The 114,249-nt window shown below is 39.6% G+C and overlaps 1 protein-coding gene and 1 long non-coding RNA gene across 3 annotated transcripts; one reads left to right on the top strand and one right to left on the bottom strand.

Moving 5' to 3' along the window:
* Nucleotides 1–10,503: 10,503 nt before the first annotated feature.
* On the bottom strand, nt 10,504–112,385 carry LOC113030167 (seizure protein 6 homolog). 2 transcript variants are annotated; one of them, XM_026181339.2, is made up of 17 exons: nt 112,034–112,385; nt 61,176–61,934; nt 60,645–60,766; nt 44,197–44,389; nt 27,539–27,724; nt 26,431–26,599; nt 25,788–25,954; nt 25,503–25,697; nt 24,570–24,708; nt 15,585–15,781; nt 14,578–14,772; nt 13,894–14,085; nt 13,520–13,714; nt 13,288–13,326; nt 13,075–13,183; nt 12,894–12,990; nt 10,504–11,755 (listed from the first exon to the last, which is right to left on the bottom strand). In XM_026181339.2, the coding sequence occupies exons 1-17, from the start codon at nt 112,116–112,118 to the stop codon at nt 11,729–11,731; spliced, it is 3,066 nt and encodes a 1,021-aa protein (XP_026037124.1). In that variant the 5' UTR covers nt 112,119–112,385; the 3' UTR covers nt 10,504–11,728. The 2 variants fall into 2 exon arrangements, with proteins under 2 accessions (XP_026037124.1, XP_026037123.1); XM_026181338.2 differs by lacking the exon at nt 10,504–11,755 and having other exon boundaries at nt 12,682–12,990; nt 112,034–112,370.
* LOC113031157 (uncharacterized) lies at nt 32,279–32,608 on the top strand. Its single transcript, XR_013911677.1, has 2 exons — nt 32,279–32,406; nt 32,530–32,608. It is a non-coding gene; the product is annotated as an uncharacterized LOC113031157 (long non-coding RNA).
* Nucleotides 112,386–114,249: the final 1,864 nt, after the last annotated feature.

Below are 114,249 nucleotides of genomic sequence, written 5' to 3'. Positions count from 1 at the left end.
TTAATAAATGCATCATTGTTAATGCTGTTTAAATTCACAATTTCAAATCATATGTTTGAGGTGTAAAATGGACACAAGACAAATCTGACTACACAAATATAAAAATTATTTATTTTATTTTAGAATTTATAGTGCTTTATATTCCAGTATATTTTGTATATGCTGCATTTGTATATATTAGACAAAGATAACCTGAGTAAATACAAGGGTTATTAATGTTGAAGATAGTTTTTAAAGGTGGATATCATTTATTAAGAGAAAAAGTTAGCCAACCCTTTTTGGCCCTGTGTGAAACGTGTGAGAATATGATAGAAGTTATATAATTTTCTATACAGTGCAAGCTAGAGAAAAGTGTGAGACAGCTACACTCAACTGCTACTATGTCACATACACTTGTTCAAATGTTTGTTCATGTAAATATCTAATCAGCCAATCACATGACACCAATTCAGTGCATTTAGAAATGCAGACCTGGTCAGGTAACTACTTGATACAACCAAAATATGCAGAAAAGCATCTCTAAATTCACAACATCAAACCTTGAAGCAGATGGGCTGTAGCAGCAGAAAACCCCACTCCTGTCAACTAAGAACGGGAAACTGGAGAGGGGAAGACCAGAAAATCATTGCCTGGTCTGATACGTCTTAGTTTCTGCAACATTTAGATGATGGAGTCAGAATTTGTTAAAAAAAAGAAGGAAAAAAAAGATGAAAGCATGGATCTATCCTGCCTTGCGTCAATGGTTCAGGCCGCAGCTGGTGGTGTAATGCTATGGGGGATCATTTTGTGGCACACTTTGGGCTTTTTATTACCAACTGCACATCATTTTAAGGTATTGTTGCTAACCGTGTTCATTCCTTTAGAACCACAGTGTACCCATCTTCCGATCACTGCTTCCAGCAGGATAATGCAAAATTCCACAAAGTTCAGTTTCAAACTGGTTTCCTAAACATGACAACAAGTTCACTGTGTCCAAGTGCCCCTCACAGTCACCAGATCCAGCAGAGCATCTCTGGGAGGTAATGGAACTGAAAATTCACATCATGGATGTGCAGGTGACAAATTTGCAGCAACAGCATGATGCTGTCATGTCAGCATGACCAAAATGTTCTTAATAACAAAGTGGCCAATGAGTGTTTATTAAAAGGGGTAAAAAAGTGAATAGCTTGGAAATTACTTTACCTACTAAGTCAGAAATAACACAGTTCATAAAGAAGTAAAGGAAAATCAATACCTAAAGTTAATTAATATTTAAACATTGCCTCCAAAATAGGCGCTTCAGCCTAACATGCTGGCACACTTTACTCTCTTACATGACTGGTCTTCAAATGACTCTGGATTGGCATACAAGGCGTGAAACTGCTGGAGGGTACGAATGAGTATTCACAAATCAAGCCTCTGTTAAGTTCTGCAGGCATTCTGAATGTTCTATTAACCAGATGTCTTGTAACACACATCAAGCATGAGATAACAGCACTTGGCTGATTCGATAGCACAGAGAGTCAGTGTCTGTATAACAGAAACAAAGGAGCTCCGTCATCCTTTGTGAGTTATGTGCAGTATTTTTAATTAAAGACTTTTTGTTAATAAAATCACATTCCTTGAGTGGAAATTTCTTTCCACTCTTATTCATATATTTTCAGCCACAACTGAAACAAAATGACTAAATGATTAATTATAGTATAATTTGAAAATACATTTGCCCCTAAGTGATTAATCACCACTTGTAAAATATAGTCTTGTAGTCCCTCCTGGTTAACATATTAAAGAATGTATTAAATTTTAATGTTTAATTATAAAAACGATCTCAAATGAAATATTTATGACTTTTAATGATTTAAGTGCTGATTTTGATTCAGAGCTACCATTGAAAAACAAAGAGTATACTTCCTCCCTGCTAATATAAGCATCCCGAAATACTGAGTTAAAATGCAGCTCTGTCAAACAACTATATCTCTTAATACATGGACAGGTAATGGATATTAGCAAAGAAAAGGATAGCTGTACAAGTTTCCCAAACTAAGCACTGTTTACTCCCCTTAGTACCTCATTCATCCAAATTAGGTCATATACTGTAAAAGTAAACTTTACCTATCAAAACAAATGGCTGATAATGGATATGCATCATTATTGTGAGCTGATGTGTGGGAAGAAGGAGAAACAGAGGCTAAAATCGATGGGAACTGCACATTCTTCCCCACATGGCAGAAAGGAGACCTATTATGGAAAAATCATGATTTATGTCAACGGCAGGAGGGATATCAGGTTGGGCAAGGGATGGAGGTGTGAGCCAATAATGATAAATGCCTCAAAGCACACCCAACCCCCATACACTCTTCTCAAGTAGAAGGCTCCATACGCTATGACCAGTGGATGATGATCTTCAGCGGCTCTCGTTTTCCTCTTCTCTCCATTCCATCACTGCTCTAGCGCTTCTCAGTATTTGCAGCACAAAACTCTCCTGCAGTCTTCCATGCTTCCCCTTTATCTCCCTGTTTCTTGCCAACAAATTCTAGCCCCCCACCCCCTCCCCCCTGCCTTTTTTGTTGTTGTCTCTTTCATGTGCTCTGTCTATATAGAGACCAGAGCTGCTGCCCATGATGGATTCAAATGATCCATCGCTTTTGGGAACACAGAGCAAGGCAGTCACCTTTAAGCTGTGACTGAGTAATCTGTCTCTGTCAGACATCTCCTGTACATGCAACACGGCCAGACAGTGAGCAAGTAGAAGACAGGCAATGAATAAGAGGAATGTCCAGGATGGTGTATGGTAAGAGATCAAATATAAAGAAAGAAAGAAAGATTCAGTGGAGTTAGCTGAATTATTACTTGGTTTGGCATCAGCTACCAAAGACAGACTTGTTCATAACAGAAACACACTGAGCTGGTTATCAGTGAGAATTAGCAACAAACGAAAAAGTTGTTAACACACACCATTAATTATGATTGCGCATTGCATTGTAAATCTTTTACAGGAGTTATTTAACATTTATTAAGAAAATACTGCTCAGTTATTACCCAGCTCAGTTGACCCGTGTTTGCCTATTCTTTGTGTTTGTGCTTCCTCCAACAGTCCAAAGCTGGTCAGGAAAGCCAATAACTTGTTTGACTGACTGACTATAGTGTGAGTGAGCGATTGTCAATCTGTGTTTGCAGTGTGAGTGACCCAAACCCACACATACACATATACCATCCACCACCACCCACTAGAACCACTTCTATCAAAGTCAGCTCCACCTCCCTGCCCTTCTGCTCCCAGATCGTCATTACTAGAGGCACTCTATAGGAATAAGCAGGTAAAGTCAAATCAGCAAGAGTCTCTTGTAGCATTGTACGGCCTCTTTCACAGCACTGAAGCAGAAGAGCTTGAGGCGCCTAGTATGTAATTGATGGAGACAGATAGCAGTCAGATGTGATTAGTTCAGGGTTGGTCAGCAGTCTAAGAAGACAAGAAAACCGAGAAGTGCAAGTGCAGCAGCGAAAAGAGTCCAGCAGTTTGGACATGAGGCACACAGTCTATTACATACAGGATAGTCTACCTACAGCACCAATCCAACTTTGCTATACACTCTACCTGACATTTATGCAATTCAGTAATTCAGACATAATGGAATATTGCTTCCAAATAGCTGTGACATTTGCTGTGCTTTACTTTACATTACTCAGCAACTGCAATGTGTTCTGAAAAAATGTCATCGCTATACTTTATATTGACTTTGGTAATATGACCTTTTGTACACTCCACTGGATACACAAAAAGCCAAATTACTATATACATGTTTTTTTCCTTTTCTCTGTGATGCAACGATATGTAAAGATGCCCCAGCTGACTGTCAAATAGATCAAATAAAATCTATTTTACATGTTGACGTACATAAATAAATGCTGCAAATTTACATGTAGGCTGGAAAAGCTATGATATGACAATGCACAGACATGCTGCTTTGAAAACATTCAAAGAAGTACATATGTGGTTAATAATTACATTTCTGATGGGTGAATGACAAGGCTAAAGAATGAAAGAAATAGAATTCCTGGTTCCGTATTCAGCAACATGTTTAATAGTTTTAATAGAAACTACTGAATTTATCTCTCCAAAAATCTCACTCTGAAAGCAAAAACATCCAAGACCATGTGAATAAAGAATAAAAAAAGATTTTCTTAAACAACAAACATCTATTCAAACCATGCTACATATCACTGAATCAAAAGGGATCACTAATAGTAACTACAAAACTGGAGGTACTTGTGCACAAACAGCTGACAAAATGCTTCTGCTGAACAGGAACATGATCTAAATACTAATCAAATATCATTTAGAGCTGGCTTTATTTGAGGCTCCTGAGAGACTGTCCCATCTTTTCTTCTTCTTCTTTTTTTTTTTTTTGCCATGGTAACCAGGGATTCATTTCAGAGGTGTCATGCTGCATTATCATCTCACCGGCTCATCCACTCGCCTCCGCCCTCTGGCTCTCTCGCTTTTGTACCTTCTCTGTTCAGACCCCTCAATCTCAAGCCTGCCCAGCATCCTGGAAGACATGTCCTATCTTGCTCTACCTCAGATAATACATTGATGTGATTTCTCTGCCTTACACACATACACCTACACATTAACACTTTAAGGCTATCTGCTTGCACAAAAGTAACACACTTGGGAAGCTGCACACATAGTCAGCGATTGAAACTGACCAGCATGTACCATTGCTTGAATATACCGAGAAGGTGCTGACCCAATGGTTTCATAGTCTTTGGGAAATCAAATATCACTTCCTACGTTTACACCACAGTATCATTAAAAACTCTAATCATAAATTATTTTTCTCAGCTTGTATAAATACATTTTGATTTTACAAAATACGAAACTTTTGCACCTCTAAAGGTAGCAGAGCTTACAAAGCTCACATTAACTAAAGTTAGCCACTCTTTGTTGTTTGCCTCAGCTTCTCAGCGTATCCCCACCATTGTTATCATCATCATCTATCCTTTTTACATAGTCTTCAAAACATCCACTCAACCATGCATCTTCTTATTCCTTTCAACATTAATTTCCATGCATAACTCTGCCTTGTCACCTTCATGGTTCGGGTACACCATATGGATTCACAAGACAACTAGTTTCAAAGGAGGCTCCCAGCATCCTTATATTCATTTTAGAAAATAATTAAAGTTCTCATTAAAACACCATATATATGTTTCATGTATATATATATATATATATATATATATATATATATATATATATATATATATATATATATATATATATGTATGTATGTATGTATGTATGTATTTCACAAGATCATAAAATGTGAAAGGTCAAGATATTTGGTTACAAGTGCTACAGAACTAGAAGTGCTAAAGGAAGAGGTGAAGACAAACTCTATAAGCAGCATGTAAGGCTACATCCTTGTACTGTACTGAAATGATGCAACAATAAAGCTGTGTGTTTTCTAATACTCAACATACAGAGTACAATCTTTTCTAAAGAGTACCGGTGAATCCCACTTGCAAATAAGGTTTTAATTACTTAAAGAACCGTCCTGTTACTTGGTTGTAATCATCTGGTTCTATGATAAGAAGTATAAAAATACTGCATACTATTAAGCTCTTCCTTATAAGTCAAAATATATCAAGATAATCACAGAAGAAGGTGTTTTTCCTGCACATTTTCACCTTTGACTTTACATTAGTTTATAGTTTCTGCTAGGAAAATCATTTGTGGCTCTGGAGATTGAAGATGATATCTAATTCAGGCAGTTCTTTGTTTACACGACTCTCAGTGATCAACGTGTGCTAGGGAAGCCCAGACCCCCTGCATATGCTGGAGAGTGAGATTTGGCATCTTGCCACATCAAGCAATACCAGAGGCTTGGAGGGTTTTACCCTTTGTTTTGCGCAAAATGGCTTCCTGAGGCTGCAGTTTGTAATAACAACCGTGAGTCCTGTCTGAGCGATATGACATGGCTGCCTGCCTCATCAGCTACTGGTCCCCAGGGACTGTAACAAATGCAGCACTGTAGCAGATTAAAGATAGTTTTACATGAAAACTAGAACTGAGGGGATAAAGAAAAAAGAGGAAGCCTCTTTGAGTATTCATTTTCATATTCCCTCCCTTTACGCTTAATGTCAGTGAAGTAAAACTGTACTTATGTTACTTAAGTCTGGTGGTTGCATTTGTTTCAAGTCGGATGCTTTCATTCAGAGAAAGAAAAAAAGATTTTAGTATTGTCACTGATAAACAAAGTGCTTCCCTACTTATTGTTTTGCTTAAAGGCTACATAAGATTAAGTAAGGTTTGTGAGGAGAAAAGCAAGAGATGTGAGACAGTGTGTAGTAGTTTTATTGCTTATTTGCTGTTTCTTCTCCACTGCAGTCACAAACATCAGATTAAAAGGGAGAGCTGCCTGTCTATCTCAGCTAAAACAGGTGGGGAAAGAAGTCTCAGAGACAAATGTCAAAGCTTTAAATACTCAATTAAATTTCAAATATTATGCAGTAGCTAATATAATTTGTTTTCCTAAGATAATATTACTGAAATACTAATCTCTTATAGTGTACATCTCCATATGATAGTGTTTGTACATCTGGAAACCTAATTATTTTAATTTGAATACATACAATTTAGGTAAAAGTGAAATTTGTCTTGAAATGCATTTCTACTGCGTAAATAACCAGCTGCAGCTTAACAAAGATGAGTGCACACTGTACCCTAGACTCTCAAACGGGTCATTACATTAAACTATCTTTTGTCATTTATACCCAGTCTGTTAGTAAGTGTACTGTATGCACTGGGACTGCTGACACAGAGAGGGAGGTCTAATGGTCTGCAGTATTAGTGGGTTAATTGCCATGTCCAGGTCTCCATTGGATTGTAGGCAGGGCATTTCAGTTTAATTGTGAGCCCACCACGAGTGCAGTGTAGAAGTAGTGAGTGTTGGTGACGGTCTTCATCATGTCGACCTTCTTTTCACAGCAGACTCAGTAGTAGATTGCCATCTGCTGGAGTTTTAGCAAAATAACTCCTCATTGATGATAACCAAGTCCAAACAAAGGACAGTCATGCTGCTGACTGATGCAAAAAAAAAAAAGTATACAAAAGCACTTATACGTTTTACCACCACAATTGGTATTGGCTCATCGGATGCTAGAATATAAAATCCTCTGTACATTGAATGTATTCTGTGCGCAGTGAGGCTGACTGCTGTATACACTAGACGTGCCTGCAATGCTGACAACACACAGTCCCCCCCTTCCTTTATGGACTCCTCCTTTTGGATGCTAATAAGGCTTAAAGTTAGTTAGCTACTTAGACTGACAGCTGTGCTGACACAAGCAGCTGTAGCTGAAGCTGCCTTGTTGACCTCCCATGCTCTGGACCTCTCCACTGTGCAGGTTGTGGTGGCACCCCTTTGGCCATTTTAAATAGAAATATCTAATATGTTTATGTCTCTATTTTGTGTATGTGCTGCATGCAGCTTGCTAAAAGAACACCTTAGCATTAGCTAATATATTAGCATTCCTCTAAGATCTCCAAATATTGACTGCTTGTGGCGCCAAAAAATGCCAACATGGTGGCAAAAACATGCCAAGGTGGCCACCTCCATCGTATGTGCAATCTATGTGTTTTACTTCATTAGGAGAAGTTTACTATTTTGTCACTCCTTTTCTAAAATGAATACATGCAAAGCATTAAAACCCCAGCACTGCCATGTTTGCATATGTGCATTTTTATACTTTTCTCAGTACCTTCCTTCTTCTTTTTCTTCTTTTTCTTGTCCCTGACAGCAGACACTGCGTTGTTCTGTCAATGATTAACGTGTAAAGTAAAGACAACAACATAATGCATGAGTAGATCCCTGTTCTGGCCCTCTTCCTCAGACTGCACAGGCAATTTACATTTTAATGGCTCAAGCTGCTCCATGTCCCCAGCATCAGAGTGAAAGCTCAGCTGAAATCATGGGTGACTGCTTCCAAATGATTTACTGAGAACAGGAAAAAAAAAGAAAGAAAGAACAAAAAAACAACAGGTTCTTATACACATAAGCACAAAAACACAAAATCTTGACATGGTTATAAATCTTCTGGATTGAAGCACATGTTTATTTTATTAGATACATTTAACCATCATTCAATCAAAATAGGATGGATCATAGTCTAAGAATAATCTGACATGATAGAAAAACCACCAGGAATTGCGCAGATAAGATAAGATAAAAAAAGGTCAAATGTAGATTATATTGAGCAGAAATACTTTATGTCTTTACTGTGTGAGTGATCAAATATACACAGGGAATTGATGTTTTTAGCAGGCATTTCATTTGTTTAACTAGTATATCAAAAAGCCCCAAATATCAGGTAACCCCCTCATGTATTTTAAAAGAAATATAGTCTCATTCCCTCTGATAGTTTAGAATAAACAAAATGCTTGTATTTTAGATATAACTGCATTATATTGTTTACTCATTACTATTGTTGCTACTTATTTAAAGTGGGCTCTTCCTATTTTTTTGTTAAACAACATAACCGACTCTTCGTATTGCAGTGCAAGTCAGATCTTTTCATTTGAGGCTGTCAGATCTGCTACTACTGCTACTCTAGTTGTGGTCCTCACAAAAACCCTCTGAGTGCACAGCCATACTCAGCTATTTGAATGCTAATGAGTAAGACGTCATGATCAAAACTGTTCATCTTATTCATTGGTTCTGGGATCCTTTCTGGCATGTCCCATTTAAGAAGAAGTTCACAACCCTTACACATCCCATTGCTTTTCCAGTTAACAATAGAAATAGGATTGATGTTGAGCACGGTGGCAACAACAAAGTGCTTATGTTTATCTTATTGTGTCTATTTTATAAATCATATATATATATATATAATTAGTTATTATACATATTTTTCCCTTGGTTGTCCATGCCTCACCTGTGGAGAAGGCCCATGGTCCACTGGTGTAACTGGCAATGTATATATGCATTTCTGCAGTGGTCCTGCGGCATTGGGAGCTGTAAAACCCAAACCTCAATGGAAGAGGGAAGCCCTAGGAACAGCTAATAACCTCAGGCCTCTAGTGGGGTTTGAGGAACACACACACCAGAGATGGGTTGTTTTAATATATACAAATGCTTCATAAGAAGATGTGAAGAGGAAACAAATACACTGTGAGTTATAATTCACTAATATAAGTTGGATGAGAACTACAGCATGCTCATCACAAAGGCTTGTGAGTACCTCATGTGCATGTCTTGTTATCATGCTGCCATCTAGAGGTGCACAAATGCATGGAGACATTTATATGGTGTTGCCTGCAATACAGTATTTTTGCATCGATTTCATTTGAACGCACATGCTTCAGTTGCACAGATAGCTGATAATCTCAGTTCTGGTAATTGCCGACACGTGGCAGCATAAATGCTTATGCTGCAGCTTCTAGTATATGGCCTTATCCCGCTGTAGCTGTGGTGAAAATCAGTGGTTCCACACAATATACATTTTCCATTTGGCCCTTTTTAAAGCTAACATTTTGACTTGTGACATATAATGTTACGTGTCTGCCCTGTTATTATATCAGGTAAGGACTTCTTTATGAGTTTAAAACACAAGTTTAGTCATTAATGAGTCAGTGACAATACTTATGTAACAATTTAATTTATTTTTTTGAGAGGGTTATAGATAGTTAAAGATGAAGCAGTTTCCTGTATGTGGTCACAGCAGCTGTGATACTGAAAGAAAGATTTGTTAGAACAGAAAGGATTTGCACAAAGGAGATGAGATCTATCTACAAAATTGAACACAGGCAGATGCACCACAACATGACCCCAAGTAAACAACCATCTGTTGCACAGGGATTTATTTTGCACACTGCAGGATTTCAATTGTTTTGTAAAGCAGTGACTCAGTGACATGGATCAGGATGTGAGCTGATTACTGTATGCACTCACTAGATTTTGAGGATTGTTGTCCTAGGATGCTAATGATGTGGTGCAACTACACTTTGTAACATACACAAATTAGCTAGCTGATGTTTATCCTTTAAGGCAGACTTTACAGTGTGATAGGAGAAGAGCGGTATGCATAGCTAATGGTTCCTGAATGAAAACATGTATTTGAGAAATTCTCTGAGGCCGTATGCAGTCAGAACTACACAAATGCTCATAGTAATATATCCAGGATCATTTCTTAAATCCCTTAATCATGAACATTAAGATAGAAATGAATCATAAGTGAAAGTAAATGAATCTTGAATGAATCTTTCATGTACCTGTTATTTTCACATGTGATGACTCAGGTTATAGTCAGTCGTGAGGCACTCATATTGGACAGGCAGTCTATTTACAGATAGCAGACTCATACAAAGTGAAGCAAGTAATAATGGCAATTATTTTTTTCAAAGTCTGTTGGGTGGATGGGGCCTTTGTATCCAACAGAGCTGAACAATCAAAGCCAGATTTCCTCCAATCTCTAATTGCCACTGACTCGAGGCGATAAAAAGGACTCGAAAACATTCAATCACTGACAGTCATCAACAATTTACTTTAGAAAAATATCACCATGATGTCCCACAGATTAACTGATTTGACTGTGGAGAGAAAGACATATTTACAGTAATACACAAAATAGGTAAAATGGGGAGGAAAAAAGAAAAAAAAAGAATATTGGAGTAAAAGATGACTAGTGCAGAGATGGTCCAAAGAAATTGAGTAATTCTTACTTGTGCTCTAAATGGAACACTCTTAACCTTTTTCATTCATCCTGTACAGATCAGACAAGGCAATCTGCTTAAAAATAATAATAATAATTTTAAAAAAACCCAGGAAATTATTGAGGGTGGTACAGCTTGTGAAGTGCATATATGCTCCTCCTTATAATACAGCTGTTAATTATTACAGCAAATCTCTTTTCTAATAGATGTTATTACCATTCTGATTCAATGTTGTCAAAATGAGCAGTGCGAGCTTAGATGAAAGCAAGTAGTTAGATGATGTATAAAGTGTTGGTGATCAGTCCTGGACATTTTATTAAACTGAACATAAGAAAATACAGGCTGCAATGGCAATGATACAGTAAAAAAAAAAAAAAGCCTATGAAATGTTTGTTAGGTGGGCAGCTATGGATTGCCACTACATGTTTTTTTTTTTTCAAATACCACTGCTAAAGCTTTTACCAAAAAAAAAAAAAAAAAGTCTATCATCAGCTTATGGTCATTTTAACTTTTCTTCTGATGAAAGTGAGTAAACAATTGTCACTTATAAACAGTAAAGCAGGGTGCTGATAAAGACAATACTAAAAAGAAGTTTGACAAGTCTGCATATGACATACATAGATGTTATAGCCACACATAAAATTGTTGTTCAATAACAGCACAACATTGTGAACTTCACTGAAATGCAGTGATAGACAAAGCATCTTCAAGGGGATATTTCTTTTTTATTAAGTAGCCTATCTGTTATCCATTATTTAGGTATAGACAAACATGATTTAGCATTTCATTCTCAATATGTTACATATTTCATGACAGACCGACAATGTCTTTCCAAATTCTCACCAACCAGTGGTTCTTAAGAGAAAAAAAAATCTTCAGACAAAAAGTGAGTAAGTGGCAGGATTGAGATAAAGTCAAAAACAGATCGTTGAACGGTCGGGGTACTGGAGTAAGATGAGATCTCAGAATCAGAAGGAGACCTCACCTCATAGTTGTTCTGCAGTACAGCCAAACTGGACATAATGACAGGATTTAGTATCTAGAATGAGTCTGCCAGTGCTGAAGGAGCAAAGAAGAGAGAATAGAGTCATAGAATTACTATTGTCACAACAGCCTATGCATATATTATGTACCTTGTGTACCTTTTGACTTATGAATCAGCTGGTAACTATACCCTCAAGAAGACTGAGAATATGTATAAAAACTAAATATCTATTTTAAATAAAAATAGCCATTTATGTAATTCTAGGTTCTTCTCACTACAAAGGTTAAAGTACACTTTATAGGTATATGCTAGTTTAAGGCTAATTAACGTCACAGCACAAGTTCATTTGCTAGATTTCATTTGCTAGATTTTACAGCAAACTGTACCTTTATACACACACGGGGACTGCAGCATATAGCATGATAAACATACAACTATATCATTTCCAAAAGAAATTGTGATGCTGTGTAAAATGTAAATCAAAACAAAACAGAGTGATTTCCAAATAATTTTAAAAGCCATATTTAAATGAAACCTGTACAGAGGCAACATGTAAAGTGTTGAAAATTAAAGGCCTCCTTTGTACTGTGGTGTTAGATTTGTAGATGCAGTAACAATAATGGCTTTTGAAAGTGTTCCTGAACGTGTGAATGGATTTCTGCTACAGAACCATTTTAAAGCAATGCTTTCTGGGTGGTTGACAATAGCATGATGTTATTATGCAGTATTGGAAATACATGTTGGTAAATTACATTTAAATGTTCTTTATCTATACTGTCTCTCACATTGAAGCATTTCTTAATCTCGCTAAAACACTCTTTTAAAAAAAATTATTTAATTTGTTTTTGTATTTAGTCTACTGTTGCCCCCAAATCAGCGTTACACAGCACCACAACTTTTAGGGAAAAGTTGGGTAAAAGTTACCACTATGAGCTCTAACATAGCACTCTCACTTCTCTGAGAGGATAGAATGGAAATCCAGGATGCAAATGAGATGTGACATCAGAGTAAAGTGAGGAAAAATGTTCCTATCTCACAGCTCAGACCACTAGCTCTCAGTGATGAGTGACATGATGACGAAAGGTGTGAGGGCGCCCTCTGCTGGTGAGACATGAGATGACGATGGGATGACATCCGGATGGGAAAAGATCAGGACAGCACGCTGGTGTTCTGTGAATCCACGTCTTGCATGCTCATGACATCTGTACTTACTCCACTCTCATATATGGGGTTGTCGAAAGCAGACTCTTCTGTCATGTTGTCATACGGTGGCGAGGACATTGGCATTCTGATAGACTTTCCCTGGAGTCTGAGCAAAGAGTACAGAAACAGGAAACATCATGTAAAGCCTTTATTACAAGGGAAACGAATAAAATTTTGAGTCATTACTTACTTTGCAAAGTAGATGTAAATCCCAAGGACAATCACCAAGATGACTGCAGTTGGAATAAATACTGCAAGGGCAATGTTGGTTCCTTCTGTGCCATAATTTGTATTAACAACTTGAAGAAGAAAAAAAAAAGGACATAACATGTAATTACCCCTGTGAATGATTGTCAACAAATAAATATCAATCAATTCGGCAAGGTACTGAAATATGACTTACCATCTAGTCTGCGTTCATTTACATAATGTGTCGAGGACGCTACCAAGAAATAATTGCAGTTTAATGAGTATGTAGACCATATTTATGCAATGTGAATCACAGTGCATGCTTTATTTTTATGGCCAAAAGAATCAAAAGAACCTGCATTTGTAAACAGCACTTAAAACTGTTGAGATTCTGCTTTACTTTTTGTATATTTTGACTGTATTTAAAAGCTTGTTACGTGGTTTACCTCTGCAGGCAGGAGGAGTGCTATTCCACTGTGACGGGTGTCCAGGAACACAGTATATGGTGGCATAACCCTGCAGCTCATAGCCGGGGTGGCAGGAGAAAGTCAGCATCTCTCCTGCTTGATAAAAAGCCTTTTCAGAGCTCTGCATGCTGGTGGAAGCTGCACCGGGATTCCTGCATGGCTCATACTTTTCAGCTGAGGAGCAGTACAATATATTTGATTAGGACTATTATTATTTTCATGCACCTTTGTACAGTAAAAACAGTGACACATTGTAATTTTTGCCTTTTACTCATAATTGCTTAGCTGCACATCGCTGACATAACATAATTGCATGTCTGCGAATCTATGCTATTCTGACTGAGGGAACTTACGGACACATTTGGGCAGTCTCTCGTTCCACTTGGGCATAGCTGAATCACGGTTGTAGCAGGTTAGAAGGCTGGAGCCTGACAGGATGTAGCCTTTGTTACAGATGAACTGTACAGTCGATCCAACAGCAAAGCGACTGCCTGTGATCACTTTACGACTGTGCTGCACATTCCCGGGGTCCTGGCATGTCATCACTGGTGCAACACCAAAAACAAGTGATGATAATTAGTTATTACTGCCACCGGTGCTGGTACAGGAGTGATAAAAAGTATAATTAACAAGGAAAAATATTCAATTTGATATTGTTTTGATTTTTTTTTCTTGGGTAACTGGAAAAACCTTTAAAAAATTATGAGGGGCAATTACATATATGCACATTACATTGAATTTGTTGTGCAAAGGAAGTGCACCGGCTGCACTAAATATTGTTCCCTAAATGTCATATTGTTAACTATTTGCCACATGACAATGCATCCTCATGTTATGTATTAAAGTTGAACAGTCACAGAATAACACAGTTACATCAAACTAACTAATTAACCAGGTATTATGGTAACAAGACTATAATTAGCCATGTTATCATAATATTTAAGCAAAAAGGTCTGAGACTTGGACCAATGATGGCGTATTCTAACTCCCAAGGTGGACTAAAGAGAAACTACAAAGTTTTATATGCTTCCTCTCACCTTCCTCGCATTTTGGCACATCACCGCTCCAACTGAGATCCCACTGACACATGAGGATCTCAGAGCCAACCAGTGTGTATCCTGGGTAGCACTGGTAGGTGACCACAGTGCCGTGTATGAGATCAGGATGCGACATGCTCTTCCAGCCGTTGGTGATCTCCGGCAGCTCTGAGCAGGTGTCATTCCTTGGCACCTCTGTTGGCGTTGGCGCCATTGGTGTCATGCAGCGCAGATATGGGAGGGAAGAGACAGGTTGTTAAAAAAGGATTTGCAAAGATTGTGAGGACAATGTGTTACTGAGGATATATAAATATTCTCCTAATAATCCATTTTCTTGTATAACAAACATTTTTTTTTTATTGTTTAGAGCAGATCTAGATCTAAAAGGAATAATGAGGATCCTCAAGGAAAACGCCGAGCATTAATATGCAACCCCCACTGCAGGGAATAAATACGACTGCAGATTTTTTGCTTTCTTTGTGCTCTAAACAGAAACTGTTTGGGAAGAAAATGTAAATAGAGGCTTGTGATGTTTCCTAGGAGGAGCGCAGCATGTGGTTTGGCACCAGTCAATCTGTGCCTCCCTAACTGCAGCATACATGGCGGGGAACACAAAGAGTTAGGTAAAACCAGCTGATGTTGAAGTGAACACTTTTATTATGTTTCGTGTTTGTTGTTATTTAATCCTGTGCACCTGGGATAAGCCAGAAGACAGATAGACAAAGGCACAGCAAGAGTGGGGAACAAAGAGACAGGGGAACAAATACACCTTTCTTTTTTTTCCTGTTCCCTAAATGATGATGTGTTAGGTTCCAGATATGAGTAACATTTTACATTCCACATTTGTTTCCATTTGTGGTCCCTTGCTTGTGGTACTTTTACAGTAAAAAGTATACAATATATGTAATCCCAAGAAAATTAGAAGAATGTATGCCTTATATTAAAAGCATGTAATATTAGTGTTTTGGTTTTTTTTAAGAGGGAATGAAACTAAACCACCGTCTTACCAAAGAAGTGAACTACAAAGCCATTGTTGTAGCCGTAGATGTTAGTGGCAGGATCAGACTGAAACTGAATAGTGACATCAGCCATGGAGGTATAGAGCTTGAAATGTGGTCGCGTGCCACTGTATTGGCCCAGGATGTTGGCAGTCAGGTCATCACCATCATAGAAGGTCAGCAGGTCATTCTTCCCCAAATGGAGACTAGGATTGACATCACAAAAAAAAGGAGTTACTTTTTGTTTGTTTTCCCCTTAGTAACTTTGCAGATTCAGACAGAGTTCCCTGGCTCTGAGGTGTATTTGCTGAGTGATAGGTTTGTAGCATAAACCTATTCGCTGGAACGTTCAAGACAATTTACTACACAGCAAAAGCAAGACACAAGTAGGCAAAGTTCTTTGTGTTACTCATGCATGCGTGAGGCCTGCCTGGAGCCAAGTGTCGTTCCACCCACTTGACCTCTGTCAGACTCTCAGCCAGGTTCCCTGTAACACTCCTTTTATTGTGGTTATATGAATATGCATAGGTTCATACACACAAAGAGTACCTTGCCTGTGCGTTGTGTAAGTATGTGTGTGTGTGTGTGTGTGTGTGTGGGGGGGGGGGGGGGGGGGGGTCAGAGTGTGACCCCATAAACAACTTCCCTAAACAAAAGGCACTTAGACTAAAACTGACATAGCTATGTTTATCCTACCATAAAACAATAAAACAAGGTACGACCTCTCCCGTGCTCCCATGGTGTGGGTGTGAATGCCAGAGCACTCTGGAATGCACAGGAAGTCTTTGCAGACTCCTAAGGATCACACATCCTATCACTACACAATCGATTATACACCTCTAAGCATATATGGTTAAATATTTCTAAGCATAAATGACAATCAACAATATAAACCTGACACTGAGTGTTGTGCACAGAGCTTCAGTTGGTAAATGTGTTCTGTCTCCCTTTACGCTGATGAAAGCACAAGCTGATGATACTAGACAGTGTCAGCAGTACTTGGAAAATTGCAATTTTGTTTATATTAGATGCATCTGATGCAATGTAAACATTAAATTATTCATGATTCATGTCTGTCTGACGCCCCCCAACACCCCACCCCGCATCCCATGAATATATACTGATGTGCATATATGGGTATTTGAGCATATCATCAAAATAATCCAAAGGAATTACTTTTTGAATAGTCCTACCGGCCTTTTACAAAAAGCTGCCATACAAGCAAAAACTGAATTATAGAAGAACTACAGAAACAGGTAGAAAAAATAACAGATAATAAATAATGAATAAATACGTATGAATTCAGTTGTACATGTTTTGTGTTGTGTTTGTGATGTTAATGTGTGATAGAGTATACGGTAGTCAAGTCACAGTTTGGCGGATTTTTCGCTGTTACTGATTAACATAAAAATGCATTAACCTTTTTCCATTTGGAAAATTCATATGTCTTTGTAATCACATCAGCATCAATCAGACACAGAGTATGAAGAATACTGGGGGGAAGAAATGTAGTCATATAAGCTGTAGAGGACAAGAAAATGGTTGCTCTTACCCGTGACTAAATTTGGTGTCGAAATAGCAGTGCAGCTAGTTTTTACAACTTAACTTGATTGTGTTAATAATCACTGAACTGTACCATTTAAAAATTAAGAATAAAAATAGCACAATGCCTTCAATCACATGCTTCATGGGAGCCCAGCAGTGGTGTCTTTACAGCCGTCTCCAATGCAAACTGCACATCACTGTTTACTGTGCCAGATCAAGTGACAAAACAAGGGCACAAAGTGTGGTGAGAAAACAGTGCTCAGAGTACAAGTTTCAAATTACTATGCCTCAAAAATGTGCAGTTTCTGTAGCTGCTGTATGTAATTTTGGCTTGTTCTTAAATGGTGTGTCTTTGTCTTTTCTACATGTATTTGTCTGAGCAATAGATTTACAGTAACACTGTAGAGATATCCATATTGTTAAGATATCCAATTCTGAGTCAAGCTCATCTATAAGAAAAGCGACTGTTGTGTAACAACTGTCCGAACACAAATGAGTAAGAATATGTTACAAATAAATAATAATAATAAGCTCTGAGATAATATGCTATTCTCAAATGTTTAAAAAAAATCTCATTAATGAGCTGATTATTAATACTGACAAAAAAACTTTCAAGCAAACATATGCCAACACTCTAAAAAAATAAATAAAAAATATCTCAGCAGCACAATGCTGCGTATAAAGAGCACAGATGTGTAATAAATATTTAATGTTAAAAGATGAATGAAAACTAAAGTAATAAATTACAGCTTTTATAGCATTTTTGTGCAACTTTATGTTTGTGAATGTTTCAAGTATCTCATGCTCAACCAGATTTGATATATGTGACTGATGCACACATGAGCCATTGAAACGACATGACAGGATTTTTTTAAATCGCATGCTGAGGACAGACAAAATGCAACTACCAGCTGACTTGCTGTTATGATCCCCAAATTTGCTTACTGTATCTTTTAGCTTCTGGATTATGTTCTTGATTGAGTTTTTGGCTCCAGTTTTGCATTATTTTATATGATGACCTCAGTTTTATGATATTACTGAGTCATAGTTTTGTGGTCACTATAGTGGTCCTTAAGATTTGAAGCAAAAACATATACTGTGATTGTGCTCACCTTTGTTCAAATTCAAATTATATCACCCAAATTAAATACTGTTTTATCCAATAAATTACTTGAAATTGTCAAACATGCCAACACTGTCACTAAAACCTGCTGTAAATATTGCCACTGCCTGCTATTAGCCTGATATCAGTCTGTAACTGAATGCTATCTGTTTCTGATAATAAAGCAATTAAATGATGAATTGTCAAAAATCGCATACCTGTTGCTGTTTACATAAACAGAAATCCACATTTGCACCTATTCAACCATGTGTTGTTCTATAGGAATATAAACCAAATGTAACCGGCTGGCAGGCAGTTGAGTCGAGTCCTATCTTGTTGGTAACCAGTTTGCATTTATAAATTAGTTGCGAACTAATTTATAGTTGCAAACTGTTGACAATCTCTCTGAGAGTGATTGAAGTTAGTCCAAGTCAGACTATGATGTTTGCAGAAAGGTTGCCTCCTATCTGTGCAACTGCCTTGTGATCTTAAGTTGTCATGATGTGCAACACTCAAGTTCTGGGCAGACATTCAGTCACCACAAGCTGCAGTAGGTTGGAGAATGTTTAAAAAATTCAATGCAATCACCAAGGAGCCGAGGATTTTATGTAGATGGAATAAGGTTGGTGTTTAATTTTCATTCGTCTGACTGAGCTATTAGCTTTCTTACCTTGCTCTGTATTAGGAGCAAACTTTGTCAAGTATGTCCAGTGTTTGATGGTAATTTGGCTGAGCCGATTTAATGTAAGTTTGCTCAGCTAATGTTATCTCAAGATGGTGGTGCATTTGATGAGCCATCTTGTTCATAGTATCCCCAGAGGTTTTTTTTTAATCAATATTTAATAAAATACCAATATTTGGTGTCCCTGTATAGATATAATTTTGCCACACAAAATACTGCAATTTTATGTTGTATCAATTTTTTCCCCCAGCCCTATTATATTCTTTATATACAGTCCTTATGCATAGTCCTGTCTCCACTTTGGTTTGTCAGAGCATCTGTTGTTCCTTTTCGATGTTCAGACCCAGTTTATACTCTTATTACCATCGTCGTGGTGATTGTTTTTGGATATATGTTTTGTTCCCTTTTGGAATATGTTTGGCCATTTTCAAAACAGCCAAATAAAAAGGGTTGATCTTTGCTTATTTTTGGCTTGCCCGAGTTAACATTGGGGTCCTGTCCACATCCTCACTGACAATTTCAGCTTTTTTGGGACAAACACTGTAATAGGAGATAAGGCCATGTTATCTGTGATTGACGGCGTTTCATAATAAAGGGAAACAAATGACCTCTCTTCTACTCTGTCTTTTACCCAGAACCTCCCCACAGAATTCCTCTGAGAGCAAACAAACTGCTGTTAAAATCAGACTAGGAATAAATCTTGAATATTTTATGTTGACTAACAGTATAAACAAAAAGCAGATCTAATTAGCCCCACGAGGTTTGCTTCTGTGAAAAATAATGCAAAATAAAATTTTAACACAATATGGCCAGAATGATGGGTAGATCTTTTTTTTTTTTTTTTTGAAGAAATCTGGACAGGATTTTCCTCCTGGACACAAATAATGAATGTGGGCTGCATGAATTTGGGTGGCAATGTACTCCCTCTGGTTAGCTGGAACACTATGAGGGCAATTTACACCTCCGTGTTCTCTGACAATCGACCACTGTGGATTGAAGTGACAGGAATGACAAAGCCAATTTTCACTTCCAAATCTCCATGATAATACTCTATGGAAATACAGACCTGGTGCCTTCTATGAGGGCATCTACAGGATAGGCAAATAACTTTTTTGACCTTAAACTTTCTTCTTTCTCATAAATCTATTTGAGGAATACCATGAATTCTGCATACACTGCATGGAATCTTCATTTCTGTTTGAGCTCTTCTTCACCTTTGGGTCATAAAAGCTATCAGTCTTCTCTGCTCTCATGGATTTCCTCCCAGAGTGATGTAGATCTGTCATTTGGTATTAATACTGTGTGATTACATCCGGTTTCTGCATTCTCATCACAAATATATACCAACACCCACTGATCCCTTTTGCCACATACTATAAAATGTTGCCAATGTACTGGCTGTTCTTTGTCTCTTGTTTTTTTTAAATGAAGCTAGTTTCTAATTTTACTACTTTCACTGTGATTGATTTTCCTGTTTTTTCCTACTACGGTGGTTTATCAGCACCACAGCCCATATTCTTTGACACTAATGATGTATAGTGAGCTCCATCTCAGCCGTGTTGATCTTTGCCCCCTTTGTGCAAACCAGTGCATCTGAGAAATCTTTCCTCACAGTTTTGGCAGTGATTTGGTCTTTAAAGTGTTTTAATCAAAATATATTTATCAGTGCCATAGCTGACGTTCTGATAAACAATTAGGTGCACAACTTTGCCTTTCAGCGTCATTAGGTCCCCTCGAGATCTTAGATATCATGTTCAACACTGTTGTAATATCCAAAAACAATCAGTATTGTAGTGGGCACCATCAGCGGATAACTTTTCCACTTGATGCACTGAAACCACTCACGTCTGGCTTCCTAAATAGCCCCCTCAGTCACGCTAGCTCGTCAAGAACCTTGCGGTCAACCTTGGTTTTAAATTGCCCTACTGACCTCATCTGTTCTCTAACCTTTCTACCTGAAGTTTATTAAAAAATCCCATTGACACCACAGAAGACTGCCAAACGCAAGATGCCTCCAGTCCAAACATCCACAGCACAGTAAGTCACTGCAGGCTACTCGGCCACACACCGCACCAATCTGGCAGTCACTGCACCCAAATGTCATCCCACATGGCTCCTTTCTTAAAAGATGGCCCCCAAGTCATGAAAAGCCAGTCCTGGCCTGGTTTGAAAACTGGTAACTAATCTTAGAAATATGTTGTCCCTGAGTCATTTGCTCTGTATCCATGATTTCATAATTCTTTTCAATTTTCGAAAGATATTGTGTTTCTGGGAATACAGCAACAACATCTGAGATCTTTGTTGGTAAACAACAGTCACGAACTACTACTGGCCACAAACAAAGACGGGTGAGAATGCAAGACAGACTTAAAAAAGATTATTTATTTGACTAAATTTAGTCAGATCTTACTTGACTGAACATTTCCCTCACCAACTTGGCACAGGCATTTGCAAAGTTCCAAGGTCTGCTTGAAAAACAATTTCTGAAAACTCCTCTGCATACCAATGCCACCGGCTCAGTTCTGCAGATGAGGGAATGACAGTTGTTTTCTACAAGCCTGTAGGCATTCTGTCACCTTCACTGACCAGTCAAGTTTAAAGAACACAGCAAATCTCTATTAACTCTAACAGAATGGAAATAGCTCACGGTACCATACTTTCAAAAGCAACCTTCTAACATCTTTTTCATACATATTTGACATTTAAATTGTTCTGCTCAGTTCAAATAACATAAAAAATAGGCACCTACATAATCACAGCATAAGCTGACGTCCAGGTTGCATGTCATGTATAGAGTCACCACAAGAGGACTCTAAAAACCAGTAAGTTCAAGCTGCAAAGTCTCCAGTCCTGCTCACTAAACTGAAACATTAGCACTGTTAAAGAGACTTTGTGATCATTTTGTCTGGTGAAACACACTTCCAGATACAATATGCTCAATGCTAAAGCACACGCGGACCACTTACCTAGCTATATTCCACAGGTGGGGATATCAGCTGTAACCCCTTGTGTCTGGCTCTTGCTGGAGCCATGCTCCATGCTAATTAGCAAGGAGTCGGCCCTCCTGTTTGGCCTAAATTAATTAATCAGTCCTCATTATGCACATTGCTCCTCTGTAATTGCCAGCACTGGCACAGTGATGAATGATAACACAGAAAACATTCTCATTACTGCAGAAAAGTGTGTGCCCACCCTTATAATGAGACGACTCTTATCCACAAGAGCCTTTTGTCACTTTAACATGCTAAACGCATGCACACAAACACACGTTGATGCAAATTACATGTTGGCCGAGCCTAAAGGAATGCTTTTTCTCAAGCAGAGTGGACCAGACTTGAAGGTAATGGTGGGGTCCGCAGGGATCAGACAAGCTGTGGGTTTCAAGTGCCAGGAAAGCTACACATGACCAACCCTGAGATAAACTAAAGCCGGCCACACCACCATTAATTTACAGTGAACAGTCTCATGTGGCCAGGATTAAAAGAAATTTGAGCATGGTGCAATTTAAAAAGAGGGCACTGAATGAAAATCAGTTTACCTCTAATCAAACTTGTTTACTTCTGCGTGATAAAAAAAATAAAAAATCCTCTCTGATCTTTATTTTATTACCCTAGGTGCACTGGTTGACTTTTAATAACAGAGATTAATCACTGGGTCTTAATCTCTATCTAAAGATCACAGTGGCATGCAGGGTCACATAAAGCTCAGTGCTGTGTTCAGACATTGTTTTGTATTGGTCTCCTCTAATGCTTTTATTCCCTTTTGATCTGCGGCTCATATTTGAGTGACGGCTCATATCTCAGTGCCGGACAGATATAGTTTGGGAAATGATGCGTATTTAGACCACGCAGCAGCATACAAAACTGGGCATGAGCAGAAATAATCCCCGCCCACACAAATGTTCAGTACGACACAGCTGGGCGATATTAATCTGTATCTTTATGCTTAGTTCAGCAACTTTTAAAAGATGAATGAGCATTGCAGTGGAACACAGTATTTGTTACTATATCTACTGTTGTTCTAGTGTACATTAAATATGAACAGGTTAGTTTATTTTTATCAGTATATTTTACACTCTCTAGTTTAGTCAAGTCCCAGTTTATAGCAACAGAACCACTCCTGAGTACAGTACTGGTTGTAGATTGTGACCACCTCACTCTGATAACAAAGTAGCACAATTCAGATACACAGATATAAGAATGCCATATGATGACTATGCCTAGACTTAATCATTTTCAGTGGTGGAGCTTTCTTCACCAGGAACTCAGAGCCACATTCTTGGCTTTATTATGTTTCACATTGTGTTACTGCCTGATTAAAAACATATGTAAAACAAATTCCACATAAGAAAAAATCTAAATTTAAATAGCTCAAATAATAAAATGCTGAGCAACTGACCAAACGTCAGTTATACCGCTACCGACTTAATGCACGGGATGTACAATAATGAATTGAAGATGGTGCATTAGTGCTGAATGTTAAACTAGCGAGCACTGTTCCCTATGCATCCACAAAAGTGACCATGAATGTCTTAACTGAAATGATGGAGTGATTTAAATCAGTGAAAAAGCTTCATGATTGCCGCCTCTGGCTGCTGTTCACTATGGTAGATTTGTAGTAATGATGGTGATTTGATTTGTTCTGGAGGTTGTCTATTAAGGACAGCTTGCAATCTGTCTGTACAGCCTCAGACTTCATTTCATAATTATGTCCTAATTTTATTACACTGTTCAGAAAGAATTATGAATATGGGAAATATGAAAAGTGAAGGGAACAAATTCATGCACGCATGCACAATTGACCACTCTGACCAACAGCTAGCAATTGCCACTGGTTGAGATTTGTCAGCGACTTTTTTTTTTTTTACAACCTCAGGCAGTATTCCCATTGGTTTATTTTTAACCTCTCTGTGCCCTCTTGTTTGCAAGTGCTTCAGGCAACAACAGGAATCACTTATGATGTAGTTTTGGTGCTTACGATAGGCTGCATGTGCAAGGCAATATTGTGGAAATCATTCAACCAAAGCAAAGGGATAAATCCATAAAAGATAACAAGACAGTGGCACAAGATATATAATTTTGCGGAGTTTTTTGTTTTTGAGAAAGGCTCCACGTACCACAAAGAAAAGGTTGTGCGATTATTTTCACTTCAGTTAAGATCAATTACTAGTGTAGACTGAAACAAAATGTGTGTGCATTCAGGGGACATTTGTGCATGAGTGATTGGTGAAGGTGAAACAGTGTGCCTGGATTTTGTGTGCGCATCTGTCTGTTTTGACATCTCTGTGCATTTGTGCTGAATTACAGTTGGGTAGGCTGAATAAGTGGCTCAGAGTAGTTGACTGCCAGAGCAGATTCATTTCAAAGCCAACTCTGAGGCAGACACCAGGGAAGTGAGAACAGGAAGGCTTACTGGCTAATCTGGTCAGAGAGCGAGCTGGAAGCAACACAGAATTCTTAATGTAGGGGATGTTGAAAAAAAAATCTAATTAGTGACTGCAACCACAGAAACACTTTCCTGTTCGCATTTTGTAGTGTGTCTGCGTAGATGAGACAAAGGGTGGGAAAATAACCAAGAGGGGTGTGTGTGTTTATATCTGGAGCCTGACATCCTCTCTGACCTCCCTGAGTGATTTCTAGTCTTACACCTGGGTGCAGTCTCTTACACTTGGATGTCAAGCATGATCCGCTTGTCCTCTTCCACATGGATACCCCAGATGCAGTCCTGCCCCTTGTCGTAAGCCTCGGGCCAATTAGGAGACAACACAACACCAGCAGAGTCTGTGATCTCCCCGCTGCACACAGCTGCAACACACAAACAGTACAGGCTGAAAAAACCAATTGTAAAAGATTTGAAGATACAGGAAAGTAAGATGCAAATTAGAAATCAATTCACTCAAAATATATTTTGGTACATAGATAATTTTGTCTAGCTAGATTATGCCCGTGATCTTAGTGCTTAATAAAATACAGCTGAAATCAGGTGCTGTGCAAGCATCTTGGTGTGATCCTCGCAAAACTGCAAACTGACACTGAACCACTTGGTGACCATGACCCATACGAGCAGAAATTAAATTTTCTTATAGCTAGCTTTACTGGAGAGCTTTTCAATTTCACTCTGTTGCAGAATAACCATGAAGGCTTTAAAGACCAAGACTAAGGTCAGCATGTCATGTTTGTGTGTATGTGCATGTGGGAGGAGTGAAACAGAGAGGGGAAGGGAAGGGCTCAGGGTTGGGCCGCTATTAAATGTGATGCGTCGCCTGTGAACTGTGGCAGTTCTCATCTTAGGCCAGCTATTGTGCGCCTTTAATCTCGAGCACTTCGAAAATCTGCCCTGCGAGCGCACATTTCAAAGTAAATCGTTGTTACAGTTTTGAGAGAAAATTTATCACGGATCAGAGGAAAGCAGCTTAGGAAGATATAGTTAACTGTCACTGGTATTTAATATTAGAAAAACTAACTCCTGCAGTGATCAAGCAGACAATGAAAGCTTCGGGTCCTCGGGTCAATCTGATATTGCTCCAAGTTCTTCTCCAGTGGAAGCACTTTTATTTTATTTTTTTTATGCCCTGCAATCATGACATCTGTTAACTCACCCCTACAAGCTGGCTCGGTCTCATTCCACTGAGGGTTTTGTGCATCCACACACTCAATCACCACAGAGCCTTGCTCCAGTGTGTAGCCAGGGTCACATGAGAATTCGACCACTGCGCCCACACTGTAGGTGGAATCGCTGCTGCTGAAGTTCCCGTACTTCACAAAGGGCTCGTAGCACATCCCTTTCGCAAAAGCTGCAGACAGAGTGTATGACATTGAACATAAGTGACAAGGATGGTGCAAGATATTATTAGCAAACTCTGCATTCTGCCTCATCAGCTTGCCTTCGTATCTTATGGCTGCGCCGGTGGAGGTCATCGTCCCGTCTGTGGTGAACTCCACAAACAGATAACGTCCGGTACTGAGCACTCCCTCATTTGGCAAGTATTCAACTTCATAGGAGTCATACACAGGGGGAGAGTCTATGTTGTTGCCATTTTTTATTAGCAACCTAAAAAAAGAAAACAGGGAGAGAGCGCTGATGGGATTAAAATAGATGTTAAAGAAAGAAATTACAAGGTACCCGAGACCTGCTCATTGTTCCAGCTGCAGCTGTAATAACTTTGTGATAACATTCTACACCTTGTAATGAGGTGAATGGGCATGCATGACAATTGCCATATGGATCAGTGGTTACAGAAGGATACATAATGCAATTGCAGTCTCCTACCTCTCACTACCTTCTGGTCCCCTCAATTCATTTGCCTGACAGAGCACACTTAAGGGATTATCATGATAAAAGGTCCTTTCAAATTCATCTGTCACTCCCTAAAGATTTTGGTCATTTATAGCCCTCGAGAATTTTAATCCTCCATCTGCAGGAATACTGTTATTCAGAGTTCAAAGCTCGACGCAACTCACATTTCCACACTATGCTCACATTTATTCTCAATGTGTGTTTTGATTTTAACAGCATACATAAACTACCTGTCATCATCTTCTGCCAAAGCCACCTTTTCAAAGTGAACGTGAAGCCGGTGGGCTTCAGGTGCCTCCAGAACCCAGTGGCAGGTCAGATTGTTGCTGTAGTTGCCAGGAAAACCAGGAGAGACGATGCGGCCATATGTGGCATTTTTTATCATTCCCCCACAGGATGCTGTATGAAAAGAAAAAGAAAAGAAAAGAAAAGAAAAAAGGACAAAGAGTAGGAAGTAAAAACTTGATGAAAAAAAAGTAATGATTCGAACTGTGGTAGGGGGATTTTGGAGAAAAGTCCCTGTCTGAGCACAGATTGCATCGATATGCAGTGGACTGTGGCTGAGCTACACCAGGCGGCTCTCCTGGGTCTAAGAGTGCCTGATTGTTTGTGAAGGTAAAAGCAAAACAGCGGCAGTAACACTATCAGTTTAGAACAGCTGCAGGCAGGCGCGGTGAAAGGCTGGAACTAGCAGATGAGTTTTTACCAGCAGGAGAAGGAGAGTCATGTGGCCCAGTTCTAATTAAGGCAGCCAGGTCCAATGGCCTTATTTTGCCCCGTCTCCAAAGAACAGCTCCCTGTGTTGCTAATCACATGCAAACACGCTCATTTGCCCTCCGAGTGTGACTCAGTAGGAGACAACACGGTGAAAGGCTCTGTTAATCAAAATCACCTGTTCTCTCAGAGAAAGCTGAAGAGAAACAGGCTTGTGTCTTTAAAATTGCGAGTTTCACTTTGCAAATTATTTTCCTTAACTCTTTTTTCTTTTAACTCTCAAATATAAGAATAATTAAATAATTATTAAAATTAATAGCAATACTTAGATGTTTGCTTTGAAAGCCTGGCAGTCAATGTTAACTACTTGAACATATTCACACTCACTGTCAGGCAACGAGCCTGAAGGTAATTTAGTTTACAAAGCAAAATTAAATATCAAACCAAATCACCCAACATTCCAATTAAGCTGAAGGGATAAGCCCATAACCCACTGTTATAGCGTTTAGATTTCATTTAGTTTAATTACATTCTTTGCAGTTTTATTGTTAGAGTATCAGTTGGGTGGGTGGGGGGATCTTGTTGCCCTGAAACTTGCCTATCCAGAAAACGAATTTGCCTTACCGACACATCGGGGTTCTTTTCCACTCCAGTAAGGCGTGGTTGCATTACGACAGGTGAGCATTTTTGGACCCTGCAACTTGTATCCAGTGAAACAATTGAAATAGGCTTCTCCGCCGGGATGCAGGTGCGTCACTGAAACCTCTCCACCAGCAGGCTCTTTGGGGAATGCACAACTCAGCACAAAGGCTGGAGAGGAAGGAGTCAAAAATAGAGGGAAAGGGAAATGAAAGTGCTCTTATGAATACATTATAATTTGATAATTTTTGTTGCAATGTATCGATTTATAAAGTTCAGTATGTTATACAGTAGTGATAGAAAAGAGAGACAGAGAGACAAAGCATGTTTATACTATAACACCAGTAATTGCATTTTAATGTAACTGATTTCACCATTAGCAGCTGTGAAATCACAGCACAAATAACTAAATGCATCATTTTGGGAAAGGACATGCTTGGTCTAAGTTATTTTTATTTATTTATTTTAATTTAGCATTTAGAAAAATCATTTTCCAGGGTTTTTCAGCCTTTTATTTGTCTGAGCACAATCCAGTCCTGGACCAAACTGCCAACAATGTTAACTGGCTGCACAACATAATCCTCTATGTTCTGCATTGTGTATTCATTGTTGACCAAGTTGTCTCTCCTCCAAACCACTGCTGAAGACCCATAAATATTTAAATCCAAAATGATTGTGAATTTGTGCAAATGAATCTGTCTCTGTCTTCCTGTTTCTCTTCAACATGCAATTAAAGAAGTTATTAGAACCAGCCTTCAGATTTGTTTATATACACTACATCTTTTAATTGTAGTTTACCAGTACAAACAGTATGCAAATGTACAGAGACATGTTCTTGGCACTAGAGTAATTATCATCACTGTGTGGTTTGGTGTATAGTTGCTGCAGATACTTTGACAAATGGATGCATGGTTGGTCGGATGAACATCATAGTGGGTCTGTAACGTTAGGCTGAGGAATAGCCTCTATAGTGGTTGTCAAAGAGTTGCGATTGCAGTGGGGTAAGATCAATGTTCCCAGACTTGCTATGCATTGTTGTCCTGTTCCCTTTTTAAATAAATGGTGTAGGACGGCATGGAGTTCACTTTGATAATGAAGTAAGCTAACCAAGTCTTTAATGGAAGCTATTAAACAACCTTCTCTTCCTGTCTAATAACCACACTGTTCTACCTCATTAGTGTAGGCACTTTAATGGCCAGACTAAAACTTTTAAACTTCTGGAAATGTGTGAACAACAGAATATAATTGGACGCACTATGGCTTGTGCTACAATAACAGTGTGATTGTGAGACTGCAGAAGTACAGAAAGCTAGAAGCCTTGTATAACATGCTTTAGCTTAATGGAGCGGATGCAAAAGCTAAACAAATGCTAACAGGCAACGATAACAAAGTAAAGGGCAGCTGGTAGTCATGTGTTTGTTAAAACTGTCTTGCTGAAATCATATTTGCAGCCTTAAAGTCTTAAATTACAGCACAATGGCCAAAATTAATAATAATGATAATATATGGTAAAGGTAGCTTGCTCACAGTTAAGTGAATTGTATAACACTCATAATTTTAATATATATTTGCATGATTTCACAAATGGCTACGTAACATCAAAAAAGTACGTTTACATCAAGAAATGGGTTTATCTTCAATATATCGAGTCTAATTTGGTTCAAATACAAAAAAGCACAGATACAGGATCCTCAATAAAAGAGCTACAAGACTGGCATCTTAACATGGTGTGTTTAGTACTAGAGCAGTAGCCACATGTATAAAGCAATAGCACACACTTCATAGACAGGGTTGTTGGCCCACCTCCACAAAAGCAGGGCAAGTGGAGGTTAAACAGTGCAAACAGATTAGACAATATGCAGCAGGTTGGATTTGAAGCGCTTTCATTTCAACCAAGTCATTTGGACATGAAAAAACATCACTTTAGTGATGTTTTCTACCATTACCTTGAAGCTAAATTGTCTATTCAAAAAAAAAAAGTCATTCTATCAATCTTTGAACTTGAACTCGAGGGAAAACAGCCCTAAATGCATAACGGCCATAAAGGTTTGTGAAACTACTGACTTATGTGTTTCTTTTACACAAGCCACTGGTTTCTACCATAATGAAACCGGCCTTTGCGTTGCAGTAAATCAGTGAGCCACAGGGACGAGGTACACTGCCCCTGGGTCATCCATTCCATTCATAGTTTATCACTAGCTCCAATGAACCTAGTTATTGCCATTATCATAGCAGCATTTACATCCCTATTGAGCATGCAGTGGGAGAGCCAGAGGCAAAAATTGTGGAGCCAATTCCTGAAGTATTAAATTACGTGCTGCCTCCATTCCAGTAGATGTGGTGCTGGGCCATAAAGTCTGATTGTTTCACCATTAGAAATAATAGATCCACAGTGCAGACAGCCAGGAAGATTAGCTGATGGTGCTGTAGAGCCACAGGAAACAGATGTGAAGCGTATGTCTTTAGTTATTGTTTTCTTGTAGTGGGGAGGAAATAGTCATAGTCATAGTAATACTCATGTAAACCCACAGTAGTACAGTACATGCATAAGCTAGTTGCAAAAGTATCATTAGAATATTCAAATTCTCTCATTAAAATATTGTTTATTACCTTTTAAATACCACAGATTTACTGTACGATTGTGGTAAAAAATAATGCAGACTCTCACCCAGGGAAAACTCAAACTCTGATGAACAAAAAGACATAAATATTACACTGGCTCAGTATTTTTTTTTTTAACAAAAGTGATGCCAAAATGCAGAGGCAGTGTAGGTGACAAACTGAGTACACCCAACAACTGAATAGCTTGTAGAGTCATCTTTATCACCAACTACTTGATGTAACCATTTTCTGAATGACTTTATCAGTCTCTCACTTTGTTGTGGAGGAATTGGCCCACTGTCTTTTACAACATTGCTTCAGTACATCGAGGTTTGTGGGCATTTGTTGCGTTGCGTAGGATCATTGTCCTGTTACGTCACAGGATTTAAGCCAAGTTTTAAATGCTAGATAGATGACTCTAGAATATGTTGGTTTATAGCCAAACATCTCCACTTTGGTCTCGTTTGCCTGAAGGACATTATTCCAGAAATTTTGTGATTGTTCAGATGCAGCTTTGCAGTCCTATGCCATGTTACCATGGTCTTTTAGAGAAAAGAGGCTTTCTGCTGGCAAGCCTTCCAAACAAGTCATGTTCAGTCTTTTGTAATTATGCTTTCATGACCTTTGGCATTTAACTCCTGCTAACAGAGGCCTATTGAGTCTGAGATGTAGCTGAGCAGATCCTTAAAGTTGCGAGGTGGACCCTCTTGTTTGTCCAGCAAATCCCACAGGTGCGTAACTTGATTGAGAACTAGGGAATTTGGCGGTCAAAATCTCAGACTCATTGCTGTGCTGAACCATTTTTTGTTCTTGGCAGGGCACAATATCCTGCTGAAAGAGGCCACACCCATCAAGGAGTACCTTTTCCATGATAGGGTGTACATGGTCTACAACAGTGGGTAGGAAGGTGGCACGTGTTAAAGTAACATCCATGTGGATGACCCAAGGTTTACTAGGTTTACTAGCAGAACGTTACTCAGAGCATCACACTGCCTCCACTGACTTCTTCCCATAGTGCATCCAGGTGTCAGGGGTTCCCAAGGTAATGTGATTCATCAGATTAGGCCACCTTCTTCCATTGCTCCATAGTCAAGCTCTGATGGTAAATGGTAAATGGCCTGTATTTGTATAGTGCTTTACTAGTCCCTAAGGACCCCAAAGCGCTTTACACATCCAGTCACCCACCCATTCACACATTGGTGATGGCAAGCTACTAAGCTTGTAGCCACAACCACCCTGGGGCGCACTGACAGAGGCGAGGCTGCCGGACACTGGCGCCACCGGGCCCTCTGACCACCACCAGTAGGCAACGGGTCAAGTGTCTTGCCCAAGGGCACAACGGTCGAGACTGTCGGAGCCGGGGCTCGAACCGGCAACCTTCCGATTACAAGGCGAACTCCCAACTCTCGAGCCACGATCGCCCCATGATGATCAAGTTCCCATTTGTTGACACTGTCAACAGCGGACTGGGATCAGCGTTGACTGGTTTGCAGCTATTCAGCCCCGTACACAACAAATTGGGATGCACTTCTGTCAGTATTCTGACACCTTTCTATCAGAACTAGCATTAAGTTTTTCAGCAGTTTCAACTACTACTTATGTTAGATCGGATCATGTTGTATTCCATGACCCTATCAGTACCCAGGACCTGGTTCACCACTGTTCCTTCTTTGGACCACTTTTGAGTTCGTCTAGCCCTCACAATTTAGCCCTTTTCAGACTTAAATACTTACACTCACCCATTTTTCCTGTTCCTAACACATCAACCTTGAGGACAAAATATTCACTTGCTCCCTAATATATCCCACTCACTAACAGGTGACATGATGAAGCGATAATCAGTGTTACTATTGTCAGTGCTCATAATGCTATGCCTGATCGGCAGATATTACAATGGATGATGTCAAAATGAAGCGTTCCTGACAAAAATGCCACACTATATGGAATAAAATGTCACTTTAGTAAATATTAAAAATAGAAGAGGAAAAGTAGCTCAAAACACTTCTGGATTTTTACACTGTACCTTGTCGCAAGCAATATATGTGTGGTTTTTTCCCATATTACTAACATGCCAATTTGTTTGTTGTGATTTATTATCAGCCAGACTCATATTTGCTTTAAATGACAAATTTATTTAAGACGGAGTGATTTATCTAAGTCTGGGATGGTATGTGTTAACGGCCGCTCATAGATCCTACCTGCCGGATCTTCTTTTCATTGATATCGCTGTTATGACTGATGAAGCCGAGCTGGTGAGTTTCTGTGTTAACCAAGTAACGTGTTAAAGCTATAAATATGACTATTACTAAACTGTACTGTCATTAATAGTGTTGCTTTGTTAATGTTGTATGGTTGTTTTATTTTGTGTCTTTCAGTTGATTACCTGGCATCTGTAAAGGCACGGTTACTGTACTGGTGTTAGTTTATGGTTGTGGAATAAACTTATAAAAGGCAGCAATCAGATGTCCGAGCCTGAGTACGACACAGTTTCATCAGTTAAAACACACCCTTACGGTGGGAGTTTACTAAATTAAAGGTAGTTAACTTAGTAAAAACCGTACAGTAATCAACACTTAGCCACCCCCCGCGACGGAGAAGTGGAGGAGGGTCTGTGTCGACTACGGAGAATCCAGCAATTAGACGGAGCCCGGCCGATCGTCACGGCCGATCGACACGGCCGATCGACGTGACTTCGTTCTCAAAACACCGTCAAGCCCTCGTACGTGAGAGACTGTTTGTGGATTTCTTTGCTGGGACTATTAGGGCGCTGGCGTAGGATAAGCCGGCCGCCGAAAACGAACTTTTAATTCAGTTACAAGCCGCTAAGCGACCGGAAGTGGGTCGCCGCCATCTTTGTTGAGGGCAAAGGAATAACGCCGGTAATAAACAAGAAGGAAAAGTCAGTATGGCATCCCGAGAAGAATTAAAGAAAAGGCGGTCCTCTGCGCAAGCAGTTTTTACTAGGAAAGCCAATTCCATTGCCTTTAACATTGACCTTCTGACTGAACATGACCTCATGTGTGAAAGTAGGACACTCAAAGACAGTTATAGTGAGGTTTGTGATAGCAGTTTTGATTACATCGCTGCTATGGAAGAAGAAGATGCAAGTGGGCTTGCAGCAGAAATAGCTGAGGTGGAGAAGAAGCTGCAGGACTGCCGCTCAAAATACCAGACCACAGAAATGAAGCTAAAGGAAGCGTCATGGTCTCGTTGTGCATCAGGTCAGTTTGACAGTCTAAGAGTTGACCTAAAAGATATGATTAGCCAAGTGGAAGCGCTCAAAACAGGTCAAATAAAACAGGATCAGTTTGATTCAATGCTCCCTGCTGTGGAAGGCCGAGAGGAAGCTCTGAGTGAGTTTGTGCATAAGTGGGATCGTTATGTTCCAGAGAAAGAAGTGAACGTTATGCGAGCTTGTCTCAAAGAGTTCAAGGAAAGGAGGAGAGTGGCTATGGTGATGCTGGCTACCACCCTAGATGGAAGAAGGAGATCTGGGTGTGGCGACCTTAGAAGCAGGACTAGCAGTGAAGGTGAAAGCAGTGATGAAGGTGGCGCTGACGGTGGAGTGACGACCAGCACTAGCAAGCCCAGTGGGCCCGCTGCGACCGGTGGAGATGATGGCCCAGCGCGTGCCAGTGGTGCGCTAGATGCTGACGTGCACCCTGCTGCATGCCAAAGTGCCGCAGTGGGCAGTAGTAACCAGGTTATTGATGAAGGTGGCCCCGATGGAGCACGAGCTGCAAGTCCTTCCATTGCAGCCCTTCAAGCGCCACCACAGGGACCACTATACCAGGGTCTGGGGAGTCCTGTGTTCAACCCTGGCCTCTCAGGCACGCCACAGCAGCTTCGAGGAGTGCATGGTGTGAGACCCAATGGCGCTGGGGCAGGACAGAGCACGTCTACCGTCTCTCAAGGATCACTTGGAACAAGGATCGCACTCGCACCCCTGAGCCTACCAAAGTTCTTTGGGGACAGGAGAAGCTACTGGCGCTGGAAGAGTAACTGGGGGATCCTCCAAGCGTTAGCGGAACCCACAGGTTCCCCGGAGTGCAGGCTCTTCCACCTGATGGACAGTATTGCTGATCCAGTAAAATGTGAACTTAGGCTGTCTCACTGCCGTACAGCGAGTGAGGTTTTCCGAGTTTTAGAGGACTGTTATGGTGACGTATCACAGATAGCAGATGACATTGTACTTGAGCTACAGGAGTTACCGGGCGTGCGCAACAACAAACCCAGAGAGGTTTTACAGTTGATCCAAGCTGTAGAGAGGGCGCTGTTGGACTTAATAGACCTAGGTTGTGAAGATGCCATAAAAAATCAGTTAGTGATCCGGTCACTTGAGAGTAAGCTGCCGGACAGTATGAAAGAAAGGTGGCTTTTGTACCGATGTGATCCTGTCAATGATGTCAGTCCACAGAACCGGTTTGATAAGCTATGGCAGTTCCTGAAAGATCAGAAGACAGTTCTGGTGCAACTGGAGCAGTTGCAATCCATCAGACAGTCTAATACTGCCAGGGCAGCCGATCCGAGCCCCCGCGAGAAACCAAAAGAGAGGCCTGATCGGAGGATAGAGAGACGTTCGTTCACCAAGGCTACTGCGAGCGAGACGAGAGGTGAGCTGTCACAGAATCCTTGCTGTTTGTGTGGCGAAGAGGGTCACACAGGGCGTTTATACCGCTGTAAGACGTTTAAAAAGGCCAACCCATCAGAGCGGAGAGTTTACGTGAAAAAGACAAAAGTATGTCCCAGGTGTCTGGACTCTCATGGGAGTGATGACCCGTGTAGTAAAAACTTTCTGTGTCGTAATGAAGGATGCAGAAGGGGTGATGCCTCATCGGATCACCATTTCTTCCTGTGTCTTAAGATCCCAACTAGGAAAGATGCAGCTAGGCAAGGGATAAAAGGGGATAAAAGGAGAGAACCCCGAGGCCCGACGGAAGAGCAAGAGGCTGTGTTTGCTGGCCTAGGTCTGTCCCCGGAGCAGCTGGCGGCTGTTCGAAGGGCTTGCACAAACAAAGTAACTTCAAAGTTGTGGGCTGGCAGAGGCTCAGAAGATGAGAGTTGTCTGAAGGAGCTCCCGGTCCTCATGATGTTGTTGGACGTCACCACCAAGAGGGGAGACTGGATTGGAGCACTCATCGATTTAGCCTCTGACACGAATTATATCACCCACGAGGCAGCGGAGAGGCTTGGTCTGCCTGGTGAACCAATCACCTTAGTTGTTCATGGTGTTGGTGGCATGGAGGCAAAAGTAGAGACAAAGAGATACCTGGTGAGCATAAAAGTAGCCACAAAGAAGGGAACATGGCGACTCCATGAGATGGTTTGCTATGGATTAGAAGAGATTGCCAATGTGGGTCACGTCGTGGACTCGGGGCGCCTGGAGAAGTTTTTCCCAGGCTCCGTCGAACCCGGGGAACTGATTCGCCCGGAAAAGATTGAGCTACTCATCAGCACCCGGGAGGGTCGTCTAGCCCCCCAGAGAATGATGAAGTGCGGTGACTTGGTTCTGTGGGATGGTCCGTTGGGGAAAACCATCAGTGGTGCACACCCAGATCTGTTTGAAGATGTGGAGGTGACTGCACGACTCTCATCGACCCATTTTGCATGCTCCATGAGGGCGGAGTCTCAGAGAGTTGTGGCCCTCCATAACTGCTGCCCAAAACCAAAGAACGGCGTAGAAGTCGGTACCACGGCTACATCCAACACTGAGATCATCAAATGGCTGCAGTGGGACAGTATTGGTGCCGCCTGTGATCCCATGTGTGGCGGGTGCCGCTGCGGGAAGTGCGCCCCTGGAGGGAAAGAAATGTCACTTGCTGATGAAAGAGAGTTGGAGATCATCAGAGGAGGTCTAACCTTCAAGCTGAGTGACAATCATAGTGACAAACCCCATTGGGATGCTAAATATCCCTGGAAAGAGGACCCTGCGACCCTGCCTAACAACCGCAAAGCTGTGGAGGCGACTTTCCTGAAGTCAGAAAAGCGCCTCGAGAAAGATCCGCTATGGAAGGCAGCTTATGCTAAGCAGGTGTGCGACATGCTGGCTAGGGGGGCCGCTATCCAGCTTTCCCAGACGGTGTTGGACGAGTGGAAAGGAGCGGTGTGGTGGATAAACCATCTGATGGCGCCCAACCCACACTCCAACACCACGCCGGTGAGGCTCGTTTGGGACAGCAGCCAGGTGTACAGAGGTGTTAGTTTGAACAGCATCTTGATGAAAGGCCCAGATGTCCTGAATCCCATTAGGGCAGTGCTGCTCCATTTCCGGGAGGGAGAGCATGCGGCAATAGGGGATGTCTCCAAAATGTATAACTCTGTATGGCTGGAGGATCAAGAGGTGCATGTTCACCGCTTCTTGTGGAGGCATTCCCTGGAGGAGGACATCAAGGATTATGCTGTGGTGCGTGTGAACATGGGTGACAAGCCTGTAGGTTGTATCGCTCAGGTTGCCATGCGAGAGACTGCCCTTCTGCCACAGTTTGTCAACAGGGTGGAAGAAAGACGTGTCATTGAAGAGGATACTTACGTGGATGACATCCTTGTGTCCCACAACGACCTTGAGAGACTGAGCGAGATCCTTGAGGGGGTTGAAACCATTCTCAAGCATGGTGGGTTTTACCTCAAGCCTTGGGTGCGGTCTGGCTTTAGTGGGAGGCAAGGTGCTGTTCCTGCCGAACCAGAAACCATCATGTTGCCCAACCAGCTGCGGACCGAGGACAACAAGGCCTTGGGTGTGGGTTATCTCGTGGAAGAAGACAAGCTCTTCCTCATGGTGGCTATTAACTTCTCCGCAAGAAAGAAAAAGATGCGTACTCAAGTAGACCTCACTGAGGAGAACATAGGGGAGAAGACGCCAAATCCCCTCACCCGCCGTATGCTTCTAAGTCAGGTAGCAGGGCTCTATGACCCCCTTGGTCTGGCGACGCCCCTGAAGCAGAAAGGTGTTATTCTTGTCAGAAGAGCCTTTCAGGAGGCCGGGATACTGACTAAGGATACGTGGGATAAGCCGCTGTCTAGTGAACTACGTGGGAGAGCGATCAAGCTCTTTGAGGAGTACGCGCGGCTGAGTACCATCACCTTTCCCAGGAGTATTACACCATCCGGCTGGGTGGGTAAACCCTGGGGGATCACGTTCTCTGATGGAAGTTGTGACTCATACGGAGCGGTCCTCTACCTGCGCTGGGAAACATCTGGAGGGGTTAAGACCCGGCTCGTGGAGTCCAAGGCCAAATTGACTCCAATTGAACAAAAGGGAGATGCTGTCAAGGCAGAGATTTGTGGAGCTGTTTTTGCCACTCGCCTGAGAGGTTACTTTCTGAAGTACAGTCGGTTGGAAATAGATCGTTGGTACCATTTTCTGGACAGTCAGACTGTGTTAGGTGCCATCCAACGGGAGAGTTACGGGTTCCAGACCTTCTTTGCCAATCGAGTGGGAGAGATACAGAAGACTGGGCCTGTGACCGACTGGTGGTGGCTTCCTGGCCAGTTCAACGTGGCTGACCTGGTCACAAGAGGATGTTCCCCTGAGCAGCTTGGTGAGGGCTCTTCATGGCAGACCGGTCCCATGTTCCTAACCAAGCCAGTAGAGGAATGGCCCATAAAGTCAGCTGCAGAGGTGGCCTCTGGGACTAGAGAAGTCGTCAGTCGACTCCAAAGAAAGGCTTTTTCTGCTATCTTAACAAGGTCGCAGGAAAGGGCGCAGACTACTCCAGATGGTTTTGATAGCATCAAAGCCGTGGTCGGCGGCCGAGTAAGTCCAGAGCTTTTACCATTCAGCAACAAGGTTACGTCTTTTGAGACTAAGGGGTCTCCTTCTGTTGCTTCTAATGTCTGCAGGATCAAGGAGTGCTGGGGTTCAGCCTTGATAAATCAAGTAGATCTTTCACGGTTCAATTCTCTAGCCAAGCTCTGTGGGGTCATAGCTTATGTCCACAGAGCCTTGCGCTTTTGGTTATCTGGCAGGGGTCGGACTGCTGTAGGATTAAAGTGGGAGGCAGTGCCCACGGCTCAGGAGCGAGTAGAGGCGTTTCAGGACTTATGCCTCGCCGCCCAAGCAGGTGTGACTTTCCCTACGACGACGCTCAACCGCCTGGTTGTGCGCAAGGATAAAACAACGGGGCTCTTGATGTGCTATGGTCGGATTCAATCCGTTGAGGAGGAGAGGTCCGGGGTCCCTTTGATCCCCTACAAGTGTCGGTTAAGCTCTCTCCTCGCTGAGGACGCCCATCGTGTCAACCACGAAGGTGTTTCTGCCACCCTTCTTCGGATGAGGAAGAGGGGCTGGGTAGTTCAAGGTCCCAGGATCGTACGGAAGGTGATTGATTCGTGCGTAAGTTGCAGAAAGTGCAGGGCCAAGCTATGCACTCAGGTGATGAGTGATCTTCCTCCCGTACGTACTACGCCAGCAGCCCCTTTTGAGTACACTACTTTGGACTTGTTTGGTCCATATTTTGTCAGAGACTCAGTAAGACGACGAATGAAGAAGAAAGTTTGGGGCGTGGTTTTTAGCTGTATGGCCTCAAGAGCAGTTCATGCAGACATAGTTGAAGATCTGTCAACTGAGGGCTTCCTGAAGGCATACCAGCGGTTTACTGCCCTGAGGGGTCACCCCAAGAAACTCTGGTCTGACCAGGGGACCAATTTCGTGGGAGCTAAACCTGCGCTGAAGGAGCTCTATGATTTCCTTGCGGGTATCGACAAAGACGAGATCCAAAGAAAGGCAGCCGTAGTTGGGTCTGACTGGATGTGGGAGTTTAGTCCAGCGGACTCCCCACACCGGAATGGAGCAGCAGAGGCAGCTGTTCGCGTGTTGAAAAGGGCGTTGAGTAACGTTGGTGAGGAGGGAAACTTGACTGCTCTGGAATTCCAAACCCTCCTCTATTTGGCGGCCAACCTCACCAATGAGAGGCCTATCGGGGCCAGAGCTCAAATTCAGGAAGAAATTGTAGATGTGTTGACACCAAACTCTTTGTTGTTGGGTCGGGCAGGGCCCAGGGGCGACAACATGGGTTTTGAGTTCCCTGCCTACCCATTCAGTCGTCTACGTGCAGTCCAGGTGGAAGTGGACAAGTTTTGGAGACGCTGGAGTCAGTTGGCCGGGCCGCACCTGTTTGTTCGGCAAAAATGGCATGCCCCGGCGAGAAATGTTTCTGTTGGGGACCTTGTCTGGGTGGCAGATCAGAACGCACTTAGGGGTCGTTTCAAGCTGGGCCGCGTGGAGGAGGCAGATCCGGATCACCTAGGTGTTGTTCGAGATGTCAAAGTAAGGATTTGTTGTAGTCGTCCCATCAACTGGTCTCAGGCAAGGAAGGACAGGGAACCATGTCATTCCACCATTCTCCACAGGGACGTAAGGAGGTTGGTGGTGTTACTGCCAGTAGAGGAGCAAGAGGAACGTGGTTCATCCCCCTGAGTACCCAGGAGATACTTGCAGATTGGGGACTCTTGGGTGTGGGGACCAGGCCCAACCTGTTTAAAGCACTGTTATAAGACTTTTTGTTTTCTATATTAGTGTTTATTGCTACTGGTTATTGTGGCCTACTTAGTCTGGCACGTAGCCCAAGTGGGAGGTGTGTGGTTTTTTCCCATATTACTAACATGCCAATTTGTTTGTTGTGATTTATTATCAGCCAGACTCATATTTGCTTTAAATGACAAATTTATTTAAGACGGAGTGATTTATCTAAGTCTGGGATGGTATGTGTTAACGGCCGCTCATAGATCCTACCTGCCGGATCTTCTTTTCATTGATATCGCTGTTATGACTGATGAAGCCGAGCTGGTGAGTTTCTGTGTTAACCAAGTAACGTGTTAAAGCTATAAATATGACTATTACTAAACTGTACTGTCATTAATAGTGTTGCTTTGTTAATGTTGTATGGTTGTTTTATTTTGTGTCTTTCAGTTGATTACCTGGCATCTGTAAAGGCACGGTTACTGTACTGGTGTTAGTTTATGGTTGTGGAATAAACTTATAAAAGGCAGCAATCAGATGTCCGAGCCTGAGTACGACACAGTTTCATCAGTTAAAACACACCCTTACGGTGGGAGTTTACTAAATTAAAGGTAGTTAACTTAGTAAAAACCGTACAATATATAACCATAAGGAACATGGGCACATGCTAATTGTCTTTTTTTTTTTTTATTTGTCTTTTATTTTATTTTTATTTTTGTCAGTATTACAAAAAAACATTCTTGCCATTCTTTCCTCACTCACTCTCTCTTTTATTCTCTTTCTCTGTGCACAAGCTGTGGATTTGTACTGTCTTTATTGAATATAAAGTATGCTTTTTATTTTGCTTCCTGCCCTTTCACACCTACATGTTGGCACAAAAAACAAAAAACAAACTTGAATTTCAAATGTGGAACTCTAAATGTGTATTTGGGATCCAATAATGAGTTCCCCGTTCTGCCGTCCTCTATCGACATTTACTTAAGATCAACCTTCGAAAACATTTAAAGAAAGTAAACATTTCCCAAAAGAACGCCTGATGCGACACCTGCATGCACTCACACATTCCTTCCATTAATGAGCCTCATTCAGCTGTATGCACATTTTTCATCTGCCTGAGTACTTCAAATTGAGAATGCTGCTCTTCAACCAATGATGGACAAATGTTGTTGACTAGGGCACAATAGATGAGCTGAGGAAGCTAGTAATAGTCAGTTACCCACAGTGTATTTGGCCAAACAAATAAAATGCATTTCAATTTAGCTCTAATAAACGCTTACACTCCTGTATGCGTTGCCTGAATCCCTTCAGGTGGAGAGCTGGAATAGGATCAAAAATGGCAGCAGATAATGAAATGAGGTGACAGAAAACACAACACAGATAATGAATGTAGTGTAGATTGTTATTATATATAATGGCACGATATTTGGAAAATATTATCCATTGTGTGTTACACTGACATTTAGAGTAAAATGTGCAAGAAGCGAAGATTCCATGGCAATGATTAGTCATCTTTATAGTCAGTTATTGGTTTAATATACAGATATAACATCAGTCGCTCGGCTTGTAGGCGACATGTGGGAGAGTGTGGCTGTCAATATATATCTAAGCCACATGACCTGGCTGTGCATCAAAGCATTACCTTTTATAGAAACATCAATAGTGTTGTCTCTGGTAAAGTGCCTCACTTGTACAAAGCCAGACGATAGTTCCGCAGTGATATAGCCTATTGATATTTATGTGGTTTGGTTAAAGCCTCAATCGAAATGGCCATTTACTCAATAAAGGCTATTAAAAAGCAATAACTTTGAACTAGAGACAAGAATCTTATCAATGCTACTTAGAACAGGTGGCATGTGCTGGATTGCTACCAGCGGCAGGGGTCCTCTGACCACATCTCTTGTCGTTGCAGGTTTTAAGTTAAAAACAATGAATAATTACTGTGAAACACCGCTGCCATCAGCAGCATGGATTACTTCATACAGCTAAAAACTCCTAGCTCACCATACAATTATTATATCATCATCTCAATGCTAAGAGGTTGTAAATAATTTCAATCAAACATTTTGGAATCAAATAAGGCTTTGACAGTATTACATTTAATATTACAGACATTACATCGGTATTATATTTAATTCAGACAAAATTCTTTATGTATGTTATAGATATAAAATAGCCGAAAGGTGGGCTTTACTTTTACTCATCAGCAGTAAGTTTTCAGAAAGCAGGGATGGGTTTGGGATAAAATAAGTCATAATCCTTACTTGCACTGTAGTATGCAATTTCATTTTTAAAACTTCAATTTAAACCGATTCTTCTCATTGAAAGAGCAAGATCATAAATTTTTCACATTGTTATTTTATATTAAACAGCAATGCCTTACTGAGAAATTAAATTGTTTTCAGTTTAATCCTACAGAGAATAGATGCCTGAATTGGTGGGTGCTTATTTCGTTGTGTGCATTTTTTTTTTTAATTGACCCAACTCCTTTATTATTAATACCAAAACTGTACACTAATCAGCCCCAGCATTAAAACCTCTAACGTCATATAGCGTTCCCTGTTGTGCCTCCAAAGCAGCTCTAACTCACTGCAGCATGGCAATGAAACCTACGCCGGCATCATGCAGAGTCTGGCACACAGCACTGGCAGAAGCTCTTTTGCGTTCTGTGGGTTTGTGGGCCGGAATCTCCATGGATTTGGGCTTGATCCACAGCATGTCGTTGATGCTCATTCAGATTGCTCAATCACATCAGATCATATTCACTTCATCTGTCACCGGGTTTCATGTAATGGCTAATCTGTGCATTAGAAAAAGTAAAAGAAAAATCCCTAACTGTAAGTATTTTTTCGGATTTTTCCTTTTTTAACAAAATCAGTTTTTAAGGAGAATATTTGAACAATCGAGACATACATTCTCTTAAGATGATATTATTAACTATACTTTCAATTCTAGATAAGATCACAAACATATGTGGGGGTATTGAGAAAAAGACGCTGATAAGAACATATGAGGAGAGTGGTAAGCCCCTCTTCATTCCCACACTTTATGTTCTCTTAACATAAACAGTAAAAAACACTTTAAGTTATTTTCCAAGTGTCAAACTGCTCTTGTTATAGACAGATACATCAGTCTGCCATCACAAGCTCGTGCTGTAGCAAATATTAATTACAGACGAGCTGAGATGCGTCTCTCCACAGTTCTATCTGCTTCTCCACGCTTGTCCAATTACATTTCTCACAGTCCATTGTAAAGGACAAGAAGATACCCCGCTTGCAAAGCAGAAGAACACAAATTGAAATATCTTCCGTGACTCCGATATGTCTAATCTTCATGAAATCTGCTCCTGCTATTTTTCTCATTAATGTAGCTGAATTTGTTCCATCAACTTTCAAACCAAACAGGTTTTTAGACGGACAAGGCTGCATGTGTGATCATTTTTTTGACACATTGTTGGCAAAGAAGTATAACACGGAAGCCTATTATGTTAAATTGTTTTCATAGTGGGCAGGAATTTTGGGAAAAAATGCCCTGCTAATGTTAAAACTGAGAAGCACAGCAAAATGTTGACTTATTTTGGTGCAATATAGGATAATATAGAAATTAATTGTTTGTTTTTTACAGCAAATACAGCATGCATAATTTCAATGCCAAGGTGGAGGTATGCTATTCACTTAAGGATGTCCTGTATATTATAGAGTACATTATGTATTCAATGTTATTTTTTGTACTTTTGCATTTGCATTGCATTACTTCAATTGAGTTTGAGGTGTTTAAACAATGCAAAATCCAAATGGGACAGGTAAAGGTGAAAAGTGTACCAACTGATATAAAATAATACTCATATATATTTCAACTGTTTATCACCATGTGTTCCCAGCTATACATCACCCTGTATGTTCTGTGGTGACCCTTCACTGTCATCATTCGGCCTGACCTCACAGTGATATTCAAACATCCAACAGCGATGGGCTGATTTATCTCACATCAGCCGCACAGTTCTGATGGCCCCTTTCATTTTCTAGCTGATGAAAGTACCACAGTAATGTGGTAGAATGAATTGTCCACCAGCGACCACCGTCAGCTCAAATCGATGGGGCATGTAATTGGCGGCCACTTTGTGTGATTGCTAAGATAAACAGACATTGTTACAGACATAGAAGATCAATGTCACACACAAAATAAGCGAGGGAGAGGTTGGAAATTATAGGCCATTATATTCACCAACAACACAGTAACTATTTCTACTGACAGGATTTGCGGCTGACACACCAGATACTACTTTATTACACTTAATGATTCTTTACAAATGTGATCCGTGAAATGGCAAATGAAAAAATTTAAATGGAAAAGGCACATACACATCATTGCCCAGCTGAAGGTCAACAGATAGTGTTTTGAAATAGAGCAATTTTAAATGCAATTAGTCAACCATTTTGCAGCCTCTCACCAGCTCTGCACCATCTTTGCTTGAGGATAAGCATTACCTGATAGAAAGCTGCTGCTTAACAATAAGCTGTTGTCATGTTTAATGTAACGTGTTTGAATGATGTGGCACCAAAGCTAGTAATGTATAGCTTCTGCTCACCTTGGTAATGGAGTAGGAGATATGCTGAATTGCGGCGTTTCTCACTACGGAGACTGATAGAGATCTGGTTGCTCCAGCTGCGTAGCACTAAGCCAGTCATCAAGACCGACTCATTGGCAAGGATGAAGGGTTCTTGACCTCCTGTATCCTCCACGGTCACCTGCTCTCCTTCCAACACGCTCACATTTAGCACCTAAAAAAACACACCCATGCAATAAGATTAAACAACAGCTCTCACTGGTGCAATTTCACAAAACAAAAAAAACAATTTTCCAACAGAACTGCAAAGGCTCTTATTAGACCAACACATTATCAAATGTTACATTGCATACATATTATTTTCAGTACTAGTTTGAGCATATGTATTCACCCTTAATATTCCCCCTCAGAAAACATGTTTGCTTTCATTTCTTTGATAACCTGCAGCTGGGATGAAAACATATTTTTGACTAATAGTAGAATCTATCTGAGTCATTCCACTAATGGTTTGTTGCACAATTCCTCTTCTTCTATGTTTTCTGCCTGCCTGCAGAATAGTCTGTTAGCAACGCCTTATGTCTTGGGTTCAGAATCTGCAGCTAAATTTGGCAAAGGAATCAGGACTACTGTATGTAGTAAAACGGTCTGTGTAAAGACATTTGGAGCATCATTTATTTAATTATTGGCAGAAGTCAAAAAGGAAAATAAAAATCCAACAACAGATCCTAATCATCATTCTATATGATAATAAAAGATGGTACATTCATCACTGGGTTTTGCTAGAACATTCTGATTATGTCATTGTAGGTTGATGGGATTTTATAATTCATTGTTCTTCTCATCTGACACACATATTGTTTAGTCTGTCATGGTCCCTGGGTCTTGATGCCAGGGTTTGAGTTTTGCATAGTTTATGGTTCTTTGAGTTTTGCATTATTCATGCTGAAGTTTGGTTCTTGCTAGCTTACCTTAGAGTCCTAGTAATTATTTGGTTCCTTGCTTGTTATTTTCTTCCCCTCCCCTGTGTCCTGTATATATATATTCTTCTATCATCATTTGACTTTTTTCTACTTTTTTAAATTGGCTTTTTATTTTTAGTCAGCTCTTGGTTTTCCAGATAAGAGTTGTTGCCTTTTGCTTTCTCTCGTGTTGTATTTAGTTTTACTTTCTCGCCTATCTCGTTGCGTTGATTGTCATCCCCTGTTCTTGTTCCAGAGCTGTTTCCACTCCCATTATTAGTTCTCAGTTTGCCCTTGTATAAATTCCTGCGTCTTCTATTTGTTGTTTATCATGTTGTGCACATCAGTTATAGCCGGGTTTCTTTTTCTGACCACTTGGAAAATGCAAGTCTAATCTTGCCTTTCAGCACTATTTTTGGTCTCGACCAGTCTCTCTGTGAATGTCTGATAAATGGTTCACTATGTTCTAAAGCTAATTGCTGTTTTCTTTAGGTTGTAGAGTACGCTGAGACATTGCTCTGAAAACCGCTGCCATAGAAAACTGAAGCGCAACAGGATGTTGGTGGCCAAGCAGCTAAATAATCTTAAGTAATTCTATACAGTAATCTGTAAAATTAAACCACTCCTCGTGTCTTTCTTGTTTTTGAAGTGGTCTTGAACAATAGTTCTTCAGGCTTTCTAAAGATCTTTTAAAGTTATTCTTCGAACATTGGCTGCTTTTTCCTTCATATTCAGTCAAGTCTTTGCACCCAACCATTTTCAGAGGAAATGTGTTTGTTTGTTTGTGTCATGATCCTGGGTCCTTTTGACCCAGCGTTTTGTGTTTTCTCTTCGCGATTTTGGTTCTGTTCTCTAATTGGTGTTTACCCTGTTCCCCCCGTGTGTTCCTGTTTTATTGTGAAGGTCTGCGTCTTATGTGAGTGTTTTCAGTTTGCCTCCCTGGTCTCGTCATGTTAATCACTCCCAGCTGTGTCTCCCACCTGTGTGTAATCTCCCTGTGTTCTGAGTGTATTTAAGTTGTATTTTCTGTCTTAGTAATCGCTGGTTCGTCTGTGTTGTTTCCCCTCGGTCTCCCTGTATGTATTTCCCCGGACCTCCCTGCACCGTCATTCCTGGTTTGTGTTGTTAGTTTACCCAGTTTAGGTTTCGGTTTCGGTTTCATGTTCACACCCCGTTGCTGTTTGTACCCACTGCTGTAAATAAACACTCACCTGCACCAGAGCTGCCGCCTTTTGGGTCCTTACTACAAATCCACACGGCTTGCCCCGCAAACCGTGACAGTTTGTTTGTTTGATTGTTAAGCCATTTAATACTGAACTATGAATTATTCAAGCATGAAGGAGGCACCTAAAATCAGTAGATGAACCTGTTTTGTGTCTACACATAATAGACAACCTAGCAAAGCGACACTCACAGGTTATATCTTTTGGATCTTTGTTATTAGTAGCATGTCGCAAAAACATATATATTTTTTTCCATGTGTTACACCCCGGCCTAGGCAACCGGGGTGCAACGCAGGAAAATAAAAATAAGGCAAAAACACACGAGAAAAAACTAATACGGGCTTCCACAAAAATAATCCCAAAACGAGATTTAAAGCAAGATACAACATTTATTTACATCACCAAACACAAGGCGCCAAACTATTTACAACGGGGGGGGGGGGAAGATCGCGACAATGACATACAGAAACACAGGGCTTAAATACATAGAAGGAGCAATTAGGGAATGGACCACAGGAGGGAAACACAGCTGGGGCAAATTAGACCTGACGAGACAAGGAAACGTAAACTGAACACTAAGATAACACAGACTTTCAAAGTAAAACAGGAAACACATAACAGTCACGCCAAAACAAAACGCCTAAAACAATACACTGCCAACGCCGAACCGTAACACATGTCTTTAGTTGAATCTACAAAAAATAAAGATGACACAGTTTGTGTCATTGTATTTTTGCACCAACAAGGTGATTGCCAAAAGATATGGCATTGGTGTCCAGTGTATCCTTAAAAATTCGAAGGAAACTGTACAAGTGGAGGATAAAAGGAGTGTCAGGCTGAAAAACTATTGGGAGCGCATGAACTGTATCTGAAAGTCACATCTTTAAGCAACAAACAATTAAGCAATGATCTGACACTAGTTCTTTGGTTTATCAGTCTACTGTTCGTCAAAGCATCATTAGAAATAGTCTTACTGGAAAGGTGGCTGTCAAGAAACTATGAAAAACTATGAGAAAAGACTAAGTTCTGCCAAGAACACAAGAAGAAGAACAACACAAGAGATGTTCACAAACTTAAGCTTGGTAAAACTTTGTGAACTGTTGCTGTAACTCTAAACTTTTGCCTCATATACTTTCATTTATGTTTGCATATGTTTAAATAAATGTCTTCTGAAATATCTTCCCATTTTCCGAGCCATGTATAAAACTCAAGAGGTCGGCACAGTATGTGAAACTGAATGCTGTCACAGGTAGTGGGCTTAGGTTTCAGGTATGTCACGAGGCAAAAAAAAGGTTGCCCTAGGCTATGTTGCAGGATTGTTAGTGCAGCAGCTTGGAAAAGCTGAGACAGTGGGCAAGATGAGTACTAGTCACACGATGGTAGCAAAATGAATTTGGTCACGTAGACAAACTGTCACTCAGTCGAGGAGGTGCTGACAATGACTGCAGAGAGGCTGATGGACGCTGCAAGCCTGAGCTTAGAGGTGACTTCTTCCGGAATTATCCATGAGATCAGCCACTTTGATTTGATTTTTTTTAATCAATGCCAGATTTAAACCCAATCTCTGAAGGTTTTCTGGGATACAAGGTGCACAACAAGCAGTCAGTCATCAGGTCAAAGATGCCAAGATGCTTTTTTTTTTGGAGTTGCATAGTTGCATGTGCCTTAAATAGGAGTGTCACAGTGAGTAATAAAAGAATGAAACGTGACTTTAGAATCAGATTCTCAATTCCTCAAGGGTAATGAGAATGACAAGGCTGTGGGCACAGTGTTTTTGGAAATCAGATTATTTAGGTTATTTGACTGTTTTATAACCTAATAATTCTCCCTACAGGCTCACAGGAGAGCACAGTAATTCTCCTTGATTTTAACAGTCACACTGATATATTCAAAGAATGAGACTGAAACGTAGTCAATGTGGAATTGCAATTTAGCCTGTCAAATTTAGCAAATGAGAGCCGTAGAAAACAGATGTGAATGATGTCATCTTAACTGCATTGTGTTATTATGTACATTTAATTGTGCAGTTACAGTTATTGAGGAAACTATAATTAATTTGTAGTTACTAATCAGATAGTGGCGATTCCCAGATGCACAGTTGTTCCAGGTAAAAGCACATGCAAAATGTAAAGTTCACTCTGTGAGATAAGAAGTCTTTCTGTGCTATAAATACAATAATTTCCTTCTGAAATGAGAAAAAAAACCCTCTAGTATATACTGTACAGTGTAAAACATTACATAATCCCACTGGTTTACTTTAGTGCATCATTTTTTTGTCACCAATGTGTTTTGTCCTGGCTTTCAGACGTTTGATGTTGATGCCTTAAAAAAAGATTAACACTTGCTGTGACACCTTTATTGCAACTCACAATAAAAGTGTCTTAACAGAGGAGACATCCATATAGTGGCTTCCAGAGCACAATGAAACAAACACTTTCGTAGCATACTTACTCTCACTATCATGGGCTTGTGGTGGACCTGCTAGAAAAGCTCTGATTTATAAATGTTGCTTTGTCTATGGTGCAGAACATTAAATATTAAAATTTTTTATTTTTGTCATTTTTAATATTCACTTAAGAGCTTTTTGTGGCTTTGTTTAAAAACAGCATTTGAATTCACTGAAACACAGAAGATAATTTGATTGTAAATTGGATTCTTAATTATTTGATGTCCACCTTGGATACGGTATCGACAGTAGTCTTTGATACTGCAACAACTTATCATATTCAGTGAGCAGAACAAGATTGCGGATCTGTGACTACTTGGTTTACATATATCAGGGAGGCTTATGAAGGATAGGTGAGCAGATAGTGGACAGAGAACATTTGGACTGATAGATAGCTCAGCCCCAGAGGGCCCTATCATCTGTCATCCACCCTGGGACCTGTCAGTGCACCCAGCAACAGCTGTCCTGCCTCAATTATGAATCATTGACCATGTCAGGAGACATCAGACTACCTTATCTTCTCCAGTGCTACAGCCAAATGCCCACAGGGACTCACTGTCTCACTCACACTCACACACACATACACCACACACACACATACACTTGTATGTGTGTGTGTGGAAGAGCACACACACATGCGTGTTCCTCTGGACTGTAATGAGAGCAGTATTATGGTAAGTCCTAGCTGGAATCCCTGCCTCAGCAGACACATTTGTGTGGCCAGGGATTTGGCTGACCAAGCACACTTCTGCACCAACCACATCATTATCACAGGATGCCATCTATACAGTATGGTGTTCCATTTTCAGAATTATGTTGAGAGAGGACAGAATATCTTTCTTTTTCTTTTTTTCTTTCTTTTTTTCATGAAATAAGCTCAGGGCAATAAAAGAAATGCAACACTGACCTTGGGATAAGGTGCACTTTCTCTAGTAGCATTATCTTTCTCCCAACCCTTGGTCCAATATTTTTCCAGAGACAAATCAAAATGAGAGGACTAGAGAAGAGAAGGTCACCCCTCTCCTCTACCCTGTGTCCTTTCAATCAAACCACTGTAATGAACACACTATCCTGCAAGGCTACAGTACAATTGTGAGGCCTAGAATTGCACTTGGAATACTAACTATGAAAGAAAATGTCCATTATAACATTCAAAAAGACAATGATATTTGTAGGACTGAACACCTTGATCTTGCTGTGTAGCCCTGTAGGACAAGGAGCTTTCTTTGAACTGTACTATTGTGTGCGTCAACAGTGTGTAGGGGTGTTATCACATTTGAACAGAAAACAGCCAAACACAGAGTTCATGCAGTGATTGCGTCATACTGTACAGTTAATCTAATACTAAATATAAACTAAATAATCCATATTATAAAGCCAGGAGTTATTTCAAACTTTGATATTTATGTTTAAAAATGTAAAGTACAAATGCAGTTTGGACAAAACCCAAATGTTTCTCCTGGTGTCCTAAAATAGACACTATATCAAACCAATCTGACTTCATACACGTGAGATATGGGCATTGTTCACTAATTTATTCATTTATCTGCAAAATGAGTTAACTGTCCACAGAGGCTTGCTCTCACTGATATTTTATTGTTGAAAACATCTGGTGGCAAAAAGTAATGAACATTTACACTGACTCACAGGAGCTATTGCTTATGCAGAAATGAGCTGTATGTAATCAAAATGATACCGCTATACATGGAAATTAAATGACCCTGCCGCTGGGGGCAATAAATCAACAGCCACTGGACTCACCAGCTGCAGTATCATAATTACTATGATAAAATCCCCTGGCTTATAAACTGGAACATACCAGAAATGTGTCTACCTTGCTTCCTTGCTTGTGCCTCCCCCACCACAACCACCATCACAACCACTGCCATTTGAATAATTTTTGGCTCATCCAGTTGGCAGTTTTCGTGTATCTCTGGATAGATTTGTGCAAGCAAAAAAAAAAAAAAAAAAAAAAAAAGGAGTTGTAGTGCTCATTATATAAAAACGTTATCTTAATTGAACATTCACCTCTACATAAAACAGTCAAGGCCATGTCCTGTTTGCCCTGCTGTCTAAAACAATGGATTCTTACCAATAAGCAAATGCTGAATGTTAATGAGAATGTGCAGGAGCCAGAAGCTGCATACAATAACTCACTCATTGTCCCTTGTGTTTAATTTGAGCTGGCTCTTGAGTTTACCAAATGCAACCACCTTAGTGATAAGTTAAACAGTGGATGCTGGGGTTTTGTTTTTTGTTCTATTTGCTCAGTTACTCAGACATTAGAAGCCATTTCATTAGATGAGATTCTTTCTTTTTGATAAATCAGCTTCATTTTCTCTCAGGCCTTGACACCTCGGTTTATTTGCTACACTGCATTTTTTGCATAGATTTAAATTCATGCATTACTGATTACTCTTCATATTTTCAAGCATGCATCTCTACCCTCCCACTCTCATCATGGCACTAAAAGAGTTGTGTGGGGGGGGAGACGACTTCACCTTCTGCCAGACAGACTTCTTCTTCTTCCTTTATGACAGCTAGCTGGGTGGAGGAGCAATTAGTGTCACCTGAAAGCATTCCTCTCAGGATTGCAAGGCGCCATGAAAACTCATCTCGCCAAAGCCCTGAAAAGCTCATCAAGATCAAACTGGCCTTCTTTATGACCTGACTTACTCACCCACAGCAAAGGCTGATGAAGGTTTCCTTTTGCCTCATCTCAAGTTGATTAAAGGCAGCAAGCCTCCGCTGGCTTCCATTCCTCAGTCAGACTCGTTTCCCTGTGACACATCTGCGGTGTCCTTTGTCGTTTGTGCTGCCTGGGACCCGATCCAAAGAATGGCCTAAACATTACCTTGTTAAAACACCGCGTGATTACGTTCTTCAAAGAATTTTACGAGTGGAACTTTTGTTTTTACAAAAGTGCCGAGACTCGCTTTTGTTGAAAATCTTTCCATCTTTGTTGTGGCACTTCCATCTGAAACGAGCACCAGCGGTCACTGAACGCCAACAAAACAAATTTAATTCCCTCCCTCATCAGCCACCCTCAGCCAGGGTCAATGCCTTGTGCAGTTTGCTTCTTTTGTAAGAAATGCTAGAATTAAAATCGGAGTGCAAGGATCAATACAGCAATTCAACCAGCACTGAGAGGGGCCTGTGTGTCAAGTATTTGTGCCGCTTATTAACATGACTATTGATTGGAGTCAGAGGAGCATGGTCACAGAAGCAGCATCAAATACCAATCATTAACCCTCAAGTCAGTTTTAGCTATAAACTCTTGGCATGCTCTGTAACATCTTAATCCTTAAAGGGGCATTTCATTGATGGTCATCCTTGGCGACCCTACCTTCAGTGTCATTCATTAGCATATACAGCCCTGAGCTAATTAGGTTTGTTATTTTTTGTCTTGTTGTTTTTTGTTTTGTTTTTTGTTTTGTTTTTTTTTTGGGGGGGGGGTTGCTGTTGTTGTTTTACTTTGGAAGTGTCTGAAGCAATATTTACTCCTCTCAGGATTAAAAATAAAAACTTGGAAGTTTTAAATTTCTCCACTAAGACTGAAAGCCTTTGATATTCATAAGGTTTAATTAAGGAAACAAGCAAAGGGCAAGTTTTCTTTTCTTTTACTGTAAGATGTGGGTTTTTTTTTTTTTTTTTAAGTATCTCAGGTTCTTGTACATGAGTTAGGGAGAAAGGAGCCAGAGGTGAATGGACAGATTCAGTTGCATTGATGCAAACGCTGTACCAGTACGTTGTGGTGAAGAGAGAGCTAAAAAGCATAAAAGCAAAGCTTTCAATTTACCGGTTGATCTAAGTCCCTACCCTCACCTATTGTCATGAGCTCTGGGTAGTGACCAAAAGAACGAGATCGTGGATACAAGCGGCAGAAATAAGCTTTCTCCGAAGGGTGGCTGGTGTCCCTTACAGATAGGTATAGGAGTTTGGCCATCATTTAGGAGCTCAGAGGAGAGCCGCTGTTCCTCCACATCAAAAAAGGAGCCAGCTGAGGTGGTTTGGGCATCTTACAAGGATGCATCCTGGGCGCCTCCTGTGTGAGGTATTTCTGACCCGGAGGAGATAGACCCAGGACACATTGGAGAGATTATATCTCTTGGCTGGCCTGAGAATACTTGGGTGTTCCCCTGGACAAGCTGGAGGAGTTGGCCAGGGAGAGGGAGGTCTGGGCCTCTTCTGGTTAGGCTGCTGCCCCCATGATCAGTCATGATTAGCGGAAGAAAATGAATGGAACATCAAATCAACTGGAGTCATGCTAATTGGTTGCCATATTCTATTAATTTACTCCCCTTTGCTCAAATACTATGAAGTGGATTAGACAAACCAGAAGAGAGAAGGAATTGGAAAAAAAATAGATGAGAGCAAGGTGGAAAAATAACTGGGTAAAGTAAATAAAAGTTGATGGTGAAAGACTAAAAAAAATATAGAGTACTGACTGCATAGTAACTCCTGAACATTACCGTGAATTATAGTAGTATAAGCTTGTCAGTAAATGGGAACACTAATATAATCAGACTTCAACACAGTTGGAGAGATTTGCAATTGGTTTATAATTCTAGTAATGCATTAACCAATGGTACTCACACATTACAACTGCTTTGAGCCAGAATGTAGAATCGGGTATGAAACAGAACTGAGACAACCAGTGCATCGCCTCAAATGGTTTCTGCTTGAGACCCAGGCAGGTAGTTCAGCAAGCAGAGGAAACAGAGAAATCAGAGCAGGACAGATGGCCTGGAAAGCATTGATATCTAGCTAACCCACTGGATTTATTTGATCAAATAAATAAAAAAAAGCACCATAACAGATTCTAAGCACTTTAATGCCACAGTCCAGTTCTGGAAAACCTCCATCTGTCCTCCCCTAAAACCTTATTGCAAAAGTGTCAGTGGAGTACAAGGGGAGATTGATATAGAGATAAGATCTGCTTTAGATATCACTAATTCACAGCTGAAAAAAAATCACCTCCATGTGTATTTAAACAGTGGGAAAAGGGACAAACATGTTCCTTCCTGTTGATTTGGTAGCATTTGTACTCCATAGGACTGTCTAATGGCATCTGTAAGCCCATGAGTCTTTATCTTTATTCAATATTAAATTAAGTTTGATTCTAATTCTTCCTATTTTCACAATTTGAATCTACAATCAGTTTCAGAGCCGAGGTTGGAATTAAACCCATAAAAAAACTTCTCCCTAGTCCCTAGTGTTGTGGCTTTAAAGGAATTCATCACAGCTAACCTCATAAAATAGGAGTGAGTGTCAGATGGAAATCAGTATTTTACATCTCATATCCAGCTCATAATTTGCACAGGCTATCATCCTGTACATATTTTCTGTATTTAACTATTGAATACAAGGCCAGGAGATAACAATTAAAACCTGCACCTAATGTCAAAGTAGCCTGCCCTTTTCAAAACTACTTTTAGGTTTGGTTTTTTGGTTTTTGGTCTTTTTTGTTTATTTTTTGTTTTGTTTTGGGGGGGTTTTGGGCGGGGGTAGTGACTAATAGTTTAGGTTAGTGCTAAAAGGCATGTTAGAGCAGCTTCTTAATATTTGCAGTTATTTTGCAGGAAAAAAATCATTATATGTTCAGAATCACCAGATGGGGCAATGCATTCTGTTAGCCGTGGCAGAGGGGTTGAACAGTCAGGCTGGGGGCAGTAAACTCTCGTGATGCATTTTTCATCCTCCCTCTCTCACAAGAAGCCAGACTGCTGAAAGGAATATTGACTAAATACAGAAAAGGTTTGATTCTGCTTATTTATTCCCCACCAATTTCTGTGGGATTTTTTTTTTCAATGCAGGTAGAATTCAGCGGGAGTTTCTGAATGCTGTTTAGATTTATATTTTTTCTCTGAGCCATAGGTACATAACAGCAACATATAAATATTTATCACAGTCTCCATATTTGCCCTTCAGATTATTTCCTTCATCTAATTTTCCTCCCCTGCCTTCTGTACTGATGGCTACCTTCCAGAATAGAGGCCCCTTCATGATAATGTCTCTACTACAGCTCCTCTGGTACAAAGTGCGGTGCATTCAATCTGTGTTAATGGTTGGTAATGTAAATTGTATCAGTACACAGCTTGAAAAGTGGGCACTAAGAGCTTTTAACCCAGGTTGGAGTTATTTTGTATGTTTCTAGCAAACCAACAAATCCATAACCTAACTGGAGAAATTGAAGGGAAGGTGTGATCCCTTCACAGATCAATATGTAATTATTGCAAATAGGCTCATCAGACAAGTGAAAGCAATCAATTGTTTTTTTTTACAACAACTGGTAATTTAATCTAATTCATCCCTGCCAACATGGGTATGTTTTTGTCTGTTTATCTCAAAATTACTAAAAAAAAAAAAAGGAAGGATTTTAAACTTTAGTAGAGACCAACTTTATACCTTTCCACTTAAACAAGCAACTGTTGATTTACAATGATATCTTAGTGAAAAATCTCCCAAAAACCTCCACACAAAGGGCTGCCTACAAAGAAGACACCTGCTGTTACAGAACGTGAAAGTGCTTGAAAATCTTAATAGGCATTTTATTTGATTATACTCCTGTTTTTAATGTTGGGCCAAATGGTGGCTTTTGTGAAACCCTTTGATTTCCAAGTGTTTTTCCAGTTTATTATTATAAATGGTTAATCTTGTGTCAAAAATAAGAATGTAGGATTTGAAGAGGAGAGTGATTAGATGAAGTAACTTTATCTTGAGCAGTTTCACTTCAGTTTTATTTATATAACCCCAAATCACAACAACAGTCATCTCAATGCATTTTAATATTGTTACGTAAATATCATACAATAATAAGTGAGGTGGGAAATGGTCTAATGGTCCACAGTAGTCCACAGAAAATTTCTGAGGAATTTTAGATCTTTTACCTTTATTGCACAAAAGGACGAGAGCCGAGTGCTAAAGTGCAAACTGCAATCAGGAAAGAAACAACTGAAGTATACTACCAACACAACATCAGCTTTTTGTATCTCCACAGACAGCATGCTAACACAAAGCTAGAAAAGCAGCCAGAGTGATGTTAAAGCTCAATGTATACTGATACCAGCCCAGTAGCCAGAGCCTGATCTTCAAGTCAGGCTTGTACCATTTTAGCCTCCATTTCTACCAGTACTTTTTGGGCTTCAACTCTGCTTTGCATTCAGCTGAGGGTTCAGCACTTCAGCTTTGGCTTAACCACTTAAAGAAAGGCTGTATTTGTGTTCCAACTAGGATTGGGAACTGTTTTGGGAAGCCGGACTGTAACGTGTTATTTATACCTTCAGCAGGTTTAATACTCACCAGAGAAAAGTAATTTGTGACTTACTTGTTACATTACTTTCTTGTTACTCTGTAAAATGACCTGAAATGCAATGTCTCACAATTACCAGTTAACAACACAAACCTTATGGTACAGTTCCACACACCAACACAAATCACTATCCTAATGTGGATCTTTTTTTAGTAGTTGTACGCGAACACAAAGCTGACACCATAAAGCAAAGCTCAAAGAGACTTTAAAGTATCATCATGATGATCCTATTTTAGAAACATGAACAGGTAGAAAGGGAGGCTGTAACTTGATTGCTCATCACTGCCTTTTTTTCCCACATGATTCAACAGTTTTTATTCATTATCAGCACAAACACAAAAACAAAACAGAACAAACCACAAAAACAAAGGGAATCATATACATTTAAAGTCATTACGTACATTAACAATTATACATGTGGAAAAGAGAAAAAAGACAGAAAAAAAAGAGGGGGAAAAAGGTATTTACCATCTATTTACCCACAGATTTAAAAAAAGAAACAACAAGAGTGAATTCCCATCCTTTGTGCTCACTTCCTAATACCCTAAAAACAACTGGGCCCTCTCAACAGTTGGGACAGAAGCAAAGGAGACCAAACATTGAGGAACACTACTGTGTTCATCACTGCCTTTGTTACCTGATAAAGTTCAGCGTCAGGCTGTTAGACTGGGGTTGGGATGCGCTGAGCTTTAGTGCCGCTCTGACTTCTAGGCTAGCTTTGTGTTAGCATGCTATAGACTATGTGCACGTTAGCATATGCTACTTCCGGTGCGGAAACTCTTGTGGGGAGCATTGTTTCCGGTGTCCTATTCGCGCCCTGTTTACGGTCCAAAACAAGTTAAGCAAATGAATGAATCAAGCAGCGATTTACATTTCTATAGATGTCTTGGGCATTTACCCAATATATCTGTAAATGCTGTTCATCGACTTGTCGATGTTACCCCCCCGCCTCACAGCAAAAGAGAAAAGGGATTCAAATGTTATATTTCTCAGTATCTGTAAACAGCTGCCCCTCGTTTATCACAGGTGTTATGTTCTAAAAATAAGAGTCACACTGCTAGCGATCGATGCAGCGATTCTGTACTGTACAGGAGAGACGTCACGGAGGAGATCGTCTGCAGCGATCAGGACGCAGGACACAATGTGACATAAAATAAAACATGCAAACTTGCACTAAAAATCTGCGAAACATCGGGGTTGAAAGGTGAACCGTGTTATAGCGAGGGACCACTGTAATTTTGAAGGTAAGTCACAACATACCCTTCGTAAATACTAATGTATAGAAACCCTTACCAGCAATCATTCATTTTTTGTGTGGCTTTTTTTTCACGGTTTGTTAACATGCTGTGTAGGTGTGTACTTGACTAGCTGATATCGACATAACGGGGGAAACATCTGGTTTGACTATTCTTCACCTATAGTTTGAATGCTGAACATTTTCCTGTTTAAATCATAATAACTGTCACTATACAGAGATGTGCTTCTGAATGTGGACGATGTGTCTTCTGATTCTGTAATGCAGTTCTGCTTGTGTTGAGTGATGTAAACAACTGATCGATCTAAACTCTTTAAACGTCAAAACTAATCATTAGATTTTTTATGACACAACAGTGGTGAGTGTTCCCACCTTCTCCTCTTTGTAACTTAACGCGATCTTTCCGTTTTCGAGTTTCGCTACCTGATCCGCAGTAGCGATTGACCGCAAAGTAAAGCTACCGGAAATATACAACCCCACATCCGGTCTCAAACCAGGAAGTTAGCATTTTCTCGTGCACAGGGTCTATTTAGCAGTTATTTAGTTAGTTAGCAGTATAATACACTTGTCTCTCGTCTTTTTGGTTAATAAAGATAAATGTAATGACCACGCCACTATTTTCCTCTTCCACAGATGAGCTGAAATTAGATGACTGTAGTGTAAGAGCACAGGTAGACAAAAAGCATGTTTGTTTGATGTTTTTCTCCTCTATCCTTCCAACATGCAGATAATTGAAGAACCTTTGTGTAATGTATTAGCTGAATTTAATAGTGAAAAGTGTAATCTGGTTACTGGTCACATGTTATGGAGTAGTGCAAAAGAATGTAACAAATTAATATTAATGTTAAATATTCATATTTAATTTTAAATTACTATTAAGTAGGAATAAATACATTCAAGTTTTTCTGCTTGCTTGCACAAATTACTCACAAGTGAAAAAACAAAATAGTTCCAATTTAAGGTTATATTTTATGGTTTAAGGTTGTTCTCCTTGCATATGGTTGTATGAGGACATTGCTACGCCACATTGCTACTCTGTGATAATCTTTTTTTCCTTTTATAACCTTCCAAATCTTGGATAGGCTCCCTGAAGAAGAGCTTCACACAGTGCTGATGAAAAGGCATGGCATGACACATGCTTGATTTCAATCTCTATCTCTCCACCTTCAGTCACTTCATGCATTCCCAAGGAACAGGGGCCTTGTTTCCTCAATCTCTTCAGTCGTGCCAAGCAATTGTCTGTAAGTTTGCCATCAGATCACTATCAGCTTGTCTGCAGGAGGGAGGGGAAAAGTGGCCCCCGTCTGCTTGCATGGTGGTTTGAAATGCATGGCTTCATCTTATTTCTTTATCAAGCCCAACTGATGTGTGAATATAAAATGTCTATATATTTTCGCTTTATAGCCCTTCAGTTCAAGAAATCTTCTGCCAAAAGCACTGGAGAAGCTGTGAAAGCAAAAAGCTGATACATCAAATGCCTACGTGGGTATGCATGCACATGTGCGGGTGAGTGTGCATGTGCTTATAAGTGCTTCAAGATTTACTTAAGTTACCCAGAGGAAGCTTTCAGAAAAAAAAGGCACACTCTCAAACATATACTCTGTCAAGACTTATCTTCGCCCCCCAGAGGCAGCAAGACAAAGCTCACACATTTTATAAAGTCTCCAATGGTAAATGAGGCGTTTGAAGAATTGCAAATGCCAGGGAGCGCATACACTGACAGTTAATTTTTATAACCTTTTGTGAAAAGACTTACCAGGCAAACATTCAACCTGAGACAGACCCCATCACTTGTGTCCCCATCCACCCACTCAACCCAGTAATTCATTGCATTTCTATCTCTATCAACCCACACAAGACCAGAAATTACTGTTACTGCTTAAACTAAACCAAAATATGTCACTGCTCTTTACTGGTTTAATAAGCATTTTATAAAGCATCAGAAAGCACAGTTCAGGTTGAAATGGCTATAATCAGTATTTTTAGATTAACAATGGAACATGTTTTTTGGGTCGCTCTGACAAACCCACAAACAATTATGCATTTCCTCCCAGTTCCCATGAGCTTTATAGCCTTTTTAGGCTAATTGTTTTGTCAGACTGCAGAGTTAGTATTTTGGTTCACTGTCTCCATACACTGACAGCTGGTTTCACTATTTAAAAAAGTTTAGTGTGTTTTGGTTTGTTTGTTTGTTTTTTAAGATTTATGACATTTTGATCTCTGTGTGTATATGTTAAAAACTGGGATTTCCTTTTTACATGATTCTATTGGTATCCCATTCTGAACCTTGGTTCTTGTGATTTTCAGTCTACAGTTTCTGATATTACTTTATTTTTGACCTTGTAATGAAGTTCAGCTTTGGTAATCTAGTGTTTTGGTTCACATCTTAATTATTATTACATTTTTTGTCTTCCTTCTCTTATCCCTCCCTAAGCCTTATTCTGCCAGAGGTTTCTTCCTGTTGAAAGGGAGTTTTTCCTTCTCACTGTCGCCAAAGTACTTGCTGATAGGGGGTCATATGATTGTTGGTTTTTTCTTTGCATGCATCATTGTAGGGTCTACCTTACAATATAAAGCATTTTGAGGCGACTGTTGTTGTGATTTGGCGTACAAATAGAATTGAAATGAAATTGAATTATTCTTCATTGTAGTTTATTTCCTTTGTCTCTTTCTTCATGTGTAGTGTGAGTCTCCTTATGTCCACATTCAGTATCTTTCTCTTAGGTTGGCATCTTGTTAAGTGTTAGCATTCATTATATTAGTCTCCTTTGGCTATTTCCTGCTTTACTTTGAAAGTTTATTTTCTTAGTTTTACTTCCTATCTGTCTCTACCTGATTGTCCTGATTGCCTTCACCACTCTCCTATCTGTCATTCCCCAATCAGCCCTCTGTTATAAATAGTCCTGTCTTCCCTTTAGCAGACTGCAGAGTTAGCATTTGTCATAGCACTTGTTATTTTTCCCTTGTCTATTCCTCACGCACTGTCTTGTCTTGTCTTGTCTTTTTTCCATCACTTTTTGTGGTTTTTCAACCTTCAGCTTCCTGCAGTTGGGCCCTAACCTTTACGCTCCACACAACCTGACAATATCATTAGATTCCACCTTTTCAGACCTCAAATTTTATCCCAAAGTTCTTGCAGTGCTTTGGCTAGAGCTGGTTTTAGCCTGTTCTCAGGTGGCTACTTAATGGAGTTTTGAAACTTACCAAACAGCCACTTCATCAAACGTTCATCAAATTACTAACATTATAATTATTGTGAGCTTTTAGCACTGACCTGAACTTCGATGCCATATCCCAGGTAGACAGTAATCAAGTAGTTACACTCCACTCCCGAGTCAAGTTGCTGCAGGATTTCAATGTTACCCTCAGGGTCAGTGAAATTCAGACTACACGGCTCTGTGGAAGAAAGTAAAATGACAAGTGATTCCCTTTTTCCCGGATCACTGATCTTTCTGACAGCCCACCTGTGTCTCCCTGGCCCTGTAACCCTCTAACTATCTCTGCAGAGATCCTCTCTGACACTACTCATCTGGGCCTTCAGCCCTCTGTGGCCAGTGGGAAGGGCGGGCAGGACACATCAGGAAAAATCAGATTGTTTTTGACATATGAGCAACTCCGTTATCCCTGACGGAAAGATGAATAGCTGTGTGCAGAATGCAAAATGAACAGGAGTAATGCTGAGGATTTGATGCTTAATTTTCTTTTCCTCTGGGATACATGTGTTATATTTAAGGGTAAATGTCCAGCTCAGTACAGTACATCCTTGAAAGTCAGAGAAAAAGAAAAAGAATATTACTCTGCCTACCTGATGTTTGCATGGTGGTGATGGTGGTAGTTGTGGTAACAGTCGTGGACATTGTTGTGGTGTCTTTCTCTGAAGAAGCCGGAGTGAGCTTGTGGAGCTGATGACCAGGGCTGGTTTTGTTTTTTAGTGCCATTTCACTAGCTTCCCCCTTTTCCATCTTCCCCGAGGTGGCCTCTTCCGGAGAAGCACCCAAACTCTGAGGCTGACTTCCTAGTGAAGATGAGGGAGGTACTCCGCTGTTTTCACCACCTGAACCTCTGTTATTTGGTGTCACCTGGGTGGTAAGTGAGTGTGTTGTTGGATCGACCTTGTCTGTCCCCCTGGTCCTCTCCTTTGATTTCTTTTGAGGCATAGACATGGGCAGTGCTGGTGTTGTGGGGGAAAATGTAGTCAGCGGTGATGTGGCAGCCACAGTAGCAGTAGAGGCAACATCTGAAAAAGCTGGAGCATCCTCATGGGGCACAAGTTGAGTGACAAGGTCTGCTGCATTTGGAGCAGACACAGAGCCTGGCATGGTGGGATATGCAGCCACATAGCCATCCTTCCGAAAAAAATGCTGGTCCCCCCGGAAGTCCCTTGTAAGTAAATGCTCATGAAGCAGCAGGCCCTTGAAGACTGGCTGGTGGTTGGGGATGTTCATTGGTGAGACGGTAGTGATGGAATGGACTTCACTTTCTGTGTCCTGCGTTGATGAGTGTGTGAAGAGGTCCCTGTCTAGGTCCAGTGTCCTCTTACTGATGCTGTTACTATCTTTTGCAACTGAAAATTAAAAGAAAAAAGGAGAAAAAAAGTAATATAGTTATATTAAGCAAAATATTACAGTCCAGTGATCTATAGAAGCAACATGCAGTATACGAGAGTAGTATGTCTTTTTGACAGTTTCATTATAGAATCATCAACTCTGCCAGCCTATAATCTTGCAAAATTATGCCTAATGAGGTGAGAGGCTCTCCTCTTGTATAATTCTTCCACACTTTCTTTTTTGAGTTTTGCTATTTTTAATCAGTTCATTATGCATGTGTGTGTATATGTGTGTGTGCGTGCGTCTGCATGCAGTGAGGCTGGAGAAACTATGACCATAATAAAGTCCTTTATAAATTTATTCACTAGCAAGTCAGTCTAATAGGTTAACATAAATATAATATATAGTATGAATATTACTGTACAGAGGGAGTATTTAAACACATGGAGTGTATCCATCTTCTATGTTAATGTAAAAAACTTTTAGTACTTAACATATTGGGGTATTTTTAAGACCATGAACACAATTAATAAGGTAGTATCAAAAACAGATTCCATAATTACACTCTGCATTCAATGAAAGCTTGGCGTGAGACTGAGAGGATGTAGTCTAGCTTTTAACAAGAAAAAAAAGTAAAAACACCACCAAATGAAAACAAGCTCTCTATTAGTCAATCATGGGTAAAATCAGTTATCATTAACCATCTAAATCATAGGTGTCAAACTCTGGCCCGCGAAGCCATACCAAATTACTATTAGAGCTGGCCTACTGGTATTATACAGTTAATATATATATTGTTTAGTATTAAGCTTTGCTTGTTCCATATTCAGTTTTTCAGCAAAACTTGTTTGAGTCCATAAGAAAAGATTCATTCTTATATCTAGAGGAAGATTTTTTTTTTTCAATAAATATTAGCGTTAGCCCGCGACTTTGTTCCAGTTTTCGAATTTTGGCCCACTGTGTATTTGAGTTTGACACCCCTGATCTAAATCATCCCAAACTAAGCAGTCATTTTGCCATTCTGATACTGGCACTTCTAACATTTTAAAAAATATATCTAACTTTCAGTATTTGACACATCAGCCTGGTACTATTTCAATAATATGTAGGGTTTGTTAAGGTTTGCAAGTTCATATTATCTTCTTTTATACACATATGTCAACAAGAAACAATGCTGTCAGCTTTGGCACTTTAATTAGCTTGCATTTGGGGTGACAGTTTGCCTTAATGAGGCAAAATAGCTGCCGGCACACTTTTCACACTTAAAGATGAAAGGATGTTGTTGACACCGTGGCAGCAAATCAATGAGATATCCCTATGTGAGTGCTTCTATTACAGCACTCCAAGAGCATGACAGAATCTAAGTTTGAAATCAAAACCAATGGAAGACTCCGTTATATATTTAGGGCTTCAGTCAGAGAAGCCTAAAGGCTTGTCAGCAACCATCTGGCAACCACCGGAATTGAGAAAAAAAAGTGTATTCCCCAACTAGTTGTGAGTGGCTGCTGGAGGTAGCTCATATTTGCTGTGAAATCAATTGCTAAAGCCTCCTTCACACAGGTCAAAAGACTGGTCAGTGACTCTAGGTAGTCATGAGTCGCTAGGAAGAATATGTATTCTGTGAGAGGCTGATAGATGGCAATCATTAGTGTGAAACTGGTTATAAAGAACTATACAGTGATGCACCTTGAAACTGCTTTGATTGCTAGCAGGTTGAAAGTCACTATTGGTATGCATGGAAGACACTGCCTTTTTCACAAACATAAAAAAGTTTACCAGCTTTACTTCAGTTTATGTGCACTGCTACAGCATTAAACCGCATGCTCATTGACTAACAACTTGTGATTAACAAGCTTGTGGTTGAGCATGAGCATGTGGTGTCATATAGATAATTCTTCGTTTCTGGAAGATGGTATAACAACGATTTACAAAATGGACTTATTTTTTTTTTAATATATGACCAAAAGTGAATGACCGAGCCCATAAACTTAGCAGGAAAGTGTTTACAGAGCTCAAGTCTTCTTCTATTGGGAGCCTTTGTGCAACCACAGCTCTTGCCATCTGGTCACTTTCAGTTACAGTGCATGTTGAAGCTACTTCTGTGATGGCTTCATTTTTCCAACCTGGAAGCTGCATCTGTGTTTTATATTGTCGGGAGAATATTTAACTATAGGGACCAGAGGGTGCTAGGTGATCATCCACTGGTCTCTAGGCCTTTGTGATTCCCTTAGAGGTCATTTGCACAAAAAATGTTGAGTACATAGATACACAGCACACGCACTGTTTGTGCCTTGAAATTCTAGATAAGCCTGTTTCTTTAATCGTACATGAATTTATACCATGATCCTCAGCGTGAACTCTTACAGAACTCTGTTTCATCCTCTTTCCTCACATCTGATTCAATTATAAAGCTTGCATATTCTTCAATCGACCGACACTTTTCAATGTGTTGATTATAAGAACCCGTCACTTTCTTGCCTATGAAATATAGCATATATTTCAGGCTCAAATCAGCCTGCCAGTTGGTAAACATTCACCCTGCAAAGTCAAATTTGAAGTTATTGATTTCCTAAGGATTCCACAACAGGAAACATACATTTGGGTTTTTAAAAAAGAAATAGTATCTGAATAAATCTGAAAAATTGCTGTGCCGAAGGAGACGCTCTGCTTTGCTCATAAACTTGGAAAGAAGTTGTAAGGTTCTGTAACATTTTGCTGACGCAGAGTACTTTTTACCACCACCGGGCACATTGATAAAACTTTGATTGGGCTATTCAAGAGGAAGAGTAAACAGCTTTATTACAAAGCCTCTCCTAGGCGGACAGAATTGACACATGGTTTTACATTTTACTGACAAACACGACAACACCACATTCATCTTTTGTGGTGACAGAAGCAATTCAAAGACCTTTTGATGTTCTAAGATGGAGGAGAAACATTTCCTTGTAGCCTTATTCTGTCACAACAAGGGGAGCAAGAATGGTGCTATAAAGGCAAACTAAGCATATTTGACATGTCATTCTAGCAGAGAGAATAAAGAGACTAAAGGGGGGGTCTTCATAAATGATTGAAGTATATAAGACTGGCCTTCAACAATCTCAAAGACACACATACACACATATTGCATAATAAATTGAGAGTTTTTATTTATTCATTTATTTATTTTTATCATAATTACTGTAATTGCTCCTTGTGGCTGTTAAGCCCTGCCTCCTACTGTCTTATCTTCCTCTCCCTCTGTCTCTGTCTTTGTAGCACAGATTTCGACCATCTATTTTCTGCCCTCCAGTCAGAATATTGAGTGAATGTGGAGAGTGAGGATGGAAGGCTGGGTTGAACCAGAGTTTCTCATACACAGATCAATAGAGGATCAATGTGTACAGGTTGAAGACCTCACTGTGGTGATTACAGAGAGGCACTGCTACCATATTGTTCTAATCTCCAAACTTTAATTGGCTGTTTACAGCTGAGGTTTGGAGCAACAGGGAGAAACTGAATTTTAAGTACCATTTCTATTAGTATTTATGCATTTTAACATGTATTTTTATTATCTCAACAAATTGGACAGTTAATCAATAAAATAATTTTGAAGAAATCTAATCAGGAAAGTAATTTATTTATTAGTTTCAACCTGAAAAAAAAAACATGTTAAAATTAGTTATGCTTCATCCAGGTACATCACTAAAATACTGACTGCATATAATTAATTGTCTAATGCTATAATTCAAGCCAAAAAAATTGGCTTGAAGTTCCCTTTTTAAATTTAAATTCCTTTATTTCAAACTGGTTCAGCCGTCGTGATGTCAAGGATCATCACTTTTAATGAGCACTGGTTTTCTTGGAAGAACCATCTTGTTCAAGTCCTAAGTGGTCAGGTTGAGAGCATAGCCAGGCTCATCATCATTTTGGGGTTTTTTGTTTGTTTGTTTTTACTTCACCATTTGTGGGGTTCATTTGCCAGGAATTTTTCAACAGTAGTCTAAACGAAAATAATATTCTGCTTAAGTAGCCTGAACTGTAATTTTAGTCCTCTCTCATACACGTTCTCAAATAATGCAAGAAAAAAAAAAAAAGCAAGACCAGAAGCAAAGCTTTCAAAATGTCATGCAAATGTTTAAATTGTGATGCTATTCATGGTAATGTTACATTATGAAAAATAACTGGCGTTTTTCTCAGGCGGCATTCCTCATAATACAGACACACCTTGTTGCTGAAGTTGTGAAAAAAAGAAAGTAAGACTATGTAGTTGGGAAAAACTAAGTATGCCTTGTGATTTAGTAGCTTCCCATATGGAAAAGAAATAGTAAAAACTTATATGATTTACTCATTAAAGTGGCCACTTTCTCATTACTTTCATATATTCTTTTAGGAAGTATCCAAAACATACAAGTTTCATTATATAATTTTTCAAGGGATCTTATATCTGTTTTCACTTTTGTATGCTTTTCATACAAGTTTCACACAAGACAGATACAAACTTTATAAGATTTATATATATCTTTTCCATATGGGTTGAACCACTTCTAGAAGCAATAACGGGAAGTGATGTGACCTTTATCAGTCTCTCAAATCATTGCAGAAGGATTTTGGTCCATTCTGCAGCGTTGCTTCAGTTCCTTTAGGTTTACAGGAATTCTTTTATGCATAGCTCTCGTAATGTCCCACCTCAACATTTCAAGGGTTATGGGTTGAGGTTTGACTGGGCCATTGCATCATGTCTCTTAATTCTCAGCCAATCTGCTTTAGATTTGCTGGCATTCAACAGTGTCCTGTTGCATGACATAATTTTGACCGAGCTTTAGCTGTCGGACAGATGGCTTCACATTTAACTCTAGAATACTTTTGTATACAGAGAAGTTCATGGTCAATTCAGTGACTGCAAGGCTCCAAAAAAGGCCCAAATTATCGTCTCCAATCATCATGATCAAATGTGGTGCTGTGCATTTGGTCTTGTCTGCCCAAAAGAAATTGTACCAGAAGTCTTGTGGTTTGTCCTGATACAACATTGTAAACTTAAGCTGCGTTGCCATGTTCTTTTTAGAAAAAAGAGGCTTTCTCCTGGTAATGTGCTTGGATTTCTACTGCTGGGGAGATGGAGTGTACATCCCAGTTTAAAACTTTACTTTTTGATAAGCCTTATAGTTAGAGCAGCATCAGGTTATTGTTGCGTCATCTTAGTCATGCTACAATAGGTCTAGGCTGCTGAGGGCTTCCCGTGATGCATGAATCTTTCTTCTTCACTCTTCCCGCTGTCACCAAGTGCTTGATCACGATGTGTGTTCTGATTATATATATGATACAGTTTTCTCTGTATTAATGTCGGTTCTTTACCTTACAATATAAAGCAATATAAAGCACCATGAAGTGAATGTTATTGTGACTTAATGCTACATAAAAATGCCAAAACATCTGCTGTTATAGAGGCGCTCGAACTTTTTGATGATCAGTTCATCAAGTGCATTTGATGAGCAGCACCTGGCTGCTGCTTACCCTCTTAATTCCTATGGAACCACTAAGGGTTTACTTAGTTTCTATTTCACATGACTGTGAAGTATATAGTTATAATATCTCCCAACACTGCCCACCAGTTAAACATTATTGTCTAACCATGTGTCTATGTACTCTAATATACTGCCGTACACAGTGTACTTTAAAAAAAAATGTGACCTTTATGTGCTTTGGTAGGTTTGTGTCATACTGTTGCAAACAGTGACAGGCAAGTTCTTTCAAGTCACAAGACTTGTGACAAGATTAGTTTTAAATCACAAAGCCATAGCAGCTGTTATCATTCGTGGAAGCTGTTGCTTCTCTGCACCCCAGGTAAACATCATTTATTGACGTGCAACAGCTAAAAGTAGCAACCATGCTGCACGCTAAAGAGGTTACGTGTATAAATGAATCACATCACACTACACTGCAGCTGGTTAATTAGAGCTAATTCATAAATTAAAGGTGGTAATTGCAGTGACAGAATGACGTTACTGTGATATTATTCAGTGCATTAGAACAAGTACAATAAAATACCATTTATTGTCCCGGGGGAAATTTAGTTAGTGACATGTTTCCTTTGTGAGCACATTCAGTACACGTTTATGAGACCACTTATCTGAGAGGAAGGAAACCATTTAAAGAGTGCGGAATATATTCATTTGCCCCTAAAGAAATCTGCTATGCTCTCTTGCCCCGTTACATCAAAAAGTATCAGCTCTGCTGTCAAAACTGAGAAACAGGAATATTAGACTTAGTGATATAAAATAACCTTAACAAACCGAGACAACCCTGATACCATAACAAATGTTAAATGGTGCAAAATGTTATAAATTTCAACTAGGCTGTGATTTGGTTTTTATCTAGTGAAATCCTTAGAGAAGTCTAACATTAGAATGTAGAAAACCAAGAATATATTTACAATCCTATGGCCTGCAGGGCCAATTATAATAAAGATTTTCCAGCAATCCTGATTATGTGCATCATTTACATTGGGAGGCACACGATCATGCTTTGTCCATGGATCCATGACAATCTCGCAGTCTACACTGACTAAGATGACAGAGTGAGCAATCATTGGGGAATGCTCCTCAAGATGGCAACAGACAGCCTCATCTCTTCAGTTGCATACAAATGGAGTCATCAGTGAACACTCAGTGCATGGAGAGAGCACTAATAAGATGGGGCAAGCCACACTTGAGGCAGGCTTCTGATTGACATCAATCTCGTAATATCCAGGGGCTTTATTTCCTTATTATTACAGAGAGCCACTAGACAAGCAAATCAATAAGCCACTTCCGCTGGGCTCAGATACAAGGGCTTCAGGTCTCTCTACGTAACTCCTTCTAGGATTCTCTGTGGAGGTTTGCACTCATGAATTCATTGTAAAGCTAAGGCAAAAATTTCCTGTTGCTGACTTTGACTCCATTTCCCCGAGTATGTGCAGATTCTACACTTGTTTGCATAAAACGACTAGGAGAGACCAGAGGAAATAATGGGGTGAAACTGATAAATGATTCCATTAGTCAACTTAATGAATTGATCTTTTAATTTTCCTTGTGGGTGTGACAGGTGCACGGAAGGGGAAATAAATAAACAAACAAAAGGTAGAAGGAAGGAAATGAGGAAAATTAAATTGATTACTGGATAAAACCGGCAAGAAAAAAGGGGGGTGAAAAAAGTCACGATTTATTTCTCAGGCAGTAATTATGTCTAAAAACAGAAGTGACATTCCTATTTCATAGCATCACATTTTCCTTGTACTGTCTGTCTGGCTTTTGAGTCATGGGGATAACAGCATATGGAGATGAGACACGCTCTTATCCTTCATGTGACCTTTGACTTCATTGAGCGGAACCATAACTTTTCCCTTTCATTTATTCTAGCCTCTCTGAGTTCCGGTTCATTGAACATCGTCCTTCAGACAGCCTTTAAACAAACTGTGTCTTAATGGTGCCATGAAGCTCGTAAGGCCTGACCTTTAAGCTGGAGTAGAACAAAAACAGAGTTACACGTCACCACTATTTGCATTAAAACCTACTGTAAAGTATTTAAGTTGCAGGTGGTAGCAGGTCGTTCTTAACCAAATCGGAACTTTAAAAGTGTTTTAATTGGTAATAAACTGTTGCCAGCTGAATGTTATTTGAAAAACAAAATCTGCTATTTTTTTATTTACAGTTTTTTTTCCAGCTTTTCTTTGGCCCAAGAACAAATAATAAATGAATACGTGTCTTGTTTTACAAATGCCTGGCATTAAAATTACATCTTCTTCCGTAATCGTGATAGAATCTGTCTTATGTAGAAGCCAAAGCCTTGTTGCATTTCAATTTACTATTGCTCTGCATCCTAGAAAAATACTGGGAGGAATGTCTATTTTCACACTTCATTTCCTTCCATTAGTGTAATTTATCTTTTCATTTTCTTCTCATTTACTCCATGGTGGAGTCAATTAAGGAGAGAGCTGTTGGTGAAACAAGAACTACAACTTTAAAATCCTTAGCCAGTTACAGTACAGTGAGAAAATTACTCCACCGTGTGTTAACAACAGTTGTAAAGGAAAAAAGGGGGGGAAAAGTTGGAAGACTGAGTAAAAAAAAAACCTTTTAATTCATTTGCTCGTGTCTGTCAAATGCATCCAGGTATTCAGCATGAAGACGCAAACACATGATGAAATGCATAAATAGGCAGCATCATTATCTTGTAAATATAGTTATCTGAGAGAGAGCGCGGTGTACATCTGTGGCTCTTCTGGTGACAGCGCAGACATTACTTTGAATTTAAAAGCTACTTGATTGATGTCACACCCTTTGCCCACGTTCAAATGATTTCCCAAACCTACAGGAAATCCATCAGCTCAAGGAAAACACTACTAAAGAGCCACCCCAGCAATTTTCAATCTCATCCGTGTACTTGTTATAGATCGACGTGCCAATGTGGACCATTACACCTGTCAATACTCTCTATTTCATGGGGAGGCTTATGTTATAACTCTGAATTAGACCAGACACAAAAACAAGATTCATTTTAGCCTCAAGAACTTCTTCTTCAACAGATAGTAGAGACCATCTGAAAATTGAAGCCAGGCAAAAGAGAAGGAAAAAAATCACTTTCTTATTTATTTATTTTTTTTGGTTTGTGTTGTGAGATATGTGAGAGCTCATATATAGAGAGAACAAGTATTCTTAGGAACCACAAAGACAAAAGACTGAGAGGAAACTGAGAGGAAAGCACGTGCACGCTGACCTGTGTAATATTTATCAGGGTGAAATCGGTGTCCTCTCCAAACAGACTGATGCCATTCAGCTTGAGAGTCAGGAGCTGAAATTGTATTACAATGCTTTAATCTCAGCTGAGTGGCCAAGAGGTCATGCTCCTGGAAATTGAAGACCTGAAAAATGAGCTGCAGAGTCAAGAAGGCTTGAAAAATCATGAGATGAGTGAGGAGAGGGTAGCCTGCTCCTTCACAGTGGAGGAATTTCTCCAGGAACTTGAGGAGGTAAAAAGGAAGCATCTAGCTGAAAAGCAGATCCTTTCTCATGAGCTGACCACTCTCAGAGTCCAGAAAGAAAAATGATCGAGGGTCCAGACTGAGTTCAAAAAATTGGAAACTGCGGATATCGCAGGCAAATTGGAGGACATGCAGGTCTCAGATCAGCATTTGGCTCAATGCATAATGAAAAAACTAAACAAATTTATTAAGAGGATCCAGGCAGAGACTAACTATCTAAACACTTTAAAGCAGAAGAGCTATACCAAAATGAAAGAAGCCACTTAGATGAGTGACGAAACATTTAAGTAATTTGATTAGATGTAATTTCGTTACTTAAGTACATGATATATAATAAGAGTTCATATCTAACACATTTTTCTTAATGATTAGTTATTTCAATAAATAAACCTGTGCTCTTAAATATTTCAGTTGCATTTTACTCAAAATGACGGTTATTCTTGAACAAAAGGTGCACGTTTACGAGGGCAAAGAATCATTTTTAGTGTTTTCTACATGTAGGCAAAGCTCAGACTGAAAGATTGTTCTTTCTTTTTACAGTAGGTGTTTTCATTGCTGCAGAAATTATGGGAAAAAGAAGAGCAAACATCAAAATGAACCTCTATTTTTTTGAAGAGTCCTTTAACAATAGTCTATATTGACATATTTTGTTTTGTGTAGAACAGATCCAGCACTTCTTGCTTCAAAAGTACCCAATTTTTTTAAATGCACTTGCTTGAATGCATTGAAAACTAAAAATGTTTTCCCCGAGTGTTACACTCTGTAGAAACCTCCTCCTGCAGAATCAGCTTCCAGTTAAATAAGCTTCCTGGTATTTAGAGAAAGTGAGATACAGGCTCCATTTAGTCCCGTCTTAAATTCCAACACAGTTCACCTTGTTTCCAACACAGAAAAAGCACTGTGTGAAATATTCAAGAAATGATTATTATTATTAACCTTTTATAAATTGTATTTATTAGTTATTGTTCACAGACATTAAGAAACTCATTAGTCAAAAAAAGTACTTTTATTTGCTTTCTGTTCCCTTCCTGTTTTCTTTGGATTGAGCATCAGTCTACTTCAAGTTTAGAAAAAGATCAAGGTTTGGGTTAAAATAGTTATAAAATAATAAGAAATATTAAATAATATTATATGTTGCAAAGTTTACCACTTGTTTACCACAGCTCCATTTTCCATGTTGCCCCCATGACAAGTACTGCGAGAGATGTCTTTAAAAACAGGTGCAGAAACAACACTTACTTTCAACACATTCAAACAGATGTATATTAAACCCACACCCAACACTGTTTTGACACTGAGCTTCGTCACAATGCTTATGTTATGATACATAAGTGCACAAGTAGTTTGCTTTAACTGAAAAAGTAGTTAAGGCAAATGATTAAAAAACATTGTACTAGATCATGTTTCAGGACGGTATTAATGAAAGTGCTTTGTGGGTGCTTGTTTTTGAAAATCCATTTGGTGTTATAGCTCAAATTGTGGTCTTGGTACTCTGATCTCTTGCTTCAGGCTAGTGCTGCTCATTTCCACATGCTGCTGTGAGTAGCTTGTTAGGTGACTTGAATGCTATATTTCGTTGGTGATCTTAGATGTGACTACTAGGTGAATATATTTGGATTACCTGAATTTTAATACGCAAAAGAAATATTTGTTTTTATATACTTTGTTACCGGTTTTTATTAATAAAAACACATACACACACACACAGTTTGAATCATTGTAGTGCATGGGTTAGCACCGCCAAATCTCTCCGGCTTGCTCTAACAGTCCAAAGATTGTTTCATTTTTAAATCTAAATTGGCCATAGGTGTGAACGTGAGTGTGTGGTTCCCTATTTGTTAGCCCTGTGATGGAGTGGTGACTGTACCCCGAGTCTCACTGTGCAATAACTAATGTCTCAGCACCCCCTCCCCAAAGAAGTGGAGAATTGTAGAAATGGATGCATGGGTGGAATGACCATGGATAAGGAGGAAAAATTACAGTATATTTTATGATCCCATGGAGTACTAACTGATCAAAGGATTAAACATGTTTGTGAATCTTAACCTTTTGCATATTGACTGGATTAGGTGGATACAGGTAGAGAGCAGACCTTTGGACAAAAACAGTTTTGTTTTTTGTTTCTCTTTTTACTCTTAGATCTGACAAAATCAGAGCATTTTGGATACTTTCTATGTGCACTCTGACTTAGCAAGCAAGTAAAATAACTGATCAGGGGAATTTTTTGAACAGAAGAGAAAAGAATACAAGCAGCATACACACAATGTGGCAAAACCGATATATGTTTTTAGATGCGAAGGATGAATCTCTTTCAAGGAAGGGCAGAGACTAAGAAATATCCACAATTAGGTAACTATTCTTCAAGCGGGGTGACAAGCTTACTGGAAAACTGCATCCAAGAGTAGAGACAGTATTGATACAAACAAAGAAGAGGCTAGACAGCATTGTTATTGTTTTGGCTTTGAATAATTTTTTGCCCCGAAGCTTTCTATTTTAGTGTGTTCAGCATGCTTTGTGATAGTTTAGTCAGCGTAGACATTGGGCCATTACATTCGGACAGCTCTAACTGTTGTAGCATCTTATCAACCCTCTTAAAAATGAAAGGCATTTTCAAATGTTTGAAAAAAATGAGCAATTAAAATATGCATTTATCCACTAACTGGATTAAGTCTGAGTGACTGCGATATTTTAAAACTATCTCGAAACGAGATAAGAACGAGTATTTAAAAAACAATAATCAGTAAAGGAGAGGATAAGAGAGTTCAAAAGAGAGAGACAAACATATTTTTGACCAGAAGCGTTTTAATATCCCAGCTGCATGTAAAGTTTAAATTATTTTTATTCATTTTGGCAGGTGGATGCCAAAGAGCAAAGTCAGGTGAGGGCCTGTGAGTACACAAGTCTCAAAACATAAGCGCTGTAAACCAAAACACAAGCTGCCTATTGGGAGGTGAGGGGAAACAATATTAACACCGACAGTGATGGATGGTGTTGCTTCCTGTAGAGGTCTGATGGATGGAGGACTCTTTACAGGTACGAAGCACTGTTTTCTAGACTAAAAGGGGCCTTTTGTGTGTTGTGCATACACGAGTAAAATGTGCGTTATAAAAAATAGGTGTGCAACATTAATGTATTTCTTTTGCATAGATATAGACAGTGTTTTCTGCCATCCGTGGGTCCATTATTACATATATGCTTGAATATTACCAACAAATAAAGGTGAGATATTCCTAAAAGCTCTTTCCTAATGTGCAGCAGTGCTTGCTTTGTCTCTAAAAGCAAATCTTTGCCTGCTCATCTTCGCTTTTTGAAATTGCACCACTCTTTAGGTAAAGTAAATAGCTAGATTACTCAAAGTTAGTGATCTGCAATGTTTCTAAAAACAGTCAAATTTATGAAAAAAAATATAGCAACAACAAAATGCACCAAACACTAAAGACCAGTATGTATTATGGCACAGTCATAATAAGCTGCTGTGTCAGGTTTATGTGCATTAGTATTAACTTCCCTTTCCTCAATAGTGTCACACCTAAAAACAGATCAGTTTACTGGCCTCAGACAAGAAAAAGAGCAGCTAAAGGTCAAAAACCTCCTCTCCAAAAACAATGTTATATTATCTGCGTCTGCTGCACTCAGCAGATAAAATTGATGTTGTTCTTCCCACTGCGATGGTTATATTTGAAATCAACAGCGAGACACTTGCTGTAGTTTATGTTTGGACTTTTCATATTCTCTCTCTACATATGGCACTGCCGGGCTTTTTACAGCTCGGAAGGCAAAAGGGTCCTGAAAGGTAAAGGAAACAAAATGAAAATTACATTAATTAAAAAGAACAAAGCACTTATTCATCATATCACGTTAACAGTCACCCACTTTACAGTAGCAGGTTGTTTAAGCTAAGAATAGCTCTTTTGAGCGGCTCCGCTGCCAATCACAGCTGCTTGTAGCTTATTGCTTTCATAAACTGTTGCTGCACAGTGCACTCGCTCATGACTGAGAGACACCTGATATTCAGCTTTTATTTTATTTAACACAAGAGGATGTGCAAGAGCCTGCTAGGTTACCATCCCAGGTAACCAGAGAACATCGACAGACCAGATAGTTGGAGAGTTATCCTGGCAAACTTCACATTAGCACTGGTGACAAAAACCAACAACCTATCCCTGCACTGAATTTGAAAAGTTGCTCTCTTTAGGCTTCTGAGTAATGAAAGGAATCATTAGAGTTCGTAAACTTTTTATTTAATTTATTTTCTTTTCTGTGCTTTATAGCTTTACTAAAATTGGATTTCAGGCCTGGCTACCCTAAGAGGATCTACAAACACACGTGGTGCAAGAGCAAATGTGTGTGAAAAAGCACAGAGTGGAAAAAAATAAGGGTTGAAATTAAAGTTGTTTAGCTTGAATGGATTTAAGGGCATGAAAAGTAAATTTTAGTGCTGGTAATTAATCTTTTTTCTCACTGTTGAAATACATTTTTAATGGTTTGTATCTGTTTCAACAAAACAAAGCAGGAGGGTCAGTGTGTGCTCCTCTCTCACACTCTGTTTTATGCAGCTAAACTGGTGTGTGAGTCATTGCATCATTAATCCAGTCTTTAAACTATAGGTCCAAACAACCAACAGACGTCATGAGTTTCTACTATATACTGTAAGCAAATTACCAAAACATTGGTGAGCACTGATGCTTTAACTTAACCACCATGACTCAACACAGTGCAACATTCTCAGTATTTGATGTTTAAATAATTTATTTGTAATCCCATGGATTATGTTTCTTATAACAAAAATTGTTTTGTATTGAGTTAAGCAACAATATAGGACTCTATGGTCGTCTACTTTTTTTCTATATAATAACTAACTAATAATTAATAATAATATGATGAGCACAACCATACCCCTAGGCTTTTAGGCTTACGTTACTAGATCAACTGCAGATACTTTCTCAGAGGAGAAGCAACCTGAGCAGTCTTTTATACAACAACACTGGGACACTAAAAACACTAAGAATGCATGAAGTTGTAAATTCCCAGCCCTTACCAGTGTGCACTATTACATTCTGCGATCCTTGTGATGTACATGGTACACATTTTAAGATTTCCCATAAAAAGCTGCAAAACTCTGGTAACAGCTGAAATAGTTGCAGTAATGCTAATATATAATATGTACACCATTCAGGCATAACTTTATGAGCAGTGACAGGTGAAGTGAATAACACTGATTATCTCTTCACCGTGTTAGTAGGTGGGATATATTCGGGAGCAAGTGAACATTTTGTCCTCAGAGTTGATGTGTTAGAAGCAGGAAAAAACTTGGTGAGGATTTCAGCGAGTCTGAAAAGGACTAAATTGTGAAGGCTAGACAAATGGGTCAAAACTGCAGCTCTTGTGGGGTGTTCCCAGTTTACAATCAAAAGTGGTCCGAGGTAGTAACAGTGGTAATCCAGCGACAGGGTCATGGGCCATGGATGCCCCACCTCCTCACAGGATTTAAAAGAAAGATGTGTTGCTAGGACCTATGTTGTGTTTACACCCTTTTTGTGAATTGGAGCTGATTGTTTTTCATAGTTCTTACCGCTGTGTTGATGATACAGGATATGTAAGCAGTTTTATCACCAAATTAAACATCCATCTTTTTTCTGCTTATCCAAATCACAATACTAAACTGAACCTTTTGCAGAAAGGCTACCTGCAAACCAAACTGGACAATATGAACAATTATCCTGTCTCGTTCTGGAAGAGAAAAAAAAGGGAAAGCATCAAGTTCATATCGAAATAGGGCTTTCAGTGCAAATCTGTTTCTTTTGTTAGCATAATGAGCTCTGTGTCTGGATCCCATCTAGATTAAACTGAACTAAAGGACGCTAGAGGAGCATTAATTGGTAGGTGACTGGCAACACAACTGACAATGTTCGATCAATGATGGAACTCTTCTTCTCTCATCTGCCTCTTTCATGTCTCTGTTGTATGCTCCTCTTTGAACCCTCTTGAGAATCTAGCACAGCTCCTCAAGGTCTTAAAAGACAGCAGGTGTTCACCACACCCACGCCAGCACTAACCCTTGTGCTATCACACTTGCAAGAGACATACATCAAAGCTAATGCTCACATCTGCAGCTTTTTTGTTTATTCTGTAGCTCTGCAGCAAGGAGATGAAGAGCTCTTGATTTTAGCATCCTATTTAGCATAAATACACACACATACAAGTCCTGCACCATGATCATCCATGTTGTGCTAGCACTGTGCTGCGACATCAAACTTGCCAGCTGCAAAAAAAAAAAAAAAGTACATAACAATGGGATCTTTGTTGCCCCCTGAAAAGGAAACATAGTTCATTGCCATGTAATCTGTTTTTGTCAGCTGGGTGGTTTTTCATGAATTTCTAAAATCCCAGCGTACACAGCTCACATATTCTTTTGAGATCTTGATTCTGTCCACCAGGAGCAGAGACGGATAACAGCATTCAACCTAGTGTTTATGATGTTAGCTGCTCAAGATGTAGGCTACACACATTTGACCTGTTTTGATATATTCTTTCCTCTTTTTTTACTGTGGCGTCACCAGGCTGAAGCACTCCTTTAAAACTGTAAACTCTACTCAGTTTAAACTGTGATACGTTTGAGTTGAGGCCAGTATCTCCTAGAATTTTAAACAGTTATGCTCATATTTTAAAGAAATATTCAGACTCTAGCAGGAACTAAAATCTTGATATGACTTCACACAACCATATTCGCATGACGAAAAAAAAAAGTCCACCATAAGCCATCATCACTAATCAATATCCTCTGGAAGCTCTCACAAACATGATCCAACAGCATTTCTCTTCAAAGTGAAGTAGACTGACAGCAGCAATATCATGCATGATCAGGGTGAATAATTCAATGTATTTTTTTAACGGGACAAAAGACAATTGGAGGATGACAACTTGTCAGCAGAAGATAAACTGGGCAAATGAATAAGACATGAAGAAAATAAAAGGGAGCTAAGAGATGTAAGTAACTCACTGCCATCCAGTTTTCTGCAGTGTTCTTTAATATATGTTTACGCTTCTTTTTTTGTTGTTGTTGTTTGTGTATGTTGTGAAAAGATTTCCAAATTTATTCCTCTGAATTTTTTAGTGGAGACCAAGGCATTGTTCTACAGTTTAAAAGCAGACTTGTCGAAAGAGGTGAAGAGATGTTTAATGGTGACTAACGTTAGCTGCCAAATGCCTTTGGCGACTCTGTGACTCACCATCAAAGTGAACTCTGACCAAGTGTTTCCAACGTGGCAGCCATGCAGGGCTGAAGGGGAGAAACACGGACAAGACAGGAGGGGAAGGGTACAGAGTGTAACTAAGGGAGCGGCCGGGAGGCAGGTTCTGCTATGATTTGTCAGTTTATGGTCAGTGCATTTATCACAAATGTCATCCTTCATCACAGCTGAGATCTACCACGTAGCCTGCATTTACTAAATAAATGGTAAAGGTCTAGATAAAGCCACGAGTGTAATGGAAAACGCTGGCAGTAAAGGTATCTCTTAAGATTTTTGATGCATACACAGTCACAAACTTCAGTCTGAAAGCAGTTTGAATTGCCAGGGATACCAGAAACCCAGAGTATTATATGACAATCGGTGAGGGCTGCGGAAGAAGAATGCTGCATAGGCTCTACTTGTTTGGAATTTTATTGATTTGACTTTTAAATAGATGTGTATGTGAGGCTGTATTTCTATAGCAATCAAAACCTATCAAACCCGAAACGGCAGATTCTTTTTTTCTTTTACCATGCAGTACAATAAAGCTGCATCATTTCGATCTAAAGGCTTCAATTTAAAACTTGAGTCTATCTAAACAAGAATAGTCAACAAAGCCCATAGTACTGGTTCGGCGTGATACCATATGTGATCCTCTACTGTTGAGATAGAGCTCAGAGAAAGTATCTCGTCACAGTAATTTTTTTAATCATCAATACATAGGCTCTGCATTCAGCAGCACAAAGGATTTTCAATGCATGCCCATGTACTGCATGTCCAGCCATATGTTAGTACTTGACCTTTAGGGCAAAATAAATCATGCATTTCCATATTCAGTTTTCCTGTTCCTGTATTCATGCTTAAGCAGATAAAATCAGATATTCAATGTCACCGCCTTGATGTAGTGAGTTGCAAGCTGATTTAAAGCTCTGCCTCAGCTACTCAGCAGTGCTTTCACAAAGAGAAACATTGCACCGCAACCCAGCAAGCAACAATTCATTATATGTTATTAACAGCTAAATGCCAGGAGTAGAAATGAAACATTAGAAATGAAAAGCACCTACTGTTACAAAATGATCTCTGGCATGAAATGAAGCACATTAGTTCATGAAGTAGTAATTAGGGAGCCATCTCAAGAGCTAGCATTATGAAACAGCTATTATCTTGAGGAAAAAATTTTTTCAAAACCCTTCAATTAGCCGTGATACCACTTGTTTCATCTTTTGTAAGTACAAGGCAATTAGACCTAGGTTTGTCCTGCACTTCCCGTGCTTATTTTAAATTACTCATACGTATGTAAAGAATTTGCTTAACTCAACGCACTTAATCACACCTTATTTTTGGAATATATAAAGTGCATATTTACACTGTATGGGTATACATTTACTAAGGAAAGCAGTACTAAGCTTGCTGTCCCACAGTAAGATGGTTAATCTGAGTGGAAAGCTGTTGTCACAGCAGTGCAGGGTTAAGTGGTCTGTAGCACCATGGAAAATGCAACCCTTCTCTAATCCCTTAAATTTTGGCAGAACTACCAGCTTATGGGAAGCCAGCATTTTTGGAAACACATACTACGTGTTAGACATTGTCACATTGTTAAATGTTTGATTAGCTGGGTCTCGTGTGAAAAGAGCTTTGGTTACCTGCTGTTTGTTGACATATTTAAATAAATGAAATGGACAGATTTCCAATTGTGCAGCAGACATAATAGCATAAATAATACTTTTTAATAAATTATGTATTTTTATATTTATTGTAGTGCTATTTTCAAAATTTGGTGTTCAAAGTTGACATTTGTTGACTTTGCAGTAAAATGTCATGCTGGTGTTAAAAAAAAAAAAAAAATCCACCTGAAATCTTAGTGGAATCGTCAGCCGAGTGTTATTATGTTTATATAATATAAAGTGTTGTTTAAGGCTTTTTACAGAATCAAATGGCATCGCTACAATGTCAGCCAGCCACCCTCACACAGTTTAAGCTACCTGTCTGCTCTGTCCTGTGGGAAGGTGAATAAGCAAGCAGTCCAGCACATCAGAGTGTCAGTGCTGCGAGCTGTGCCTGCCACAAGGTTAAAAGGACAGCAACCTATATGTATGACTGTCCACAGAGAGGTTAGGTAATTCTGATCTTAACTGAGATCGTGAGACTTGTTTTCTTTGCTTTTTTTCCCCATCTCCCAGCGATATCTCGTATATTTGCATGCTTCTCCCGAGAAAACAAAATAAAAGTAAAAGCAAATCAGATATTTCATCTGATTCGGAGCCTGAGAGCATCAGGCATTGTTACCCTCATTTTAATATTCTAGACCCAAAACACAAATACAAATTCCTCAACCCTTTTGGCCGTGCTTTGAGATGTTATAAAAAAATAATAATAAAACAAAGGAAAATAATAAAAATTAGCATGCAAATAACTGAAAGAATGATGAATGTAAATTAAATATTTACAAGCAAAGGTCTATAAGTTAAATGACCCTGAGGTCTTCTATGCTCATTTATTTGTTAATCAGCATGCTGCATTGTTTAGCTCTTATTATGAAATAAAACCTTAAATGGTTCATTAACAATTTTCCCCACCCTTCCATATTTTTAAAATAAACTCTCTCCTGTCTTACTCATATTGGTATGCACTTGCTTTAGAATGTAGCATATTTTCTGTGGTAAAATCCTTAATCCAGACAACCCAGCTGCTCACTCCACTCCACTGTAGGTTCTTCATTTGATCTACCATGCCTTATCTATCAAGCTCAGCATCAATAGCACTGACGGCTGATTCGCTGGGGTCTTAGGTCTGAGAATGAGAGACGTGCCGCACAGTGCCAGAGGGATAATCAACTCACTTAATACTTGTGAGAAGGTTTATCCAGAGAGCAGAAACAATAATTATTATTTTTTTGGCAGGTATTGTTGTTGTTACTGCTGCATTGCTCTTCACCACATATAACTGTTCAAAAGTACTTTATAATTACAGCAAAAATTAAAAAGTTATAATAGCAGATTTCTGTTAAATACATGCTTCAGCAGGTTAAAAACAGCTGATTTGCTACCAAATACAATCTTAATGCAATTGTATTTACAAAACTAGGCCCCCCATGTGTTCTTTTCCTTTTCCTTTTCGCTTCATGGTAGGATGCAACCACGACCAGCCATCTGGCCAGTAAAGTGCTTCTCTTATCATCTGGGAATTTATGTCAGCACGTGTAGTGCAATAGCTACATTTACAGATAAAAAGCCATCTATCTCTCACTGTCTGATGGCTGAGGACAGGGGGGAGTCTAGGTCATGTTCCCACTATAGCAGAAAGATAACTGATGAAGCGATGACCCTATGATATTACAAAGAGTGGCACAGGCAGATTTTAATGGAACAGAAAAGGTCACCAAAGCTGTAAACAAAATCAGGTTCCCAATAAGCGGGCAAGGTTGTTGATTAAAACTTAGAAATCTTGCACATAATTTTTGGAGAACTTACAAATGGGACACAGACTCATCAATCAAGTGTAAAAGGCAGAGACAAAGGGTAGTTCGATAAGGTGATAGAGCCGATAAACAGATGACATTTGAGGCAATAAGAGGCAAAGATGGGGCACGAATAAATTTAAACTGACAGGAACGATGGCGCCATATCATATAGTCTGAAAAATGGTCTGTCGCACAGCTTACGAAACAGGGCAGATTACTGTCATCAAAGATCTTTCAAAGAGCATACTGCTGAGCTTCACTGAGTTGGCACCATTGCCTTGTGACAGATTTAGATAAGAAACTGATTGCTTTACAGTATTTTTACATCTGTCACTTCTTTGACTGCTGTCATTCTAACAAGACACGAAGAAACAGGTCTTTAGCAAAACACTGTCACTTAGTTAAGTGTGTAACTAAAAGGAATGAAACCTGTTTTTCTGTCTGCATAGCTCCTGTTCTTCACCCAGAGATTTTAGGCAGGAAATTAGTTTGATATAGCAAACAGAGAGGTGTGAATAGTGGAAGAAACACTTTTATCTCCCAGAGCTCTCTCCTTCAGCTGTTTACACAAGATTTATGTTTCTAATATGGCATGACTTGAAGTAACTGTATAATCTTTATGGAGCAGATACTATTATGACAGCAGTGAGCAAATGATAAATAATTTCCTTACAGATGCTTTATTGTATTGTATCTTTAAGAATCGGTGGAAAACGGTATCAATTTATCTCTTTGTTAATTTTCCTATTTCAATATAATCAACACATTTATTCAAAATGAAGACAATAGTTTAACTATTGTGACAGTCTGTATATATTATATAATACATACAGAGTGTATCAAACAGAATCATCTGATTTCAATGTGCTTTTATTCCACAGCCATTCACCCGTAACGATCGAAACATGTACTGTTTGAAAAAGTGGATTCGTAAATTTCATACGATAGCTAGCAGGTAGCACAGCAACAGCAGTGGCTAGAGTAACTCCAGACATGCTGGGCAAAGTACGGGACCAGTTTGATATATGCTGTAAGTTTTGTATGTAAAACTTTATCTTCAGCCATCTATTATATGACAAATAAAATAGCTTTTCATGGTTTTGTCCTTTTTACGCTCCTTAATCCTTAATGACCAAAAATATTTATCACGATATACAAATTTGCGATAACGATATAACTGACGATATAATTGACACTAGACAAAATACTTTACAACTCCACAACTTTATTAGTGCAAAAAAAAACATCAATGTATTTTCACTTAAACAAGCAGCTGTTTTTTGCATTAAAGTTGTATAAAAACGTAACAGTGCAAATGCAAATTCCTTGCTGACAGTTTCATCAAAAGGCATTTCCAGTGGAAACTGGCCGACATATCCTCAGCATAACCATGTATAATATCCACAAAACTTAAAAAGAGGTTATACACACACAATACGGTAATATTATGTTGAAGCACAGTACGTATCACTCTGCGAGGCCCCTACATACGATAGCCGTAATGCTCCGACAATCCATCAAGCGGTGCAGCTTCGTAGCTTAGCAAAGTCATACTGAAACATTGACAGATTTTCGAGCGCCGTGTACGACATAACATTGTTTCGAGGTCAGTAAACGCAACCAGAATTCATACATAAGGCACACAGGATTATAAAGGGGCACTGTCGATTTTCAGAAAAATCAAAGGTTTGATTTTAAGTGTGCCGTGTTTTTGGGAAAATACAGTAATAACGACAGCCAGCTAGCATGCTCTACCAAAAATAGTGCTTTGTTGTGTATCTGACAGACGAAAGCTAAACCAGTTCCACACCACTGAAGTTGCAGCATTTTTACAAACAAATTCTGGTTCATCCGTTTCATTCAACGATACGCTTTCGCCCTTCTCATTCTCTGTCGCCGCCATGTGCGTATGTAAACAAAGGCACTGCGCATGCACATTTTACCCATATTCTATCGCGATATTTCATTTTCTTATTGTTGCCCAACATTATATCGGTAATACCGTGAACGATATGATATGGCCCAGCCCTAGTGTGCAGCTAATAGTGATTTAGTGTGTGACACCACAGATACCAAAAAGGCTAGAAACTAAAGTTTTACTATATATGCTTTCTTGTATCGTAGACTGTCAGAGAACTGCTGTAGTATCAGCTTCTGAAGATTATTCATACCATTTCATTAGGTTAGCTTAACAGCTAATAAGCTTAATCAAACAGCTAACTAGCTACTTTGTGCTATTACTAACAAGCTTCTTCTTCTAAGTAAAAAAAAATCTGATTTAACCTGAAAAGAAGATTTATAGGGAACCAAGTTAAACACTACTCGTGCCATTTTCAAGGGCTATTAAGAAGAAAAAACACCATAGATTTCATGATAAATATGTCAAAAGGGGGGGAGGGACCACACTGTGGCTGTAAACATCGTTTATATACAGTATGTGTCTTTAACACTGTAAGGATAGAGAGGGACATAGCCCATGCAAAGGTGTCTGTTACTTCATTTGAGTGAACTACAAATGGAAGGCATGAAGTTTGGCTGTGAAAATTATAAATTACTGGGCTGTTAGACATTGTCAACAGAATTTACTGATTTTGCATAATGCTGATGCTGCAGAGAGATGCACAATGCCTTTCCCTTCTGTCTGTGAGTGAATATATGTGTGAAGCTGTGAGCCGTAGTGTCATAAAGAAAATACATCTTTATTGAGCAAGACAGGCAGCCTTGGATAACAGAAGTTTCTTCAGCAGTAGTTCATTTCTGGACAGCATCACTATAAGGCCGCAAAACTCTTTAAGGAAAAATAAAATAAATTTAAAAATGCTGGGTTTATTGGGAAATTAGCAAATCCAGATGCTGCACCCCACACGCAACACATGCTATCAAACTTGGCGAACTCTAATTCATTAGAATTGCTAAAGAAACTAAATCTTTCATTTCTAGATAATACTGTATATAACCATGATCCCAGTGATAAGAACTAAAGCCGTTAAAGTCGATGGCTGGCATTGGCAATCTCTGGCTTTATTTCTTGAAAATGCCCTTTGTTCTTTCTGCTTATCATCTCCTTAAAGACAAAGAATGACGGCATTAGGCCTGAAATGTATTGTAAGAGACTAAAACTGCTGTGAGGGACAAAAGGACAAAGACAGTAAGAAAGACAGTGAATGATGCTTGGAAGCAATGATGGCAGGAGAAACCCTGGCCATCCAGCAGAATTTTAATTAGTGCAGGCAGCAGCACTGCTCATAGATTAATCTTTTCTGCGGTAGGATTTACTATAGGAATTACTGATGCTGACAATGTGATCGCTCAGGTAAAAATATAACACTGTAAAAAGAAAAGCAGGAAAATGGTGATAAAGAACACTGCCTCCACGAGGCAAGGTTGCTTTAATGTTTGTTTCTCTAAACGGAACCGCATATTAACAGAATGTTATGAATTGTTATTATTTTGCAAAGACAAATATATGCTTCGTTTTGTGTGCCTGTGTGCGAGCGTAATGAAGAACAATTGATTACATTTTCATTGAGGGGAAATTATTGCACTGACCTCTCATTATCAAGCAGTTTTGTTCCAAATCATTTGAATAAAAAAGTCTCACCTAGATAACAAGTGTGAACTTTCTCAGCAGCAAAGGTTAATGCCATTTTAAAGTCATTGTGAGTGGGTAGTGATAATGATGAATTCTACACTGGCTGTGATTTCTAAGACATTCCCCTCAAACCCTTCTCCCCTCTTCCCCGTTCCCCTTCCTGACATTTGTATTATTGAGAAACAGCAACTCCAGGATAGCTGCTGCACTATATCCACTTCGACTTAATCCTCCTGGCATTTCACTAGCCTCCTCTCCTTCCTCACACATGCCAAACTAAGCAATATAAAATCCACTTTGGAAGGGATTGCCAAGCTGTGGGTTAGTTGAAAATTTTGGCAGGGTGCAACCTTATCGATGATTATGATGCATGGCAATTTTTCTCGTATTTCCCTTTGGCTATGAAAGGAGATGTCAGTTGATTGTTCTTGTCAAGTGTGAACAGGGATTGATGAGAGGTATGTGTCTGCAGAGAGAGCTCCTAATGAATAAATAAATCAAGCATCTCTCTCTGCAATTGAGTCGGCTTCTCTGTGCCTGGATCTCAAAGTCACACCACATCAGACTTGCTAAAGAAGACGATCAAGGACACTAATTGAATTGCAGTATATGTGGACATACAGTGCAGTATGACTCCCCTCTGAACAACTAGAGCTATCACCTCGGTGGGTTTTTTTCTGTTTTTCTTTAATTTCACAGCCTGAAGTCAATTTCACAGCCCACAATCTCCATATGTTTATCTACAAAAATGTAATTTCTGTTATTAGTGACAGTCCCTCGGCCACATGTTCGACTGTTCACGCATGATTCAAACACGGCACACGCACACACACATTTTCCAGATACAGACATGGTGAGAATGAACACACAAACGCCCACGAGGTTTAAATGCGGGAGCTAAACATCTTGCAGATATTCAGAAAATCTCTGTTTTGTTTTCAATGTTTTCATTAAAGCTGATGAAGGACATTGTCTCCAAAAAGACACAGACAACTTTGAGTTAACTAATAACTAATGGTTGTCTGTCTCTCTGTGTTAGCACTATGACAGACTGACTACCTGTCCAGGGTGTACCCCACCTATCGCTCCAGCCCTCTTGCAACCCTGAATTGAATAATCAAAAGATAACGGATGGATGGATCAGTGTTGTGGAGGTATTTCCCTTCATTTTTGTAGGTAGATGTTTGTCTATAGGAAGGCCTGCTGTTAGTCCGACAGATGGTGAGGAAGCGCATGATCACTGGAAAAATCAGGATATAGTCTTGTGTGATCCAAGTAAAAGCAAAGGCCCCTCTGGGGACTGCCTAAGAATAGAAGCAAAGCATAAGCTTACAAATCATGTGAGCTAAATGCACTGATAGAAACTGAAACTGAAGAGAACTGGTTTCAAAGCATTCTACAGTTAAATATCTCAGTGTGATAAAACTTAAAACTTTCCAGTAATAGAGGTAATACTGTCTTAACAAAAGCGCACTACATTTGGCTTTTTGAAATATGTATTTCATTGACATCACGGGTCTGTGCAGATTTGCTTCTGTCAAAGCACATCTCGCAAAACCAAGTGGAATGAAAAAAAGAAACAAAATACAAAAATTCACACTAATAACTAGAGGTACAATGGAAGTATGGTCCTGTTGAGGTTTATGTTCTGTGCTTCATATTCCCAAAAATGGTTAATTTAAGCTGAAGCTGAAGCTATTCTCCTGCATGCTTTAGCATTTTTTTTGTTAAGATACCAGACTTCACTCCATCCTGTAATCTTACATCTTACAGTGTAAGTTGAGTCAGTGGGAGCTGACTAGTGGCTGCAGTAATGTGCAACATCAGGCGTTGCACATGGAATTGGGAACCTGTAGGAGAGGGATTTAGATTTGTTGCCAACCAGCCTATGTGATTATTGAGAAACTGTATGAAAGCTCAGCAAACCACCATGAAGAATGAGATTTGTAATGTAGAGATGCGGACTCAGTACAACAACACAAAGTGGGAAAACCCACTGGCCTGAGCTTACTTGTGATAAGCTGCAGCTATCTTGTCTCGAGCTGCCAAGTTGGTGTGTAACTCAGCGTCATCTGGCCCGAGCAGTGGGCTATGACATTTCACCCCTCCTGCCAGGAGGATCCTCCTATCTTTTTTTGTTTTTTGGCTGAAACCCCCGTGGTCTCTGAGAGTACCATCAGCGCTCAGTAGTCAGCTGATGGTGATCGAATTAACTGACACGAAGTAGACTCTGCTTGTTCAACCTGCTGCACAGATAAATGCATCAGTGACAGACTTTGAATTCAGGCAGTTAAAGTGTGTCTGATACAAGCTTTCACCAGGATATAGTGGCTTAGACAGACATTAATTGTGTAATAATCATAATCTTTATTTATGGAGCACTTTTCAAAATCCACTTTACTAAGTGCTTTACAAGGGCAGCAAAATAAAACAGACGAGCAATAAAATAGTCAGTTTTTGGAAAAAGAAAAAAAAAAAGCTACTTTCAACTGTTTCCTTATTCATATGGGGTCACCACAGCATATTTGATTTGGCAGATTTTTATGCCAGATGTCCTTCCTGACCCAACCCCAAAGAGATTTGTGTCTCTTCCCAGGATCCAACCAGGGACCTTTCGCTTGTTAGGCAAAAGTGTAAACCACTACAATGATTACAAGAAAATGTGCATAAAAATATCAGTATGGGAAAATAAAGGGAGATTTCTTAAATAAATAAATAAATAGCATTCAAGCTAAATTAAAAAAAAACTTGAGTAAAACTCACAGACTCTCTCCCAAGTATTTTTAAAGAAGAGCCCAAAGGAGGTCACTGACTCAGCTGATGTGATTTCCTTGGGCAGATCGGGGCCCTGACTGCAATGTCCCCTTTAGCTTTCAGCTGGGCCCCTAGATCAGGCCAAAGACCTCTGCTCTCTCTGTTCTCAAAGAATATCTGGTGCTAAGAGGTCAGAATATAACTAGAGATTCAACACCACGCTTCACTAATATAAGCAGTAAAATCTGAAAATCTTTTTTAAAACATACTGAAAGCCAGGGGAAAGGGACTATCAGACTGTCAGACAACAAGATTGTCCCATGGAGTCCTGTGCTCTAGCAAGCCGAAAGCCATGTACCCTGTACAGTGACAGACCACATGCTATCATCAGCAGCCATTAAGAGATTGTTGCTGCTTCTTGAACCCTTATGGCATTTCTCAGAAATGTTGCTTCTCTTGGCTGTGAGGTTTTCCTTGGCCGCTATTTTATCTCTAATATTTTTTTAGTAAATTAGAAATGGGTTTAGAAATGTGTGAGGCAGACAGGAATCTCATCCTGTTTCTTTCATGTTCAAGAAAGCAGTTTTTAAATAACCAAAGACAGAAACATTTGACAAGCAAATTGAATTGCCTACAACTTACAGAAATTTAAAGTCAATAGTAGAAACTGAAAATGCTGCATTCAGGGGGATGGAAGATGTTTTCTAAAAAGTTTCTTATTAAAAGTTCAAATTGTAATGCTGGTTCAAATTATCTTGATGTGGACAGAGGACATCAGAGAGGATCTTATTAATTCACTCTATCAATAAAATAGGATAAACAAGGCAAAAGTAGAGCATGGATTTACCACTGGATGGGCGATCAGAAATAAAAATACGGGACTATGCTGATGAGTAAAAGCTATGAAAAAGAAAAAAAAACAGTGTGTTCTTGTATTCTTGATATATATGGAAAGAATGCTACAATAATGGCTCTTTTGTAGTTTTTTGTACTTGTAGACATTTTCCATTTGTTTTCTACCTTCCATCGTTCTCTTGTACAGCTGCAAATGTTGTTGTTTACCCAAGGCTACATTCTTTCCAAGGGTTAACCTCAAAATATTTGGTGAGGAAAAGCAAGCAGAATTTAAATGGTTTTGGAACATTTCGTGCACGTGGGCTTTGGCTTAAAAAGTAAAACTGCACAGCTTTTGACAGATCTTGCTCTTTTAAGATGCAGCTGTATGAAAAGCGGGGTGCTACACTATTAATGCGAGGTGATTTACAGTTCACAAAAGCTATGCATTTGAAATCTGATCTACTGTTGCATCCCGTAATTCAAAAGGGGTTATTCTTTTTTTACGCCCAGTGAAAAGACACGGCCATTATGTGTCAGACTGCACGTATACCAATTACACCACAACAGCTTACCCTGGGTTGCATGAAGGAATTATAGCGTGGTGGACGGACTTTCATTAATAGTTTGTAACCAAGATTCAGTCAAATATAAATAAATGCATCATAAATAAATCATTACAACTGAAAGCCTTCCTGGATTGAGATCACACACTGTAGAGCCATTTTAAGTGCATTGGTGCTGGGAGCTGAAATTGATTCGTCCAGATCTTTAATAGATTATTAATAATTCTCTGTGGGGTGTGTATCATGCTATAAAACTGGAATGACTGTAAAAGAAATCAGCTCTTACCTCTGGCATGATCTTCAGGGGCTCTGAGTAAAGTTTCTTGGTTCTGCACCGCATCAAAGGCAGAGCTGATTGTTTGACGTATATGTGTATTTGTTTCCTAGCAATGGCCAGTGGTATCCTAAGTTTAAACAAGCAAGCTTGTTGTCTGGAGGTTACCTGAGGAGTCTAGGTTATAGAAATTAATGAGAAGAATTTTTCTGTGGTTGCAGCAGGCAGCCCTCAAGCATGAGTTAATGCAATTCTAAGAACTGCATATAATCCTCCCTTCCCCACATAGCTTTTTGCCCCTGGGATGCAAATGAATGGGAGCTATAAGTCTGCATTACTGCTAAAATAAATGCAAACATTGTGTAAATTCCACAAGAACAACAGAAAAGAAATATGGTGCTGGGGTGCCACAAGGAAACCATTGCTCTGATCAAAATATTAAAGAGCATGAATAGATCATTAGAGCAACCGGGAAATCAAGTCAGAGGAGTTGTAAAAATGGACTGATAAAGTGTTTCAGGGTTGCTTTCAGCAGTTTCCTGGGTGTATTGTGGTATTCTAAGTGTTTTTGTTTTAGATGCCATGTATCCCAATCCACAGTTGCAGTGACAGATTCAATTTTCTGTGAAATCTTCACACAAGACTCAAATACCACAGCTTATTTGAGATTTACTGACCCAGATGCCATGGCTGTATGATACTGTACGATACTAAACACACTAATCTGCCTCCTCTCTTAATTAATGTTGCTGCGCAGTGTACTGCAGAAACCCATATTTGGAACAACACTGTAAGATGAAACATAGGTGTGGTTTGAGCCTCGGGGACTGACTCATTGATTCCCTTTAGCCCTTGAGGCTGGCTTTGAGAGCAGGTTTCAAGGGCTCTCATTACCGACACGTACATGTAAAGCTGTTCAATGCCGCTCGGAGCTGTCTGCACAGAACCCCTAAATTGAGCACCGCAGTGAGGATGATGGATAGTCTTGTCCAGGATACAGATGGCTCCTGCAGGGGGTTTGCTTCCCCTTTGGGACAAGTCAGCTGAGCTGAAGACCACATGTTGACAGGCAGACCCTCTTTGCAGTGCAAAATGCAGCACCACAGAGTCATCCATAACAGCTGTGAGACCATGCATGTCCCTCTGATGTTCCGCTACTACCACACAATCAATAAAGCAGCCAAGTGTAACACTAACAACTCCCACATGCATCCATTCTTGACTGTGCATGGTGTGTGATGTTTCCCTTCTGAAAACTAATACCCCCGTAAATCATCGCAACGTAGCGTCATACTTATACTATTGTCATATAAGGATCAAACAGGTTTTTGTTTTTTAAAACAAGATTTCAGATCTAAATATAAATAGCAGCATATCTAAAATCGCCTGCAAAGGCAATTGTTACCAGTGACTAATTAACTAGGATTATCATTATTATTTTTATTATTAACAGTAGTAGTAGCAGTAGTGATATTAAGAATTTCAAAGGCTTCAAAGGATCCACACAGCAAAGTCACACAGCTTGTGGGAATAGGTTAATTGGAAAGTCCAAATTGCCATTAGGTGTGAATGTGCGAGTGAATGCGAGCGCGAATGTTTGTCTGTCCCTGTGTGTTGGCCCTGCGACAGACTGGCGACCTGTCCAGGGTGTACCCCGCCTCTCACCCTATGACAGCTGGGATAGGCTCCAGCGACCCTGAAAAGGAGAAGCGGAAGCGAATGGATGGATGGATGGACAGCAAAGTCATTGTCACCAAAAACCCAAAGAAAAAGAGTCACGCAAATAATGTAAACACTCACTATTAATTGATCCCGGTAGACAAACTGTTTTCCGCTGCTTCCTAAGAGCTAATTTATTCTTATGAGTGTTCAACTTCACAGTGCATAGCAGCAGCCACATAAATAAAACTAAGCGAGCGCAGGTTCTAAAGAACAGGAGGACTGTACTGTATGTCACTTTGACTGAGAGCAGGAAGGTAGTGGGTGATGAAGTGCATCTGTGTGAGAGCGGGCTCCAGGGTCACATGTCTTTGTGTCCTGCTCTTTGAATGGGTTTTGCCCTCCTGGTCCTTCTGGCCCCAGCTTTCCTGTTGGTACAGGTAGAGCTAATCACAGACCGCAGTACTGGGTGCATGCAGTCGGCGCTGAATAAAACATGGAGTGAAAAATTTAATCAAGAGAGGGCATCTGTGGCTGTCTCTGTCTGCTGGTACCAACACTCGAGCCATTCACCACATGTGTCCTCATACTAATGACAAGCCTAAAAGGAGGCAGAGGGCAACCTCTTTTCATAATCAAAGTGTTTTTATTCATGACATGTCTATTAATTAGTTTGGAATAGTCTGTACCGTGTGCTCAGGAGAATTTAAATTGGCTGAAGAGGATTTGCCCTTTCTCTGTTGAGCCAATGATTTCTTGGCGTGTCTTTATAACTAGGGAGGGATAAAGAGGGGGAGAAAAGGAGACAAAGAGATAGAATGGGTGTGTGTCTATATCCTTCTGTTCCTCTATCTTTTTTTCCTCTCTCTCTCTAACTCATGGAGCCTATAAATCACTGGGGGCACCAAAATTGAAACTGTCAGCTGTGTTTGCCTTGTTTCACTGTATCTAAGCTAGGTGTGTGTATTATAAAGAAGGATACCTTAACACATTCCAATTTCTCCTTCTGCTTGATTTGATATGTTATCAAAAAATGAGCTGTGAAAGTTAGAAATGTGTTACAAAAGTATTAAACAACCTCAAGAAGGCTGCTTTCAGCTGACAGATTGTGTTATATTTTTGCAAGAGAAAGGTGGAAGAAAATGTGTGTAAAAAGTCAGTAAAATCCAAAAACAATGTCATGAAATTTTCTCTCATAAATGTATTATGTGGAACAACACTAGGGTCTTGAGAGAAAAACTCATTATAAACCTTACTGCCTTGTAGGATTGTGTGCTATCTTAGAACCCTTCACCCATGTTTTATTCAGCTGTAACAATTGGCACGACTTAGATAATTAAATGCCTTCTCTGTTGGCTTAATCTCTATCATCATCTGTGTCTTCCCTCAACAGAAAAGATGCTATTAACGACCATTTATGTCTGCTGCCATTAAAACATTGCCTCAACTTATGCGACTGTACAATCTGGCTCGGTGGTATTTGTCTGCCTTCATTCCAACTGTGAATCAGCGGCAGGATCCGATTGAGACGCACAACAATGGAGCCATGTAAACAACCTGTGTCTGGTACAGTTAACAAACAGGCGTGCCGTATTGACACTTGTCAAGACATAATCAGCAGTGATGTTTTAGTCATGGTGAAGGATGAAACAGGAGGCAAATTGTTTGCTAATTCTCATTTCACACTCCCAATGTGAAATCAGCCCGGCACACAGAGCACCGGTTCCTCTACACGCACAATGGCCTGGCTCACTGCATAACACCAAATTATCTTTCCCCCGGCTTAATTATTCATTAGGCAAACATAATTAATTTAAGAAGCTTCTCTCACAGGAAGTGTTTCAAATAAAGGCCAGAAGGACAGCTTTCTGCTTAATCATTAACTGAATGCCAAGCATAGCCAAGAACCTGCGAGGGTCTAAACGCTTTATAAAATATAAACTTAATGTGAGATAATATTTTCTTTTCTTCAACGCTCTCCAAAATGTGCTGCAGCTATTGATTTGGCTGATGAAGCCAGAAAAACCTCCAAAGTTGAAATTCTCAAACTTTAATGTAAGTGAGTCAAATGTGGCTGTCGTACTCATATTAGCAACGGGTGAAATCGTTACACAATTTTTATTTTTTTCTTTCTTGACTTAAGAAGCAGATGCATCATTTTCAAGTTCTAATTTGCGCACATCATTTAGCAGACCTCATGTTGTCTCGCAGCGTCTGACAGGGGGCCGTGAAGCCTGTGTGACTGAGGGGATGCGAGACCCACATAGGGGGATTTACTTCTGCTGCTTTTCTGAGCAGATCTATCTCCAACCCTACGCATTTACCAGAAAAAAAACACCCTAATTACACACACTGCATACACAGGCGCGCGCGCACACACACACACACACACACACACACACAAACTTTGCCCTCTGTTCTCCTCCTCCTTTATCTCTCCTTCCTTCCCTCAATCTTCCTGACTCTAACGGAAGCGTCTCAGAGAGAAGGAGCGGGCTTTGATGTATCTTCTCCATGATTCTGAGCTTTCAGATCAAGGGGCTGTTTGTCTTCAAGCTCACCAAATCCTCAGACGGCCTGAGACAAAGAGCAAACATACTGAAGTGCCTTTCCAGATCCATTTGCGTAATGGCAGAGCTGTCTGCTGTGTGCACGCACTGACCCTTTTTTTTGTTTTGTTACAACCTTTTATGCCACTCTGCTCCAGCAATCGTTCCATACTTTTTATATGCCGTGTTATTATGTTTTTTACTCTGCCTACTTCTTTTTCGGCTTTGATGAGATGTTTTAATTAAAGGATGAGGGCTCCTTAATGTTTTTACTATTGTTTGCATCCGCTTTATTTCAACTAAAGTTTCTTCCAGCAATTACTTTCTGCAAGCTAACAATCCACACTCATATCACCATGGAAACAGCCAGATTGGTGTTTTGGGTTAGGTTTTTTTTTTCTCCCCCCACCCCCGAGGATCTATTAAAACACTTCTTTTCTGAGAATCCATTCATGAGTCAATGAAAGGGTTGAATATGACACCTGCTTTGTCTGCCAGTGTGTGGCTTGGTCAATAAGTTTTGTTTTAGCTTCTTCAAAGCAAACCGTAAAGACACACAGATCGTTTTGCTCATAATAGATTTTTGCGAGGGAAAGGAAAATAGACTATTTCAAAATGTGTTTGTTTATTTAGAAGGTAAAAGGGTGTTTTCTCTTTTTTTGTCCACAGAAACATTTCGTGTTTTGAAATAGTTTGTCTATGCGTTGCCGTTTTAGCTGTTAAACACACAGTGTTACGTTACGCGTAACGTAATGGTGTTTCTTTTTCCTTGTTGTTGTGTTTGAAAGAAAAAAGACAAATTATGACACTGAAACAGTAAGCGTGTGAAAGCTGCACTCACCAGTGAGTTAACAGTGTTTTGTTTTATTTGTTGTTTTGTTTCCTGTAGTATTTTGAAAGCTCAAATGTCAGTACTTCCTGTCTTCCCTCCTTTGTTTGGTGTATTTATAGTCCATGCGGCGCCCTCGGTTCGTCTGTGTTTATCTCAGCGTGTGATGTGTTAACCACAGGATTTGTTGTTGCCTTTTGTTGTACTTGTTCATTTGGACTCTGCTCCCACCACTTCCCTACTTTTATCGGGCTTATTTTTGTAACCTTTATTGAAAAACTTGTAAAGGGTGCCTTTGGTTTTGTGCACACTGCCTGCAGTGTCCTGCGTCTGGTTCCTCACTCCTCACTGAACCGTGTATGCAGCATGTTTTAAAAGGAGTGAAATGTCAACCAAAGATAAATTTAACACATCTTAACCTCAACATTCCAACAAGCCATTATAGAACATTTTTTTAAGTCAGTGAAACATCTGAAACACTCTGTTAAACAACATCCAATATGTGTTAACTACCCAAAGTACCCAATAAATAATATTTGGTACCATTTGTCTTTCTTTCCTTTTTGATAAAGGAAAGAAAATCAGCATTACATTTAATTATTAGTTAATTATTGGTTATTATTCATCTCTGGCTCTGTTCCACAGTGAGTCTTTATTCTGTCTCCCTCCCCTCAACCCCACCCACAAACTGGTCACGGTAGATGACTGCCCTTCCCTGTTTCTGGTTCTGCTGGAGGTTTAAAAGGGAGTTTTCCTTCCCACCATTGCCAAATTCTTGCTCAGAGCAGGTTGTCTGATTGTTGGGGTTCTCTCTAAAGTCTTTACTTTACAATATAAAGTGACATTAATTTTGTGTCTATTAACCATCTAATCCCTGAAATCCCTATGTTTTAACTCGAATTTGACTCTCAATTAGTCTGTATATTTCTTTTTATTAGAATTTGAACTGACTGTAGTAGGAAATGCTCATTCATCAGTCCCAGTGGTTTAAGGGGTAACCTTTCTCTTTCTTTTACAGTTGAGTGCATTCAAGTCAAGCCTGTGGTTAACTTTGTTAAGAGTTTCGAAGGTTAAAACAACAGAGTGGTAGGTTGCACAGAGCACACTCAGAAATGGCAAGGGATGCTGAGACATAGCTCACATACAGACAATGAAAGGAAAAGAAGCAGAATAAAATGACTCCAAAATCACAGCAGACATTTAATCCAATTTTTCTGGCAGTCAAAGCTGTGCAGAAACCACTGTGGTTTGTCCCCTATAAAGGCCACAGGGATGGCTATATGCCATCCAAATACCATCAGGCAATCCCAAATCACCAAAAGCAGAATAAATCAATAATCTAACAAGAAAGACCGATTTAAAAGGAATCCGCTGCACACGAAAAGAAGTAAAAATCGATGTGACCAAGTAAAAACAGGCATGGACTGAAAGGAATGAAGCAATCTCGCTTTTGTTCCAGGGTTGATATTCCAGTTACATTGTGGATTATTATTCAAAAGCAGACCTTTCTAGAGTTGTTCCCAAAACCTAAAAATACAAACACACACAAAGAAAACCCAGATCTCAAACCATTAGATCATTATTCCACATTCGTCGTGCTAGTAAGGCATCACATCGTCTCTAGACTAACGTGTAATACTTAAAGAGAGAGAGAGCTCCTGAGTCTGTGTGTATGAACATCCTGCACAGAAACTGTGGCAGATATAAACTGATATTTGTGAAGGGAGAAAGCTCAGTACAAATGTACATATCTCACACAAAATTCAGACCATTCTTACACAAATATTTTTAAGCAAGGCAAGCCTGTTAAAGTGGAATTGGAAAAGCAAAGCAAGACAGAATTTAACTTGAAACAGGCAATTTCACAGATCTTGCATTTAATATATATTTTGTTTGCTTGTTTTCACACATATAGTCACACGCACTCACAATCCCATATTAATATCTGCAATTTTTCATTCAGAATCTGTATTTTAAATAATTGGGCTGAACTTTTTTTATTTCAAAGCTTTGCCCTTAACTTCCAAAGCTAAAGCCTTTTATTTCCTGTCCTGAGTTTTTGTTCTGCTTGTGATTTCAAAACCACCAGATAAAACACCACCACCACTTCACAAGTGTCTCCAATTTGCTGAAATCACACTTCTTCTTTTTTGCTGTTGTTTTCAGCACCATGTCTAATAGCATGTGGTGCAAATGGCATTTATTACATACAAATGACTAATTCAAGGAGCATCCACATCTATCTATTGTGGGAATGGAAACCAGGCTAGTGCACGTGCGTACTATTTCCAGATTACTGAGATTTATAAGAGGACCAAACACACGCACGGCTTAATAAATCACACGAATAGAATACTTTTGCCCATTTCTGCCTCTATGCGTACACACGGTTTTCATCTGGAATCTACACAGAGTTTTAGGTATCAGGTCCCTGGACCAGAGCCAGGGAGCGTCCCTACAGCCTCTCAGCAGAAACAGCTTTGTCAAACTCAGTTAGCCGCCTCTGAGGGGAAACACCTCTTTCCACAGTAATATACCAACTATTCACATCATGTCCCTGCCTCTGCCTGAGCTACCTCATCAATCCACACAGCAACAAAGGTAAACAGCCTCACACCTTCCAAACAGAGGCCTGTGCTACTTTGTTGACACAATGTATGTGCAAACCGCCTGCACAGAGGGTAAGCTTCTCACAGGACAGACTGAGCTTCATTTACAGAGGGTAATTGCACTGGAGCCAAGTGGTGCACTTTTGTGATGAGATTTTTTTTTTTCCAGCTTTACTAAAACCTTCTAGAACCTCTGGGTTTGTCTACTCGCCAAGCGAAACTATGACAGGGGTAAACAACAAATTCAGCTCAATGCAAACATGTCACCTACGAGCTGGAATGGCCGCTGACATTGAAAGGCTATTTACCAACTGCCCTGCTGCTGTGTACATGCACGAAATGACATTTTCAGCTTTTAGTTATGTTGCCCGTTGCTAATTCAACACGGTCTTTGTTATTGCTTACCCCAACCCTATTGCCAAATAATAGCTGGGATATCCGAAATTTGATATAAGAAAATAGATGTTGGGGATCTCCCATTACTCTGCCTTATTTTTCCTCCATGTCTTTGTAACTCTGCTCCCAGTTTTGCGCCCTCCTTGTCAAATTGTTTATTACCAGCTATACCTCAGGGGAGCTAAGGCCCGATCCTTAGTGTGAAAGCAAAGGATACGCTGTAACAGCTTTGTTCTTTGAAGATGTTCTAGTCTTCACATTGAAATATATGACTTTTATGCTACACTATATATGAGTTCAATGTCAGCAAAAAAAAAAAAAAGCAGAGCTACCTATGCAAAAAGAGAAAAAAGAAAAGAACAAAAACAGAGAATGAGAAAGACAGTATGCACTGGAGAGTCTAAACCAGTGATTACTTCAAGAGTTGCACTCGCGTGTTGCAAATTCCCTTTTTGCTCCTTTTGTCATGGTGAAAAATATGTGGCTATGGAAGCACATTCCATGTAAAATAGAGCTATAGAAACGGCGAGCTATGCGAGAGTGGCTGGTAGCAGCGTGGATAGTTACTCAAAAAAATACCCCGTGTGAGGATTTTCTTTCCCTTCTTCGAGGCTGCTTGCAGATAAGCATCTTGGTATTTTTGTTTCTGCAAAACAGGCTTCACTGAATTCTATGCTGCTGATGTTGATATTCAAGAGAGAAGGTCAGCCAAGAGCTCGTCTACTTAAATGGGGGCAGGCACAATGTATGTGTATTAATCATTTTGGAAGGTTGTTTGACAGCTATGGAAGTGTTGTCAGTGGTGGAGTGGCTAATACAGAACTTTGACAAGTGAAAGGTTGCTGGTTCAATTCCAGTCAGGCATGGTAATTTTTTTTCAAACATGTGGAGCTACTTGCTGTGGCATCCCCTTGTAGCAAGGGAAAAACCCAAAGTAGCTTCATATCAGAGATTTGGACTAGATCTTTGAGAGTGACCACAAACATTCCTCTAGGTACTAATCTGGAGCATTTCATTTACTTGCTATTATTTCATATTTAGAGAACATTCGTCCTTTGTCTTTCTGGCATTTTCTCCATTGCATTAAAAGCTGTTAAGTGTCTCCTAAGGCTTCCTGCCAACTCCTAATTCCAATAGTCTCACCTTTGGAGTTCTCTACAGGACTAAGATGCTTTGTGATTAACTTTTATCTTTAAGACGACCTCAACCTTAAGGGGAATTCTTCGAAAAGGTCAAAATTCTAAGAATATTCTCACCAGAGGCAACTCTTTGTACTAGAAAGTTTTTTTAAATTATGAACCCTGCTTTGTTTCCCTTTCCAGATTCTGCCCAAGAGTATTTATTCAGAGAATCTGAGATATGTAACAGCTCATTATGTGCTTGCCCCGGTGCAGCAAAAAGATTCACCCATAGGGTGCTTTTCATTATGCAAACTTATGCTTCCTCTCTCCTCCCATGATTCCCTGTATGCCATCATGGAGGATCTTTCAATCCTTTAATTGCACTTTGAGAAGATGCTGAGCAAGAAGGAAGTCAAGAAGTTCAAAGTCGTTCTCCCCTGTAGAGAAATGTTGTATGTAGTCATATAGACACGTAGACATATAAATGTAGACCCTCCACATATTCATAATTAACTGGTATGACTTTAGACTGATGCAGTGGAACTAACATTTGACTCATTCAGCAGGCATTTCAGCTAAAGTTTTCAACCATGTTACATTTTCTTCATTGTATCAACCATGATGAATGATCAGAGGTTTGACATGTTGCACACTGCTTTAGCTAGCACAACTGCAGTCAAAGGCTAACCTGTCAGCATAGTAGACAAATAAGTGCATCGTGTGGCACATGAAAGAGTATTCAGCGCATCAAAACATCAGAAAAGATCTCACTATTCAGAATTATATTCCTTTTCTAGTCTTTTCAACTGCCCGAGTGAGTCAGAGTGCACAAAAGGAATCTGCACATCAATAACTATTTTTACACATGTCAAAATGTCTTCAGTTAATAAACCTGTCCACAATGTACTCAGTGTACAAAAACTGTGTGCATTCACAAGGGCAAATAAAAAAAATGTGCATACAGATTCTTTTTGTCAGCTTTATAAAGCACTCAGCGTTCAGCCCCTGGTGTCCACACTGTTCCACTAACCTGAGCACCTGTGACTCATCCCCTAACTGGCTTTTTTGACCTGCTGCTTGTGTCTCCAGCTGCATCTTCTTATTTTTCCTGCTTCCCTTATCTGTTTTTCAGCTGTGTCTGCCTGTTTGATTCCCGTTGTTACATGTTTACTGCCCGTGCTTTCTCTGTTTTCTAGAATTTTTTTTGGTTTAAAATTTTTCTGCGAAGTTCCTGGCATATGAAGTTCTCTTCCTCAGTCTCTGCCTTGCTGTCTGCATGTTGCAAGTTTGATTCAACAAAGCAGTCAGCATCTAGGCCTGATGCAGAATCATGTATGAACAGGATTGCAATAATGTTAAGTCACTGAAAGTATTTGCATTTGCAGAAATTCTACTTGTTAAACTCATACACATTATATTAATTTTATTTATTTTTTTCATTTTCCTGTAGCCAAAAGGCTGGCAAGCACACTAAGCTCCCAGAGGAGCTAAGAAATCGAGATAGTAAGTAAAAAGACATAACAATCTGATTGTAGCAATACTATAGTTATACATATGACATTTACATTACAAGCATGGTTGGGCTGATAATACTGTTTTGCAGTATATTTCACTTCCACAATGGGATCTTTTGAAGCAGGTGATTTTTCTTTTATGTTTTTATTATATGAGAGCATGACAGAAAATGTGATGTTATCTGGATTACAGTTAATTTACAGCTGTTCTCATAAAAGGAATGCTGTTAACACTGTATCACAAGGGAGCGCACTGCAAAAACTGATATAAAAATATTTGGCTTATTCCCACCCAGCCAGACCTTGAGCACTTTGGGTTTTATGTGTATACACTATGTGTGAGGTCTTGTCTGGTCATTGCAATGCTGATCGTCTACTGTTAGATTTCCCTTTCTGTCTCTCTTTGCCTTAATAATTCAGATTTAATCTTTCAAAATACACGACAAGGCCTCATGGACTGAATACACACTCCACTCCAAGATACTAGGTTATGTTAAAAACGTCTAGGTCAAATGACAAGTCAAAAGGGAATTTTTCATCTTAATGCAAAATGAAAAATTAAATAAAGATAAATTCACAGAAGAAAAACTACAAAAGAGAAAAAGAAAACTACTAAACAAATATACTAAGAAAGCATAAAAAAAGGCACAGAGGTAATTTTTTTCAATCAGCGTCATTTAAAATTGGATAAAAGGAGTCATCATTTGTTTAAAAACTGATTACAGGTATTAGTTTTATGCCTGAGTTAGATTTTATTAGGGTATAAATTATGTTTAAGGGATTTAAATAATTTAAGATTCACATCGCATGAAAGCACAGGCCTTATAGGGCATCAGGGAATCCACATTTAGAAGGCAAACGGCTTAACTTAACAATGACAATATGTACATAGACATATCCCTCTAAATACACTTCTATTTCAATGCAAACACAATGGATTCACTAAATCAACACGCCAAAAAAAACGAAAACAGAACCGCGAGCAGTTGAATGGAGGGAAATGACATCTTAATGCCATTTGAGCCGAGAAATCTCCAACAAATCAAATGCGGTGAATTCTACTTCCCATTCTTTTACAAAAACAAATGTAACAGGTACTTCAGAGAAGTCATGTAGCCTGGACATTATCTGAGGCTTAATACTTAAAGACATAACATGGGACACTCATTATTTCATGTCTTTGGAGAAAAAATCTGATTAACAAAAAAGAAATGAGATGTGAAAATAGTCACTCAGTGTGCATTTAGCATGGTAACATTGCCACTGTGGTAATTCTAACATGCAGGTACAATTTGTTTTTATTGTATTTATCTATTTATTTAATGCTAACATGTTAAATGTAATGGACACTATTGCTCCCATTAAGGTGAAGGTTATCTCTGGAAGGAAAAAGTCTCCATGGAGAAACTCCACACTGGTGAAAAATGAAAAAAGAGAGTGTAGGAAAGCTGAGCGCAGATGGAGAAAAACAAACCTCCAGGTTCATTATGACATTTATAAAGAGAAACTTCACAATTATAATTTACAACTGAGGAGTGCAAGAAGGTCCTACTTCTCTGACATCATCACTAAAAACAGCCATAATGCTCGGGTCTTATTTTCTACAGTTGACAGGCTAACAAACCCCCCTGTGTCAGTGGCAGCTGAACTTCATTCGACCATGGCCTGCAATGACTTTGCCAAATTCTTCACTGAAAAAATCCAAAAAATTAGACAAGCAATTGGTACATCAACAGCAGATCCAGGATATGTACTGTGTCCACCAAAAAACTGTTTAAACACCATGAAACAGTTTCAACCTATTAACAGCAAAGACCTGGAGGACATCTTAGGTCAACTGAACTCCTCCTCCTGCTGTTTAGATGTCCTGCCAACAAGTTTTTTCAAAAAGGTCTCAAAGACTTTAGAGTCAGACCTGTTACAGATCGTCAACTTTTCTTTATTATCAGGTGTGTTTCCAGAATCACTAAAAACTGCTGTAATCAAACCTATACTGAAAAAGGACAATCTTGACAAGACACAAATGAACAACTACAGGCCAATCTCAAATCTCCCGTTTTTAAGTAAGATCATTGAAAAAGTAGTTTCTCAACAGCTCAGTTACTTCTTAAAACAGAATAATTGCTACGATGCCTTCCAGTCAGGTTTTAGACAGAACCACAGCACTGAAACCGCTCTGACCAAAGTGTTTAATGACATATGTCTGAATACAGACAGTGGAAAAATGTCAGTCCTAGTTTTACTGGATCTCAGTGCAGCATTTGATACAGTTGACCACAACATATTACTCAAACGACTGGAGAACTGGACAGGTCTTTCAGGAACTGTACTAAACTGGTTCAAAACATACGTAGAAAACAGGAAATACTTTGTATCAATAGGTAACTTCACATCTGAGCAGACAAGTATCACATGTGGAGTTCCCCAAGGTTCCATCTTGGGACCCCTTCTGTTTAACATCTACATGCTCCCACTGGCACAGATTATAAACAACAACAAAATAAACTATCACAGCTATGCAGATGACACACAAATATATATCACAATGTCACCAGGAGACCGAGGCCCTGTACAGGCTCTTGGTAAATGCATTGAGGAAATCAATGACTGGTTGTGCCACAATTTTCTCCAGCTAAACAAAAACAAAACTGAGGTAATAGTCTTTGGCGCCAAAGAAAAACGATTACAGGTCACCAGAGAACTTCAATCTATACATCTAAAAACCACAAACCAGGCAAGAAATTTGGGTGTAGTGATGGATGCAGACCTAAACTTAGAAAAACACATTAAGACAATAACAAAGTCAGCTTACTATCACCTCAAGAATATATCAAGGATAAAAGATCTGATGTCTCAACAGGACCTGGAAAAACTAGTCCATGCATTCATCTTTAGTAGGCTTGATTACTGTAACAGCATCTTTACAGGTCTACCTAAAAAATCAGTCAGACAACTACAGCTCATTCAGAACTCTGCTGCTCGAGTCCTCACTAAGACCAAAAAAGTGGACCACATCAGTCCAGCTCTGAGGTCCTTACACTGGCTGCCTGTCCGTCAGAGGATAGACTTTAAAGTTCTGATGCTGGCCTATAAAGCTCTGAATGGTTTAGGACCAAAATACATCAGTGACCTCCTGACCCAGTATGAACCATCCAGATCCCTCAGGTCATCTGGATCCGGTCTTTTATCAGTTCCCAGAGTCAGAACCAGACACGGAGAAGCTGCATTCAGCTTTTATGCTCCTTATATCTGGAACAAACTCCCAGAAAGCCTCAGATCAGCTGAAACACTCAGTTTATTTAAATCCAGGTTGAAGACTCACCTGTTCTCAGCTGCATTTGAATAAAGCACCAAATCCACACTTTAAGCTTAAATTTCAAAACTTACATTTAACTACTGATTTTATCTACTGTTCTGATTTTATCTGTTTTGATTTTATATACTGTTGTTTGTTTGTTTGTTAATTAGTTAGTTAGTTTATTTGCTTGTTTTAATCAATTTTAAATCATGCTTTTTATTTGTTCTTGTTTCTAATGTCTCTGTAAAGCACTTTGAATCACCTTGTTGTTGAATTGTGCTATACAAATAAACTTGCCTTGCCTTGCCTTGCCTTTATTTTGTTTTTGGATCCCTGAACTAAACAAGCTGAAGGATTTACTGTTTCATGAGCTTGCAAATTTAATTTGTAGGTCACAATTTCTAAAAATAAAACATGTATCTTCTATTGTTGTGTTGACTATAAGTTGAAGTTTATACAGAAACACTGATGTATATGATTGGTAAATGACTAGCCAGTGCAGTGCCATGTAGAACTGGGCTCCTGTGGTAAGTGAAGCAGTAGTATGAAAGTCTCCATTCCCATGTTCAACAAATTTCTGAACTAACAACCTGCCCTACAGTCCATGCTAATACAAACAGAGGCGTTAGCAGGATTGCACTGTGCACACACCTCTGTAAATACATCAGCAATCAACAGTTACACAATGGCTGTTGGAAAATTTTACTATATTGCCCAAAGCTATTATTCTGGGATTCACTAAGCATTTGTCCCAAATTCCATGCCAATGCAGCTGAAGCACAAATATGCATGATAAGCAACAGAATGCAGAATGCACTGTAAAGGGGATTGTTGAGTCTGCAAAGCTTTTCTTTTTCCACTAGGAAGCTACTAACCTTCTATTTCACACACCATCTAATGTCAGAAATGCACAAACCTGCTTTTGCAGCTAAGGGCTACAGTATAGTCCAGCAATCAATGACATGGTCTAACAGAGCACCGGCTGTTCCCTGCTAAGTAATCCATTTTTAAGGGTGAGTATTCTTTTTAAAGACTGCCTTACTGCTCTGACAGATGAGAGCGACCACAATCACCAAGAGAGAACCAGAGGCAGATGACTGCCTTATAACTGACAGCCAATTGCCTGACCACCAAGCAGCAGCTTGGACCGAAAATGTTCGATATCTTGAAGATGCCGGTCGATGTTAGAACCTGTAAATTATACACAAGGTCCTCTGGGACACGACTTCAATATATCTCAAAAGGCTTACAGTCAAAACGTGGCCCTTTCCTCCGTGTTGTCTGTATTGGAGATGTCACCACGCATATAACATTTTTAAAATGTATGCATGGCTGCGATACTTTATAGCACTCAGCGATTCAAACTGACGGATTTAATTTCCACTGGAAAACTGCTTGGGTGAGCTTATAATGGCAGTTGAGAGTATTTGTGCTTAAAATGACAGAGAGGTAAAAATGCAATCAAAATCATTCCCTACCGTAAATGCAGTAACTTTTCCCAACGTCCTGCACACTTTCTTTGCTTGTGTTTGTCTTTGACTATTTTCAATTACTTGGTGAGCAACTATCCTCTTCCTGGATCTATCCACAACATTGTTATCTTTCTCCGCTCCTTCTAATATGTTTACTCATCCTGATGAATTCAATTACATCTTTTCATAGGAAATTACTGTGGGGGTGGCTCAGCCTGCCAGAGGTCAGCACTAACTGTGAATACTAAAACTACTCCCCCAAACACATTACACAGCCTATTAGCTGCTGCTTTCCACACAGCACTCTCCGACCCTACATAAGCCTTTCCACTGCCACAGATGAAATGCTTTCTAGATGGGATCTGGCGTGGAGAAGAGGGGAAGAGAGCTGGAGCTGTCCCCAGGCCTAATCGTTTCGGAGAGCCATCCCCACTGCAGCCGCAAAACACGCCAGTCCTGATTAGGGAGGTGTGTACACAGCCAGGCAGAGCGTAAAAAGGTGCAGAAAGGAGGCTTGGCCTGGTGGTTGCTATTGCTATTGCGCCCACCGATCCACCCCACCCCCCACCCCCACCCCCCAGTGTACAACTGGCGAAATCGATAAGGCACAAGGCCAAAGGCAAAACAGGTACAAAGTAAGCCTTCGATGTAGTGCCTTGACAAAGTGGTCGACATCTCTTCATTTAGAGTTTTGCTACAGGGGCACTATTATTCACTTGATATAAATTAGACATGGATCCCCCTTCCCCAAATTAGCTCCGTACAGTTTCCTGCAGGGTCCTGCCCAAATCATCTACTACTTTGCTGAGGGTACGTGTTGACAATTTCACTGTAAAAATGTTACCTGAAATCTCTTAAGAGGTGATTGTGTTAAGAAAAAAAAAACCTCTCACATAATTATCTAGATGCAGGAACCCATTTCAAGTCTATCCAAACTGTCAGGCTGATTAAACAAACAGACTGTGAAACGCTATCAGCAAAAAAGCCAGTCTTCTCTCTAAAATATAGACATATAGATAGATTGCATCTGATTGGGGCTGAAATGAAATCAGCTGCTGTTAGCTGTAATGCTGTATGCGTGAAAAATAGTGGGTTAGTAATGTACAATTAGTAGATAGATAGATAGATAGATAGATAGATAGATAATAGATAGATGATAGATAGATAGATAGATAGATAGATAGATAGATAGATAGATAGATAGATAGATAGATAGATAGATAGATAGATAGATAGATAGATAGATAGATAGATAGATAGATAGATAGATAGATAGATAGATAGAATGAATGGAAACTGTAATATAATGTGTTTGGTATTAACTGAATTTATACCAATCCTGTGCATTTCATTTGACCAGATGCAATTAAATTAATCATTTTAATATATTCATTGTACTTATGTAACAAAATCACATGGAACATTTACATGTAACTAAATTTGGGCTAATTCTTTTGTGTAATGTAGATAAGATAAATCAAATTGCATTGCATAAATAATAATTGGTAAATACTGTGCCTGTATTCTTTTAGCATGCTAGTGTGTAAATGCTAATTTCCTTGTACAGGACTAAAGAGCGGCTTTGCTCAGTGCTTAAACTGCACTGGTTCTGTTGCTAAATTGTTTAATGGCCAAGTGACAACTGGTGTATGTGAGTGCTGATGAATATTAAAGCAAAACACACACACACACACACACACACACGTGAGTGTGAATGTATGGCAGACAACATTTGTTTTCTTAGCTAACACATTAGTGCCACCGTATTGCTTTACACAGGTTAAGATTTAGAACAGATTAGTCCAATCCAATCTTTTTAGTATTAATAGAACCTGGCCTAAGGTGTGTTAACCACACAGTAACAAGAAGCTGGGCCGTTAAAAACACGTCCAGTCATTTACACAGTTTTCATCTAGATTTGAAGTGTTAGTCATGGTATATGAAAGGCCTCATTTATTAAACAATCTAACAATCAGTTTTGATCTTAAGGACAAATTAAACAGATGAACTTCTCTCTCATCCCTTTCATTGAAGTCAAGACTTCATGTAAGCGATTGTGTATCTGTCCTTCATTCTCATACAGACATCAGTCACGGTTTTGTGTTTCTACCCATTCACTACACCAAAGACAGACTCTCAAGCCGCGTGTTATGCTTTGTTTGTCACCCCACGACTTAATCCACTGAATAATATGTGTTACCTAGCGTTACCTCTGCCATTGCTGTAATCTCATCTTCCGTGAAGTTCGCTTTTCTGTTTTGGTTTATGGCTGTTTCACACTAAACCCTTATTCGTGCAGGTATTACATCAGGAAAAATCGCAAGACAGCTGTTGTCACTTTAAGTTGATTGAGATTTATCGATTCATAAACCTGCTTAACCAATGTTTTTTGGTTTGGTGTTTTTTTATGCTCAGCATCTTTCATGAATCAAACATGAGCACGCTACCAGGAATGATCTTAAGACAAGTATAAATCTGAGTGCATTTTTATAAATGAGTCTCCAACTGTTGGAGAAGAAGCCCAGCAATACGGTGATGAAATCCCCCAAAAAAATAAAAATCCTTCCAAAAATAGCCATTTGCCTTTCACAAATAAAGCTCCACACTTTTTGAGGAAGAAAATATATGAGGCAATGAGTCAAATTAGGATGCATAGAACATTCTCACAGAGCGAGAAAGGCATTTGCACATGAAGAGTTGAAAATGAGTCGCATTCAGCCAAGCTGTGAGCTCCACCTAGGAGGCAGTGAAAGAGACTGAGACAGGCACAGAGAGGGACTGAGGCAGGCAAGCAGGCGCCAAGCCTTGAAGAGGGGCATTCTGGCATAATGACTCTCATTTACCATTGACAGGCCTTGGGAAAGTTAAACTAATTATGACAGCACACAGATGCTGAATAGCCCTTGATGAAGTTAATAACTGGCAATCCAACAAACAGGTGTTGAATGATTTCTGTTACCTCCCCTGGAATTATAGGATGTTCTGATTTTTTCCCGCTCGTAGCAGCAATCTACCCAAAGGCAGAATTATGCCTCCTTATAACCGTGATCTTGGCAAACTGTGTGAATATGTGAATGAGAACAACACATACAACAATGGAAGACAGAAAGCTTGTTCTGTAACCTGTACCATTAGTATGACAAACAGGAAGAATTGCCACCGAGTTGAATGTGCATACAAAAAAAAACTGCTTGAAATGAAAGGCGCTTCATTGTGCTGTAGTGGTAACAGGTGTCAGCACAAAAGCATAAGCACGGAAACGTGTTTCATCCTTCCTGTGAGTCCAACATTTTGGTATCTGGCGGTGGTTTTAATATGCATCTCATCCATTATTAAGACCAAATAAAGACATTTTCATTTATAACACACATCAGTTTTAGGGACTACAGCAGGGTAAATGTTAGTGGTGTTGCTTTACATTATCTAATCTCCCATAAAGTGAATAATATTATTATCAGCCTACAACTGTTTTACCAACAGGATTCGTGACACTTAATATTACGTTTTCAAACAACAAAGATTTACAGAATTCAACACACATTCTTAAAATCAACAGCGGTGTGTCAATGAGAGTTCTGTCTGCCAGGAGGAGATCGCCACTGATTTAATGAACTTCAGAATACATAAAACACATCTCCTGCAACTCCCAGATCACTACAGATCATTATTAACAGGCGGGGATAATGTGCATGCATAAAGATAATAGGCTCAGCTGAATGTCATTAAATTGTGTAACACTTTAAGTTTCACACCAGGGCCAACAGAAACTTTGCACACTAAATGACTGCACAATGAGCTATTTAACATCTGCTGGCATCTTATTAGGCATACTTGTTTGAATACTCCCGGAAAAAAATTCAGTTATTGCTTTGTTTTTGTTGGTAATGACTTTGTAACAAGTCGAAATATAATATGCTTTTTTAGTATATTTTGATTTAGCAGACCGGCTTTTTTAATGTAGATAAAGGAGGTTGTCACATGTGGGCTTCTTTCTCTGGCTGCTTAGACTTTGTATGCAGTGCACTCCTCTAGCATTTCTTGCATGGCCTACAATGAGATTTGACCCAGCGCTAGAACGCGTTGTCGATCGGAGGGTAAATTTGATTTGTCACTGAATAAAAGTTCAAGCTGTTACCTTCTTGTTGTCTATCCAAGTCAGACCAGCAGACTTGTGTATTAAGGCAATCAAAATCCTGCAGAGAGTGTAAGTGAGCACTGCATAGGGCTTGTTACCCTTTGACAACAAATATGATGAAAAATGCTGCTTCTTGTATTGTTCTCACGGCACATATGCAGTAGTTTATAAAGTATGTTTAAATTGCAACCCATAAATGGCATTTTAATTATATTCAATATGATTCACAGATTTTTTTCTGCTTGTCTATTTATGAAGTGAGACTTTTTCGTAACACAGTGTCGGCTTGTCTGTGTTTAAGATGAAGAAAATGTAAGCATGGGTTTCTAAGTGTATATGTAAGTGTAAGGAAACCATGCAGAGTACACACAGAACTCCTGCAGATGTTTGAGGACAAACTAAAAGTAAGTGCCTAATTAACAGCATAAGATATACAGGGGCTGTACGGGAAGTCTTTCCTCGTTGTTTTTGCAGGTAATGGTGCTTTTATTAGCTGGGAGGTTCTGAATTTTAGCCTTCCTCCCTCTGTCTCTCTCTGCAAATCACCCCTTATTAATGTGACGAAATAAAGGGCTGAGTAATTCTTTTGCAAAGTAACATATGTAGGTGGATGATTTGAGTGCTGTTCGAAGGCCAGCACAAATATCTTTGGACTGATACTGTAATTATTATTAAGAGTTTTTTATACATCTTTACAATCTTTACGTCTACTGACTGAAACATTAGAGTCAAGCAAAAATCATAAATTAAATGAAAGTGTTTCATTAATAAATACCTGAGACTGATTTTTCTCTTGGAAAAAAAAAAAGAAATCCAGTTCAGGTGAGAAAATAATGGCACGGTTCCAAAAAACTTGACAACAAAATGAATGGTTGTTTTTGTGTTCCCCCTGCAAGGTAAATTAATCAAGTTCACAATAACAAGTCATAGCACAAATGAGAGATTGGGACCTCTTCAAAACTACAAGTTAATCATTCCTGTAACTGAGTACGCATTCAAAACTCCTGATAATGGCAACTTTCAAGAATTAAAAATTGATATGCCCCACCTTGGAGAGTTTACTACAGTGTGAACATTTGCTGGGTAAGCAACAGCAGCTAATGGAAGCTGTTAAATTTTATTTTGCTCTAAAAATAATGCACCCTGCATTTCTCACTCTCCCTAGAGTTTCGAGCAGCGGGCGAATAGAGCAGGTGTGTGCCTGGGATCTGTGCGATCGTGAATCCGAAAACAGTCAAAAATTCACACATCTTTCAAAGCGGCATTGTTCTGTGCGCCACCACTGAGTGTGTATTTATTCACATGCTAATCAAGATTTAAACGCTCTAAATGTATTTCAGGTGTATCGAAAAGATCCGGATTTGAACTCTTATTATATAAAAATCAAAAAAGGTCTGTGCTGTCCCGTACAGCACACCTTTCTCCCACTAGATATTCAATCAGTTGATGTTTTGTTGATGGTGTAAAATATTGCTTCAGGCACTGGTGTGGAATTGCAGCTCAGTTTTCAAAGGGCTGAGATGTAATGACTGAACCAGCCCAGGCAGTATGAATTCACTCTCGCAGTTATTGCATTGTTTAGTAATCACTATTTGCTCGTGAATGTGTTCATTTTCAGCACCAAACAGGCACCTTTCATAAAAGGCTTCGTCACAAGAGGATGGACAGGGGCATTTGATTTGCCGGCATCTGTTTGAACTTTAGATGTTGCTCGCATTAGATAAAAATGGCAAAATAACATCCAGAAATCCTACTTTTATAATAAACTCATATGCATTTGTTTTCGTCTTGTGTTTTTTGTGAGTTGCAAACTTAACATTCACTATTTCTGTGGTGGCTCTTGTCCATATCCAGTTACTTGAACAATAATAGATATACATCATTTCCACAAAAGAGGGGTGTGTGAGAGAGAGAGGGGGGGGGGGGTGACAGTAAAGCTGTGCAGACAAGCAGAAACATAGATAGTGTCCAGCAGAAAGCATAGATGATGAGAGGGCAGGCCCACACTAGAGAAATAATTAGGACAAGGCCACTGTGCATGAATCCGTTGCAGCTTCCCACAAGCACTCATCTGTGTCAAACAGCTTGGTCAATAATCTTCAGCAATTCCCAAGGATTAGAGTCTTATTACCGAGCACCGTCTGTCACACAGACCTCAGCGCCCAAACAAGTCGCTTCCTGACTGCTTACTCCCACCGAATAAACATCCCGCTGGAAAATTGATCAATTGGTTCAGGTTCATATTTATTGGTGTTTAGTTTCTGATTGTCTTATTTAGTTTTCCTCTTGCCTGGTGGTGGTAGTGGTGGTTGGTTGAGCTGGGGGGAGAGGCTGTTTCCATGCTATTTATGTGGCCACGTGGATGTGTGTGTCTCTCTTTAGAACAAATTAAAGCCATTTTGTGTAAGTTGTGCTGGACAGCCTATTGTTATGTAACTGACTGTTAAACGCATTTCTCCAGTGATGCGCCATAACTTCTAATTCACCACGCTTTGTTTGCAACTGTTGGGTTTCATTAATTTGCCTCTCGCTTTAAATTCAGATTCCATTTCCTTCTTTCGGTAGTTTACAGTGTATAATAGAGAAAACAAACAGGACTATCCTCTCGCAACTTTTAGCCCCAGCAGTGCTGTAGTACAGTACGTCATAAACTTAACAATGATAACGAGTCACTGGAAACATTAACACTTGTATCACACTTGTAGATCTGAGAATCGTGAGCCCGGTGTCATTAAACTCTGCCTTCGCTTTTTAGCCGACAGAGGAAAGGAGGGGTGAAAAAAACTAAAATTCCAGAAAAGTACAAAAGGACCAAGACGCAAGTTCTTACCTTGCCCGTGGATTTCGGCCACGGCGGCGGCGAGAAGCAAAACCGTGCAGAGGGTCTGAAATTGGCAGCCTTGTTTCACGCACATGTCTACTAAAGTCGAGGTCGCTCTTCGCGTATCTACGGAGCACGTCCTTGTGTTAAGAAGAAGAATACTTCCAGGGGAGGAAAAACAAAAAAAGAATAAAAACAAGCAAGGCGAGGACTTTAAACAAAGGCTCGCGGGATGCTCTCGCACTTCCTCAATAATTCGCCGACTGAAGACCGTCGAGAATAATCAAGTGAAATGCGGAGGTCCCTCTTTAATTTGGACGCTCAGTAAGCGGATTGCTGGCTGTGTGAGCTATCGGCACATGGAGAGGAAGGGGGGGGGGGGAGAGAAAAAGGAAGCCGAGGATTCAGCACCGCGGACAGCTCCTAGCGTCTGCTGATGGAACAGCCTCAAAGTTAGCTGGAGGAAGAGGAATAACTGAGCTCTGTGCGTTCTTTCGGTCTTTGGAGCTTCTTGTGATGATGTTTTTCTTTTTAACAGCCTTCCTTTTAATCATCACAATAGCCACGTTCAGGTTCAACAAGAATATATAAAGATAGCATTTTTAGGATAGCCTATACCAGACATAATACTTGACTTATTCTCAGACTTCTGCTGTTGTTTTTGTTGTTTTTTTCCTTCTATAAATTCACTAACTTGTGTATAAAAAGCAGATAACGTGCACGTCTAAACTCATATTTTAAAGCTATTTGCAACTCATTCTATTTGGTTTTGGACACCCAGAACCTCTGTAAATGTCCTGCCTCCAAAGACACTGTGGTGAGTCAAGAATGAAGATAGAGTGCAGATTACTGCAGGCTTTAAGGGCGAGTGAGAGGTACATGTACACTATCTTTAAAAAAAAAAGAAGAAGAAGCTTTCTGTGTGAATCTTGAGCTTCAATTCGCTGGTCAGTTTACACTTGTATTCCACCCTGCACTTGCTGAAATACATTGCTTTTCTTTTTCTTACCCTAATTTCAGCATACGCTTCCCTGGCTAGTTTTTGTGCCCACAGGAGTCAAGACTGGAGCTGAGTGGATTTTTTTTTCCAGTCCAATTCCCTGTAAAGCTTAGACCCTGCTGTGCATGACAAGCCCTGAGGTGAGACGTTCCTCAGGTGCTGGAAATAACTATGCCATGCTCTGAGTCCCTTAGGTCACTTTTTTTCCCCCTCTCTTATCCAGCTATAGTTTATGTCTCGGGGCTGTAAGTATTTGCCAATGATGTCAGCCTACCTACTTCTGGCAAGAGACTTTAACTTTTTAATGGATAAAGTGGGGTGCTAAATTGGTTATCGGGGTTACTTAACTTGTCATTGTGTTGGGAAAAACCCAGAGCAAGAATGTAATGAACAATTCTTTGGGAAAACTTAACTTTAGTCTGTGTGCAGGTAAGAAGATGCTAAACTGGAGCAAGATGCCAAAGTCATAGGAGCATTAAGAGCTGCTTTTATGTGACTTCTGACCTCTGATTCTGAACATGGGACAAGACCACATGACTTTGAATGAGTGCAGAGTAAGGCCAGCCATCACATATTCTTATTTAGCAAAGTAATTACCATAAACTATGGTTTCATTCATCAGTAATCTAATTTACAGTCCAAGTGTGACAAAGAGGATTATTCTAAAATGACTAGTTAGATAAGCTTGTTGAAATATGCTTTCTTCTTATGACAGCTAACCTTTCAAAAAGCATTTGTAGATAGTATCTACTATGCTTATCATTACACCCCCTTTAGTTATCTAGGCCATTTTATTATTATAATTTACGCCTGCTATATCAAAGGGCTTAATTTAGCCAGTAAAATAATTGCTGTGTGCCCACATTCTGTTCATCCAGTCAGTAACTTCTGACTTGACGAACAGAACGTGGGCATGTGAGTCATGCATGAACAGGAATGGCTAAAATTCACGAATGGTTCAGAAGTCTACGCAGTCAAAATAAACAACATGCACATGCTCGTCCTCAGGACGGTTTTCTGCGTAGTTCTATTGTCACCTCAACGGAGGAAGGCACGGGAGGGTGACATGCATTCACGGCTGTCTGCTGTGCAAGAACGCAGTAAAACGGCATCAAAATAAATGCAGTTTTAAGGCATGAATAGAGATGGGGTTGAGGGTGGGATCATAAAGGTACTGGGGGAGAACCAAGGTCAGTTTTATTGGAGATGCTAAAATAATATAAAT

Source organism: Astatotilapia calliptera, chromosome 10 (genome assembly GCF_964374335.1).
Source record: "Astatotilapia calliptera chromosome 10, fAstCal68.1, whole genome shotgun sequence".
Classification (NCBI taxonomy): Eukaryota; Metazoa; Chordata; class Actinopteri; order Cichliformes; family Cichlidae; genus Astatotilapia; species Astatotilapia calliptera.
The sequence above is the reverse complement of the archived record's forward strand: the minus strand, read 5'-3'. Positions and strand labels throughout refer to the sequence as shown.

What these genes read in the sequence shown, in the direction of transcription:
- LOC113030167 (XM_026181338.2), bottom strand. Translation starts at nt 112,118, where the DNA reads ATGTGCGTGAAACAAGGCTGCCAATTTCAGACCCTCTGCACGGTTTTG. An exon ending in GATATGGCATCGAAGTTCAG is followed by an intron (nt 44,390 to 60,644) that starts GTCAGTGCTAAA and finishes GTGTTTTTTTAG; the next exon opens with GTGCTAAATGTGAGCGTGTT. An exon ending in GAGACTGCCCAAATGTGTCC is followed by an intron (nt 13,715 to 13,893) that starts GTAAGTTCCCTC and finishes ACTGCTCCTCAG; the next exon opens with CTGAAAAGTATGAGCCATGC.